The sequence below is a fragment of the Anopheles coustani genome, chromosome 2, assembly GCF_943734705.1.
Source record: "Anopheles coustani chromosome 2, idAnoCousDA_361_x.2, whole genome shotgun sequence".
In the NCBI taxonomy this organism is placed as follows: domain Eukaryota; kingdom Metazoa; phylum Arthropoda; class Insecta; order Diptera; family Culicidae; genus Anopheles; species Anopheles coustani.
The window spans coordinates 56,497,346-56,637,294 of NC_071289.1; the positions used below are offsets into that span (position 1 = coordinate 56,497,346).

Genomic DNA, 139,949 nt, shown 5'->3' on the forward strand with positions numbered 1-139,949 from the left:
AATCATGCGTCAACAAAATCGCACTACGTTCGCAATCGGTGCGCAGCCATTTGTGCCATAAATAAATTTAATTTAAAATATTTTCAACACAAGGAAAAAAAGTGCCATCGTTCTCTTAGCTCCTTCTAGTGCTCGGAAAGATACATTTTCTTTTTTCTTTTTTTTTTAACAACTCCCACTAGAGCGAACGAAAAAGTTAAGGCCAGGGGGGGAGGGTACCTTTTGGCAAGCGGTATTTTGGCAAATTTACATTTCCCCAATTTTTGATCCTCTTCCTATGACGTGCCAGTAGAAAATTGACGATTTGCGGAATATTGCGCGGCGCCATCCCGAAAGGAAAACATGTGACCGATGCCGTCAGAAGCATCGATTCATGGGCAAGAGTCTTCCGTTTATATATTTTGCATTCGAACATTACTTTACCAGCTGTGAGCCGAGTGGTTAATGGACCGATGTGGATAGATAAGCAAATTATCTCCCATCGCTGTACGCTGCATCCGTCTCAGCGAAAGCGTGTAATGGAAATCAATTAGCTCTGGAATGTGCTTAAGAAAAATGCCACACATGGTTTACGGCACCATTGCTCAACTTTATCATGTTAATAGATACAGATTCGTAAATCATTCTATCCACCATGGCTTGAATAGCTGTCGCTCTAACAACTGCATTAATAATTGTGTATTTTCGGACAATAGACAGCTAATTTTCTTAGCCTTGGATTTGTTTATTTGAATATACCATATGAGCACAACCCAGCTTTTAATTTAACATTAATTAATCAAAAACCATTACACAATTCCAAGCATTAGAGTTTTAATTGTGTGTAATAAGGGTTTTCACTCATACATAAGTTTGTGTTCAGGAATCCCTAAATGTAATCCCTAAAAACCAAATGCAGCTTAATCCTTAAAAAGAGAAAACAGCCAGCTTACCTTGGAATTTTCCTAGGGAGTTCTCTATATTTAATCCAATGAAATACAATACATACAGCGAAAGGAGCACTTGATGATTTGAAAAGTCGTTTTCAGAAAAAGTTTAAATACATTGTATTAGTTTTTATTTTCCACGTGTAGTACGTCCTACGAAATTGTTATTTATGCATATTACGTATCTCATGAAACAAACCAGGTTTGAGCACAACCCAGCTTTTAATTTAACATTAATTAATCAAAAACCATTACACAATTCCAAGCATTAGAGTTTTAATTGTGTGTAATAAGGGTTTTCACTCATACATAAGTTTGTGTTCAGGAATCCCTAAATGTAATCCCTAAAAACCAAATGCAGCTTAATCCTTAAAAAGAGAAAACAGCCAGCTTACCTTGGAATTTTCCTAGGGAGTTCTCTATATTTAATCCAATGAAATACAATACATACAGCGAAAGGAGCACTTGATGATTTGAAAAGTCGTTTTCAGAAAAAGTTTAAATACATTGTATTAGTTTTTATTTTCCACGTGTAGTACGTCCTACGAAATTGTTATTTATGCATATTACGTATCTCATGAAACAAACCAGGTTTGTTTATTTTTTAAACCCATTTTTAAAATAAGACTTTTACCATCTCATTTTAACTGCGCTTCACTAATTGGCGGCTAATTCAAACTATCAAGTTTCCAAAACCCACTCTGTATATTATTTGATATAAAACACTCTTCGTATTAAAATACTACATAAAACAAATATTTTTATTACCTAAAGTTGAGTGTTCTTTGCAAGTCTGATATAATTCGTTAGTATTTCTGCCCTTTGGTTTTTCGTTAGGTGTTTAAATTGTTACACATGTTTTACACAATAAATAGCTATGAGACTCACGTAACACGCAGATGCAATTTTAAATTTGTTAAGTGAATTCGAGCATAAAGATTATTTACAAACTTGGACCTCCACAATGAAAGATAAATCACTGTTTCACTGTAACATAATTAAAACCTAACCTTCAATATGAAATATAGAAATAAGTGCATTCACTTCTTGACCCCTTCTCAAGTCTACTGATCAGTTACGATTTCTCATTTCTTTACCGCTCCAGAAACTGCCTTGCGTCCATGACAACCCCGGGCGATCCGTCAGCAACTGGACCTGACAGACCGTGCGGGATCACCGCACTGCTCCCGATCGGCATGTCGTGCCGGGGCCGTGCCGAGGCCTTCGCTCGGAGTTTGCAGTCGCGCTTGCGAAATCTTGGCTCACAGGTAAGACTGCATGTATCCGTACATGGGCCTGGTCTCTCTCTCTAGTTGTTGTCTTTACTTGGCGCCATACTGATGCTCACCAATCTGTCATTGATATGGATAGGTTTTAAAGATGGAAGGTATAAAACATTCGAACGAACCATTTAGCAAACCGACGATTAACTTCGATCGTGAGGCATACTAACCCTACGATAGACCTTTAGTTTTAGTGTGCCGAGCTTTTAGTGATTTCAATGGATTAATTTCTTTTTAATTTTTACTTGTTGCAGGGTAGCGGCGGTGACGATGAAGAAGACGATGGACTTACGGCGACGGAACAGCAGCAGCAGCATTCGGAAAACACCTGGCTTGCGGCGAATACGGACGAGCAGACGGTTGTAACGAGCCTGCAACCGCTACGGATGGTCGCAAACGAGGCGGATTCATTTTTCGACTTCGGCCTGGAAGTGGAAAGTCCCAGCTCACCGGCGGAGGAATGCGAGTACACGCGACTCATCGAAACGGCCACGGCAACACCGACGGGCGTTCCGACCACGTCCACGGTAGAACCGGTAGATCCAGCAACACAAGCACCCGAATCGGGCTACGTCTGTTCGTCTCCCTGCTCCACACCCCAGGGTTCTGCCGCCAGCAGTAACAGCAGCTCGACCGACTGTCAATTCTACGACCCGGACAGCTCCGATCCGGAACAGCGTTCGGTCAGTGGTGGTGAATATTTCGATTGCACGATAGCACCCCCCGGGCCGGCCTTCCCAGCGATTCCTTACCATCGATCGGTGGGCACGGGTCGACGCTACGACTCACCCTCAGCCTCACAGACAGTGACCGATTCATCTGGCCATCACACGGTGATCGCGGATAGAGAACGAATTGAACCATTAGCAGCTACCTCACCGAACAATCCGTTCAGCACAGCCGTTACTAGCCACAGCACGGCAAACGGACACATACCGGGGTACACGGCAGCGAGCGCGTTGGATAGCGACAGCTGCTCGGAATCGCTGCCACCATCTCAGTCGACGGAATCGAACCACTCCACCTTCACGGGCATGAGCTCGAACTCGAACAGCACATTGCAAGACGTCACGATGGAACCGCTGGAGGAGGAAGAACAACAGACCGCCGTCGGTGCGACGGTGATGGACGTTCCGGACGGTGCAACGTACCATACGCCGCAACGGATCGGAAATGGGCACGCCATTATGCCCATCATCAATGCCGACACAGAAATTGAACTGATCATCCATTCGGATGGATTGAAGTACGAAGAGGATGACGGTGAACCGCACGGTGACGATACGCGTCCACCGTGTGCGGTCATTCAGATTGAGGAAGTGGAGAAGATCCTTAAGGATTGCACCATGACGCAGACGGCGGAGTGTGTGGCTAATCTAAATGATCACGGTAGGGAGAATGCCCTCGATGTCGATGAGGACGGTAGGAAGAACGATCGGAAGTCGGCCATGTCGTCGGGTGACGAGGACGAAGAGGAGAGCAAACCACAGCGCATACGGCGGTGTTCATCGTTGAAGACAGGCAAGACGCCCCCGGGTACGCCAGGTCGCAAAAAGATCGTCCGCTTCGCCGATGTACTCGGGCTCGATCTGACCGACGTGCGGACATTTATGGACGAGGTTCCGAAGGTACCGCAGTCGGCGTTCGAGGACCTAACGATCGTACAGGCTACCGAACCACCGATGCCAGAATTGAGCCTCGGTCCGAAGGTCGACCGTGTGCTGGTACCACTGTTCCAGCAACCGGGTGCCCTACCGTGCTTCCTCGATCGTGTGCGCGAGAAGCAGGTCAATCTGGAGAACGCGGCCGTCACCGATCCGGTCTCGCTTACCATCACCGGTACGGTGCGTGTGCGCAACCTTGACTTCCACAAGTCCGTCTACGTGCGCTACACGCTCGACAACTGGCGCAGCTACTCGGACCTGCAAGCGGTCTACGCGGAGAACTCGTGCGACGGGTTTTCGGACAAGTTCAGCTTCACACTGTACGGCAACTCGGTGCAGGTTGGCCAGCGTATCGAGATGGCGGTACGGTTTCACTGCCGAGGCGAACAGTTCTGGGACAACAACTACGACACCAACTACGTCTTCCAGTGCTTACCGATCACGCAGCCGACACCGATGATCTCGAGGCCGGTTTCAGTGCCGTCCGTCAACCCGCTCACCCCGGAAGCGTCCTGGTCTAGTAGCTTCTACTAGGTGCCTCAATCGGGAAACCCATTCTCGGGCCCCTCAAATACTTTGTTGTGTGTTTATTATATCATATTTTATTTTATTGTTTGGTACATTTTCTTTACTAATCAAAGAACCCAAACCAAATTAAAGCAATCCGTAACAGCTACCTTCTAATCTCCAAGCGAAAGATAGATGATGATTAGCCGTCGTCTTGGGGTCGTGTAGAGTAGCAATAGTGGTAGTATTATTGGAAATTGCTAATTCGTACCCATCAACAACCGTTGAATGGCGATGTCGAGATGGTTATTTATAAAAGTACCCAATGTTGGTGATCCAAACTGCATAACGAAAGTGAAACATGAACAAACAAACGAAGGCAAAACAAACAAAATCAACAAAAAAGAAAAACACATCTTCAAGGAGCAAATCCTAAATAGGGCAATTAAAAAAACCAACCTCCCCACGAAAACCATAACTCGAACAAAGTCAAGTACTGATTTTACGCGAAATTACGGTAAACCTCGAGCGAACGCTAGTGAAGTGAATAATGAACGGAAAAAATACACACAATATGCGAACTGTTGGATACAAGCTTTAGTAGAATAGAGACAAATGTAGCGATTAGGAGAGAAAACAAATGGAACTGAAGGAGGGAAGCCGAAGGAAGATTGTTATGTTTGCAAAAGATGTTTTAGACGGAAAAAGTAAATAATGTAGAATATGCGTGGTGGCCGAAATGTTGTGTATAAATAACGAAGAAAATCAAGCGTCGATAGGAAGAAATGGAAAAATGAACATTAATGGAGAAAACTAATTTAAACCAAATATCCTAAATCAAGCTGCAGTCTTAGGCAAGGAAGCCACGAAAAGTTTAAAAGTAGTGTAGAAAAGTGAAAGAAAGCTGAATAATAAGAACGATCGGACACCTTGTCGTGATGGGGAAACATAAACGACGTTATAATAAACATTGTGTCTTATGATGTGAAATCAGAGCATTGTAACAAAACTATAAATCCCGTTAGAATGTAATATCATCCCAAAGTCTAGTAATGGTAGGCATAGCAATATTGAAATCATAATTATTTTACTGCAAACTCTGGCCCCGATCGGAAAATGATCGGGAAGTATAGGAATTCAAAAACAAATAGCACGATACATGACATCAAGCACGATGATAACACACCACACCAGGCGCTGTTGGGGAAAGTCTGTACCGACTATTCTGTAAAGAGGCCAGTTTTACTCAGTTTAGAGTTGAATAAAGAGATTATTATTTAATACTACTCAAGGTAGCAATATATATATATTAGCAAAACAAGAATACCCAAGTTGAGTTGATCTACACTTTTACTTTTATTTCACTGCGTTCCTTCAATGCACCAAGCCAACACCTTTCGTGCCTTCCTCCTGGTCCACAATTGCATCAACATCCACTTTTCGAATCGAATGCTGCCTTTTGTGCTTGTGACGAAGTTTTGGATTTTTCGTCTTTTCAAACCCTTCCGCCTGTGGTTCTTTAAACTGCTCCCATGGATGCTCGCGCACGATACCGAGCGCTTGATCCAACGCTAACCCCTGCAATCCCATGTGCTCACGCCACGCGTCCAGCTGCATGCGATACCGGTTGTACTCCATCTTGAACTCTTCGCGCCCCTTTTTGCGAGGTTTCGCGTCATAGTCACGGTCTTGTTTTTCGCACACCTTCGAAAAGGCCTCCAGATGGCCAAGAAACTGTTCGTTCGGTTTCAACCGTTCGCGACGCACAATGTTGAGAATTTCCGTTACGTAGCGGAAGTTCTTTTTGGCACAGCCCTGGCGCAGCATGGCACCAAGAATTTGTATATTCATGCGCACGTCTGCATCGTGCATCATTTTTAGCAGCGATTTCGCTTCCTCCTGCGTCTGGCAACCGAGTGCAAGCACACCGTATGTGACGATGTCCGGTTCGAGATTTGCTGCTTCGATCATATATAGTACTTCCTGTAGCGGGAACGGAACATGAATGACTCTGTTAGGTATTTTCTAATCGAACCAACAAAACAAAATCCTTGAGCCAGTCTTATAATTTATAGATAGTTGCAATATGATACTTGATAAAGCAAAAAATAGCTGTAAGTATATTTTAACTGAAAAAGGAAAACTAGCTAACTATTTTATGTCACACAAAAAGGTAACTTTAAAATTAAAGCTAAAAAAGTATTGAACCTGTTTGAACTGAGCGGAACGGATACTGTTTAATCAAGGTTGGAAACACGCTTCAAATCGAAACTGGAACAAATACTTACCCGAGCACCCTCATAGTCGAAACGCATTGATCGTTTCTTGATTAGGATATTGAAAAAGTCCACGTCACATCGGATCTTTAGTTGCTTGATCGTTGCAAGCAATTGTTTTTCCGCGGCATATGTCGGAGGAATAACATCCAACAACTCCGTGATGGTTCGTATATCCGGTTCCACACCGCACCTTTTCATTTCTGCAAACATATTCGATGAACCACCGAGAAGCAACAGCCGGTCCTCCGATTTGCGTACCTCGCCAAGCTTAACCAGGCTTCCTAGATGTGGGACCGGCGATAGAAGATCCGGCGCACCTTCATGCCGAAGGCGTTCGCTAAGTTCTTGCCGGATGGTGACCACTTCCGACGAGCTGTCCACCTTGGCGGGGAGTGGCATCACAGATGTCTCAGAAGTTCGTTGCTCGTTTTCTTCGGCAATCGGAAGTTTTACCTGACTCCTGCTTCCAATACTATCGCTCAAAATTTGTTCTATCACTTGCTCCGTGGTTTCCAAATCTCCCAGCTGACAATCACGTACGCAGCGTAGCAATAGATTGAAAGAGTAGCGATCGGGCCGTATTCTCATTCGATGCATCCGATGCCATACCAGTAGAGCATGCCGGAATCCATACTCATGATCACTGATACACGCTTGCAGCAGAAAGTTAAACGTATCCGTGCCGATAGATAATCGCCGAGCTACCATTTCATCGACCAACTGGAAGGCCGTTTTGAGGTCCCCACATCTCCCGTAGGCTTTGATCATAGCATTGTAGTTCGACTCGTTTGGCTCGTACCCTTTCTCCAGCATAACCTCCCGCAGGTGATTTGCTCGGTTTAATCCATCGCCAAGAAACGGTGAATTCGCGCAAGAATTGAACAGCGAGGTGTAGGTCCCACCGGTCACCTTCAATCCGTGCTGTTTCATCTTGTTGTATAGCTGAAATGCTTTTTTGCTGTACCCTACACGGGCGCAACCACCAATCAACAGGTTAAAATGGTAGTTGACGGGTTTCACTCGATCCTGCTTCATTCGCACCTCGATCACATCAAGTGCCTCGCGTATGCGATTATTTTTTAAGTGATCCTTTATCAAATCCGCATACTGTCGGACGGAAAGCTTTTGAGCTGTGGAGGGTTTGTTTTGGAGAAAATCTTGCTCCCGGAGATCACCTTCATCGAGAGTTTCCGGCTCGTCCACCTGGGGTGATAATGTTCCGAATTGATCCGGATTGTTGGTAGCTTCCAAAAGGGAGAAATCATCCTTTATTGTGTTGTTCCTTTGCGTAACGGCAGCATATGACACTCGTAATCCTCTCGACAAAACTGTGGACGGTCTTTGAAGAAACAGACCCCGGAACTGGCTTAGACACTGCCTTCGAATAGTATTAATTACTAAAGAAGACATTTTCACTGATTACCGATCACTAAATCACTGGAAACCCATTTTCTTGCTTCCGTAAGTGAAAGCATGTGTTTATGTTTATAAATTTGACGTTGCAATGCCGGGGAATGTAAACAGCTGACGTACGTCAAGCTCCCCGATTAAAATACGTATCAAGGTTTAGATATGTCGATTCGTTTTAGCTGAAAACGGTTCTTCAATTCTTAATTAATTGTTTAAAATTCGTAAACTGTTTGCAAAACAGAGAAGTATAAATTAACACATAATTTTGCTATGCAGAACCAGATGTAGGACCCAAAAGCAGAAACAGATGTAGGATTTTCTTCGATTACCTGTCGTAAGGTTTCGAATATGTTCACCAGTGTACAAACTGTCAAGCTAACCCGCAAAAACAAATTACATAAACAAACCGGCAAAACCGAAATGCGTAAACATTTTGCGTTTATTTTAAAGTTCGTGATTGTAGCTTTTTGCTATGTTCAGTGTTTATCGAACATTCCGTCATCTTGCACAACGGAAACTGCATAATTCATCCCGTCTTCCACTATCAGTGATCGTTAAAAATGAATTTTCTATTGCACGACTGCTTGGATACTCTATCGTAGGTTCCGTGGTGTCCGGAACAGTCTACGACGGCGCTGTGCACGAATTCGAAAACATCCAAGGAGCACATCGTTTCCTCCGATCGCTTAGCATTGGTCTCAGCATATCCCTCGATTATGCATGGAGCTTGAAAGGTCTGAACGAATGTGATGACCTCTATGAAACGGTCCTACAAAAAGTTCATCTACGGTCAGCTCAGAAACTTCTCGATGGATGTCTCGCCAACGGAGGTCTGTACATTAAAATTGGCCAAGGAGTGGCCGCCATAAACCACATCATACCAAAAGAGTACGTTCAAACATTACGCCAACTTGAGGACAGATGTCTTACTCGCCAGCCCGATGAGGTACGTTCGTTGTTTGTAGAGGATTTTGGAGCTCCTCCCGAGGAGGTGTTTGCTAGCTTTCAGTACGAACCGATTGCGGCCGCCAGCTTAGCGCAAGTGTTCCGTGCCGTAACACACTCTGGCGAAAAGGTCGCGGTCAAGGTGCAATATGCCGATCTGCGCAAACGATTCGACGGTGACCTGAGAACGATAATGTTCCTTCAGAAGCTGGTCGCATTGATACATAAAAACTACAATTTCGGGTGGATCATCGATGACCTTCAAGGAACGTTGCGAGAGGAGCTCGATTTCGTTCACGAGGGTAAAAATGCAGAACGATGCGCAAAGGACCTCGAAAAGTGTGACTTTGTCTACGTACCTAAAGTGTTCTGGGGCTTTACGAATGAACGTATCCTGACGTGCGAGTACATCGATGGATGTAAAATAAACGACCGCCAGTCAATAGATGCACAGCTTTTCAACGTTTCCGAGATCGATCGTCAACTGTTCACGGCTTTTGGACGACAGATCTTTTCCACAGGTTTCGTTCACGCCGATCCTCACCCGGGTAATGTCTTCGTGCGTAAAAATCCATCCAATCCCAAACGATTGCAACTGGTGCTACTAGACCATGGATTGTACGAGCAGCTGCCACCGGACGTTCGGCAAAATTTATGTAGATTTTGGGAAGCGATCGTACTACGTGATTACTCAGGAATGGAAAGGTTCGCAAAACTGCTCAACGTCTCCGACTATCGTACATTTGCAGAAATTCTCCTGCAACGCCCACTGCATCTCAAAGGGCCGGCTAAAACACGACTCACCGAGCAGGACTTGGCTTATATGACCAAGCAGGCGAAAGAGCACTTTGATCGTATTATGACTACTTTACGATGTATGCCTCGCAATCTAATCCTCGTCATTCGGTAAGAGCTTGTGAAAAGATTTTTGAAGCACTCTGTCACACCTAATAGGGGTTTAATAACAATAATTTATTTTATTTTCCAGCAACCTCAACACCATACGCTCAATCGCCCGCGATCACGATGATCCGATCGATCGACCAACCATTCTAGCTCGCTGCGCACTTGCAGCACTCTGTCCATCGCGGTTGGATGTGCGCAATTTTGTGTGGGTCACCTTTCGACGGTTACGCTTCGAGTTTATACTTTGGTAATATTTGTTCATAGCATTTTTAGATGGGAGGAAGTCTCTAACGTTCTAATATGTTCCACCCATTTTCTTGTCAAACCATCTCCTCTATGCAGGCGGCAATCATTTCATTACTGGATCGTAAGCAATTATCTCCGGTTGTTGACTAGGATTGGTCGCTCACCTGATACCTCCCACCTGATGAATATTCAGATAAATGTCTGATGACCAATTTGCAGGTTATTGATCGTTCGGATCTGCCAACGGTCGATTTGCAGCTCAGACACAACACATACGAACCGCACAGCAATCTTAAATATAAATGTTGTTTTTATGACAAGACTGTAGTTGAATAAAGTCCATAGATTAGTTTATGTAAATTTTCTTTAGTATTGATTTATTATATAGAGAATACATGCCAGAAATGTTTACTATTTTAATCAATGTGAAAATAACATATGGTCTTCTTCTTCTTCTTGGCGTAACGACCTCTTGGTCATGCCTGCCCGTTAAGGGCTTACGAGACTTTTTCCCTATATGTACGTGGATAGTCAGTCCTCACGTACAGGGGAGGGTCCGATCTCTGTTGGGATTCGAACCCACGCCGTCGAGGTGTCGAGGGGTCTTTACTCTCTTGAATTTAGCTCAATAACTATAATATTGAAATTAATTTTTTCGTAAGTATATACATTTTTACAAACATCACACATAATTACACAATTTTTAAGGTAGAATGTAATTGTAATCATTTTGTATTTTCCGAAATTAAAGTAACCTACCATCAATTCTATAAATACATATATATGTATAATTTCATATATCTTCTAACCTTTGTAACTGGAATTCCATTTTAAACGCTTGTTGCGAGTTGTATTTATACGATATTTTTTGTGTAAGGTTTAACTTTATACATCTAGAATGGTTTAGCAACGATCAAATGTGATAAGCCCGTCCATTTGAGTAATGAAGTCAGTTTAGTAATGAAAAAACCTATCCTTCTCCTTTCACCGCGTGGGAGCGTTGCACGTGAGCACAAGACCGAAAGTGATCAACCTGCTAGAACGATTAAATCGCCCTCACCATTAACCCTACAGGCTATAAAGAACTGTGCGCACACGCCGTTACCGAGTTCCGCGATTACGGTGATTATCAGGTGGCGCACGGAGCATACTGCCTCCATCACCCACGCCTTTGCTAGAACTAGCCGGGCTCCATTACTTCCTTGAATGAATGACTTGTCGCACGCGGACTAGGTACAGGGTAGATCCTGGCTCCCCACGTGAAGTGGGCTTAGTACGGCGGTATACTTCTGAACAGACGGATTCAATCAGGTGGAAGCACCACGATGCTGCTCGCAATTCTAGTGTTCGTTTTGGGAAGCTGCATTGCCGTACTTCTGGTGCGGGATTATCAGTCCAAGCGTACGGATGGATACCGCGCGGCACAGCTCTATCCAGGTGGAATGATGATCCCGGTGTTTGGAAACTTGTTGGAGTTGCTGTTCAAAAATCCAGGTATGTTCCCTTCATTTCCTTATACGAACTCCCTTACAGTTGACCTTTTTTGCAGTGCAAACATTTCTGTACGCACGTAAAAATGCCCTCCGGTACAGCGCATCCTATCGTCAGTGGATCGATGGGAAGGTGATTCTGAACATCATCCGCACGCGGGAAGCGGAAAAGATCCTATCCAGTACGCAGCACACGCGCAAGAGCATCCTGTACAAGTTCCTCCATCCGCTGATGGGCGATGGTTTGCTGTGCAGCAAAGGAGCCAAATGGCAACAGCGCAGACGGATTCTGACGCCCGCGTTCCACTTCAACATACTGCCGAAGTTTTTGGTAATTTTTCAGGAAGAAAGCGAAAAGCTCGTCCAACAGCTGGGGCCCTTTGCGGACGGTGCCCGAGACGTTGTCCTACAGCCGGTGATAACCAGTTTTACGCTGCACACAATTTGTGGTAGGCAACGGTTTGTGGGCCAATTAATTCGAGGGGTTTAGAGCGTGTGTTTAACGGTGAATTCTATCGCAGAAACGGCAATGGGCGTTAAGCTAGACGCGTACAACGAGGCCGACGAATACAAGAAGAAAGTGTACGAAGTCGGTGAGATGCTTGTCCACCGGACCATGTCACCGTGGTTGTACAGTGATCGGATCTACAACCTTCTGGGGTACGATGGGCCGCTCGCCGAGTCCTTGAAACCGATTCATCACTTCACCCGCAGTATCATACACCAAAGGCGCCAGGGCTTCCATGAGAACCAACAAGCTACGGATGTTGTAGCCGCACAGGAGAATATGTATATGTCCCCCCATGAGCATTCATAGTAGTGAATTTATAGATATATTTGTACGCTTTACAGATATTTTGGTAGCAAACAACGATACGCCATGCTGGACACGCTACTGGCAGCGGAAGCGAAGCAACAAATCGACGAAGAAGGTATACGAGAAGAGGTGGACACGTTCATGTTTGAAGGGCACGATACGACGGCAGCGGCCATCATGTTCACTATCCTTTTGCTTGCAACCGAACACGATGCGCAGGAGCGTTGTTACGCCGAGGTGAAAGATTTACTCGATCGACTTTCTCCGCAGCATGTCAAAAGCATACGACCATCAGTTCAAGACTACCAGAGCCTACCCTACCTGGACCGTGTTATCAAGGAATCGCTTCGTCTCTATCCACCGGTGGCATTCATTTCCCGGGCAACCACCGGGCAGTTAGTTGTTGGTAAGCCTTATTGAATCCAATCATTCGCTCATCACATTTCCACTACAGATCCATTTCCCATACCCCCTTCAGACGATGCCAGCTTTCCCCACAACACAATCAGCCACATCCATATCTTCGACCTGCACCGCGACCCGGAACAGTTTCCCGATCCCGAGCGATTCGATCCCGATCGATTCCTTCCCGAGGTGGCCGAAAAACGAAACCCCTACGCCTACGTTCCGTTCAGTGCCGGACCAAGAAATTGCATCGGACAGAAGTTTGCCATGTTGGAAATCAAAACGGTTCTTATGTGTCTGCTACAGCATTTTCGATTTAAACCGATCACCAGAAGGGAGGAGATTGTGTTCATGGCCGATCTGGTTTTGCGTGCAAAGACGCCCCTCAAGGTAGGATTGGAGCGAAGATCAGCCGAGAAAAGATCTTAAACCGGTACCATTGGAAAGAAATAACAATAAGAAATATTTCTCAAGTTGTTGCTGCACCAACGATGTGCTCGAGTCGCATGTAAAGGGTGTCCCCGAAAGTATAAGCACGATTTCAAAATTAGGTAAAAAATACAACCTGTTCCAGAAACTGAATTTTTGTTTCATAAATTGTGTTTGGGTTCTGTTCTGGACTATATATCATGAATTTAATCGTATGCTAATGACCGCATCTTTGATCTGTCGCCTCCGATATGGCTCAGTACAGACTTGTCATGAACGGTTTTCGACACTTTTGAACGGTTTTACAGTTTTTTTGAAAACTGTCCATGTTTTCCACAGCTTTAAAATGTTTTCTCAAGTGTGCCTTCGTTAGCGCCCAAAATATCTCAATTGGTCGGGTCTTGGTCGACTCTTCGTCGAACTGATGCATGAGGGTTGACCACACAGCAGCTTCCCTGCGAACGGTTTTGTTCGAATCAGTTCATTTTACAGGCGAGGGGTAGGGAGAATCCCATCGCGACGACCCTCTACTGTGGACAAGATCGATATAGCTGCTATTGATGCTATGCCCTGACTCTTTCTTCCTCATTTCATAAAAACCGGTTGATGGTGTGCGTGAAGCGGAAGGCATGTGCATTGTATGCGTGTTGAGGATTCTCTTTTAAGGCCGCGTCCACACGGCATCGTAGCGTAGCGATTTTGACACTCCGTCGTAGTGTCAACTATTTTTTATGGCCGTGGCTAAGGCCTCTCGACCAACATTTACACTACGACGGAGTGTCAAAATCCCTACGCTACTATGCCGTGTGGACGCGGGGTAATGCTTTCTGCTGTGTGCAAAAAGAGCATGCCTCAAATGTGCTATCTCTTTCACTCTAATTGGACCTTTGTTTGTTTGTATGTGTTGTGATTTTTTTCTATGTTATTGGCACAGCTGATTGCTGAGCAATGTGAATGTCTCCAGATTTACAAGCGTTCGAAATTGGTAGCAATCGCCGTACGGTTCTGTTAGTTTCAATAATGTGAATGGCGATTATTAACCAAAGGCTTTGGCTCACTTCTTTGAACCGAAATCCAATGAACCTTTACTCAAGCTGATACGAGCATACGTAAATTGAATTTACCTTAATCAACCCGTACAACATGCATACAGCGGCATTATTGAGGTTGTTGTGCTAATGTGATAACGCATTACTACCATATTTCAACCCATTGCAATTTCATTTCTTTCACAGGATTCTTAACTGGTTTACACTTGCGGTTCACGATGCAAAAACACGTCTGGAACGGTCAAAGTTTTGACAACGACTCACTAGACTCACACGATTACATTACGATCAGATCGCTGACGCCCGCTACGCATGAAATCGCCTTTTTAAAGTTGGGTCAACCGCTGTTTGCATTAACCGCGAATCAACAACCGCCCGCGGCTATAAAAGCCGCAGATTTCCACGAATTCGCTCTTTTCTACCTGAACCACCAAACTGGAAGGAAGGAAGACCTCAGTGACCAGCAGACCCGAAGTAGTGCACCAATGGCACGCTATACGCTACGAACGCCATTGTGAGCATAGGACATGGTAGTATTCCGATCAGAGCGACCATGGCTTCCGCTTGTAGCGTATTGTGTTCGCCCATTTTGGCAACTCTTCTGTTCATTGTCCTTCTTTTGTTACTTTGGTTCGTTTGGGATGTGATCGATAAGCAAAGCCCCCAATATCGGGCCGTGCGACAATTTCCCGGCCCTCCGGTGTTGCCCTTGGTTGGCACGGCCTATCACACACGTGGTTTAGATCCGGCTAAAACCTTCGATGCCTTCCGCCGTTATACTCAGCTATACGGAGGATCGTACCGGTTTTGGCTTAACACCCATATATTTGTGTTGAACATCACGCGGTGCCGGGAGGCGGAACCGTTTCTCAGTGGAGTGCAAAACACGGAAAAAAGTCAGCTATATCGCTTTCTGCATCCGTTCATTGGTGTTGGTTTGTTGAACAGTAGCGATGAAAAGTGGCTGCAGCGAAGGCGCATCCTCACGCCGGCTTTCCACTTTAACATCCTTAACGGTTTTCATCGAACGTTCTGTGAAGAGAGTGAGCAATTGGCGGCACAAATCGACAAGGCACAGCAAACGGATAGAGCGGGAAGCTGCATCGAGCTGCAGTCTATGATGTCCCAGTATACGCTGAATACTATTTGTGGTACGTAAGGCAAGTCGGCAGGTGAGTTGATGGTTGAGCTACTTGACAAACTCATATGGTATTCGGCAGAAACTTCGATGGGTGTTAAGCTCGACTCGATGCATGGCGCGAAGGCGTACCGTGACGGTATCTACAAGGTCGGTGAGATGATGCTGATTCGCGCGGTCCGTCCCTGGCTATATCTGGACTGGACGTATAAATGGTTAGGCTACTCCAGCAAACTTCAGACGCTCCTCAAACCTCTGCATCGCTTCACAATCGGCATCATCAATCAACGACGGGAACTGTTTCAACAGGGCAAGCTAGATGATTTGACCCACGATCGGGGCTACGATCAAGGCAACACCGACAGCACCTCGTTCAACGGGAAAAAACGTTACGCCATGCTGGACACTCTGATGGCGGCGGAAATTGAAGGACTCATCGATCGGGAAGGTATCCGCGAGGAGGTCGACACGTTCACCTTCGAAGGCCACGATACGACCGGTGCGGCCCTGGTGTTCGTCTTCTTGACCCTTTCCTGGGAGCATGATGTGCAGGAACGCCTCTACCAGGAACTACGCCAGCTCAAAGACGAAAAGTCACTCGACGATTCCGCTCACTTCTCTCCGGGCGACTTAAACTCGCTGAAATACTTCGACCGAGTCATTAAAGAATGTTTCCGCCTATGGCCACCCGTTCCTTTCATCTCGCGTCGTGTTACCGAGGAGGTGGCGCTTCCCGACGGTCGAACCATTCCGCGAGATTGTATCGCGGCCCTGCACATCTTCGATATGCACCGCGATCCGGAACAATTTCCTGACCCGGATCGCTTCGATCCCGACCGCTTTCTGGCGGAAAATGTGGCCAAACGCAATCCGTACGCGTACGTACCGTTCAGCGCGGGGCAGCGTAATTGCATCGGGCAAAAGTACGCCCTGCTGGAGGTGAAAACAGCTGTTGCTTATCTGGTCCTCCGTTATCGGGTGCTGCCGGCAACGAAACGCTCCGAGATTCAGCTCATCGTCGATTTGGTACTGCGTGCGTCTACGCCGTTAAAGGTTCGTTTTGAGCGACGAAGCGATTGACAAAAAAAATGTTACTTACCTACTTACTTACACAAACTTGGATTCATGTTGTAAATAAAACAAGGAGACCCTTGTGCCGTAAATGGCACAGTTTGCCAAACCGGAAAAATACAGTTCAACCGTTTCATTACAATAACTCATTGCAGTCTGTCAACATACAGTGTTCCGGCAGATATAGCAAACGTTCTCAAGGAGATCACTCTCTTTCAGAGACCCGATTCTTGTATAATCTTTCGTTTACAGTTCGGGGTCAATACTTGCGGCTATCGGAGCAAGTTATTTTGCATTTCATTACATTCCCTCCCGAAAGAATCGCCCTCGTATCTCCTGGAACGGATGGAGGGTTCAAAGTCTTTGAATTGTTTTTCGGCACCGTTTAGTGTCTTCGCAAATCCCCTTGAAGATGGACCTAATTTTAGTAGTGCTCCTGCTGGTTGTGCTTCTGCTGCTCGCACTGGAAGTACGGGTACAACTGTCCATCGCGTATCGTGCCGGAAAGAAGTATCCCGGAGCCAAAGGAGCGAAAGGAGCGAAAGGAGCGTAAAGGAGCGAAAGGAGCGAAATGAGCGAAAATGTGCAACACTTTTTAGAGCTAGCTTCGCTCACAAATGAGGAGCGATGTTTTCGCTCCTTTCGAGGAGCGGAGCGAGGTTGCCAGCTCTTTCGATCCTTTCTCAACACCACTCGAAACCCATGAAAATAGTCGGGTTGTTACTAGGCATTGACATGCTGAAGATATTCAAAGTGCACTTGAGAATCGAGTGCTTTTGTATACAGCACGAGATGTACTGCAGAAACACCCACATGAGATGGTCCCGTCCACGGCGCAAGTTACGTACTGCAAGTTTCTCATACAGGGTGTTTACAATGTTTTTAAACGTTCCGAAATGAAACAGCTCAAAATAGATCAACTGCGAGCTGAGATGAGTTGAATATGTAAACGTAGTTTGAATCTCTTTTATTAGCTGACCAAAGTAACGACTGCTTTCACTCGCTGCTTGATTAAGACTCAACTCTTCAACACAAACTAAAGCTACTTTGATTGCTTCTTCAACAAGATCCAACCAGATCCATTGCGTGTGGCTTGCAACATCGTCGTGATCATTCATGCCGGATCCGTCCGCATTTGGACCGCCTGGATTTCCTTCCTTCTCTGAATATTCCATCGCGTTCAGCACCGACCACACTAGCTGCTCCTCGAGTGCAGCACACTTCTGCTTCTGCTGCTTTTGAAAGTTCGGTCATCGAGCAAACCATATCTCGCGAGTATGGTTGCTGCAAGACAAATCGCAGCAGACGCGCTTGAGGCTGCAAAAGTTCATCGTCGTATGGAAAATTACCACGCAGCGAAAGTTGCTACCATGGATGGTTTCATACAAGAAACTTATCAGGATCAATAGTCATTTTATTTTAGTATACAGGCCCTTTAGGACTCCACAAAAATGTATAAAGGAAACAAATTTAAATCGAAAGTACGTGTTCCAATCCCACCAAATAAAATTGAACATATTAATTCATTTAAAAAAATTAAAGATATATTTATTGGGAAGCTGCTTATTACAATTCCTTTTAGGTAATTGTCAGACAATTCAAGAACATTCTCTTGATCTCAATCTTTCATTTTGGAAACGTTGCTGATAGTCCACTTTCACGCCATTGCTTTGTTTCCAATCCTATACACTGTACACCAAATTTCAATTTAGATTAAATCACACATTTTTAATTCAATAGCAATGTTTTCATTGCCAAAAACCTGATTTGTAAAGCTTTATTTCATGAAAAACTATCAATAAATTTTCAAGAGAATAATTTTCCACGAATATTGTTATGGTTTGTTGGTTTACATAAAATGATTAAAACTTTATTACTAATTGCGTACAAAAATTACATGTTAAAATTATGACGCGCGTGTGTATGTATCCGGTGTATTGCGGCCAGCGCTGCCGTACGTCCGTACCGGTGCGCGGTTGGGAAGCGAGCTAGCTCGGGGCCGATCTTCTCGAGCGCTCCACGGCAAGGACTCTCCACATCGAAAACCCAGTCAACAAGGACAGGGTTGAGCGGAAGCGTTACGCGCGCGCCCAAGGTGCCTACACAACAAATATCATTTTCTATGAACCAAATTTGATAATTTTTAGCCATTATCCTCTAACTATATGAAGAATGTTCTTCTTCTTTAATACACACTAAATCTTCACAATGTTCACCTAGTTCAGTGCAATCTCATATTTTTCCCCATAAAACACGTTACCTTTTCTGCATCAACACAATTCCACAAGTTGGATCATTCTCGCATTTTCATACAGTAGTCTTTTATTAGTTAACTCAACATAACGTTGAAAATTTTGAACAAGTTGGAACTTCAGGCGATTCTTCTACTAGCCTTTTTTGCAGTTTTTTTTTCAAAATCTTCTTCTTCTTGGCGTAACGACCTCTTGGTCATGCCTGCCCGTTAAGGGCTTACGAGACTTTTACCCTATATGTACGTGGATAGTCAGTCCTCTCGTACATGGAAGGGCCCGGTCTCGGTTGGGATTCGAACCCACGCCGTCGAGGTGGTGAGCCCCGGCGTTCATGGGACGATTTTCTAACCGGCGCTACCGCTCGGCTGTCGCGGACCCCCCCTGTTTTTTATATCGCTTTTCATAAAAAACTCTCCATTTCAATTTGTGAATGTTTTTGTAAGAATGGAACCGCAGCGAATGTTACGTGGTTGGGCAAAAGTTTAATGGTGTTTCCTATACTTTCAATCGCTGGTATCTAAAAGTGGAGGTTTTCGCTTATTTCACGCTTCGTAAAAGCAAATGAATGCTTCCATTCTAGTAATAAACCAGTTTAATGCTGTTTTTGATTGCCTTTGAAAATAAGATTCAAATGTGCCTTATTTAGATAAGAAAATAAAAATGCTTCCTGATTGGAACTTATTTAGTATTGCCGGCGATAGGCATATGCAAGTGTAATGGAAACTGCTGTACAGTTGTATTTGGCACGATGCATTGAAAACTGAATGCTACTTACGTTTCCTGATTACCCCACACGCTTTTTGAAGTTCATGATTGTGTAAACGGACAACTGAACTGACATCGCCTTATCAAAGCCGCTATACGCTACGAAGGGCCATCGTGAGCAAATATGCATATATAGGACATGGTAGTATTCCGATCAGAGCGACCATGGCTTCCGCCTGTAGCGGATTGTATTGGCCCGTTTTGGCAACTCTGCTTTTCGTCGCGTTTCTTTTGTTACTTTGGTTCGTTTGGGATGTGATCGATAAGCAAAGCCCCCAATATCGGGCCGTGCGACAATTTCCCGGCCCTCCGGTGTTGCCCTTGGTTGGCACGGCCTATCACACACGTGGTTTAGATCCGGCTAAAACCTTCGATGCCTTCCGCCGTTATACTCAGCTATACGGAGGATCGTACCGGTTTTGGCTTAACACCCATATATTTGTGTTGAACATCACGCGGTGCCGGGAGGCGGAACCGTTTCTCAGTGGAGTGCAAAACACGGAAAAAAGTCAGCTATATCGCTTTCTGCATCCGTTCATTGGTGTTGGTTTGTTGAACAGTAGCGATGAAAAGTGGCTGCAGCGAAGGCGCATCCTCACGCCGGCTTTCCACTTTAACATCCTTAACGGTTTTCATCGAACGTTCTGTGAAGAGAGTGAGCAATTGGCGGCACAAATCGACAAGGCACAGCAAACGGATGGAGCGGGAAGCTGCATCGAGCTGCAGTCTATGATGTCCCAGTATACGCTGAATACTATTTGTGGTACGTAAGGCAAGTCGGCAGGTGAGTTGATGGTTGAGCTATTTGACAAACTCATATGGTATTCGGCAGAAACTTCGATGGGTGTTAAGCTCGACTCGATGGATGGCGCGAAGGCGTACCGTGACGGTATCTACAAGGTCGGTGAGATGATGCTGATTCGCGCGGTCCGTCCCTGGCTATATCTGGACTGGACGTATAAATGGTTAGGCTACTCCAGCAAACTTCAGACGCTCCTCAAACCTCTGCATCGCTTCACAATCGGCATCATCAATCAACGACGGGAACTGTTTCAACAGGGCAAGCTAGATGATTTGACCCACGATCGGGGCTACGATCAAGGCAACACCGACAGCACCTCGTTCAACGGGAAAAAACGTTACGCCATGCTGGACACTCTGCTGGCGGCGGAAATTGAAGGACTCATCGATCGGGAAGGTATCCGCGAGGAGGTCGACACGTTCACCTTCGAAGGCCACGATACGACCGGTGCGGCCCTGGTGTTCGTCTTCTTGACCCTTTCCTGGGAGCATGATGTGCAGGAACGCCTCTACCAGGAACTACGCCAGCTCAAAGACGAAAAGTCACTCGACGATTCCGCTCACTTCTCTCCGGGCGACTTAAACTCGCTGAAATACTTCGACCGAGTCATTAAAGAATGCTTCCGCCTATGGCCACCCGTTCCATTCATCTCGCGTCGTGTTACCGAGGAGGTGGCGCTTCCCGACGGTCGAACCATTCCGCGAGATTGTATCGCTGCCCTGCACATCTTCGATATGCACCGCGATCCGGAACAATTTCCTGACCCGGATCGCTTCGATCCCGACCGCTTTCTGGCGGAAAATGTGGCCAAACGCAATCCGTACGCGTACGTACCGTTCAGCGCGGGGCAGCGTAATTGCATCGGGCAAAAGTACGCCCTGCTCGAGGTGAAAACAGCTGTTGCTTATCTGGTCCTCCGTTATCGGGTGCTGCCGGCAACGAAACGCTCCGAGATTCAGCTCATCGCCGATTTGGTACTGCGCGCGTCTACGCCGTTAAAGGTTCGTTTTGAGCGACGAAGCGATTGACAAAAAAAATGTTACTTACCTACTTACTTACACAAACTTGGCTTCATGTTGTAAATAAAACAAGGAGACCCTTGTGCCGTAAATGGCACAGTTTGCCAAACCGGAAAAATACAGTTCAACCGTTTCATTACAATAACTCATCACAGTCGATCAACATACAGTGTTCCGGCAGATATAGCAAACGTTCTCAAGGAGATCACTCTCTTTCAAAGATTCGATTCTGGTGTAATCTTTCGTTTACAGTTCGGGGTCAATACTTGCGGCTATCGGAGCAAGTTATTTTGCATTTCATTACATTCCCTCCCGAAAGAATCGCCCTCGTATCTCCTGGAACGGATGGAGGGTTCAAAGTCTTTGAATTGTTTTTCGGCACCGTTTAGTGTCTTCGCAAATCCCCTTGAAGATGGACCTAATTTTAGTAGTGCTCCTGCTGGTTGTGCTTCTGCTGCTCGCACTGGAAGTACGGGTACAACTGTCCATCGCGTATCGTGCCGGAAAGAAGTATCCCGGACCAAGGGCGTATCCGCTCTTAGGCAATGCGCACAACCTGCTGTTCAACAACCAGCAGCAAACCTTCCAACTACCACGCACCTGGGCGAAGCGGTACGGCGACACGTACCGAATTCTGGTGCGCGGATTGCTCAACCTGAACGCCATCCGTGCGAACGATGTCGAACCGTTACTGTCCAGTCCGAAGCTGATCGAAAAGGGCCTGATCTACACGCTGTTGCACAACTTCCTTGGAATAGGGCTGCTGAATAGCACGGGACCGAAGTGGCAACATCGACGTCGAATCCTAACGCCGGCTTTCCATTTCAACATTCTGCCCAGCTTTTTGCTAACCTTCCAGGAAGAGTCCCGCGGATTGATTGCGCAATTGGGACAGTTTGCTGATAAAGGAACGTCGGTGGCATTACAACCGGTGGCTACCAAGTTTACGCTTAACACCATCTGTGGTAAGCATCTCTAAGGGAGTGTCGCCGGACGGGGTGCCGGGTCTAGTTGTGGGCAGCTACATATAAAAAAATTAAGAGCTCAAAAAGCTTATACACCAGCAAAAAGGCTTCTAAACAAAACAATTCGATCTTATAGATAATTTCATTGCCATTTTATGACAGATTTTTCATTTTCTATCAGTTTTTTTAAAGATGCCCTACAACCAGATACAACTTTTGCCAAAAAAAAAAAACAATTTTTCCTGAATTTAAAATAATATAGTTCCTACAAAGAAAAGTTGCACCAATGCATAATGTTGAGTACAAAACAAATTTGGATAACCGGATTGATTCCTATATATTTTAATCCACTCACTCTTAGAAACGGCTATGGGTATCAAACTGGACTCGATGACAATGGCCAATGAGTACCGCAGCCGAATAGAGGGTATTGGAACGATGCTGCTGGAACGGCTGATGAACCCGTGGTTGTTTGAGGACTTCAACTACAAGCTGACGGGACTGCAGGCAAAATTCAACAAACTGCTACAGCCCGTCCATGCGTTCACCCGGTCGATAATACAGCAGCGACGCGAGCTGTTTCATCAGAACGTGAGAAATCTGGGCGATTTTTCCGAAGAAAACATGTTAGTGAATTTACCCTTTTTTCATGATGGAGATTGTTTGATGATGATTTTTTAAAACTATAAATCCCACTCAGCTACACCAACATCAAGCAACGATACGCGATGTTGGATACCCTACTGGCCGCGGAAGCGAAAGAACAGATCGACGAAGAAGGCATCCGCGAGGAGGTGGATACGTTTATGTTCGAAGGACACGACACAACGTCAGCCGCGATCATCTTCACGCTGCTTCTGATTGCCCACAGTCCCGATGTGCAGCAACGGCTGTACGATGAGTTGCAACAGGTCGCCGTCTCACGGACCGATCCAGAAGAAGAGTTCACCCAACGAGACTACAACGAGCTGAAGTACATGGACATGGTCCTGAAGGAATCGCTCCGACTGTACCCCCCGGTACCGTTCATATCGCGAAACATCTCCGAAGACACGTACTTCGGTGACCGGCTCGTCCCGAAGGATACCCTCTTCAATGTGCACATTTTTGATCTACACCGAGATCCGGCCGTCTTTCCCGATCCCGAGCGGTTCGATCCGGATCGATTTTTACCGGAGAACGTCGAACGGCGCAGCCCGTACGCGTACGTACCATTCAGTGCGGGTCCGCGTAATTGTATTGGGCAGCGTTTTGCTATACTCGAGCTGAAAACTGTTCTCGCTGCTATACTAAACAATTTTCGTGTGCTGCCTGTTACGACACGTGAGGAAATTATTTTCGTGGCAGATCTGATACTGCGCACCAAGGATCCAATTATGGTTAAGTTTGAGCATCGTCGTGGAGATAATTCTAGCTAAGCTAAGGAGACAATTCAGGAATATAAAATGTCTACCGAAGGCTTTAATCGGTTAGAAGGATTTTTCTACACAAGAGATTTATTTTTTATGTTAAACATCGTTCAGACGTATACACACTTATGTGAAGGATAAAAAAATATAAATGTATAAGTCCATTTGGACCCGGTCAGTTCCATCTTCTCGGTGGTTTTCAACGTTCTAGTGATGCGCTTGCATACCTTGACCCATTTGTTGCTGTTGCTGAAGTTGCTGTTGTAGGGCTACATTTTGATTCACGACTCCACCCACCGCTTGTTGTGGCATGGCGACACCGCCCGTTGCCTGTGTTGCTTGCTGACCCCCTATGCCAGGGGCATTTACTGCACCACCACCACCAACAGTTCCCACCCCTGCGACAGCTGATCCGGCACCGGCCATCGTTGCTACCGTGCTTTGTCCTTGTGCTGTGTTTCCGACATTCTGATCAACACCGATTTCATCCACATTAAGGCGCGTAATAAAACGCAGCCGCATCTGTAGCGCAGGTCTTAGTCTACGGATGATGGCTTCCAGCTCCGGCTTCATTGTATCGCCGACAAACATGTACTTGATGTGGTAGAGTAGATCGCAAATAGGATCCATAAAGCGTAACGGTTGCGACGGTTGCGCCTTGTCGACCTGTTCGAGCAGCTCGTACAACATCAACGTAATGTCGGAGACGGCTCGCGCACGTTCGACGCTCAGTCGATTCAGGAACGGTCCCACCACGTGGCAAAGGTAGATTAGTTGATATTCCGTGTGAACCAACGGTTTAAGTTTTTCTTTTAACGAGCTGGAAAAATGGGAGAAAATGACATTTTATTTAGATAAGTAAACCACATTCAATTACAAACGTGCACGCACTCCGTAATGGTTGCCAATTGTCCGATGCCAAAGTGATGGAAAATACTGTGCGCAATCGCTAGGACCGTCACGTAGCTCCGGTCAAGCATCGCCTCTTTCACCACCTTGAAGTTGAACATCTCGAAGGGGCTCTGCCGGAAGGCCCATTCCTTCATAGCATTAGAATTGAGCGCTTCCTGCATACGCTCATAGATGACGCTCCAGTAGGCTTCCGGTAGGGCCGCCATTATCAAGCCTATCGTGTTGACCCAGTTATGGAAAACGGGCGACGGCACCACCGTGTATCCTTTGACCAGCACGTCGATGATACTGTTCGCTACTACATTCGGTCCGACCGGAAGGCCGAGCAACTCCACGCACGTCACGTACAGGGCATGTGCCGGAGGATTTGGAAACTCATTAAACCGCCAATCGGTGCCTGAAAATACATTTTTGCCATCCATTGCTGGTAAAGGAAGGGAGCAAAGAAGTTAAGGAAAACCTAATAGCATGGTGCAGTAATCCCAAATCTGAATCTTAATAAGCGATAAATAATTATTTCCATTTTAAAAAGGATACTGTCTTGCATGCGGCGCACTAGATTGATGTAGTAGCTCAGCTCCGGAACCCAGTTTACGTTGTCGTTTTCCTTCTTCATCATGTACGCTTCGTACGGTTCGGTAAGCGCCCAGTGCTCTGGCCGCACAGATTCCAAAGATCCAACGACAGTGCCAACCTGCGATATGTTTTAAATGAACGAATTATTTTCTTTTCTACACGCATTATGTTTTGCTTGATAAATTATATTGAATTGACCCTTGTTGTTACATGATGTCATAATTTATCGAACCGTTTTTGTTGTTTTGAAAATAAACAAGTGGAATATTTCTGTAAACTGTTAGCTGTTTGAATAAATTATTCTTTTTGTAATATTTTTTTAATCCTACACAAAAACGGAAAATCTAAAACATTAAATTTTATTAAAAAAACAAATCCGTGACTCATACGCCAATAAGTGACATAATATAAAAATCAAAATGCACTATGCTTACCAATCGTTTCTTTAGCTGTGGGCGATCACGCAGCTTTCGCTCGTAGTAGTGCAGTGTGTTGTATAGATAGGTTATAGGTCGATCGTGGAACTTGTACAGCGAGCCGAGATGATCTAAGATTACGTCCAACGTTTTGCTCAACTGCGTCGGAACCTCTAGGTATCGGTGCACGATAATGTCCAGCACCGGAAGGAACCGCAAACACACGTTACCAAAATACACCGGCAGCGACGGATGCGAAACGGACTCATCCGGAGCGAACTTTTCCGGGAACTTCTGATGGAACGCCAGGTGACGCTCGTGCCAGTTGTTCTGCTTCCAGTGCTCCGGTGAGTTGATGCTGATGAACTCCTGCACACGATTTCTAAATTCGGTCGTCTTCAGCAACAGTAGCTGGATGATGTAGAAGCTGACCTGCGCCTCGTTACCGTCCAGCGTGCGCAGGATCAAACACAGCACCAACCGGTCGATGGTAACGATGTTGTACTTCCAGATCATGTCGTTGATCGTGTCGACGCACTTGTTGACGTGTGCACCACCGCCAGAGTTGGCCACCTCGAACAGCAGATAGTCACACAGCTTGCGAAGGTGGGTTGACAGGGCACGGGCTCCGATGCGTTCAAGAATCCTTTAAGCATTGAAAATGGTAAGTATGTTTTAGGTAATGGTAGGGTTTTTAAAGTGTCTCTAATGCGACTCCCCTCTATGAACATGCTACGATTTACAAATATTGATACCATACTTAATAGTACGTAAATATAAAGGTAAAGGATAGTAAATCTAAAGGCTTTCAAATATTTTTTACAAAAACTAGAGTTCAGCTTTTGGGTAGGGTTTTGTTTTGTCAAGAGTGTCACCGTCACGACGACTTACTTGTACGCAACTGGGCTTATCGCATCCGTTTCGATGATCATCTTAAATACAAGACACAAGAACAGCGGCGGATTGACCGCCATTCCGAAGTGTGCGATTATGTCGTTCTCGTTCGTCATCGACGCCCAGTTACGGAACTCTTCGTCCACCGTTTTCTTCAGCAGCTGTTTGTTCTCCTTCGGGATGTTGTGCTGCATAAAGAATTCGTTCAGTACCGGTGGAAAACAGAAGAGCGTGTGCTGCGGCCATGCGTGCGGTGTATTGAGCATTATATTCTGCAGCAGGTCCTTGCACCATGCGCTCGACTGCGGATCGTTGCCGGTGCCAGTGATGTGCATGGACCGGGCAAGCGTTAGAACGAGTGCCCGATTGAGTTCTTCACTTTCTGCCGACACGATGTTACCGGGTGGTTTCGGTTCGCTGACGTAGCGAGACAGCTGCGCCTGCACTTCGACTGAACCGAGGCCGATGATCAAACGAAGGGCAGTTGATTCGACACTGGAAAAGGAAAGGAAATTTATTCTTGGCGATTGTTTTCCTTGTAAACAGGATAAGTTATGATTACGTTTCCCTCTTACCAAGAGTGTAGCTGCATCTGGTTTGTATGAGGAACCGATGCTAGAGAGTGTAGATGCGTCAACAGTTGCACACGGTAGTGTGAATGGATATGATGCATTCGGTAGGAGAACATCTCTAGCAACGTGTACAATATCCCCCATGCGTGCGACTTGAATACCTGCGGTAAAAGTTGACCCAGGAATCCCTTGATGCCCAGTGACTCAATCTCAGTGTACACGAGCAACCGTGAGTACGTTTCAACCAGTGCCGGAGCCATATTGTTTCCATTCGGGATGGCACTTTTATTCTGTGCCTGTTTTATCATATGCATCACGATGCTATGAATGAGCGACATCTTACTGTGAATAGTCAGGCTGTCTAGGACGCGCATCGAAAGAGGAGCGGTTGGTAGGGGCTGCACACCACCGGATACCATGGCCTGGGGGTTTTTACTGTTACCCAGAATGGTATCGATCAGTGCCTGCATCGGCCGCGAGAAATAATCCGTCTGCGTCGAGTAGGCGTTGCATAGCAACGCAAACCGATACTCGGAACCCATGAAGAGGGTCGGGTTGTTACTAGGCATTGCAAGATGCTGAAGATATTCAAAGTGCAATCGCAGAGCGATCGGTATCGGGCGGTTGATGTTGTAACTCTCTGTTTGGGCCCGCTTCATCAGATGAATCCAAATGCAGGTTGGAGCCATCTGGTGTGTGCAGTAGGGATTGTTATAATCCGGCACCGGTAGTGGCTCCTTCTCCGGATACAGTATATCGTACAACTTCAGTATGGGCAGGAAGTTGAGAATCGAGTGCTTCTGTATACTGCCCGAGATGTACTGCAGAAACACCCACATGAGATGGTCCCGTCCACGGCGCAGGTTACGTACTGCAAGCTTCTCATGCAGGGTGTTAACAATGTTCTGAAACGTTGCGAATTGAAACAGCACAAAATAGATCAACTGCGAGCTGAGATGGAGCCAGATCCACTGCGTGTGGCTTGCAACATCGTCGTGATCATTCATGCCGGATCCGACCGCATTTGGACCGCCCGGATTTCCTTCCTTCTCTGAATATTCCATCGCGTTCAGCACCAGCCACACTAGCTGCTCCTCGAGTGCAGCACACTTCTGCTTCTGCTGCTTTTGAAAGTTCAGCATCGAGCAAACCATATCGCGCGAGTATGGTTGCTGCAAGACAAATCGCAGCAGACGCGCTTGAGGCTGCAAAAGTTCATCGTCGTATGGAAGATTACCACGCAGCGAAAGTTTCAGCGTATCCGGGTCAAGCTTCCAGGGAATGATCAGATTATCGACGTACGACGAATGTTCCACGATGGGCAACATCGAGGAGTGACCGATGATAGACAGCATCTGAGCGACGGACACAAACTCCTCAATGAAGTTTGCAGTCAAATTTGACACCCGCCAGTGCATGTTCTGATAGTCTGTTTTCTTGATTTCATTTATGATAAAGTAGGCCGGTAGTAGGCACGCGTTTCGGTTGAAGATATGCTCGATCAACTCGACCAGCTCAAGCAGCTGCGGAAGAATGTTGACACTGACGTTTGCCGGAAACGAAAGTGCCTTTTCCTTGCAGCACTTCATGATCTCCCGGACACCCTTGTAATCCACGCCGCCGATCACTTTTCTTATAAGCTGAAACGCTTCGATCCAGAAGCACGGGTTCTTGTACGTCAGCTTGTCCGAGCACATGAGCTGATCGCACAGCAGCTTCGCCGGTATGATGTTCATTGCCACCATCCGGTTCATCACGTGCAGATAGTTGTGCACCCGGTTCTGGTGGTGCACCGACGCCACGTAGCCGAGGTAACTTCGTATCGAAGCTTCCTTCACTTCTGGCGTCATCGCACCGAAAAGCGTCCCAATCTTTTTGAAACCTTCCTCGGTGCGCTTTCGCTGTTCTTCCTCATCGCAGCTGGGCACGATATTCTTATCCTCCTAAAACAATAAAGAAAAAGCGTAGGTACAACCTTCACACAGTCCTCCCCAGAAATCATTCTTTCGCTGGTTCCACTCGAATGCACAGCTCTAATTACCAAAACTTCCTCAAACAGCTTCACTATTCTTAACTCTGCCGACATGTTTTTCACCCTTTTACACCTAAAACATAGTTTTGACTCACAAATTACTATGAAATTCGCGGCGACGCGAAACTTTTTGCTATGTTTACTAAACACCGGGGATTCAACTAGTGATGGCAGAACAAGGTTTCGAAGACTCAATCCGATTTGATCCCATTTGATGGACTCATGATTCGTTTGGAATTTTATTTTATTCAACTGAATTTAGACTCGAATCGAATACACGAGTGTGCCACTAAACATATCCAATAACGATCCAATGAAGGATAAAATAAATTATCACATTTTCAACAAAGAGATATGATAAAAACCATGCTTATGATTCCAATCATTCGGAGATCTGGATCTCAGACCGGATTTGTTTACCAAAGATTCGAATCACTGCAGAAATTTAATTTTTCTACCTCTATTCGAAAGAAAACAATCTTGCACGCAGCCATTTAGGCTGCGATCACTTTTAAATTTGTGCTAGCCAATTTCACCGGGCAGTACAAGTTTTCAAACGGACAGCGCAAAACCGTCTAAATTTTTCTACATTTTATAAATACGATGTTAGAATCCTTTACACATATGCAATTGAAAGATACTTGAAAATCAAAGAAATCTGCAGAACGAGCGACTCAGAACATTTGTCACCTAGCTGCCTAGCACCTTCTGGGAAATTTTTCAAAATAAATTAAATCGGTCAACGCATTTGATACGTTCTCCAAAGTACCGACGAACTGAACATTCGATGGTAGCTATAACATATTGAAAAACTGAAACCTATAGTCACTTATTACTACATTTCATATTTGGAAATTTGCTGATTAAATAGTTTTAAATAGGTTCTAAAATGAATGGCTGCAGACATAAAATGAGCAATCTTGAGTGTTATTGGGGAAAACACGCCATGAGAACATAACGTGCTCATCAAATGTGAATTTTTAAAATTTTCGGAAATGCAATGATTCAAGCATTTTTATCAGGCATCTTATGTTTCAAACTTAGTCATCATGCTTATTGAGAAGTCTCCAAACTATTTGGCAACATTTGTCATACACTCTATAAAATTACTGTAGGATCACCTTGATTTCCTACAGTAATCTACTACATACAGTTGGACGTCGATTATCCGGGGCCGGATTAACCGGGGGGCGGATTATCCGGGTGTCTTGCAACTGACAACTGCACAACCGGGTTGAATTGTTTCCATGAATATCAGGTTGGTTCACAACATTTTTTTAGGAATAGTGTCAAATAAAATTTGTCGGATCGAAATTAGCAATAAAAATTTCCATAAAAAAAAATTCGGTAAAAGAGTAAATGAGGCCCCGGGCTAGATTCTCCTCTTCCTACTGGTTCACATTTAGCGCCTGAAGCTATGCAAAGCGCGACACATGCATTCGTTTCGAATTTTTGAACGCTAACGATTCGCTTAAAAGACCATAACGGTTTAAACTAATCACGCAGTGGAGGTTGAATGCGGGTCAATATACTTTTACATGTTAAGTTACTAATAAGTAAACTATACCACACATGCTGGACAGCATGAAACAATGAGTTTAGCCGAAGAAATGATTTGGAAACGGCGGCGCGCCCGCAGCGAGCGAAGCGAGCGGACTGCGCTAGGTCTACCGAAAAAGAGAGTTTGTTATAGTTTTGAGAAATAAGGGGGGCCCGTGGGCCCCCCTCATACCGCACCCCTAGGTTGATTGCGTAGCCGAAATTAACGGTACACACTACGGTTCAAATACTCGTAGGTTGAATTTAACGAATTAATGTATCACCAATTGCATACATTCAGTTTAAACGTCCACAAGAGGTGTAGCCACGATCGAAAACATGGCGGCCGGGGCCTCATTTACTCTTTTACCAAAAATTCAAACATATTTTATGATTAATCAACTAACTGGAACTGATCAAAAGTGAACTAGCCAAAACTCAAACCAGGTATTATAAACGTATTTTAGTATGTGTTCGATTATCCGTGGAATTCGATTATCCGGGGACCTCCCGGTCCCGACACCCCCGGATAATCGACGTTCACCTGTATTTTAGCTTTTTTTTATGTATGGAGTTCTGTGTACACTAAAAACTCGACCAATACTGAATCGTCGCTTCTGAAACTTTTAACACATATAGTTTTAGCACTGCAGATGTTATTGAAGGTTTGTTTGATCACTATGTTTTGATAAAATCATCTAAATTTTACAATTTAAACTCAATTTTACTAACACAAACAAAAACAGGCATGTAAACAAATGTCAAGGTGTATCCAACATAGTTACACTAAGGTTTATACATTATGGGGAAAATGATGAAATAACAAACATTTTAAATATGTCGCTATTGTAACTATTAAATTCAAACATATCTTTCAAGTGTTAGTTAAAACCACAATTCTTTTCTCAATCCCTTCGTCACCGAGCAACGCCAGGGCGTTAAGCTAGTATTAAATATTATTGGAAATAAGCACGCTCTTATCAACGTTTTCGTAAAAAACTAATAGTCTTACGTCACTAATAGACTAAGAGTCTTTTCTATGATGGTGTAATTTCAGTAGTATTCTTCTTCTTCTTCTTCTTCTTCTTTTTCTTGGCGTTACGACCTTGTTAGTCATGTCTGCCCGTTAAGGGCTTACGAGACTTTTACCCTATATGTACGTGGATAGTCAGTCCTCTCGTACAGGGGAGGGCCCGGCCTCGGTTGGGATTCGAACCCACGCCGCCTAGGTGGTTAGCCTCGGCGCTCATAGGCCGATTTTTCAAACCGGCGCTACCGCTCGTCTGTCGCGGACTCCCCCTTCCGTAGTATAGCTAAAAGAAATAAAGACCACTTGAATTACGAGGGTTGTACGTTTCTGGCCTTCGTATTATTTCAGATTTATAAAAGAAAATTTATGCTAAATATGTATTTCAAACTATTTTCAACAAGTTTTATTAAGGAAGACATACGGCCACTCGAAAATAAAGTCGCAATTTTTTGGGGATACTTAGTCTGACAAACAATAAGTACATTATTTGAACTTGACGTATCGGACATATGGTCTTAGTAGCCGATCTTTAACTCCTTAGAACTCCTTTAACCCTGCAGGTTAGCTTGCAAAGGCCCAGGGGTGCTAGAGTAAACCTCACAGACGTAGGAGAAGAAGAAGAAGAGCTGAGCAAACCTTAGACAATAGTACTATTGGCTAGTTAAGCTCACATAAAATATACCAGATTTATGATATGTTGCGGATTGAGAAAGTTATTTACATTAACAAAACTATAAATAATACTATAATAATACATAAGTTTACGATGGTTAATAAATGTAAAACATAAAACCCAATAAAACATATTTTATACGAACGCAATGTGCAATGTTCCAGCATGCGGCCTCACCTATATAAAGTCCCGCGGGCTGTGGCCGCCTAACCAATTGCGATGCCAATTGTGGGGAAGATGGCCGTACGATTCCGTGCAAATCTCAATGGCGAGTAACGCATGCTCAAGTGGGGAAGAAGCGGCTACTCTTGAAATAAAGGATTAATGATTCTTTAACTGAGAATGAAGGGCGGTAAAGTTTAAAATGATTAAGGACGCATGATTTCTTCATGAAAATATAATATAAATATGGTATACAATTGAACATACGGTCTTCAAAGTACCAAATGCATAAGTAAGAGATATCATGGCAATAGACGCACATTGCTTATATAACAGAAAACATAACCGCGTACATACATATTCTGTACAGAACTCTGGTTTTAAGTGATGGCCGGCATTGTCTGGCAACATTTTAATTGCAATTTTATCTCGACCTCCTCAGAAAAACCGCTTCAAACTGTTTTGAACCAGCCACCATTTAGCGGGCGAGTTTTCGTCAGCCGCATGTACGACATGACGATCGAGACAGAGACGATTTTTGTCTTTCATTTGAGCTTTCTCGCAAAGAGAATACCGTGTGAGGCATACAAGGCGGAATTAGGAGGATCGGAGCCAATCGACGTCATCACCTCGATTGGCGTACCGTGGTCGACAAACTTGTTTGGTTACTATACCAACTAGCAACCGAGTCGGAGACAAAGTTTGGTTTAAGAACAGAGTATTATTTCAAGCTTTTTCCTTATCCTTATCACTGACCGAATGTTCAAACTAAACTTTTTTGATTGTCAAAAGGGTTTTGGTAGCCAAACAATATATTTCTTAATGAAACGTGTGCCAATCTAACAAATAATTTTGGACATTTAATGGACTCCACCTAAAACACCTTGGCAATAGCTGGGTATCTTGCACTTCGAGACTTCGAGTTAGAGTGCGCCACACAGACATCGACCGGGTGTTCGAGAACGTGACGTGAAACGAAGATGGAGATCATGCTGATGATGCAGCACTCCACGTCGTCCCCGAAGGCGAATCAGAAGAAGACGTACCAGACTCGACAATCGACCATTAGATAGAATCTGCTCGCGATCAACGGCGCTATCGGTCGCGGTGTAGTGGAGAGGACTCCGACGCTTAGCAGGACCGGCCGAGCCCAGAAGATCGGGAAAAATGACACTCGAAAAACGCTCTTTCGGCCACCATCGCGTTTAGGGTTTTACATGCTACAGGACGGTCTTCGATTTCGCGGCTTTGAGACATGCCGTTCGGAACAGTGTTTGTGGCAAAGGAGCGCAATGTGAAAAGGGCCTGGAGAAGGCGTGCGGATGCGCACCTCACCGGAGCACGCTCGAGGCGGCACACCGGTCCTTTGCTGGGACACGGATGCGGGGTGAGGGAAGGTGAGCAAGGAACGGCGGGCAAAAAAAGGTGGAACGGTGAAGCCAGATAAAATGGACATAAAAAAGGCAATCGGAGGAATGGAATAAATAACCTGTTTTCTACCTGTCTGTCGTGTGTGATACAGCCGTGATTTTAGAGTGGTGATCCCGAGCTGGTAGACACTTTCCGAAGGTGCTTGGAGCATCCCACAAACACGTGTGTACGTATGTGCACGCACACTATTCATTCGGGGCAGAATGGTTTAGCATAGCCGGGAGTACATAAAGATAAGATTTACGAATTGTTTAATGAATTTAAAGTATGTATTTTAGTACGACTTGTGGTGTTAAGTTAGGTTAATTAATTTGAACATCATTTTAATCAAACACAAAAATAAAAAAATATACTTTAGCCATCATGATCCCGATGAAGAAGATTTTAATAAAGTTTCCAACGTGTCCGAAAAAAGTGTAAAAATAGTGAATCTTTAAATGTAAATTTTGATCGCCGCAACGAACAAAACTTAAGAAAGTTCAGCATAACGATCATGCTTCTTCTGGTTTATCTTTGCTATATCGTTGTCCCTGGGTAGATAGTACAAGTAGAAAGAGAAAGAATTGAATACGTGCAAGAAACAACGGAAAAAATCTTCGGTAGAAAATGATCCAAAGAGGCAAAGCCGAGACGGAATGAAAATGCGTGAATGAGAGAACAATTCTGAGAAATTGGAAGCAACGTAAGAGCTGCATCAAGGCAGCGCAAGATAAAGATTTAAAGGACCGCAAAGAGGGAGAGAGAGAGAGAGCTAGAGAGAGAGCGCGAGAGCTTCTTAATCACCGTCGCACCTGTAGGATGAGGCCAACGAAGAATCACTAGCGTGATCCCCTCCTTCCATTCAAACGGCGAATTCACGAGAAGAAAAGTTGATTCACACGATGTCCCTTCTGTAGGTAGTAGTGCACAATAGGTCCGGTGCCTGCGGTGGCGAACAGTTTGAGAGGTGTCCATACACACCGCAACAGTTGTTTGCGCGAATCGATCGCAGAGTAGTTCAATTGGATAGAACAGGGATATCCTCGCATCACGAAATGAACGCCAATTGAACTGAACCTGGTAATTTGCACAAACTAGTAAGTCTTTTGAAAGGATTGCAGGTAAACGTGGTGGTTAAAAGTTAAATCTCACGAGAAGTTGGTAAGCAATTTCCATCTTTTATGAAAAAAAAAGATGGTCTAATATAATGACTGAAGAATGGCATAGTATAGTAACCTTCTGAAAAACATTTAACGCTACAGTTCATGTCATATGTTATTGAAAAGATCTACATGGAATAAAATCACCGGAGTGCCGATAAATTGAGGTAAACTGAGCAAATTCAGTACAATATATCGTCCTGGTGCTTTAGAGAACACGAAACATAAATCCCGCTCAAAAAGGGCTGCAATTTTAAAACTTTGTCGCTAGTTGCACCGCGAACGCTTCCCGGCGATGGAACACACAACATTTTGGACGGTGACAAAGCTTTTCGAGATAACAAAGCTTCTCGAATATTTCCATTGGATGCAGTTACAGAAAACTAATTCATTTCTAAATGGAATTTATATTATGTGTCATTCGCTGCCACTAATTGACAGAGAAATTAAGAAGCAGCAACAATTCTCTTTACTTCTTTTAAAAACCAGTTTCCCAAGTTTTCAATATTATTTTATAGCAATTCACACATTTCTACTAACTATGATAAGCGTTTTAAATGATCTGAGATTTGCTCCGTTTGACGAAAAACAAACTTAGTATAACTTAAGTTATACCAATTGGTATCTCCATGGGAATGGATAAGATCCAGCTAGGGCTAGCTAATGTTTTAAGACGTTTGACATACACACACACACACTTCTAGCAGCTGTTCAAAACCCAACGACTCGCTACATTCATTCTATCGGGGATGATTGTTTATTTTTTTAAGCGAGCAGCGATTTTTCAGAGCATTCGCTCTCTCTCTCTCTCTCTCTCTCTCTCTCTCTCTCTCTCTCTCTCTCTCTCTCTCTCTCTCTCTCTCTCTCTCTCTCTACTCTCTCTCTTCTCTCTCTCTCTCTCTCTCTCTCTCTCTCTCTCTCTCTCTCTCTCTCTCTCTCTCTCTATCGTCCAAGCTCGTGGGGCTCACCAGCCATTAAAATAAAACGCCACCGATCGAAGCCTTCCGCGGGGTGGCGCTTACCAACACCATCAGCCCAGGCCCAGAAGGGCCTCCACACACTACCCGCTGCGCCCGGCAAAATAATAGAGGGAGGCTTCAACCCGTTCCGCGATTACAGTTTGTTTGGTGGAGCAGCGAAAGATTGTCGTGGCGCGCACACACATCGACCATCAACTTCACACACGCGAACGAAAATGTGTAAGCGTCCACTAGTCGTGGAAAAAATTGGTACTCGGATCAAATCATAATTAGTCAAGTGAAGCCCGCGGTGCGGTTTGGTCGTACGTAGTGACTGCAGTCGCCAGTTTTTTACCGATAGTGCAACCCGAGAAAAATCAGATCTTGCGATCTTCTTTCATTCCCGATTCGGAAGAGTCTGGTTGGCAGGTTTTTTTTTAATTTTATTTTTATTTTATAGAACGTCAATCACATTTTCAAGCAAAAGAATTTCATAGTAGATTTCACTTATGGTTGTCAATTATAACTATATGATGAAAAGAATTACTTTGCAAAATTTCAAGAATAGATGTGTTAAATTTAATGACCAAAAGAAGGCAAGAGAGCGACGGTAAGTTTAAAAACTTATCCGCTCAATCTTAGAAGTGCACTTGGTAGATCATTTTGTGTGTCTTTGTGTTTTTACGATGAACTAAGGTGACAATTCATTCTTACGTGTGAAAAAAGTGTTATCAATAATTTCAATTCAATTAGTAGAAAACAGGGTAAAAGGTTTTGTTTACATTGTTGTAACTTTTTATAAATACGTGTTGCTTTACTTAAAATTAGAACTCATTGGAAAATTCCCCTTGAAGCAAGCAAGCGCCATCCTATGATCCGAACGGAATCGAAACCAAAACCAAAACCAAAACCAAAAAAAAATCAATACAAATCTATGAATTAAAAACAAAAACAACAACCACGTCAACAAGTCAGCAGAAAGGCAAAACGCATTAGCGTCAACCAGCAGCAGTCTGCGCCTGCGGAGAACCCAGAGCAGACCGAGCGAACAAGCGAGCGAGGGAGCGAAGCTTAGAGGCTTGAGAAAGAGACAATTGTGAACGAAAGGGCGACTGCACCGTCTGGGCAGCGTCTCAGGTACGAATGGATCGAAGAAAGGTGTCTGTGCGAGGACCGAACCAGGAGACAGAGAAAGAGAGAGTAAAGACAAAAAAAGCAAACAGGTATGATCGCTAAGAAAACGGCGGAGAAGTTGTTCAACTCCTCGACGACGACGCAACGTCGCAAAGTGCCTACACACCACGGCGCAAGATCGCTGCACCCTCCTTCAGGCCTCCAAGGCGACCCTCCGCGAAGGGCGGTGCAAACGATGAGAAGCGGGTCGATCGGATGGAAGCGATCAGTCGTCTGGGAGTCGTCTGCGCGATCAGTCGTCTGCGCGTATCGTGAGCAGCGTCGTCCAAATCTCTCCATCCGTCTCTCTCTGTCTCTCGCTTACTGCTTTACAACGGTAACCTGTCGAGAGGTGTAGGTGTTTGTGTGTATGTGTGTGCGTGCGTACGCAGGCAAATGTGTTGCGTGTGCAGCAGCGATTGATCGTGATCGTGCTTCGCGGCAGCTCCTTGACTGGAGCTATCCTTCTACAGGATAGCGTGCCTTTGTCCTTACGAAAACAATAAACAAAACATTTAAAAAACACACTAAAGCGAAAGCGAAGATCGCCGAATGCGCACAGAACAGCAGGAGGCGAAGAACAAGTGTGCGTTCGCTGGCCCGTGCATTGGTGTTAGTGCGTATGATCGGTTGAGGAGGGGTTCCAAAACTTGGGATGCTGGGGATACACAAAGTATCAAAATCTAAAAGAGAACGAGAGAGAAAAACACGCATCGCGATCATTGATTGTGTGGTGTACGTGCAACGAAATGTGGCAGAGAAAGAAGCCGTGAATGACCGAAGAACAAACACAAAACAAGCGAGGAAAGAAGGAAAACCGCCTGCGGAAAACAGGCCTGCGATAGAAGAAGAGTGAGAAGCAAACGATGAGAATGGGAGAGGGATTCGCCATTAATCAAAGTGGCCCCCATCGCCATGCATCCACCCTCTTCTGTGTAACCTGTAATGACGTTTGCACAATGCACTGGAACTCCAATTGCGCCTTCGGTTGTGCGAATTGGTGTAAATTGTTTGGTTTTCCAGTGTTTTTAAATCGTACTTAGTACAACAATTGAATAGCGATTTCATTCATCGTTTGCTTGCACAGAATATTCGGCCCATTGGCGTTAAGGCGTGTGTTTCACAATCCCGTTCGAAAGAGGTTCTCTGTGTGTGTTTCTTGGAACATTAGCAGGCACTAGCTTAGGGCCATCGTGGTGGATGTGGACGCTGAAACGCTGGCCACACACACAACTAGCAGTGGTAGTGTGCCGCGATCAGCGGCCATACATGCATACACACATACACTGTATAGACGATCACCACCCCCCGAAAAACTCCCAACTCCCATACTTGCTACCGGAAAGGGTTCAAAAGCACCCGCTCTGTTCGTAGCGCTCTTCCGCCCATTCTAAAGCGCGAGAAGCGGTCCAATCAGCAACATCGCGAGTAGTGTTTGTGTTCTCGCGGGAGCGTCCGCGAGACTACTTGCGCCATTAGCTCGCTATTTTCCCGTTGTTCCGTAGAGCCGCACGCCACTCGAGTGTCAGTGTTGTTCGTGCACGCAGCGGAAAGTGCGATCGATCTCTTGGCCCAACCTCGATCGCGAGTTGCCTGATTGATCATAATTTTCTTGCTTCTTAGTTTGCAAAGCAGTGTGCTACAATGTTTAAATAGACATTTCTATTTCGGAATCTAATTTTAAAATAAAAAGTATCATGTCAATGAAGAACTTTCTTGGAGTACAAAGTAAGATAGGACAGATAATGTTAAAATCAGCGATTCGTCCTGCCAATCGACAGCACTTCTAGTGCCAACCCCTGTCCAGTTTGTAGATAATCGTGTGTGGTTTTACCCCTTACTTCAAAACAAATAACACACTAAAACGCGGCGAATGCGAGTGGGTTTAAGTAAGAGTTGCACTGCAACACCGCCACCAGTGAAACAGGAAGTGAAAAATCACGCAATCGGCTGCGTTTCCTCTGGGGGAACGATCGACCGCGCTAAAAAAACACACGTACACACATTCACACAAACACACCGTTGACGCAATCTTTGAATCTGCTGTAGCACCAGCAGGTTATCTTCTTGTTACATTTTTTAAGACAAATTGCACCCCAGGAGCAAAACCGCGGCAAAGAAGAAACCAAGGGCGAAAACGAATAGCCCCGCCGCGAGGAAGTGAATCCGGCTCCCATTTTAATCCGGTATTTTATTTTACAGCGAAAATAAACATCGACAGTTTTGGTGGTAGAACAAAAACGATTCTCGATTATAATTTTCCGTTCGCAAAGTTACACCAGTTGACGACTGGTGGGGAGAGAAACGAAAGTTGAGTGCATCGTGTCCCGCGGTGCATCGAAATCAAACATGTACAAAGGTGCAAAAGTGAAGTGCAGTGTTGAATGTTAGAAGGAATTAGAAAGAGGATTTAAAAAAACGGAAATAGTGCTATTACTAGAAGAAGGTACCAAGTACCCTTAAACCAAGCAACCACAGTGAGCCTTCAACTCCCCTTAAGCTTTCGTTAATCAATTCGCCGGTTTGTTCGGCTGCAGTTAAACAACTTTTCAAACAGACAACAACAACAAAATACTGCATCTCTGCCACAGTTTGGAGTTCCACCGAACCACAGAAGCAAGAAGCGGGCAGTTCGCACAGCGCAGTGACCACCACCGAAAACGGGTTGTGCTAAGACAAGAAGGAGACAGAATTACGGTGTGCAAGTCCATTAGCCAGAACCGGCCAGAAGACTCGAACGACTGGTGTTACGAGGAGTTTGCAAACGCTGCACTCGCCGCTAGCTAGCACTTTATCAACATGGCATACAACGCGCCCGGGGCCGGTGGTAGTGGGGCGGGTGCGGTTGCGGCCGCGGTGGCAGGGAACGGCACGGAGGACAACGAGCCGACCGGCGCAAGCAAAAAGAAGAACCTGATCATCCTGGTCGACAAAGATTCGAACGATAAGCTGAACGAGCTGTTCGACAAGACGCTCAGCAACAAGCTTCCGCTGCAGATCCCGTACCGCATGCGGAAGCTGCCGGAGTCGTTCTTCATGCCGCCGTCGTCCGGCTCCAAGTCGCCGTCGGTGTCACATTCGCGCGAAAACTCGGCCGACTCGGCGTTCGGCTCCGGCACGACAATCCTTGGCGGCGTCACGGGCGTCACGACCGGTCCGAACGGGCTGCCGATTCATCACAGCCGCGCGCACAGCAGCCCGGCCTCACTCGGCAAGATCCCGGTGGGCATGGGCGGTCTCGGGGGTGGTGTGGTGGCAGCGGCCGTGGCGGCTGCAGCAGCGGCCGCGGCGGCCAGCGGGAACGGTGGTAATGGCGGTGCCGGCGGTGGCGGCGGCGGAGGTGGCAGCGGCGGTGGTGCTGGCGTCGTCAATGGGCAGAAGGCGGCGGCCGTGGCAGCGGCACAGAATGGCCAGCAGAACGACGCTAGCAGTCTTGGGGCAGCTGTTCTGCAGCAGGCCGCCCTGTCCAAGGCGGCCATACAGCATTTGCACAGCCGCGGTCGGTCGTACGATGTGTCAAACTTGCACGCCAACTTCGGCGAACTGCCGCCCGGCTGGGAGCAGGCCAAGACTCAGGATGGTCGAATCTACTACATCAAGTAAGTACCTTCATCATAAAGCATTTTCCTTTTCGTTGAGATTTTCATAGGAGAGCTCCTTTTGGCTCCTTTTGGGTATCGAATGCATCATCCTTCCTTCCAGTCCAAACTGCACCAGCTGGCCAACGAGGCTTTTCTTCTGCTAGCGAAGTTTAAAGGCTTCCAGCTAAGAACCCTCCGATCAACTACCCCCAGTACCGAATAACCTGTAATATTTCCTTCATTCTTGAGAAATTTTCCATAGTTTGGACATGCAGTTAACGTTTATGTAACTGTTGACTCTCTATCCCAACAATATAAATTCTCTTTCAGTAGTGTAACCAGACAGTCAAACACACTTGAGTGACTTATCAAACTACTTATCCAAGGTGGAGTTTCTAAAAGGATTTCAGTAAATTTCTTAATGACAAAACAATAACGTCCCGCGGGATGTACTTTACGGAAAACTTGATCCATGCAAAAGTTGATCTCAATGAACACTCTTATCTCGGCTGTCCTTGACCATTGAATAAAATTTGTTATTCAAGGGATCATCGTTTGCGACAACCATGAAAACAACGATCTCAAAGCCGATGTTATGGAGTGTGTACAAAAGCTATAAATAACCATTGGTATAACGTTATCCATGTACTCTTCAGTCGGAAAACAATTCAAGAGGTTTTAGTGTGCCGACGTTATTATTAAGCATGTTTGTCATAAAACACTTAGCAATGGTTTTATTAATTTCTATGTTGCTAAGCTGGGCTCAGGCCACTTTCCAACTTCCGAAGGTTCCAAGTGAGAACGCCAGAATTTTCCATCGACACGATGTGTCTTCATTGCAAACGGCCCTTATGTACCTTTCTGTCGTTTCACACACCGAGCAAGACACGCAATGGCACGCTCGCTCCGGAAACGCTTTAATTTCGACCGCGACATAAGCACACAAACACACACTCACCAAGGATGGCAAGTGTTTTTACACTTGTTTCTTGTCCCGATTTAGGGCCCCGCTCAAGCGCAAACTAATCAAACGGAACAGACCGCCAGCTTGGGCGACGTTTGTTTCGTTTTTTAGCACATTCCATCATTTTGGGGCGCTGTTGTTTGTGTGTGCCAATTGATGTCCAATTCGTCCATTTCGCCCTTCCGTTTTGGGTTGTCCCTCAGCCTTCGCATGGCTGGGCCAGCTACGAGAGACCATAATTAAACCATTCACCGAGCAGAACAACACTCCCCCTTCGCGCGGGGAAGCCTTTTGTGGCATGCCGCGGTGTCCTTTAGCCAATCCAAGATGTCACAAGAAGACCCTCTTCGGTAGAGTAACGCTTGCCCCAGCATTGCTTTTCCATGCGAAGGTGGGAGATGAACTATTTCACAACCACACGAAAAAGCGTCCATCTACCTCAACGCGGCTCCACTAGCATGTTGCACAAAAAGTGTAATACACAGTAATCTTCCTCACCTTCTGGATGATGATGTTTCTTAGTCAAGCACCGATTGGTTTGTTATAATAAATCCCGTTTCAACACACTTGTCTACTTGTCGAGGCAAATCACGTGCATTGAAGTTGGCTAAACCTAACCCCTCTCTCTTTCATTCTATCACTCGAGACTCTTAAGCCGTTCATGTGATGTAGCGCCTTCAAGAGTTTCGTAGCCTCGGGCTACCGCGTCACCATCATAAAAAGGTTAATTCCTCAATCTACCAATGGTCAATGCCCGTCTGCTCAAGTTTTATGAATGGGATCGAAGTGAAGAGGGCGAATAACTGCTCTCCGAAGCACCCATCAACTCCACCAAGCTGGAAGTTTATTCTCTTGCAAGTTCGTGTCACTGTAGCATCTGGTTGATGAAGTGTGTTGAATTTTACATTTTTACATTTAACTTCCTAATTTCTTGAGGTCTAGTATATAAGGTCATATGTGGAACTTTATTCCACATTTTGGAACTTAATTCCTTAGAGGTCTAATGTATGAGGTCATAGGCGGAACTTTCCGGTAAACCTTGACCAATCCCAATTCCAGAAGATTGAAGCTAAGGTGTAGGAGATGCTACCTTTGTCGCTGAAGTCTGAAACACCATACGTAGAAAGTTCTGAGTGCGACTCCCCCTGTTGTTGGCATATGACTTTATACAGCAGTTCTAATAACTACCGCTTCCTTCGCTTCCTTGTCCATGTTCAACCGTACCATTGCCTTTTATAACGGTACCCCCACGGCCTGGGGGCGCTGCTAATAATCATAATTGAAAAATATCAACTCCACAAACGCGAATCGTGGCGGGGAGAGTAACGACCGGTTTGGTGGGGGCGAAAGGGAGGAGGGAGGGTTGACTAGCCCTGTGTGTTGTGTAGGTTATCGCGATGCCGTCAATGATGAAAAGAGAGAGAAAGAGGCCGCAGATCGGAGAAGATCGAGGTAGGTCAGCATCAGGGGACGCGCGATACTTCCCGCCCCTCGCTGTATGGCGTAAAGAACATCGGCCCCCACCGGGTCCGGGACTTCCTTCCTCCTCGCGCATCGATGTTGCTCTGATTATCAGCCCAATCAGTATCATCACCCTTCGCCCAGAGTCGCTGCCTCCAGACGGTATGTGTTAGCTAGTAAGAAGGGTGTGGTAGCGGTGACAGTGACCTCACGATGACGGAAATAGAAGATGCTGTAATTTGTATCGGCCCGGTGTATGCTAGGTCCTAGGAGGAGTTGCATGTTTTGCCTTCTGCCCGCCTGTCGGTGCTAGCCCGTGTACATACGTCTGTATCTTTTGCGAGTCGCCGACGGCGGGACCTGTGGTGCTATCGGAGCGATGCGCCATGTATTGGTAGGTGGCAAACCATCGCGCACCGTATCTTACCGCCGATTCCGCTGACCTAACGCCTGCTGTAAGAACATGTTTTGGAGGCGAGCAGGGAGGACGGCACAGAAAACACACAAAACTGGTTGTTCCCGGGTGATAAGATAAGAGTTGTCCGCCTTTCGATGTCTGGTGTTTTACTCAAGGTGAAACGCACGCCCGATTGCTAAAGGAACGGTCAGTAAAAAGGTTTTTAAAGGCACACACAACCAAACACCCATTCGTTACGATCGTAACGATCAATCATTACACTCCGTGATCGTTGGTGGTCGCTCTTCGATTGAACCGTCACACGATACGCGATCCCACTGGTCGTTTGTGATTTCGGTGGCTTCTGGAACCACCACACTCCGGCCTTTGATGTTTCGCACTCGTGACTCCTCCCTCGGCTACTCACCTCTGACTTCATTGAACATTGGATCAATTATTTTTAATTAAAACCTTTTCGGTAACATCAAAAAATTTAATTAAACTATGCCTACCAAATGCTAATCAACTCGTCGTCGCGTACAGTGCGCGTGATCCCGTGACGAAACGATCGCACAGACAATCACATCGGCATTTCGGTGGAAACAGTAATAACAGATGGCTTCGGATGCCTTGGTGTCGGTTAGACAAATGTCTACAAGCAAGCTGGCCGCGTCGGCAGTTTAACGTTAGGTTCTATCGGACGTGCCACGTCACTGCTCCAGGTCCTTGCCTGTTCCATATGTCGCTCTTTTAGAGTTGTGTAATTCCGATTCAGATTGATGAAAGTCTGCTTCGTTTTCGAATCCCAAACAGTTTTTAATGATATAATAACAGAAAAGAAAAAGCCAAAAAATATTAAGAGAGACACGTTTTGATGTCGCTTAATCTAAGCCAATGAAAGAAGAATAAATATTCGTGAACGATTCACGAAAGATTCACTAAGGTTTCGAAAGATTGATCAATGTTTTAGATTCAGATCCCAAAAGGTTCAAGAATCAATCTGAATGAGCTATAGATGAAAGATTCATATGAATGAATCTCGCCTAAAGATTCATAAGGTACAACACTACTCTCTTCCGTTAATGTTTCCTTAGGCCAAGACCCGCAAAGGTAAATAATTAACACCGTCAAGTGCACGACGACCAGGGGAGGAAGCTAACTCGCACAGCTACGGGAAGAATGTTAAGAAGCCGTTACCGCGGCGGTTACGGTTGAGATTCATACTATCCCCGCTTGCTCAACCCGCCGTTAAGAAGAGAGCCCCAAAGAGATAGAGTACACAGTCCGGCCGGTCCGATGCGTCTCAAGTAGTTTTCCTGGAAACCTTTCGAAAGCCCAGAACACCTGATACGTGGTGAAGGAAGAAAAATGCGAAGACCCTGGGACACGCTGGCGATGCTGCTCGCGCGGACCGTTTTGGAGATGGAAGGACCTGCTGGCGAACCACCGTTGGTACTCTGAGGTTCTTGAGCGCAATGAATCAGCAAAATGATTATTACCCCTGAGCCCAGGTCCGGTGCGTCGGTCCAAGTGCGCACTATGGTGTGAAAGGGTTTAGGAACTTATTTTTTTGTTCGTCTTCTCGTTCTTAAAAAAAGATACGCGCAACCACAATCGGTGGTGCCATGACGATGGTGGTGCAGTGGCCACATGGAGGGCTACTACCAAGCCGCCCAGTGTAACCGGATACGCGAGGAATTTACCATGAAATGAGTCTATGGGAAATCCAAATCATGCCGACCTGTTCGGGGAGGGTATGGATGCAAGCGGAGCAAGTACCATGTTACATTCTTGTACTTATCCGGCTGCCCGGCATCCTGGTATATTGGACTGCAGACGCAAGTAATATACTTGCCGAAGTATGAAATAGGCTCGTTCATATTTTCTTTAACTCAATTCTTCTGCTGCTTGTACGTGCAAAGCCCTTTAAGGTGGGGTGGCAATGAATTTCGGAACCAACACGAGGAGGATGAATCCGTAAAGGGCAGTTAAAATTTATCAGTGTACCGATTTATCTCCGACCTAGCTTAATGATGATCGATCGATCGTTTGTTTTCGACGAGTGCTCCACATTCGCACGCGTACGACGTCATCATTACTTTCGTTACTTAATCTGAACTGTCTGAAGCTTAGTGGTACTGTAAAGACAAAAGTAAAGACACATCGAGCTTGCAAATGGTTTTAACCAAATTCCCTCTGACTCATACTGTTTGAGTTATCGTTCTTACCCCAAGAGACGAAAACACTTCGCCGCAAGCAAACCGTTCGACTTCCTTTAATCCCAAATTTCCCACGGAATGATCGCGAACAATGGTGAGTTGTGGTGAACGGAAAAGGGAGGTATACCAACACAAAAAACAAAAAACAGGGACACGCAGGAAGCGACCATTTTGAGCACACCTCATTCAGATCGGTGCAATTATTCCATAAATTCGTTCCAATCCATTCCGTTTTATGGCGATGTACACGACGTAGAAGCGCGCGCGAGAACACGAACGCTTTATACTTTTCGGGAGTAGTCTTTTCTATTACTTTTCCCGTTTTTTTTCGTTGCTATTTTTGCATGGCTTGGCCAGCTTACAATTTCGTGGAATTTTCTCACCAAATCCGTTACTCATCTAATGTGCTGTAATTCATAAACCGCCTGAACATATGACGCGTGAACTCGGAGAGCATCAAAGAAAACGGAAGGAATTCAAGATATGGGCCAGTAAATAACAAAACAACCAAACAACCAAACAACAACAAGTCTTTAAATCAACCACTTGCTGCCTGCTGGCGCCGTGGGAATGCGAAAATATTCAAAAAATTTCAAAGATTTACACTCACACGATACGCTTGATGTGTCACTGTGCCGGAATGCTTCTCAAAAGTCGCATCCTGCCAAAACCACCCGCGCCAAGCGCAAGGGACAGGTTCGTGGAAATTGGAAAACTCAAAATGACACACATCCAAGGTGGAAAAAAGAGAATCAACGGTCGCATCCATCAACTCCAATTTTATTGCAGACTCGAACAATTTTTCCATACTTAGGTTCCCACCGTGCAGAACACCACGACCAAAAGTCCACTTTTCCGCTCCCCTGCCAAAAAGAAACCCCTAGTTTGGTTCCTTTCGTTAGTGGTTTCGCGAGATCAACGTTGGCGCCCACCGGAATGGTTGTTTTCACGGGTTTATAGGCATCCGGTCTCATCGCTAACACAGCAACAAGACAAACCGAGAATTTTCTTTCACCCAGCCCACCTCCGCGCATATGTTTTTCCCTCGCCGGCCCCATGCCATCTTCTATCCACATTTTCACTACTTGCGGGGAAAAATATTTCCGTGGAAACGGACTTCAATCAACCAGCCAGGAGCTCCTCTTCCGTTTGGTGACAAACAAACGCTTTGCGCGAGTGCCGCGCGCCAGTCGGTTATGATTCGGACATTCCACGAATTCATCTGATGGTGCTGAATTATGTGAAAAACAAATAATGCCGGACGGAGCGAAGAACTGAATGATGTTTCGCGACCCAAAAAAAAAGTGATCCTCGGGAAGATAATAATAATAATTGTGCGCAGGCACTTGGGGAAATGGTCTGGTGGTCATCTTCAAGATGAAAACGGATACCTTAGTGACAAATAAAATAAAGGAGAATTGCATTTTTACCACCAAACGGTGTCGTCCTAGTTTAGGGGAAACGTGAAACCAACGAAGGATGTGGTTGTCATTTATCTGTCTTTTTACCACGAAATGAAAGAACGATGAATGATTCACCTGTTGATGGATTGCGTTCCTGGTATCATCTCCCTGATATCATCAAATAGTTGGGAATGAAAAATGTATCCAATACGTAATCGTTTTTACGCCACGTTGAAAGATCCTAAGATGAAATGATTGTATTGAATTATAACCACTTTAAACAAAACTGACGCTTGCTTCCCCGGAATACCAGTGATCTTGAGCGTTTAACTTCCTCATGTTTTGGTGCTACCTTTTTATCAAACTTCTCACCTCGTAGCACGCGCCCTCTGGGAAATTCTACCTTTCGCTACGGTGCCATAATATAAATGGACGCTCATACTCCCACCGGACGTCCCCCGGTGTCAACCTTTAACGACCGAACCGAACTGGGATGCGATTCGCTGGGTTGCGTTTGTATTGCTTTATTTTACCCTCCATCCAATCACCTGTCGTTGGCGGTTGTGTTGACATACGGCTAAAAATAACATTTCTGCCCATCATCTATCTCCATCCCATATATCCTGCGGTATTACAGACAGAGCATATACATCTACGTCAGCAGCGCGCGTCGTGGCCCGCTCGGTACTAAACGCGGAAACTATAAGACGTGGGCGGGGGGACACTTCTTTGGACGCTTATGGAGAACCTCGCCTCCCCTCCCCCCTTCCCTCCACCACAATCACCATTGGTTTGATCTGATCTGAAAATCGGAGGTGCAAAAATAGAGCATAGAGCCTGGACGGTGGATGGTTTTATCATGGATTTCTTTTTGTTTTTGGTAGATCGCGATGGCACGCGGAAGTGTGTGCTCCTAGTTTTTTGGTAGCAAAGTTTTGATAGGCAGCCAAGGTGGACGTTCAGTCGATTGAAAATCATTTTCTCCATGCTCGTTGGAAGACGGTTTCTTCTTTATCGATGCTTCTGCCTAAGAGAATACAAATAAACATACAAGTAAATCCGACCCATCACATGCAGCACGCCACCGACGCGCGGCATATCGAAATCCAAATGAAAGAAAAACCAAGCAACGGGATGCGGTGAAAAAGAAAAGACCAGCCGAAACGCAAATATGCAAAATCGAAAAACAAAACAATCTTCTATTTTCGGGGTGACAGAAGATTGGGGCTTAAATATAAAATTAATTTAAATTTAAATTTCTTCTCGCCGTCTCGCCACCACGTTCCCCAGCATTGTTTCCCCCCACCACTATCCCGTTGCCAGGCCGGTACAACACAGAAGTTGGACAGGAATTCCTTTCGCCAAAGAGGCAGAATTTACGGACCTGGGGGGGGAACGCAGAAAACCACATTTTGTCCACATTCAAGCCTTGAAGTAATCCAACATTTTCATCCGTAGGATATTGATTTTCTTTTTGACAAATGTAATTTACTTTGAATTTACGATTTTCAATTGGTGATTAACATCAATCAAACATGCTAAAACTGCCTTTTGCTACTGCTGACGTTTGCTAGAATACGTTCTCCTTCCGAGAAAAAAAAACAAACCAAACCCCATGAGACACGTTCAGGCAAACAACTGTAACTGTATATTTTGCATTTTACATGTGGCAGTAAAGTGTAATCAAAACTCGTCCGCTCTTTCGAATGTATCAAATTTTGGCGTTCGGTGCAAGAGTTTTATCTTCCTCGATTTAATGATGCGCTAAATTCAACAAATCGTGACAGTTTTGGCCGTCGACGGGCAACAAAGAAAGAACACGGCAGACTGTGTAGTCTTCGGGTGTTTCTACACCTTCACCAAACATACCATTAGCACCGGGCAGAAGCAAGCGGGCGACATACATTCCTGTATTTCGTTTGGAAAGTATGCTCCCAACGCGGTGTACGTAAACGGTGTCTGGTGTGAGGATGAAGCCTCAGTCTAGAGGCGATGCGTCGATGATCGTGTGAGTGGTTTTTTATTGTAGCTGCAGTCGCCCGCTGCACTGTGCACAGGATGAGGATGCATTTATGCGATCGCGCGAATGCTTGCCTCTTGCTTAATATCGCAAAAAAGCCACCGACGGCGAATGGCGAAGGACGTGCGAACGGTTGGGACGGATACGGATGTCTGGAAAGTGCAACCAAGTGAAGAATTTAAACCAGGCACGCCGGAACGAAAAACGAACTCAATATTCTGACGGCAAACGCATTTCGCCCGCAACATTCGGGTGTGAAGGGAGGGAGAGACAGACGGGATACCAAAGAAAAACAAAGCGAAAAATCACCGCCATCGCCGATTGTTGTTCGGTGGAGTCGCGACGATCTGGAGCTCGTATTACTTACCCAGCTCGAGCTCCGCAGACATGACAATGCGCAACGGAAAGCGGCTTTTCCGAAGGGTGCATCGCGCTATTTGCCGCGCACACTGTTGCTCGAGCCCAACTGTTCGCGGTCGAAAGTTAGAACTACGCTGTAGAAAATGAAGAACAAAAAATGTATAAAAAACGCAACTGGCAACGCAAAACCAACGGAAAAAAGAAAAGACATTCAGATCGTACGCTTGCTCGCGCACGTGATCGCAAAGATGGTGGTAACGATTTCTTCTGCATTTTTCTATTGAGCAGTATGTTTTTTTTCTAATTAGCTTTGCTTTCCTGTTTTGGCTAATTAAATAAAAAACTACACAGTTTTTATTTCTTTTTTACAAATGTACAAATTATCAATCTAACTGATTAAACGTATATAAAATCGTCAAATTGCACAAACGTTTGCTGAAATCCAAACAAGAAAATTAATCAATGGTTTTCATACCTTTTAGAAACACATAATCAAAAATAATTATTTATCTCTATGCTGAAAGCATGATCAGGGTGATTAATTAAAAATCAATTTATCTAAAATTTGGCAAACCCACCCTAACATTAGCGCAATCGGTTGCAGTGGAACAGTACAGAATAAAGCCGACCCAAAACATAGGGCCCAACATAACAGGACGCACGGAAGCCGCGGCCACGCGCACGGTAACACCCAATGTTCCCTCACACACTCATGCGTGTACGCGATCACGTTCGATTATTTGTAAACACGCACGATCACGCAATGCGCAGCAGCTACAACGCAACGCCGCAGGCTGCGCAATGACGCAACGCTTACTTTGTCGCGCACGGTCGCAGCTTCACCGGAGGAGATAACGCAAAAACACACACAAACACCCACGCAGACGATGGGAGAAGAAATCTGCCGAGCGAACCGACTGCCATGGAACACCACCGTGCACGTGACGTCAAAGCCTCTCAACTCGCGGGACAAGCTTTCGGAAGCGCCATTATGAGTCAACGCAACTTCCGATTTCCGACGATTCGGTTTGCGTTCCCCCTGGGCTATCCCCTCCCATCTCCCCTTGCGGCTGTCCTGGGCTGTCCTGGCATAGCCGTTCAACTCTTTACTGCAATGACTAAAAATGGACCGCTACCATGTAATGATGCCGATGACCGCTGCCGAGCAGTTGTCCAAAAACATTGTTCCTAAGAATAGGGGGTCGGGTCGTGACTTTGCGAAACACACTCTCGGTACGCCATTTCAATACGGCCAAGTGTCCGACAGTGCTGGCGAACGTGCGTCCTACCAAACGCCAGGTCAGAGTGAAGTCGGTCGCAGACCCGGGGTCCCGGCAAAATGAAAACCCCTACTAACAACAGGCAGGGTTCAACTTTTGGCATTTGGCGCACCGAAGATTCGGAAGCCCCTTTCTTCACCGCTCCACTCCCTTGCTGATTGTTTCCTGCGCATTCCGTGTCGCAGCTGCCCATCAGCTGCATCTCGGTTTCGGTTGAACCCGATCGTTATTGACAGCGGATGTTCAACCTCCGAACACAAGCAGCCTACGCTTATGCGCGGGAGGGACGAGGGACGAGGCAAAGGTTTAGCGAACGTTGGTCCGGCCGACGGTGGACGCTTCTCTTGGGTGATCGTCAAAATTTTGGCAGCAATCGTAGGCGCACGCACGCCCAACCGAGGTTCTGTAGCCGCTATGAATCATCTAAGCGCTCCCCTTTGCCAAACCGAGAGACAGCCGCCGAGGCGGGCACGGTGTCGAATGAAAATAAATCAAATCGCAGACTCTTAACCCCCTCTCCATCCTCCCTTTGCAGCACTTCGGTTCGCTGCTCTTAGGTCTCTAGCACACCGAGCCGCACAGGGTTAGTGGCACTAAAGTCAAGCTCTTAACACTGGTATTACGTGTGGAACGGACACTTCTTCTCTTTCGATTTTGCTGGCCTAACTCACGGCATGCGATGTCTGGGGTAAAGTAGCTGTGTGAACGCTACGGACGAGCGTAAGCAGTCTCACGGATCGCAGGTATCGAACTTCTAGTCCATCCAAGAGTTCAAGATATAGGTCGTGCGCTCGACCGTACATTACTGCGCACTAGAATAACGTCCTGTCTGGCCGCAAATCCACCGCGAGAGGTTTTTCGTCTTCGTCTTCCAGCTCCTGAACTAACTACTGGCCGGCCTATTCAGTACCCCGCTGGCGCCGCGATTGCGTACGGACCCCCGTCGATAGTTTGCGCCGGGAGTGAACGATATTAATCGCGAAGGCGTTCTCTTTCCCATCACCGACCGCATGCTCTCACTCTACCTCCCCCGTCCCAGGAAATCCAGCACCACACACGCACAAACTCACACATCTACGTTGTGGGTGGATGCTGTGTTTGGTATTGCCGACAGGGGGACTCTCTAAAATTAAACAAATAAGTCCGTGATCCTAACATATTTTTCCATTGCTTGATTAAGTCATCTACCGAAACTCAATCCAGAAACTGGAAGTTGGAAATTTAAGCACCTCCGGAACGAGGTTATCCAAAGTGGAACCGAAAGTTTGTGGGGATCCATCTGCACCAAGAGTAGATGTTCCTCTGGTCATTTCATTTGTTCTTGATGTGCGATTGCTTTTTATCCAAAATGTCTGTCGAGCTAGTCTGCCAACGTTGTCGGTTATGACTATATTGCCCTTTCTATAGTCCTCTACTCTTGATGCGATGGCCCCTCTCTGGCGTGTGAGCTGGCACCCACTCTATGTGTCGCACGCACAACCGTTTTCCAATGTTTTAGTTTTTTCCTCCGTTTTGTACGAATTAATCTGCCGAAATCTGTTCTGCATGTGTTGCTAAGTCTTATGGGGCCGAATGAGACTGAGACCGGAAGTTTGAGCAATACCAAACCCACCGAAGCGGCGCCGCTTTCTGATGAGATGTATTGACTCGCTTTCGAGATGTTTACACACACGGGTTGCGTTGGAGCGTTTACTGCTAAGGGCCTTCCTTATATGGGCCGTTTGGATCTATACTGTTTGAATTCTGTATATGTTCTTTCGCCGATGATCGCAGACCGATCGCAGAGATATTGCTTATGTATATCTGTACTCTTATTAGGGGTAAATTCGCTATACAGTCTACTGTGCATAACCGTTTCTAATCTCAAAGGATCAGTTTGAGGATTAAATGATTTTCACAGGAGAAACTGCGTTAAAGTATTTATAAACAGTAGCGATCGTGATGCTTTATACATTTCTTGGAGATTTTGATTATGACGTCAATGATCAATGACGTAGAGCCTGGTTCGCGTCGTTTGTCATTTCGTGCGATATAAAAGCGATGTCCAAAACAGAACATCAATCCGCTGCTGTGCGATTTTCCCCAAATTATCTAAACAACAGTCACGTTTCTTCCGTCTCACTCAAAACTCGTTCTAAGCGTTGGGAGTTGGGACCGCACTTAGAATAAACCCGAAATGAACGGCAGACCCAAGAGCATAACATCATCAACCAGGAAGATACCGCTGCGAAAGAACGACCTCACCATTAACATCTCGGTGTTTTAAAGGGGCAGGCAGAACGGTACCCCCGTGTCACCCATTCCTTCCCTCAACCAGGCCCAGTCCCAGTTTTGGCAAAGGATCATCCGCCAAGGTGAGGTCCCGTTGTCAGATTTATGGTAGCTTTCACGGCGCGTTTCAAGAGCAATTCCAATTAAATTTAACTTTCATCCGGTCAGTTTCCAACCTCCCCCGTTCACCCCGACTCCGACCTGTGCCCTCCCGTCCCATATGATGCGTGACCGATGGCGCGGGTTTCATCCAAAGCCTCTGTGTGTGTATGTGTGTGCACAACGCCGCACAACGTATTTATGGTTTGTTGAGGTGGCATTTTGTGCTGTGTTTTTTGAATGTTCATTACGATCGTTCAGTGTGTGTTCCGTGCATCGGAACCGGTTGAAGAGGGGCATCGGTTTTATTATTGTTGTTAATATTGCTATTATTATTATTGCTGTTATTTTGTTGTTGCACCACCCATTCCACCCACCCAACGTCAGGTCGCGGCCCATCTCTGCCCCGGGTTGCACGCGGCTGTTGTTGTTTAACGTTGTTTGGCAGCGGAATTCGGTGCCACTTGAAATATGATCGCCCATCTCAATCAAGATTTGGGTACGATCTCAGGGCGGAAAGTGTCCGACCGAGGCGTACGTCCACGGTTTCTACTGCTGATGCTCTTGTCAGCTCGTCACCGAGCCTACCCGGTGCGCCCCGGAAGAGATTTATCGACAGCCGGCGCGAGCTCCTCGTAAGTCGCAAGATCTTCCACCCGCACCGGGGGTCATCCGTGACGGCGCCGGGAGGATAAAGTTGGTGCTGAAAAATGACCGCTATTTCGTGGATTGATAAGTGGTTCTGGGACCCTCCCCTTTCGTCTACCCTCTTTTCGGCGGTCCGACAATCTTTTTCTTCTGAGCTCCGATTGCATGATCTTGGGAGTTACATCCGGTACCGGCACGTGGATCCTGATGGAAGCTGTTGGTGACCGTTCCGCCATGTTCGCGAGAACCAGTTCCGACAACGAGGACGGAAGTAATCATCCGCACGCCAGAATATGTTGTTCGATATAATTTACGCGATCGTGCCTCAAAACCGAAACAGTAGCCGCTCGCGGACGAACTCTTATCCTTCTAATGCGCGAACGGATCGCTACCTGTCAAATATTGCTCGGTCCGGTAGCGCAGCGCTGGTTGGCCGTTGGCGAAAAATTAGATTTCTATTTCTGACAAGACGGCCGACAGCTTCCTTCTTTCTCCCGCCAGAACGGTGTGTCCACCCGCGGGCCCCACGCGCACCCCTTAAAGTAGGTTCGTTCCGTCCTATCATTAGTCAACTCGTCTGTCGCATATTGCGCGTTTTTCGCGGCACGACCATCTCTCGGGCGGCAGAGTTTGATGCGGTAGAGCTTCATGTGGACGAACCGTCCCTGCCCTCGGCACTATGGCGTCTCGACGGGAAGGTAGGTAGGCCAGGTGGACTGGCGGCCGAAGGTGTGTCGTTTTCGATTTGGCAAATAGCCCAGTCGCAGCGCGGAGTGTCGCAGCGAAGTGAGTGTTGGTCAACGCCACAACGCCAGACGCAGTACGAGCGGGAACGCATTAAAACAACCGGCTCCGCCGGGTATCCCTCCGCCCGTCGGATCTCGTCGATTGGACCAGAAGAAAGCTAATGTACACAAACACCCAAGACACATGCTCGTACCTCGTCCCTGTGTGTAGACCGGCCCAGTGAAGATTGGATCACCCGATCCGGCGGCGGCGTCTCTCGAGTCCCTCGCCCGCTAACGCTTGTCGGTATCGCGCGTTGCGTCGTCTGTGCTTTGTCTTTCGTTCACCCACTACAAGCACCCCGCGAGCTCAGAATTAACAACAAAATAAAAAAAAATCAAACATCCACTTTCTGCCTGTGTCCGTGTCCACCGCCAGTGACCATTAGATCTAGCCGACGACCGCCGGTAACCGTCGGATCGAGAGCGGCGCATGGCAAACGTCCACCGTTGGTCGCGCTTGGCTGGCTTGACTTTTATTTTTATTTACGATTTGTCATTCAACTGGCGCTGGCTGGCGCCTTCGCCGATTTCGACACGCCGATCTCACGTCCGTGGGGAGAGGGGAAGGGCGGTCGGGAGTGGTCGTCCTGACTGCGAAAGATCCGAGGTGAGGTAAAGAGAGCACTCCGTACGGCTCCTCCCGTCGACCAGTTTGCGTTTGGAGAGTGTTAGTAGTGCTGAGTAGTAGTAGCCTCTCCATTTTAACACCGCCTTTTCTGCTCCAAAAACGATTTATAATATTAGTGTTTTTAATTCGTCTCTCAAACACATAGAAGTTTTGAACTTATATCCGACGTATCCGTGCGAAATATACTTTTAATTTCAGTTAATTCGTTTAACATTTCTTTCACTATGACTATGAATTTCTAATCCAGGTTTTGCGATTTACATATTTTGATATAAACAACATTAACATTCCATTTATCGATGTTTTTTTTTCAAATCGACAATTGGTTTGTAGCTACGATTCAATCCTGTTAAACTGATATAAAGAGCTGTAATCAAAGTGAGAAAACGTATACAAAGTTTACGCTTTGCGCTTTACGTGTTATGAGCGTTGATCCTATTAAAAGAACTATCTTCAGTATAATCCACCATCATAGGAACAGAGTGTACTTCTCACTGTAAATCTCAATCGCTTGAAGATCCGAGTTGAAACATTAGTTGTCGGAGTTTCAACCAACCAACCGTGAGGCATCATCGGCTGTGGCGCTATGAAAACATGCAAAAAACAAAGATGAACGATCGCGTGCGCTCGATCGTTTTGGACCCGCCAGTGATGACGTCCGACTCTGTTTTTCGATTTTTGTTCCCTTCCTCGATACCTCACCGGTTGTACCAGCCGTTCTCAGTTCGACTCTCAACCACATCATTAACCTTCGAAGGAGTAGAAGAGTGAGCGTTCCCGATGGAGGACGATATGCCGGTCAAAAGGAAAACGTCGTCGACGTCGTCGACGTCGTCGCCATCGTCGTTGTCCGCAGCGACGATGATCATGTTGATGATCGTGACGATCTTCATCGTCAGCCGGCGGCGGCGTGCAGATACACACTCGGTTTGGTCGTATTTAACTTCTGGTTCTTCTTTTCTGCACCACGTCAAACCAGCCGCCAGTGCGGCCGTGGGGAGTGTGCACGGTCGGTCGTCCCGATGGGTGTATGAATTATTTTTAAACACACATTGCCAGACTCTTCTGCTTCGATCCAACCAAGCGCGCTGGTCTGTAGTCCGCTTGTTTTGCCGCACGTTCGCCAAGTAACGTCTTTTAACTTCACAGCTTCTTCCTCGCCACTAGCTCGGCTTCTGATCTGGTCTCTCTCTCAGACGTTCCTTTTCTCGGACGCATTTTCATCTATCCCTTTAGGTTTGGGAAAGTCCAAAACACAAAGTCCTAACCTTCGGTGATCGTATGGAGCAGGGTTTTCTTCAACTGCCCCTGGTGCAGCTTCACGGATGAAGTTTACGATAGATGTCGCTAGTGGACACCAACTTCTCAAGTGGTCAGTCTTTTGCCCAGCCCCATTGGCCGCAAACTGCTCGCCCAACCACGAAGTAATCGCACCCGCACCCTTTTGGCAAAAACAAAACACTTCAAATGCTACCCAGCAGCCTAGTCGTAAATGGAAAACCTCAACCTAGAGCGCAGTGATCCGGCGAAATGGCGCTGCTGCTGCTGCCCGTCTGGTGCCTGCGCTGGTACGTACGTAAACGGGACAGGCTTGATGGAGATCATGGACATTCCAATTATAGCCCGGGACTACTTACCAAGTCCCGAACGGCAAGTTCGCTCCGTACGGGCCGCAAACGACCGCAAACACCAGTGTCTGAGCCAAAGGTGGCGGTGTTGATGACGATGGTGGCCGTGGTGCTGGTGGTGGTGGTAGTGGTAACGCCAGACGCACTCTTGCCATAATGCAGTTGATGAGTTTGCAAGCGACAGTTTTCTGCGCCCATGCAAGAACCATAAAGTTGTCGGCGACGATCGTTAGCTCGGGGCAGGTTCTTTCCAATTGTGCGCATACTAATCCTTCCGTCGAAACCGGGAAACTCCGATGGGACCACCGGATGACCCTGAAGCAAGGAAGGAATGAAACTCTCCAAAACCCAGCGGAAGACCTTACCTGAGAACCTACTGGGGCGCTGACGCGTACCTGTGCCCGATGAGAGCTGGTTCCTGGAAGTGTTCCCACGCATCCCAACACAGTTCCTGGAGCGGCGCTCCCGAGGACTAAATGCTCACGACACACAGAAATTGATCGTCGGACGTGTTTCTTTCCGTATGTTTCTTTCTTCAAGCGGTACATGTTGGCTGAAAACAAAAACCTCGCAGCTCGATGAAGGTGGCGTTTCATTTTGTAGGCATTCAAATTGCCTTGGGATTGAATCTCTCGTTTTCTTCCCGGAGCCGTTACGAAACAGCTCAAAAGCTCATTCGCTCAATCGTACCGGGATTTCTTATTTCATGGTTTTCCCAGAATCTTAATAGAAATCAGAAAGCGAAAGCACGGTAGAACGGGAGAGCGGTCGCATCTTGCATGTCGTAGGATTGATGACATACACAGCCAGTCCTGGGGTTTCTAAAGGACGGCTGGGCATAGAGGATGAAAGAAAAGGTTCCTTCAGGTGGTGGCGGCTTCGAAGGCGTCTGTTTCGGCGTCTCCGAGAAGGATCGTCTATTGGTCTGATTGTTCAAAATCGTTTTACCTTTTGGACTCGCTGCAGCCGACCTCAGTACCGCTTGTTTGTCTCTACTTGAGTAACGTTAAACGATGGCGCGCCAAACCCGTTTCAATGAATCGCCGACGAGCGGTTGGGCAGAACATCCTTTATTTGAGGACGCAAAGGACTATGGCCATTGTTTGTGATATAAATTATTCGCCTGTCTTTCAGAAACTTTCCCGCTCCTGCCGAGGCATGGCACTTGAGAAACTGTGAACTGTTGATCAACACCACTAGGCTTCGGCGATGATTTTCTTGTCTTTAGTGTTCTCGGAATCGGACCGGACGCTCATTCATTGACATTTTCTTGGCGTTTTTCCCATCTTGAAAAGGAATCCCAAGATACTGCTTGTGATGAATGTTGCAGTTCTAGTCGATCAATGAAAGGAGGGCGGCATCGTTATTCTTTCATCAGGTGTATAACTTGTCCCTTCAGGTAATACTACAATTGACTTTTTGTGAGTTCATTCATAGAGCACACAGAAGGATTTGTGGTGCTGTTTTCCTGTTTTCTGCACAGACTTATCGAACGACCTGGTTTCATCTAACTTGTAGCGGAGTCAAATCAAATATCCATAATTAATCCAACCTTCGGTTAAGATGCAGACATTATCCGGCTGCTTGTTATAAATGAATTCATTAAAAATGCGCATCGCTGTGTTAGACACGATGCATTTCTAATTATTCGCACAGCTGAACGCGAATGGTACTACCTACGGAGGACACCTTTTTTGCCAACCGCTACGGAGCGTCACACTAGGCTTCGACGTCGAGTCAGGGGTCTTTGGGACTGTGACAAGAAACAAGAAAAAAGGGAAATACACGCCACCAACTCGTTGCCGGCTTTTGCCAGCAGCGTTTACAGCTCGGTTTCGCAATGGCTCCGGCTCCCTGAAGCCCTGCCACGGAACGATCGTGCGATAGCGAAGGCATCCAGCAGCCACTGGCTCACGGTGGGATAAGAGGCGGACATTTCGAAAAAAAATCCAAGTGTTTGTATGTTAACGGTAACAAGCTTAAATCAGTCAGATGATTGACCGAGAAAAAGCCTTAGTATCAATTCTATACATAGCTCAATGTTATAGCTGTGATATGTCAAAGTTGAAAAAGTGTCATTTTTATTTTGTATGTAACGCCATTTGGAAATACTTGTGGCTTATTCGATTTGAACTGTATTCGATTGTGTTGCTTCTGTAAGCATCGCGTTAATTTTTTTTTTTTTTGTGTTACGTCACTTGACTGTTAGTACTAATTTTTTTTATACTAGGGTAACGGTACCAATAGTGGCACAGTTAGTCACGTAACTAACAATATGGTATAATTTATACGTGTTAAGATCATAATATTTTACATATTTATGATCGAAACACCCCTTTTCTTCTGAAAAATATCTATTTTTGTCGTAAACCATACAAAATACACGAAAAAAGTGTTATTTTCTTCCTATCCAGTTTTTCCTATAATGGTGGTATGTTTCCTATAGTTGTAGTATCGTGTTCCTATAGTGGTGGTGGTACTTGGAAATGACTGAATATATTTTGACTGTGACTTATTTGAGCCATATTGCAAACAGAATAGCAAAATTACTCATAAACTAATGAATTGTCTTGGTCATAGACCACTGCATTGGCCTCATAGACTTCTCACAAACCAATGCATTTTGCAGTTATTTATAGCCTCAAGGAAATCATGGCATACCTGATAAATTCTTAAGAAATCCAGCAAATTACTACAACCTGTTAGAAAATATAAATTTTTGAATATTAATTTATTACAGAATGAGAAGGTTTATTTTTTAAACACTCTGCAGAAGATCAAAAAACATTTCATAGAAGAACAAATACCTCGATTGTATTTAGTTTGTCGAAGAGCATGGAAAATTTACTGTTTCATGCTTTGGAACCAGTTTTGGCGAAAAACAATCCATCTTGTTGAGAAATTCTTCAAAAATTTGAAACGTCCAATTTTTTTGTTCTACCTTTCTTCCCACTGTGCAGGGAGACTCTTAGCACCGGGGATCTTAGCCACCTTATGTGGCCTCTCGGTACCTTTTATACGCTCCACCAGAACAATCCCACACTGCGGCAACGTAGTGCGCAAATGGTCGCGCGGGCTCTCCTTTCTGGTTCGCCTGTGCAGTTTTGTGCCACAGCTGTATCTCTATCGGACAACTTCCCGCCGTTTGTTGCCGTTAGCATTATAGCAGCCCCCTCCATCACCCTTCCCCCCCAAGAGTGTGTTGGCACGCTCGCAAGGTCGGGGTATATGCATTGGCAGAGCAATACAACTGCGGGAAAGCAAGAAAAACTTGTCCAGCGGTTTATTGGTTTTGCAATAATTATTGTAACGACGCTGTTCGGTGCCGCGACCGGCGAGCCAAACACTGACGTGCGGTGTGATTATGCACAACTGTGCCACGGGGAGCGTGCGCTTCAAGCCAACGGCTCCAAGGAGCAGGACATGTATCCATAAACATAGCTGTTTCCTCAATTCGTGCGTTTTTCTTTCCACTTCCACACGCCTCTTATGTATTTATTTATCTGTCCGCGTCTCACGCGTTCAAAACCATGTGTGCAACATGAGGCAACTTTACTGGCAATTTTTCGGTCCACCAAGCCGCACTGGCCCACTCCAACTACCGTTTGTGTGGGTGTGTGTGTGTATATGTCAGTGTGTCTAGTGCGGGAACGGACGAGAGGTGTCTCTTCCAGTTAAGAGATTTGCGCAACAACAACATCAGCATCTCGCAGTTGTGCGCGCAGGAAAAAAAAACATAATCCAACCGCGGCGGTCTCGGAGTTCGAACCTACCAGCCCGCTGTTGGCGGCTTGGTTAGAAACTTCTGATTCATTAGCTCCAGCTGGTGCGCGGTGAGTTGCAATCGGCTTGCAGAAACCTCGACGATAAATTATCCCACGGACCGCGTGTCCACGTGTCCACATGAGTTCGACATACTTGGCGTCTCTGATCCTTGTACCTGGGAGCCGGGTCATATTTATTGGTAGGTCAAGAATCATAAACGCCTCCAATTGGTAGCTTTGGCAACAGGGCTCTATAATCATTGGATTAGTTGTGGAGTATCATGCCGTTTGTAGACGGAAAAATCTGGAATGTGAATTATTGACCTGCTCGAGTTTGGGAACCTCGAGAGATTCAATGTTTCTGCAAGGTTTTAATTTTTAGTTTGACTCAAATTAGGAAGGAATTGAAGTGGGATAGGGGTTTCTACCCTCCCGATAAAACAAGTTCTACCCGATGTCAATACTAGGAAAGGTTCTAGATTGGGTCCATAGATACCGTCACGTAGCAGGATACCCCAAAGAAACTTGCTTCGCTTTTGAGTGTTAGGCTTAATCCACTAAACACAATTATTGCCAGTAAAATCATCCAATACTACGCTACGGAGTTGGTGTTTTCCAAACGACCCATCTCGGCAACAACTGGCATCACTCACCAGCGTGCACCAATCTCTGGGCAAAAAAGATAACGAACCTTGCCGCGACACCGCACCACCCTCCGCAGGTCAGAGGAGAGAGAGAGAGAGAGAGAGAGAGAGAGCCGTGACGTGGTCGTTGATTTACTGTGCGTATTTTCACGGTGTTTTTCTTTTCTGGCTTTTCCGCCGCTTGCCGACGGCTGCCAACCTTTTTTTTGCCCACCGAGACTCGCGGACGCGGCTTTGCACGGTTGCTACGACACTCGGTAGAGGGCGGCCCATGGAAGCAGTGCGGTGGCGGGCTGTGTTGCTATTTTTGGAGTTTCGTTGAGAAAATCTAAAACTGAATCAAGCTACTAGGAAAAGCGGTTCGCACACTCGCGTGCTGCGCTGATCTGATCGAACCGGACGTGAGACGTTGGGAAGGATGCGGCCATGGGATTGGGGGGCTGTTTTCGTGTAAACACGTACAGGTACACACACACACACACACACACACAGAAACATATGCACACATCAATTGGATCTGTGATCCGCTCGGTCGTAGGCACCCGACGCACAAAGGCAAACCGAGATAAAGCGTCATTTTTCAGGTGCGATCAGATCGCATTTTCCGCTTGTTTTCTCTTCCAGAAAAACTGGAGAACTTCAATCTTTCATATGTAGTGAAAACGCAATATAATTTGTCACCCACAGTGTATCCGGGTGATACACAGGGATCCTCCTTTAAAGCACCGAGTTTAATACGAACGTCTCCGATACGGAAAGGGTGGGTTTTCTCCTCTTCCCTTCGTGCCGTGTCCCGTGGAGCTCGCCCTAATGGCCATTGCTCTTCCCGTTCTCGAAGCCAATTTGTTGGCAGCGTTTAATTTCGCCGTCTGTCAACAAAACCGCCGCCCACGCGTTCTATTCTCGGGATGAACTTCTGTATCGAGGCCCGGTTTGTCCGCCAGGGGTTCCGAGGCCGAGGCGTGCGGAGGCGCCAGTGAAAAGCGGGCGAATTTCGAGACGGCAACTGCGTCCACACGACGCCGCTGGCTGGCTTTGTGACGAGCAATCCGACCGGGTAAACAGCACGTTCCAGAACTGGCCGGATTAAGCTGGATGCTTAATAACCTCTTTCGGTGCGGTGTTGTTTCTTCAGTTCATTTCTTTTCTACTTCTCTGTTTATCTCAAGGTGTCAATCAAAAACGGTTTAGAAACTTGGCGTAAGATGTAGACGGACAATTTCGCATAGAGTTAGACATAGGTGTACAGCTCTGCCGGCTAGTTGCACTCAATGGGGCATGAAAACCCCTTATTATGGCACCTGCTACAATGTCGGTGTCACGGTCGGTGCGCTAATGCTACAAAAACACCCACCCATACAAGAAAAAAGATGCACGTTCCGGAGGGAAAGTGTAATGTCTGGAACATGATGATCGGACTAATCGGATCATCACGTGAAAAATAGAAACTGCCTCCATCTTCATCAGTTTGCCATCAGCGATCGGAACAACATCGTTTGGTGGGGGGGAGGGAGCGGAAAGGGGCTAAACATAGAAGCAGCGTGGGCAATTACAACGATATCAAAACTAACAAAAAATTCGCGATTGCCAACAACATTGGATAACTAAACGAAAACTGAAATGGAAAATGAATCCCGGTGCCATGCAGATCGTTTAAAATGTTTCCCATAAAAACAGGGTTAACTATTTTGTGTTTCTTTTTTTACGTTTTTCTATGTCATTTCAGCGCACGGTTTGTGTTGATTGTCGTTAGAGCGTTAATGGGAAATTTCACCAACAGTGTTCCTACCCCTCGCTCACTTGTTTTGATACGATCGGGACGCGGGGGAGGGGGGGGGGGGGGGGAACATCCTACACTCCGATACACGCCAACTACTCACGGGCGCGGTGCATTAAAGGGCGTTTCCTTTACGTTCCCGCTATCGGCTCCGTTCGCCGACGCTCGATCGCTTTTGATCGATCGAGGATCCGGTGGCGCGCACACATTCACGCCAATAAAAGTGCGTGCCGGGGCCGTTAATTGATTTATAATATACAGTGACCGGCAGGAAAAAGTGCCCACTTAGAATTTTGTTGATTTTCGCTCAATATTTTTTTCTCAATCAAACTAAATATTCTGCAAGTATTTTTCGTATATTGATTTACATATTTCATATAAGATCCACTAATGAGTAACCAAAAACAAACATATTTTGATTTTGAGAAAAAAATAATAAAAAAAGTATCTAAAAAAACAGTGACATGAAAAAGTGCCCACTTTGAAATTTCGAGTTTTGCATAAAGTTTTGCATTGAGGGCTAACCAATTTATTGCGTTTTAATATTTTTTAGGTTTGTTAGCACTATTTCTGACATTTATACACGTATGATCACGTTTTTAATTCATGTTTGGTTGTAAATATACAATTTGTTTATATTAGGTTTAGGTATCTCATTAATTTGAGTGTTACAAGAAATTAAATAGCATAAAATATGTTTTATGGCACTTATCTACATTAAAGTAACTTATTCAAAGCACGAAATCCACAACGCAGCGGTAGGAAAATTCATAGTTACATTTTAAACGCACCGATCGGTGGAGGATCGCCCTCGTAGAGGAGACAAGCTCAAAACAGATGCGCGCATGGACGCTAAGATCATTCGTGAGGTCAAGAAAAATGCAAAAGTAACTGTCAGGGAGATCATGGAAATACTTCAGCCATCAGCTTTTGAAAGAATTATCCGTCGCCGGCTTGTTGCATACGAGTTAAAGAGCAGATTTGATAGGCGGCGCCCTTATATCAGCAAGGCCTATAAGGCCAAGCGTCTTAAGCTCGCTGAGGAACATGCTGCTTTGCCTCTAGAGTACTGGAAAACGGTTCTGTGGTCTAACGAATCAAAATTTGAACGTTTTAATCGAAGATGGCATGAACGTATACAGTGCAGATCGAAGGAGGCAATGCTGCAGGTTCGCCACATCCAGGGCACAATATGCCATGAAGGAGGCAATATGGTGGTCTGGGGTTGTTTTTCGTCCAGTGGAGTGGGGCGCCTTGGGAACATTAACGGTGTTAAGACTGCAGATTACAACATAAACATAAACATCCTGCAACAAAATCACTCACTCGGAGATTTCACTGATCCTGAAGGGCCTTGAAGAGAAGTTCGTTCTCCCGGCGGGGGCAAGTTTGACGCAGCCCGGCGGGGCCAAGTTCGACGTCTTGTCGGACAAAACTGTTGAAATGGCCGCCTCAGAGCGCGGAGATTAATAATTTGTGGGCAATTCTCGATGCCAGGGTGGACAAAACTGATGTATCGAATAAAAACGACAATTTTGAAGCTCTAATGCGCGCATGAGAAGAATAAAATCTCCAAAAACTAAAAATCCTAGTAGAAAGTATGCCAAAACGCCTTCAGCAGGTTCTAAAAGCTAAAAGAGAACACATAAAATATCAAAATGGATTTATTATTTCTTATTTTTATGTATAATAATGAATAACTGAAGTGGGCACTTTTTCTTGTCACTGTTTTTTTAGATACTTTTTTTTATTATTTTTTTCTCAAAATCAAAATATGTTTTTTTTCGCTTACTCATTAGTGGATCTTATATGAAATATGTAAATCAATATACGAAAAATACTTGCAGAATATTTAGTTTGATTGAGAAAAAAATATTGAGTGAAAATCAACAAAATTCGAAGTGGGCACTTTTTCCTGCCGGTCACTGTACATTTCCATCACATCTCCGTTTCCCTGGCTGGCAACCTTCAAAAGGCAAACGCGAGGCTTGCGAGAGCCCTTAGCAATGGGCGGGTGGTGGTGGTGAGTGGCTTACATATCAAACCTCATTAGTGAAAAATAATAGGACAGCAAAACAAAAACTAACACGAAATAAATATATGTATCATAACATGATCCACCTTAGGTGGAGAGCCTTGATGAAGCCGATGCAACCACCCTGGAGCCACCATAGGAAGGCCAGCATTGGTCAGATAAACAGAGATAACGGTCCACTTGATGGAAAAAATATAATGCGTGACTAATAAGAAAAGAAGCGGGAAATCCAATTACATTCGTTTGCCGCGATCAATTAACTTCATTAGGATGGTGAACATTACGCCGCCGCCTGTTGATACCTGTCCATCAGAAAGTCCGATAGCGATCCGATCCAAAAGAGAGAGAGAGAGAGAGAGAGAGAGAGAGAGAGAGAGAGAGTGAGTGATCAATGTTGGAGCTAATTTATTTTCAAGATGCACTCGACGCATAATGAGTAGGTTCGATATCAATAGTACGATTCCGAACGGATTGTATTTCAACATGTAATTGTTGTTTGGCGTGCTAGTTAGACTGATTGGTTTTTGGATTCTTCGAAGCTGCATACGCTGTTTCCTTGGACCACGGACATGTGCAGTTCCCCGGGAGTACAACAATTCAGTTGTTTCCTTGCCGCACTCCGGTCGTAAAATGCACTCAGCACGGTACGGTTTTCTAATGTCTGTGTTCTCTTGGCAATAAAAACACGATCGTGATCGTTTCGGCCGACGCTAAAAAGCGCAATTCTCTACACGAGGTCATTAATGTGGTCATGTAAACAACTTTAAATTAAAACCAGTAGAAAACGCATTTGCCTTGCAGGGACTATCATCTACTCGACTGGATAACAAAATATAGCAACCGATGGACAGTTGGCTAAACAACAGCGGCTCATCTGATGCCTACCGCTCGCGCGGCGTTTGGAGTAGTTGGGTACCACTTCCCGTGGTGCTACTCCAACCTTTATCGGCACGTCCTTCCGCGACAAGGGACCACATTTTATCGGAGGCGTTCGTGGCGCCGGCGCAGACCGTCATCGGCTCTGGTAGCACCTCAGTGACGCAGCGTCGTCGGCCTTTCCGTGTGAGGACCACCGACCAGGCACGTACTTGCCACCGATTGAGCGTGCCTTCGATGGACCTCCGGATTGCACTTCACCGTGCGAGAAGTGGATCACTTTGGCACGTTGCAACGATATGGCTGCGAGGTAGGCTAGGAATAGAGTGTGTTTTCTCCATTGTAACACCACTATCGTGGTGTCAAGCAGCCGGTATGAGGGAGGATGATTATGGCCTTGCAAGGTAGAAGCGATCCTCTCTTCCCACCGAGCGGTGGGACTACTCCTGCCATAGGGCACAAGATCGACAAGAGCCTGACGTAATTTTTTGATCACGGGAGGGCACACGTGTGCACGCTCGACGGAAAGCGTCCACGTCCAGCCGTTTGATTAACGATCCTGCACGACATGCGGCACGGAAATGCACGGGGTACGGTTGGGAGGGCGGGCCAGATGTTGGCGGTGCGTGTCGCCAGCTCAAGGACGGAGAGTTGGGTGATAAAAATATGAGAAAACCAGGCACTACTCCTAGCACATCTAGTTCTAGCGATTGTGGGGTGAAATCCATTGCCATCAGCCCTTTTTTGCGAAACAAACCGATAGTATATACTCACAAACACACCGTGAACAAGTGAAAAAAAAATAACACGCAAAACAAAGATTGCAAACAGTAAATGCAAACGGAAGTCATCTAAACCGTACCCGAAGGACGCCGTTGAAATAATAATAAATGAACACAGAAAATAAACAAATTACCTTCATTACCGCTCCTTCGAGCTGTACCTCCCAAGCCGATGGCCTCGACAAGCTACACAACCGCACTGGGACCAAAGGGAATTGGGAGCTTAAGCTGCGTACGATCAATAAAGCGCGATCTCGACGATAGAACACGCCCCGCGCGGAACGGCGCGGGGGTATGTGTGTGGAAAAGGGGGAAAGAAAATTGTATCACGATCGGGCAGTAATAACAACTGCGATAAAAGTGACAAACAAAAACGAACGCTTCTGAAAGAAGTGAGCAAACACTCCCCGAAGCAAGGAAATAAACATGGCTGCCGCAGGAAAAGCAAGCCACGGTGGAGCCAGGTATTGGTGCGCAAGCAACCCGCTTGCTAGCTGGTAGTGGTGGTGGACGTCGGTTCTGCAACCGGGACTGCGTTTTGATTTCGATTCAGCACGAACATCCCAAAAACGAGCGTGGTGGAGTTTATGTTTTTCTTTTAGCTTTCCTTGCGACTTGGCGTCTAAAAATAAGCCGCCATTTCACGCATTTTCACCGCTTCCGATTCGAGGCGAGTCCATGCGGCGGGAAAACAACTATGCAACATCAACAACTTTGGAGTACATTAGGGTGGAAGGGCGTAGGCTGAAAATCTGTAGCAGGGAGTTCTGGGAGGAGTTTCGGCGTAGACGCGTAGGAAAACCTGACGACTCATATAGAAGTTGATCGAAGGTCGATATGTACTAAGATGTTTGGAGCCAAAAAGCTATTTATTTCAGGACAACGTGTAATGCACGAAAAATAAACTAAAACTAGCCTGATTATTACACCTTCTACACTTATAACACCTACTACACTACTTAAAAGAAAGGTTCCGGAACGAACGTATTACTTTCGACTCTCCGAAGCATTGGTTGACCCAAACGGATGTAGAGGTATCTGCCAGTTTTGGAGCTTCAGACATCATATAAACAACCATTGCTCCAATGATGCATCAAACGAGAGCCAAACTTTTAGTACCGCAGCCAAAACCACCTGGTTTGCAGTCCGCATGGCAACATAGACTGGAGATTGGTTAGTAGCGAAAACACTAGCGGCCAACCCAGCCGAAACTATGTTTGGGGCTCTGCTTGTCGTTTTGGAGGAACTGATTGGTGGGCTAATGATCTTATATTTTACTTTACAAAATGTACATCAAAAGCTTAGTGGTAACTAATAATGGTGAAAATTAAACATAATTGCTTTGTTATTAAAAATTTCGTTTTAATTTAAAAAATTACACATAAAAACATTTTCTATTACCGGAGTTTTAACTGATTCTTTTAACATACTTGTGGCGTGTATCGTCCATATCCTAAGAAAAGACTATTCATACCATATATAAATGTAAACAATCAATCCCTTTGATCTTGAATGCCGCATTTGTTACATTTTACATTTAAATATTGATCATCGAGTTCGCTTTAAAATTTAGAAAAAATGAAAATGAGTTAAAATAAAAACGGTAGTAGCACGTCAAACTATATCTCCTAAGACCTGTATTTCCTTCTTATACTAGTTCAAACGATAGGCAATGGTATGAAAACTATGCATTCTCTAACAAAAGAGATTCATTCGAAGAATTATTTTGCAATCAACACTTGAGTACACGGGTTAAAGAATGAAAAGTGTATCCCCCACCCGCTGATGATCAAAGAACGTGGTAACAATATTGATTCGAGCCAGTTCTCCAGGGCCATTTTTCCATGTCCAGCAGAACTGTAGACGCACGAGGTAAAACACCTGTTCAAACCGGGCTGCAGTACGGCGCATTCTGCATTCCTATCGCATGAGCCGGCCCCTCGTTACCGGTTGACCTTGTTTCGGGAAAAACCCAAGTATCATCGGCGGGCGCCACCACCCGTCCCGGGGCCTACCAGCGTGCCCTGCCTCAAACCAAATTCTAGACAAATCGCTCCATATACCAGGTCCATGTCAACAAGTCTCCGCTTCGGGTTTGTTGTGGTCCTCCGTGGAGGGAAACACGAGTGTGTTTACAAATAGTCTGTTACCAGGGAGATGATGAGTGCTTACAGTCAAGAGAGGGTGGCCACGATACCACGTGTGCGCATATACAACGCTTTGCGTTCTATTCCTACCAACTAACACTAATGTCTGACGTTTCTCCTCGCTTTCTTTCGTTCGCAGTCACAACACAAGGACGACCACGTGGGAGGATCCGCGCATAACCGCCATGCAGGAAAGCCTATTCCAGCAGCAGTCCAGCGTAGAGACCCTCTTCAATACCGGCTCACAGACCCTGCTCAGCCCCACGATCTCCTCACCGACGCCGACCAACAATGGTAAGTTGTGCCACAATCGCAGCCACAAACTCTGTGTCCGATCGGGTTCATTCTAACACGCCCGTGAGTTCGTTCTCGAAACAGCAGTAGCTTTCTCTGGTCTATACTTGGTCCGAATTTGAGACATCTGGGTTTTTCAGTTTATTTTTATGTTTTTGTTAATTAATACATTTTATTTTGTTTATTACCATACATAATTCTTACTCCCTATCCTAAGTGGTAGGTTTTCTTATGTTCGTTGTTTAATCCCTCTTCAATTGCCTTTCCACCGATCTATTGCACCTACTTAAGAAAGCAAAGGAAATAGTGATAGGAAGAGTTAAGCGCACTGTGACTAACCGAAATACAAAGATTTGCTAAACCATTATACGCAAGGGAGATATAAATAGACAGAGTGCAGGTATAGAAACATAAAAAGTTATAATATATTTTTTTAAATTAAGCAAATTAAACAGTACCAAAAAAGGAACGTCAAATGTACACTACCGATATCTACCACGTAACATCTCTAGAAGGTTGTTTACGCTATAGCTTGCAACCATAAGTTCATGTAAATTGGAGAAAAAAAAGTACTATCACCATCAACCAAACGTTTTCCACGAAAGCCCTAAAATTGGCAGACAAGCCGTTGGGTCGTCAATGTGTGCGATACCGACTGCGCCACCACGAGACGAGTAGGTCAAGATGTTTATGTTGCTATTTTAGTTACTGGTGGCGACGGACAGCTCCTTGCATTTGTCATCGGCCGCGTTGTGGTTCAGCAGCAGCAACAACACAGAAATCTGTTGTCGCAATTTCGCGCGATCGCGGATCCAGTGGTCCGCGTGTCACGGTACGGCACCGCCATACTGACCAAACCCTGGCGGGAGGGGGGTTGGATGTGCTGGCCAGTTTTTCCATTCATTTTCCTTGCTTCCGCTATCGCTGTGTTGCCGGACAGGGCAACATTGACAACATCTACACCGGATGTAGGTCGTCATCATCGTCGTCGTTGCCGTCGTTGTTGCCCTCAAGTGGCTTTGGTCATGCCTGTCTTCAGCACACCAACCTCGATGGCGTCGCGTTTGCACCACCGGTTGGACATGTCCATATCAGTAGTCCGACGGAATAGAGACGTAGCTAAAACTAGAGGTAAAGAGAGAGAGAGAAAGAGAGAGAGAGAGAGAGAGAGAGAGAGAGAGAGAGAGAGAGAGAAAGAAAGAGAGAAAGAAAGAGAGAGAGAGACAGAGAGAGCGCGGAGACAAGCAAAAAACAAATAAACAGAAAATGACAAACAAACAAACCCTACAAAAAGGCTAATACTGACGATAAGGGCACTCGTAGCATGTTTAGCACGGTAACTAATGGGTCGAATGGTGCGAAAGAGGGGCGTCGAGGGTGGGCACTGCAGAGAAAGTACATCGATAGGAGAGAGACAGAGAAGCACGAACATCGAAGATACGGACAATCGATGGCACAAGAAACAACGCTAACAAAAAAGGCCCTATCTGGAAAACTCGACGCCGATCAGGAGGACGTCGAGGAAGAGTCACGTCCGGTTGTCGCACGGATCGGAAGTAGCTCACACAGGCACATTCGGATGGCAAACGTAACCAAAGCAACTTCCCAAAAAAAACCCTAACCGATAGGGATAGGGAGGAGCACCTCTCCGCACCCAAGTCCCTTGGGTATTGAAGCTGTACTCCGAGTCGTACGTTCGTTATCGGGAAGCAAATAGAGTCATAAAGTTTGTTCATTCATACATTCAAGGTGGGCAAGTTGCTCGTCTCAGAGAAGGTCCCGGTGCAGGAGATGGATGGCATACATTTTCGACTTTCGGTTGCGCCGATGGGGTAATTAAGCGTACTCCCTGCCGGCGTAAGTCTTCGCCCACGACAGGTAGCGAAGGGTATAAGAAGGCAACGATCGGAAATCAGAATTCCTTTTTTCGCAATTTCTGGCGTCGAAACTAGGTCAGCAGAGCTCTATGTTACAATGTTCGGGAATTTTTGAAAGCCACTTCCTTGTTTGGGAAAAATCTCATCAACACGCATAAGCTGCTGCCGTGAGTCGTCGTAACCATCCTATGCTTCGCATACCCTCTGGCAGCGATCTCCGGTTTATGTAACTATTATCGATGTACCTGTTCGGTCCGCATGACTGCACTGCAAGTGACTTAATGTCGTCTTTCAACTTTCATGCCGCTGCACAACGGGCACTCCCTCATCCGGCTGGCGGGTGCAGTGTTTGATTTTATTTTGCCATTTTTGTTCACCGGGAAAAAAGGAAAGTCTCCAGTCGAGTCGCCCGCCTCCCGCGGGGTCCATCCCATGCATCATCCAATGACACCAATCAATCTCAGCCACAATCGTAGTACAATCCCTTCGGGAAAGCCCACCTTCCCTTTTCGGTGAAAAGGGTGCGTACAGCCGAGTATGTGCATGTGTGTGTGTTTGTGTGTGCGTGTGTGTTTGTGTGTGTGTGAGTGAACGTGAATAAATAATTTAATAGATAAAGAAAATAAACACACTACACTGCGGCCTCGGCCGGACCGCGCGAGCATCATCAATGGATTGGGCTGGCTCAATTGGTGTGGCCAGTGTTCATTCATAAACCCAAACCCTCCGGGGCGTGCACCAACACCACGCTACACAAGCCAGTGTTCCCCACCCTAATCGCCGCGGAGAGCGTTGTTGCTGTTGGCTGGAAAGTGCAAGTGCAAGTGGTGGGGGAGAGGGAGGGGGAGAGGGGGGGGGATAGGTAAAATGAAGACAATTTTAGACCGGTAAACGGTTTCTATGAAACCAAATGACTCTGTTTCCCATTCGATTTGATCCAGAGGAAGGATTTTTTTAAGTGGTGTGTGGTTGGGTTTAAAATAAATTTGCGTGCTTAGCATAAAAAAGAAAATAAAAATCATAACATCATTGGATGGAAATAAATTTCCAATTAATCAATCGTATAATCGCACTTTTTTATAGTCTAATTTTCTTTCAATATATCCCAACTATTCGTGACGTAAAGTTCATAACTTTGTGTTCTTGTTTACAAATAATGTCCGATGGACCTACAAAAACAAACAAATAGTATAGCACCTTAATTACACGATTGCATGATGTTTTGGTGTGATTTGAGAATTCAGCAATTTTAAAATGAAATATATTAAGCCTTCAATCGGAAGCATTGGAAGTTCTACAAAAAAATAAAATAAAGTACGAGGACGTAACCACGTAACAGAATAATTTTACAATGCACTTACAATGCACTTGCACTAATTCTTGTTCAAATAGACAAAACATTATTCGAGCGTTGTCAACTGCTGTATGAGAGGGGTTAATTAAGTACGTATGATTTTTATCTTTTCTAAAGCGTTTTCTTCGAAAAACATTGTCCAAAGCGTGACCACAAGGGCCTTTAAAACAACGCATGATTAAAATACTTTAGTTACACTCGCTCCTCTTTGACCTCTAGCTAAATCTTGTTTTTTCGCAAGCTAACAGTTCACATATGGTCAGTGTCAGGATTCAGTGTGTACTTCAAGCGAGTAAAGACTCGCACATGTGTTTACCATTTAACAATTGTTTATTTATTTACCACTTGTCCCACGCTCCCACCATGACGATCCCTGCCAGATTGGGGCAGAGGGGATTCATTCATCGCTTCATTCATGCATATCTGCTCTTCCCTTGGGGTGTTCAGGGTCCACTGAAATTGGAGCAACATAGAAAAAAAATACTCCATGCCTTCCATTCGCCGTCAGGCGAGTTCGTACCTCTTCGCCCCCTCTGCTTCCGCCGTCGCGAGTCGTCTGTTCGGTTTCGCTGATTGATCAAATGATTAATCGTGCTGATAAGCGTGCAGAGTAAACATGTTCCTCTCGTCTTAACACCCGTCCACGATATCATATCTTTCCCTTCTCTTCGCTCTGCTGCAATCCACATACACGACCTGTCTGAAATCAAACGGCGCGCCGGAAGTGTGTCAGCAATTGACGTCGAGCCACAACAGAGCGACATCTCGTTCCCTTACATGGGGAGGATATCGCACGGCCGGAAAAAGGCGCCCGCTCGGGTTCCGGTGTTTTTTTTTACAGTATGACGTTTATCAACAAACTTTCAATAACTGCGCCATAAACTGGAGTAGTTTTCCCAATCAGTAAGGTCTAAGCGATGGTAATTTGTATCGTAACGTTGCCACATCGGAAGTCACCAAAGAAAACTCACTGAAAACCTTTGCACTACCAGCGCTTATGAGTGAACAGAGGAGATCGTTGCAGGCAAAATAAGAATCCAAGCTGGGTTTGGTGATTCGGTTTATCACCGAGTTATCTGCCCTTGCCATCCGCTTAATTTGCGGACGATTATGTGATGCTAGTTATATAATCTTTCTTAAAGTCACGTCTACTATCAATTGCAGTATTTTTAAGCTTGTTTAAAAATCCCGTTCACACAATGGCAAACGAAGTTGTGAATCAATATCTTATGAAGCCCATAAACTTGACCAGAGAGGTTTATTTCATACGTTGAATTTATTGGGGTAAATTGAGTTTTGCCTGATATAATTACTACCTATTTTTATATTTACACCTGGCCAAAAAACAATTTAATATTTTTATATTGAATTAGTACAAAAAGAACAAAATAGTTTTAAACATATATTAATATTATTAACCAAGGGATTGTTTGAGCCAATGTAATGCAAACTTTTTTACAAGTTGAAATTGACTACATTTAGGAAAACAAAACCGCGAAAGCATAAAAAAACATCGAGGCCCAAGTGATCACAAAAATCTTGTCACTGTGCAGGCTAGTCAAAGTGCTCTTTCCTTCTTTAGGCTCTTCTGGAAAAAGATTGCCCATTCGCGGTCGGTCGCACAGTTTCAAACCGTTTGTCCATTTCGTCACAATACCTGCAGGGAAATTCAAAGGCACGATAGAGAGATATACCACAACGTTGGCGGCCAACGTGAAACGGATCGGACAGAGAAACTTTTACGAAAACCTTACCACTAAGAAAGCAAGCTGAATGCAAACTCTCTACCTCTTGTATTGTTTCTCTCTCCAGTGGTATTTCCAGATGCGATTCAAATGACAAATGACACTCTCGCGCCGCCGAACGCCGCCGCACCGGCATCGTCGATGCTGCCCGCCGGCAGCAGTGTCGATCTGGGCCCACTGCCGGAAGGATGGGAAGAAGGCATCACAGAGAAGGGCGAACGGTACTATATCAATCACGCGACTCGGTCGACCACCTGGAGGGATCCACGATTGTGTACGTGCCACTTAGCATTCTCTCTAATCACTTTTTTTTGTTTTCTGAACCCCATAGTCATCGATAAAAACTATCCCCACCCATTGTATTAATTTATGCACTTTATGCATGAGCTTGCCTTCGTGCATTTAGTCACCGATCGAGTTTTACATTCATGGAAAAATGGGTGAGAAAGGCTTAAGATAGGAACACGAACAACAAGGACTAGCCGGAGAGTTCTAGAAAGTGAATTCACTTATCGATCTTGAGTGCGTCGCTATTGTTAGTGCTGAAAGATTTTGAAGTAGACACTAGAGGCTAGCGATTAGTGTAGGTACTAAACCACTCACATGACTAACTTTCCATGACCTGCGCAAGTGCGTCCATTCAACCCATTAGTGCTAACCTTTTTTGCTAGCTAACCATCCGATACCAAAACCCTAAGCTAAATCAAATTTTTCAATCCTTGGCAAAACTCCTGCTGACGATGTCACCTGCCCGATCTAGCTCGTTGCGCAGTGAATAACGTTCTTGGATTTCATCTTTGACACCCATAACTTAAACCTTCGGAACATTTTTGAAATCCCGAAGGAGAAGGAGGAGCACCTCGAGGAGCACCTTATAATCCATTCAATGTTTCTCTTTCCGATCTCTATCCCATTTCCCAACGAGCAGCAAACCAAGATTGGGCAGTGCAGGAGCAAACTGTCCGCCTGTACAACCTACAGCTTGAGAGGGAACGACTTCGAAAACGGCAGCAAGAGATCAAATCACATGTAAGTACATAGTTTCGTGCCGAATGTTGGATCGGTTGAAGTGTTTATGATCGCCACACCTACATCATATCGTATCTACTGTCTTCCAGATGGGAGACGACCCGTTCCTGTCCGGTATTGCCGATCACACCCGCCAGGAGTCCGGTGACAGTGGCCTGAGCGAGTCCTCCATGACGCAATCTATGCCTCACACACCCGACTTCCTCTCCAGTATAGACGATAGCATGGATGGTTTGAGTAGTAAGTGCAGCTCCAAAGAAAGTTCGCGACAGGACGCGATGGAAGAACCTTTTCTCAAAGATTAACACATTTATCTTCTACTTTCGTATCGTTTCAAACCAGTGACGGACAACACAATGGACACCATAGCGTTTGGAGATAACCTGGATACGACCGAAGGATTTATGGTATGTAATTTTTCTCATTACTAGCTTAAGCTAAAATAACAGGCAACCAACAGTTTTTTTACTGTTGTACAGGCGCAGTTAACTAATTGGCAAAATTAAGCTCAACATAGCTTCATATTTTACTAAAAAAAAGTATTTCCAGGCAAATGGAACGAAACGAACGATCCCAAACAGTACCGAGAATGCTGATTACCGACAAAATAGCTTTTTGTGTGAGCTCTAGTAAATTTGGAATGGAACCCCTTACTACGCAACATTCCGCAAGGTCGTCGTCTTTCTCATTGTCGTTGTTGCTGGCGGTGGTAAATGTGCCCCCGTAAGACATGTGGGTGAGATAGTTGCCAAAATTGGTACAAACTTCGCCGCAATCAGCGATTTAATAGTAAATGCAAATCATGGATATAACGTGCATCGTTAGTTAATTTTGTCAGTTCGTTCCGTCAGGGACTTAAATGTATCCAAATAATAACCCCAAGCAATAGAGAACTGTAATGGTTCCCATCTGTACCGACTATGTTTGTGTAAAATATTGATATTCACTATCCCTTTTACTCTTTTCCATTTAAACAGCTGGACGATCCGATGCTGCTGGAAAAGATCGACGCCGTCACCAGTTTGAATCTGATAGATCCTACGAACAGTAAAACGGACAACACACTTTACGACATCATCTAACGTTCGACGGTGCACAGTAGTAGTCCACTACAGCACTACCTACCAACACCACCTCCACAATAACCATCATCATAATCACCATCCGGAACTTATGCCACCAACAAACAAAACGGAGAAAACCCATCCCAAAATCATCATCGACCATTTCGGCGCGTCTCTGGAGCAGCATCGTACTACTTATTGGGCTGAATGAGTCACACCTGTACAACCCCCCGCTTAGACAAAACTGGGGTCAGGTGGCTTTACGCAAAAGTGCCACCGCTTGCCACCATCACCGTTGCCGCAATTATCATGTTTCCACCCTTCAAACGCAGTCTGCGGGCGGACGGGGTGGGAGAATCGGTTCGATATCAGTGGCAGTGATGGTGGGAAGCGAACCGATCAACCGATCGAAGAGAAGCCCCGATCTGTTCTTTTCACTCTAGGATCTATTTTTATTAGGGGTATTTTTACCTTCTGTTTTGCTATTATTATATTAATTATTATTATTATTGATACTGCTATCCATAGTCTTACGGTTAGTTATTATTGTAATTTTTATTTTTATTTTTTTTATTATTTCCAACGTTTTGTTCAATTGGAAGCAAACACCGACGAAAGCAGTGTTGTATTAGACTCAACATTATGAAACACAGCAGTGAATGAAAACGGTTCAAGCAAGAATACACAAAGTGAGATAAATCTTGATAAGCCTAGATAGACGAGAGGAAAATATCAGTTCAAGAAGCAATTCAAGTGCCTTAATGAAGTTGTGAAGAAGTTGAATCGTGATCAGACGATAAAGTGTGCGGTGATGTATGATTGATTTAATAATCGTGAATTGATTCGGCGTATACAATGGCAAAAATGTATGCGTCTGCGGTTATCGCGTTAGAATGCATTTTACAACGCCGTACCGGTGTTCTATGCCAGAACGTAGATTTTCCGCTGATGGCGAGTGCAAAAACAACGTTGTGCAGCTTTGTAAAAGATAGCTATAAAGAGACAAGGATATCGATAGAAAGAAAGCGCGACAGTGAGAGAGAAAGAGATTATAAGGGAAAAATTATCTGAAGAAGGATACAAATTGTATGAACGTAGTTCTAGTGCAGAGTATTCGAGTGAGTGAATGAGAACAGTTATGACTGAAAGCGTGTGGGAAAAAGCATGTACGGTGAAGCATAAGGACACTTACATGTTAGTAGACAGTCGTGAAGCCAATTTCCTAGATTAAAGGACGTGGCGAAAACTCTGTGTATCGGTAGAAAACCCCTCATCAGAATCGAAAGCATAACAGAGCGATGCGTCTAGCTTAATGAAAATTCATGACGACCGACGACCGTTTACAGGGTTCTGGGGAAACTGGGCTTAGCAGTGGCATGGTGCATTTATTCTGCATCGGGAGCAGCAAAACAATATTCACTAGATCCGATGCTTCACTCGCGGCCCATTCAATGGAAGTGACTAATCCCTAGTGAGAGTGATTTGAACACAATCCACGCAAAACAAGGCATCAGCCACCACTTTTTCGCTTCCACGCATGGGAAGACACTGCATGGGAAGACGGCAAGGATGCCGCGTAATAGTAACTGTTTATCTCTGTTAACTTTATCCCTCTTTCCGACAAGACTGTTTGAAATGGAACATAATATGATTCAAACGCCAAGTAACGCATTTTTAATGCAGTTCTGTAGGTCTGTATTTTCATCTTTCAAAAACTGTGGAGGCAATTTTTGGTGCCAAACCGTGTTGCGAAATGGGAAGTAAGGCAGTGTATTATTCATGCTCACGCACGTGCCCCGGAATCACCGGCCAAATATTGTGAAAGTAAACAGTTTTTTTATCGTTCTGATGCTATTAAAAACTAGATGGTAAGCAAATACTGCATCGTTTGCGCGAAAGGAAGCAGTGGATGCAATTTATATAAATTCTATTCTACGAGCCTTTCTTTGTGGCCTTCGTTTTAAGATTCCCGATCGATCCCCAAATCGATGCTAAACAAAGCAAACAATATCGTCCATCAAAACTATCACTGTAAAGTCAGTTAAAACGATCGTTTACGGTAAGGTAGCGTGTCACAAAAAGGAAAGGTAAAAAAAGAACCCCTGTTGAGGTATTGAGGGGGGGGGGGGGGAGGGGGTACAAGGATTTATTTACCTACTTATCCAACTACTACCCAGGGTTGTAATGGTTGCGAATGGCGAAAGTAACGCACGTTACAAGCAAGTAAACTATCAGCATTGGTGGGAGCGATTTGGAGAATGGAGAAAAAATTGCACCACACCAAGGCAGTAGTGGATTTTTTAAATTTTTCATTTCGTTTTCTACCCCTCTTCAATTCAATCGTTCGTAAGAGTAGTCTAAGGTATCTTTTATATCTATCCATTTTATTATTAGACCAGTATCTTCTTATCTGTTTCCGGACTATTTTAGCAAATTATTAGAGTTTACGGTTGGTGATCGTGCCAGAGTTTTACAGATTTTAAATCCCAACAACACAGTGAAGATCATTCACCTGGTCGCTGTTGTTGCCAATAATTGTTAGTAGAGTTAATAAGAAGTCTACAATTAAACATTAAACGCAGTCTGCGTTGGTTTTGATATTTAAATAATTTGTACAACAATTTAAAACGCTAGTAACAAACAAGTTTGTGAAAGCTGACCATCCCAGCTTACAGCAAGCATAAAAAAACCCGAAAAACATCATAGGTATTAAAGTATATTTGAAACTACTTAACGAACGTTGGTTGAAAGGAGTGGATTTTCTGGCTAGTAGTGTTGAAGAAGGGCATTCTAAAATAATCCGTTTTGTTTTGCATTATATGGTTTGTGTCCAACTTTCAGTATTTTTTACGACGTAAAAAGAAAATCCCTCTTGGTTGCTTTGGATCGATGGAAAAATCCTTTTTCCACATTCTGCTCCACCGTGTGTGTGTGTTTTTATGTGTGCTCTATTGGTCGAAATGCTTCTGATTATCGGAGTCCGTTTGTGTTTATTTTTTATGTTGCAGTTGCCGTCCACTTTCATTTCTATGCAACATGAACGATGCGCAAAATCAGTTGTAGCAAGATTCTTTCGTCTGACAACCTTAAAGGTTCTCCCAAACAGTCAATACTGATAGTGAATACATTGCCAACCCTGTGTAGTAGATTTGAAGACCTTTGGTATAAAACAATCTAAGACCCGGTCGAAAGCGTCCACAAAAATAGTAAAAATGCACCGGAAACGCAACACGATATCATAGGAACCTGATCGCCGTCCAAAACTGCATCGAAAAGCAATCACACGTTTAACTTGTAAAACGGTAAACCTTCGGCAGCAATATAGTTGTTTAAACTAGGAAAATTGTGTAGAAAAAGATAGGAAAATTCAAAACTAGATGGAAAAACGTGTTGACAAATATAGTTGAACAGTTAGGTGGTGTTACAGTTGTACAGCTCAACGGTACTAGCAGGGGTGCACGAAATTTAGAAAAAGAACGATATTGATAAGTAAATTCTTCCGTATCCTACTTTACCTGGCAGCACTCATCAAGCAATATTTGTTAGAAAATATGTGTAGCGTTGATGAGCTAGCTCCCACAAAGGTACATAGAAACTACTTGCACGCTTATCAGTTATCTGTTTCAAAAACCATCTTTCGATGGATTTTTTTTATCGTGGATATAGTGAAAGAGGACATATTTAGTCATCGTTCACGATCAAAGGTGCTAAAATTCCTACTTCCACCATCTCAGGAAGCAGAACCCAAATATCTGACACCTATTTCTCTATGTTTTAGCCGAGGCGGTGCCTTAAGGGCTCTGTACCAAAGCCAAACCAAGTAGAGGAACTAGCGTTGTCTGTGAAGCACCAGTGCACTGTATCATGTGAAACAAACTATAAGCTATAAATTAATACTAGCTCAAAGGTATATGACAAAATTATTTATTTATTGAAAAAAAAAAACTATTCACAAGAACGTACGCCACCAACACTGCATACTAAGGAGCAAATTAAATTTGTTTTGAAAACATTCACAGCAATCGTGTTCCAGGAGGAATCGCGTTGTGTTTTTGTGCAACAAAGCAATAAATTAAAAATATTACCGAAAACATCAGCACCATGCTAGCAAAATGTGTGACACAAATGCTCCAGCAAGCGGCGGGCAATAAAGTCAATAATAAACATCGTACACGGAGCTAATTGTATCAAATCTGAAAACTTAATCTTCGCCGATTTGTAGAGACGGTATGCAATGTATAGCAACTAAATGAGAGAAGAAAGATGCAAAACAGTCTGTACTAAAAGTAAAAAAAATCCGTGAAAAAAATTGCAAAATAAAATGAAATATCAACCAACCAGAACCATGGTAGTTTTCTTTTGTGGTGCCTACAAACCCTTGCAGACATGAGCAATGTTTGCGCCAACTTTCACTGTCAATATGCAGGTTCTATGGTATCGCCATCTATCGGAAAAATTTGCAACTTAATCTTGCTCAACCAAAAAATTTGGTATCAACTCCGCTTGGCAGCTCGAAATATCGTTCTAAAAACGTCCTACGCGCGAACAAACGTTCTACTTTTTTGTATGGAGATGAAACAAATGTAGGACGTTTTTTGAGCAGTCGTCCTACTTCGTTCTACTCACCATACAAAACTGCTCGATTTTTGTGTCACGTAGAACATTTTTTAGGACGATTTACTCGAAATCGCCTAGCGGGAACCTCGCCAATGTTTGACAATTCAATATTACCTAGTACAGAAAAGGTAAACAAACCAGTCTACCAAGCTTAAACAACCATTCGCATTCAAACACAACTGGTGTTGTTTATTTTGAATGAAAAAATGTGTACAGGATGGCCCCGGTTTTCGTCACCAAACGGGACTTTGACAGCGACGAAAACCGAGGCTAGCGGACTACAGTTCTTACATTTATAATACCTACTCAAGACTTGACTGATTCAAAACAAACGTTGGATGTGATCATTATTCTCGTCTGAATTTTTAGTGGTTGATATGAAGGTGTTCTTGAAACTATAACTAATGAGGGTATTATGATTGGGAGCGCGGAAACGATAAACTTCTCGACGCTGGCCCATACAAAAGGTAAACAACACTTTGAAAAAAGCGAAAAAATGGCTGGGCGTCTCGACGATCCAAAACGACGCCACCTGCGTGTCGAGACGATGCGCGGATACGAAACGACGCGCGTCGTTATCGTCGAGCAGTTTCAAGCACCTCCTGGTCGATGGATCTCTATAGACCGTATGTGTCCGAAGCATATGTGGGTTCGGTAAAATCCCAAATGAAGCCCCCCCAGCCGAAATCGCTGTCGTGGCTTCACCATTTGTGAGCAGATGTACCTTAAAGGTATGCAATTGGTGAAACAAATGCCGTTGTGTGAACCGTTTGAATTGAAATCTCGTTAAATTAAAGATGATTATTATACTGGATGCATAACTTGCATGAGTGTATGAAAATTCGGCTACGCCATCAACCTAGGGGTGCGGTATGAGGGGGGCCCACGGGCCCCCCTTATTTCACAAATTTATAACAAACTCCCTTTTTCGGTAGACCTAGCGCAGTCCGCTCGCTACGCTCGCTGCGGGCGCGCCGCCGTTTCATACTCATTTTTTCACTCCGACTCATTGGTTTATGATGTCCATCTTGCTCAGTTTATCCGATTAGTTCAAATCATTACAGCTTCTAACGGAACATCAACGGTTCAAATATTCAAACTGAATTGATGTGCCACCTATTGCATAACTTTCAGGCGCAAACGTGGAAAAAATGATGACGATGCGGCGCCGGGGGGGCTTCATTTGGGATTTTACCGTGGGTTCTATGGATCTTGGTATTTACCAAGAACATGATAATTCAGGATGCACTTTTCATGGTAAAATCCCAAATGAAGCCCCCCCGACGCCGCATCGTCGTCATTTTTTCCACGTTTGCGCCTGAAAGTTATGCAATAGGTGGCACATCGATTCAGTTTGAATATTTGAACCGTTGATGTTCCGTTAGAAGCTGTAATGATTTGAACTAATCGGTTAAACTGAGCAAGATGGACATCATAAACCAATGAGTCGGAGTGAAAAAATGAGTATGAAACGGCGGCGCGCCCGCAGCGAGCGCAGCGAGCGGACTGCGCTAGGTCTACCGAAAAAGGGAGTTTGTTATAAATTTGTGAAATAAGGGGGGCCCGTGGGCCCCCCTCATACCGCACCCCTAGGTTGATGGCGTAGCCGAATTTTCATACACTCATGCAAGTTATGCATGAGGGAATTTATGTTGTACATCCTTTCCAGTATAATAATCATCTTTAATTTAACGAGATTTCAATTCAAACGGTTCACACAAAGGCATTTGTTTCACCAATTGCATACCTTTAAGGTACATCTGCTCACAAATGGTGTAGCCACGACAGCGATTTTGGCTGGGGGGGCTTCATTTGGGATTTTACCCTTTTCATATCAACGTTGTGTTTAGACAAGTCACTTTGATTTATTTAGCCATTTAGCCATAGTATAAAACACACCAATAACTCGATCGTTTTGAAAATTGATTAAAAATCAAAGTGCTCGAAACTTGTTAAAAACTATATATTTATATACCTTGAAATACTTGTATAAATACCCAGGTTGCTATTCGAGCAAATATGCGGAAACTTTCGAGCAATAACGCGGAACTGGATCATAATACCCTCATAAGTTTGTGTGTCACGTTGACTGCCATGCCCAGCGAACGGCGGTACACTGAATATCGAGCAGTTTTTTGCCTTTTTCTTTCGGACCCCCCGATATCCGCTTAACGGGGGGTCAGATTACACGCACACAACGTTGAGTCAGAGGTGACACGCACACCAAGCGCGCCAGGCAAAAAAAGGGCAAAAACATAGTTGCTCTCTTATTCCGCTCGCTACTATGCTCAGCCCCCAAGCTTTCTCCCAGCTCGTCTTCAATTCTCACCAATGCGTCTTTTTCTACTATTTAGTCGTCATGTTGTCTCGATAGGATAAGTCAGTGCAATAATCACTCTGGGCTATTTGTCAGTTGGCGATGCCCGAGGTTTAACATCCAATATTAACCTAGGAGGAATGGACATCGTTTTCCATGACGTTCCATTCTCTCTCCCATCATGGCGCACTAATTTGCTCCGCTCAGGTGTAAGCACGGATGGTTTCGCAAACAGCTGTTCGTAGTCAATGATATGAATGGTGTATGTGTTCGATGCATGCATGGGGATTGTTTTGATTGCGGAATGAAATTGCGTCAAGCTAATGTAATGAAATTGCATGCATGAAACTAAGTAATTTCTTTATTTGTCGTTTTGCTTCTTCATTTTCTTTGTTCTTCGTACGTTTTACTATAGAATTGAATGAATGAAAGAACTACATTAAAATAACGATTAAAAATTTATGAATTGCAATGGGTTGAAATATGGTAGTACTGCGTTATCACATTAGCACAACAACCGCAATAATGCCGTTAATCGCTGTATGCATGTTGTACGGGTTGATTAAGGTAAATTCAATTTACGTGTGCTCGTGTCAGCTTGAGTAAAGGTTCATCGGATTTCGGTTCAAAGAAGTGAGCCAAAGCCTTTGGTTAATAATGGCCATTCACATTATTGAAACAAACTGAACCGTGCAGCGATTGCTACCAATTTCGAACGCTTGTAAATCTGGAGACCGCTACATTGCTCAGCAATCAGCTGTGCCAATAACATAGAATAAAAATCATAACACATACAAACAAACACAGGTCCAATACGAGTGAAAGAGATAGCACATTTGAGGCATGCTCTTTTTGCACACAGTAGAAAGCATTGAAAGAGAATCCTCAACACGCATACAATGCATATGCCTTCCGCTTCACGCACACCATCAACCGGTTTTTATTCCGCATTAACAGCAAATGCATGACCCAATGAGGAAGAAAGAGTCAGGGCATAGCATCAATAGCAGCTATCTCGATCTTGTCCACAGTAGAGGGTCGTGGAGATGGGATTCTCCCTACCCCTCGCCTGTAAAATGAACTGATTCGAGCAAAACCGTTCGCTGGGTGGCTATCAATTTTGATAGCCAGCTGTCATTAGTTCTAAAAAGTTTTTGGCCCATGAATAATTGAAAATGCAACATAAAAATTATAGTAGTATTTAATATCAATTCATTGGGAAGCTATGTCTTTGTTTAGCGTTCAAAACCCATCGGTTTAATAAATGTTATAAACACATTTTTTGAAAAAAGATAGTTCTAAAAAAGTATGCTAGTTAACACGTTGACTGCCAAGCGTTTTTAGCATACTTTTTTAGAACAATCTTTTTTCATTTAATTTGTTTATAACATTTATTAAACCAACAATTTTTGAAGGCTAAGCTGAAACTAAGCTTCCCAAAGAATTGATATAAAATATTATTATTCAATTATGTTGCATATTCATTTATTTATGGGTCAAAAACTTTTTAGAACTGAGTCTTGCTGTCACCCACTTTTGGGTGACACGGCAGTCAACGCGTTAAACATCAAATCAATGGCCATCAACCATTTTATATTACGTTTTACTTCTTTGGTTTCCATGCCGTGTAGGTTCACAATAATACATTCAGTGCTTCAATTGGAAGATATTTTTGATTGAGCAAAGTAGTCTGAAGCAGAAAACCTGCACCACTCGTTTATGAGTCCATGTTCGGATCTTGTGTCATACAAAATGCATTGAATCATATGAGTAAAGAACAAAGCACGCTACTATAAACCAGCATCGAACGATTTGTCAAACGACGAAAACCGAGGCTGACGAAAACCGGGGCCATCCTGTATATAATATTTTTGGTACAACAAGTATTTGGAGGTTCCCTCGGAGGTTTGGATTTCTCGAGAGAATCTACCGTTTTTTATTTGATCCAAGTTCGGAGTAACACACGAAGTAAGAAACTGAAAATGAGGCACGCGGGTCTCAACACCGGTGGTGGAGAACGATCGGACAAGTGATAGAAAGAAAAGCCTAGCACGCCGGTCCCAACACGGATGACGGTGGAAGGTCGGACACGAAAGAGCCTTGAAGGAATAATCAAGCACGCGGGTCTCAACACAGGTAGTGGAGAACGATCGGACGAGTGATAACTGATAACTAACTGCTAACCGACTGAGAGAGAAGCGCAATCCGCTACGCGCTTTTATAGAATTCCGGTGGTTCCCTGGTTTTCCGATAGGTGGCGCGTGTCGAGTCGAGTCGAAGTCGAGTTTCCACAACGCGGTCGTTTAGCGCGACCGCCACAAGTACAATACGGCCTGGCCGTCCAAATATATACGAGGGGTGACCCACAAGTAACGGGAATGTTTTAGTAGCGAAGGGAGGCGGGAAAAGGGATCGGGTTCCATTTTTTTTTAAAGCTTATCATTTCGTTGATCAGTACGCAAAGTTTGGTTGCTGTGAGTGCATCCGCTCGCCTTTGAAAATTTTTCCAGTGAAACGGTTTTCTTTTTATCGGCGATTATGTGAGATGGCCAAGTGGAACTGAGGCCAACGTCGTTTTGGGCGCCCCCCAACTTCAAAAACGGACGAAAATGTTCAAAAAATCTACAATTTTATTAAGAATTTGTTCCTACATCCAGTAAGGTAAATGGTTAAAAGAGTAAACCTGTAGGTCAAAGCTTTCCGCAACCGCATGCGGTTGCGTTTTTGATCTGTCAAACGAGCACAGCTTTTTGCCAAAAATAATACTTTTATGTTTGAATATACCACTTATATGAGCATACAATCTCATTAAAGTCTACTAGGAACAATATTTACTGTTGGCATATAAAAACGCAAGAGTCTGCGGCAAGAATCAAACTCGTTTGATTTTTTAGTACAGAAACCGCAAGGTCTTGCGTCTGCGGTAACAGCCCATGACAGCTCCTATCTCTCCCGTGGGAAAAAACGCAACCGCATGCGGTTGCGCAAAGCTGTAACCAGGGGTTATTCGAAATATTCGAAAAGAATGCATGCGTGGCCCGTGTCCGATAGCAGCGCTTGGATCGACCGACTCGGGGTGGTTAACCGGAGCCGGGTTAACTCGCACCAGACAGTAAGTACGTGTGTAAGAACCCACAGCAGAGAGTTCTTACTGATGATGATTTGTCCGCACTTTTCACACATTTCAGTGTCTCGTCATCGTACATCGAAGGAGCCTGCTACGATCCGTGGTCGCTGTTTGCCAGCACGAACTAGAGGAGGCGTCGGACGATTTCTGAACATTTCCCCTGATTGCCTTCCGAACCGAACGATATGTATATAATATTATCGATGTATCAAAATAATAAACCATTCGACGTTTGGCCTCCGACGGACGAACACGTCTTTAAGTTGGCAGTTAACAGCGAGTATAATTATACAAAGCGAAACGGTTTAAAATCCACAAAGCATCAAAGGAAGAGAGAAAGAAGGAAGGAATTAGGGTAGAGAAGTGCGTTGGAAGGACATATTTTTTGACCAGTGTGAGAAGGAAGTGAAAGGAGAAGAGGAAGGCAGAAGAGATGGGGGTCCAGGACCCCGGCGGGGGGTTATTAGCCAATAACCCCTTCAGCATTTTGTCCGAGGGGACAACGATAAAAAGAAAAAAGACTACTAAACAACAAGTGGACATCTATAGCTCGGTCATGAGTACAGAGGACCAACAATTTTTGGTAATGGAAGCAACGACTCCGGGTGAAAGTTGTGACAGGCTGAACCCGTTTATAGTTCAAAAAACATTCGAGTGTGCGATTGGAGACAAACCGTTAGAAGCAAGACGCCTACGAGACGGCAAAATGCTGGTGAAAGTGAAGTCGCAAAAACAGGCACAAAAATTGAAAAAAGTTACTAGTGTGCAGTATGGTAACGGACGTATACAAGTAAAAGTGGTGGATCACCCTACTTTGAATGTAGTAAAAGGAGTGATCAGGGCGTACGACATAGCGCATCTCAAATAAGAGGAAATAGCAGAGGGGCTGAAGGACCAAAAGGTCACGGAGGTTCAAATCATCAAAAGGAAAGATAAGGATGGTCAACTAGTGAACTCCCGCATGGCTATCCTCACATTCAAATCGGCAAAACTACCTAAAAAAGTGGACTTTGGTTGGTACCCGTTAAAAGTAGAATTATATGTCCCAAGGCCGATGCGCTGCTTAAATTGTATGAAGCTAGGACATACCAAAAAATGGTGTAGGGGGGAAAAAACATGTGCCAAGTGTTCGGAAATAGATCATGAGGAGCCCTGCAAAAGAATAAAGTGCGTATCCTGTGGTGAGGAGCACCACACGCTGGACAAGGAATGCCCAGTGTACAAGGATGAGTGTGAGGTACAGAGAATCAGAACAGAAAAGAAGATACCATATATGGCAGCAAAAAAAATTGAGACGAGAGGAATGTCCGATCATTCCGCGAGTCTATACATACAACGGTAGAAGCTACGCCCAACAAACAGCAGGCAGACAAAACTATAAAGAAATAAAAAGTTCATCTCAAGAAAGAAAGAGTTTAGACATAGACACCAGTAACAACACAGAAAGAAGTTCAAATGATATTAGTACACAGAGAATCACAGAAACAAAAACAGAAACGACAACAACAAAAAAAACGGATAACATGAATACTAACGAACAAGTGATAGAAACATACGATAATGTTACTCTTACGAACGATGAAGAAGTTGCCTTCAAGGCAGGAGCGAAGGTATACATCGAGGAATTTCTGATAGAAGCGGTGGAGACATCGACGATGGAGGGCATTATAGATGAGGAGATATAAAAGATGACGCATAGTCCGCTCGACACAAAAAAAAAAAAAAAGATAAAATAAGAAAAGGAAAAAAAAAATCGTAGGATCATGGCTAAGATAATACAGGCCAATGTTCAAGGATTGAAGAACAATGTAGAAGAAATTCTTAGAGTGTCGATAGTGGAAAAAGCGGACATCCTTTGCCTCCAAGAAACATGGTTGGGAGGTGCTAGTAATAGAAATGCCAGACTGAAAGGATTTAAGTTGATAACTAGTAATAGATCTGATGGTTACGGTGGTAGTGCTTTGGCAGTAAGAGACCACTACAAAGTGAAAAAAAATAATATTAAGGATCTGAACAATGAATATATCCAAGCGGTTGCAGGACAAGTAGAGCAGCTGAAAATGCTAATAGTTTCAATATATGTAAAACCAAATACCCCCAAAGAGGTCTTCCGGTCGTGGTTTATGAAGACGAGGAAGATAATGACGAAAACCAAAGATCATATAAAAATTCTCGCTGGCGACTTCAACGCCCACCACGGCGCTTGGGGGAATGCATATGAGGACGCGAAAGGAAAAATCCTCTTAGAGGAGTGTGAGATAGGGGATCTGTTGATTCTACAAAATGGGGAACACACCCATGTAAGTCACACCGGAACAAACACTGCTATTGATTTGACATTAGTACCAATAAACATGGCACATAGGGTACAAAGAACGGTCACGGATAGGCATATTGGTGGGAGCAGCCACAAAATGATTACCATTATAACTGACAAAACTAGTGTGACTAAGAAAATAAGAATAAGCGATAGGAATAAGATAATTAAACAAATTCAAGAACTTAAAGTAAATCAAGAGACGAGCTTAGCTAGCATAACCAAAGACATAAATAATATTAAAAAAGTAAACACAAAGACTAGCACAATGGTCCCTAAATCGTGGTGGACTAAGGATATAGAGGCAGCACTAGAGAGAAGGGATGACTCGAGAAGGAGATATAACTGTGAGAAGTCAATTGAGAACCAGATCATAGCAAAGAAGGATGCGGCAAAGCTAAGGTTCCTCATTAAACAAGAGAAAAATAAACAATGGGAAAGGACGATAGATAAGATAGATGCTAACACGTCCACGTCTGAATTATGGAGACTGGTCAGAAGACTAAAAGGAGCAAAGCAACGCGAGCAAGAACCTAACGTGATAGTAAGTGACAATCGGGCAGCAAAGGAATTCTTGAAAAAGAATTTCAATACCGCCGGTCCTAAGAAGATAGTCATTCCCAACGGATTAATATCAGAAAATGTGATACTAGATGTAGAGAAATGGAACGCCATTCTAAAAAAAAAAAAGAACACGGCACCTGGGAAAGATGGGGTTTCATATGAAATCATTAGACATTTCAATACCAAAACGGTAGAGGCCATAATTAAGGATATTAACAAAATGTACCAAAGAGGGAAAGTAGAGCAAAAAATGAAGACTATCAAAGTAGTAGCCTTAAAGAAACCAGGGAAAGATTCGGAGTTAGTAGAGGCATACAGACCGATATCCTTGCTCCCAACTTTCACCAAAATAACTAACACAGCAGTATTAGATAGAGTAAGGATGCAGCTAGAGAGGTACCACTCTCTCCCAGAAACCAGCTCTGGCTTCCGGAAAAACAGGGCCACCACAACGGCCTTAAACCTCCTTGTGAGTATAATTACGAAAAATGGGAGAAGTAACAATCATACTGGCGTAGTTTTTATAGACATAAAAAACGCGTACAATTGTGTGATAACGAATAAGTTAATAAGCTCTCTAGAATCCTATCTAATATCTCAAGAGGATATAAGATGGATAGGCGACTTTCTATCTAATCGTAGGCTAGAACTAAAAACGGACCAGGCGATCATAGTTAGAAAAGTATCAAATGGACTGCCACAAGGGGATGTACTATCCCCCATCCTCTTTAACATCTACACAGCCAAATGCCATAGTATAAACAATGAAAAAATTAGACTGATTCAGTATGCGGATGATTTTGCCCTGATTGAATCAGCAAAGACGTTCCAAGCTATGGCAACCAAATTACAACGCTCTCTTGACTGGCTGATCGGGTCACTCAACTCTTTAAATTTTACCGTTAACACAAACAAAACAAAGGTAATGACCTTCCCTAGCTGTGATATTAAAGTAAGATTAGATATAGGACAAGAGACTATCGAACATACCAAAGAGCACCGATTCCTGGGGGTGGAAATAGACAATAAGCTGAAATTTAACAAGCACTTGAAAGGACAACGCGATAAAGCAGCTGGCAGACTAAATGTGATGAAGGCTTTATGTAATATCAGGCATAACATTAACCCCAAAAAAGGAATGCAACTCCATAGGGCAATTGTGAGGAGCAGTGTTGAATATGGAATTGGCCTAAGCCTAAATGCTCAAAAATCTGTCCATAGTTCCATTAATACTGTACTGCATCAATCGCTGAGAAGGGCAACAGGGTGCTCAAAAACTACCCCGATCAACACCCTAATGGCTTTAGCAGGTGAAGTTCCGTTCCACATAAGGAGCAAGTTTCTAGTAGCCAAGGAAACGGCAAAAATGTTAGCCTACTCACCCCCGAATGCGCGCTACTTGGTCAGCACGGATAGTAGAGGCAGGAAAAAAAGAATGACGGCCCACGAAAAAGCATACTGGGAGTTTAAATCAATTATGGATAACGTAGCTAGAATAAGCATAAATGATAACGCAAACTGTGATATAAAAATTAATAAGAAAGTGCCAGGGGTAGATAAAAAAAAACAAGATGTAGATAAGCAAGTGACTCTACAGCCTTGTTTGGTCCTAGTGGAGAACAACAAGAACAAACCCGCCATTTACACGGATGGAAGTGTGACGACAGCTGGCTGTGGGGTAGGGATATACATAACTGATCCTACAAACAAAGAGGCACAGGAATACGCATTCAGATTAAGTAACGATACTAACATAAGTTCAGTAGAGCTTACCGCGATCAATAAGGCGCTAGAAATAGCTGCTCAAAAAAGACTGAAAAATCCTGTGATATTTACAGACAGTATGGTAGCCTGCGAGATTATAGAAAATGCTAGTCAAGAAGACTATACAGATGAAATAGTCAGTAGTATAATCGACAATATCTTATACCTGGAAGCGTCCTTGCAATGGATCCCTAGTCATGTGGGGATTCCGGGAAATGAGAAGGCGGACGTACTCGCCAAAGAAGGGACGTCCGCGAATAATATGATACATAATAAGCTTAGACTGCAGGATGTTATTGGGATATTACATAAGAAAATGTGGGACGAGACTAATTTATGGTATACGCAAATAAGCCAGACGAAAGGAAAAAAATTCTACGACTTTCAAAACAAAATGGAAAAAAGAATGTGGCACCATGGTCTCAACCTAACGACCAAAGAAATAAGAATGGTTAACAGATTAGCAGCGGGACACGAGTGTAGCAGGTACTGGCTGAATAAAATGGGAATCGTGGAGGACGGAAACTGCAGCAGCTGTGACATGCCTTGCACTGCAAGGCATATGGTGTTTGACTGCGAGAAGTACAGGATAGATAGAAAAAAGAACGGAATAACCATGCAAAAATTCGTAGAGAGCTTCAAAAACAAGGAAAGTCATTACATGAAGACCATATGCAACTTTATATTATCGAACAAAATAAGGTTTTAAAAAAAAATAATAATAATCAAAGAAAAACAGAGAAACACAGTGTAAGTTAACCAAGGATTATCCTTACCTTTCCATGCTACACAATCAACCACCGAGAAGGCCCGGTATATGGCTTGGGTTAATTCTCCGCTACCAGAAAGAAAATGCTGGTTAGCCCACCGACCATCCTGGAAAGGTTAGGAGTCTACAGTTAACCAGTATAAACGGAAGACACACAGCGTCTGGTATCAGGACAAACGTCAGTTGTAAAGTAGCAAACAGACAACAGGTATATGAAGTAGGGCTTTCAGTTCCAACAGATAGCTAGACAGGCTGAGGTCTAAACACAGAAAGTATTATTCTTACAGAAAAACGGACGTATAGCCGTAGTAGCTAGTCCTAATTTGGGATCAGAGGGTTATGTCTCCAGGTTAGCTTGCGAAGGCCCAGGAAGCTGGATTCAAAAGCCGTACTGGAGTAAATCCTCGCTGAAGAAGAAGAAGAAGAAGAAGAAAATAATAAACCAATCAAAATTATTTTCCTGCATGAAAATAATTATTTTGGGAAAGAAAAGATATCCTGAACCCAGCTCATATAATCTACTACGAATGGGTATACGTTTTTTGCGCGTATAGTCAGAAATAGGTGTTATAAACACGTTGCACAGTCACGTTGTCAAAACTGTTCTCTTTTGCGGTGTCCCGCAAGTATTAAGAGAATTGTTTTACCCTTCTTTTCAGAAGTCGTTTTACATCCAAGATTGCATAGGAAATCTGCTGCAAAAGAAGGGGTAAAAGAATTTTCAAAAGAAGAGCGATCAGTTCTCAAGAGAATTCTTTTACCCCAAAATAACGCCAAAATTTCTCGTTGGGTGGAAGGTCGGACACGAAAGATTTTTTTTTTTTTAATTAATTTTAGAGACTTTGACCTATTCGGTCATTCGTCTCTAAAGGACACGAAAGAGAGAAAAACACAATCCGAAGTCGAGTTTCCACAACGCGGTCGTTTAGCGCGGCCGCCAAATGTTCTTATTCGACCATGATAAAAATCGGAACTGTAGGTTCACTATATGGCTGCTTGGGCTAAAAACCGCTACATGCACGACATAAACCAATTTTTAAATATGACACTCGCGACATAATGTTTTGCGACACTCGCTGTAGCTAGTTTTATGGTCAGATCGTATAAACAGAGAATGACATTGATGTTTTTTTTTGTTTTTGAAGTAAAAACAACACTTTCAAGGGTTTGTGCTTCAGGATAGAAAAAGAAAAGCAGTTACCTCGAAGCGAGATAGGTAACCAACAAAGTTGACAGCAGTGATCGTGAGTGAGCATGAACGAGACAGGTGTTGCAGTACAATGAACTGCCTCACTCGCGCTACTTTTCTTCGAATCGCTACTGCTGGTCGACGACGTTTTGTTCTGCTCATCTGACAGTTCAATAATCGGTCTTGCCAGAGAAGTCGTCAGTTTCGTGATTTCTTGTGATCCCTGCCGTAAGTCGCCGCCGGTTTCGCTTTGCTTGCTTGTGCAGTGATAACCAACTCATGCCCTCAGTGTGTCAACAAACATTGCACCAAGTTATCGAGGGATCGGACACCTTGCAGTACGCCCCAAAAGGGCAGAAAACGGCGAGGGCACATCGTCCAAAAGAGGCTAGAAAGGTCATCCCAGAGTACCGAGCAACGACGTCCGCGTCGGTGGCGATAAAAAACACCTAGACTGCAGCACACAAGTGTAGCTCTTGGCACATCGAGAAGAAAACTTCTAGATAAACACCAAGACCAAGTGTTACGTTTGAAGGAAGAAAGGTTCTTGTGACTTTCACGGCCCCCTCCGAGAGATGAAATCCGGGAGGCCATGCTTCGTAGAGTAGTTCTAAGCTCATTCCGGAGCTGGTGGCAGTAGCTTCTAGTTTACAGTGGCTTTGGTCATACGAATAGAGGGCCATGCGATGCAAATAGAATTCTCTAGTCCGGAAGCCCAGACCAAATCGACTCAACTATACAGCATCCAATCTTTCATATCATTCACGGCCTTCTGCGTCTTCGCGTAGAATCGCACTTGAGGTGGAGGTGATGAAGTGAAGGAGTAGGCGTAGCGGTCAATGTGAAGAAAAGGGAACTATAATTCCAAAGAGGCGCTGCCAATATGCACAGGGTCGTTCCGCGTCTCGTGTGAGAAAAATGCACAGGCAATAAAAGTGCAACTGTTACTCGTCCGTTTCTTACTAGAATAATCCTTTGCTGCAGTGTGCGAACGTGCACACCACGGCCGGACATGCCAAGAAAATACGACGGCGATGCATCGGTTTACCTACCCTGAATGGCCGTGCGAGTGCAAAATGCGTTCACCAAAGCAGATGCAACAATATTGACCGTTTGAAAAAGAAACGAAACGATAATGTCAACGATGCAATGACGGCAGTGCACTGAAAAGAAGTGAAAGAATTTCACACAAAATTGTGGGTTTAGTTTTATGTGTCTAATTTTTAGCAACTACTTCCCAATCAACAGTGTTTCCGATTGTGCAATGCAAAAAGGCTATTAAAAAGTGCATATAAAGGATGAAAAGGTTATAATAAGCATATCATTCATACAACTAAATTACTTTACGTGTGATCTCGAAGTGCTTTACACTCAAATCGGGATGGAAAGTGTCTCGAAACTCTAAAAAATATAAAAACAGTGCAACTTTAAATACACAAGATATCGTAAACTTGTCATCACCGCCACATACGGCGGCTCTTCTTTTCCGAGCATCGTGAGACCTCTGCGCCGGAGGTACAGGCATCAATTGCAGCTGCATTTCGGTGCATTGCACACGCCATTATAGATTGTGGGGATCGCACATGGACCGCGCGTTCCTGCCCCAAAACCCTCGGACGCAAATGTTGGACGCGTGAGCTAAAAAATAAATTTCATTTCTTTCAAGTTTTTATTTTCCGTTTCCGTTAGTGCCACGGTTGCTGCGCTTGGGTTAAGTTTTACGTTTTAGATTACTTCGTTATTTCTCTTACTTTCGATCATCGTTGCTCTGATTTCGTTCTTCTGCATCGAATCCAGTTTCCCGTGCGTGTGTGCGAGTGAATTTATATTGTGGCCTTTGTTGTAGCAACATTTTCTATTTTGGGTTTTCCTACCATTTTTCCCGGCATTTACATTACGTTGCATTAGATCGTACGCGAAAACAACGCTCGCGTGCAGGCGCCCTTCGTTGCCTTAACACACGGAGTTTCTCAGGTCCTCTACAATTCGTCGCTCCAGTCGTCCAAAATAACGTGGCGACACGGGACGGCGAGTTAATCGTATGTTGGCGATGTCTTCCAAAAAGTAAGTAGACTCATTTCAATCTCAAGTAGGCTTTGCGAAGACAAAAGAATAAAATCAATGATGTGCGTAATTATTTAAAATTGAAAGTGAAATTTTAAACAAGAAGTCGCAAATTGAACAAAAGCTTTGGCTTCTGATAATTTTGTCTACCGTATCAAGCGCGGTTGTTGAAAGTTCTGAATACAGAAGCTAGGGTTGGGATCACCTAACCAAACGAGAGGCACTGATTTCCAGAGTTTTTCGTCATGACTGCATAGTACGTGCGTCCCATTACAACCTTGAAAAAGCACGCATAGCTGATGAGAATCACCTGCAGCCAAAGTGTAAAAAGGAAGTAGTCGGCCTGCTTTGCAAAAACACGCTGAACAGAATACGGTGGTTCCCGCCCAAATCGCCTCCCAAAAGGGTTGAGGGTTTGTCGCTTCGTCCCCGTGCAATGTGCTTTCAGTGGTGCGAGGGATCATAGCGACCGGCAGCCGTACTGAATGCTTGTTCAAGTCAAGAGTCTTCAACCTTCGGGGCATAATGATGTGTCGTTGTATGCCGACACGGCCTTCTTGGCTCGTTTTGGAAGCCTTTTCACCAAGAAGTTTGCTACCACAGGTTTGTGTTCCTTTTTTGTTTCTCGCAGAACTATGCGTATTACATCGCGTGAATCCACGCGGTTGCCCTGAGAAGCTCACTTAAAAATGTTCTTACGGGTGTGTTGGTCTTAGTGGATACGCTTAGCAGGCAGAACTATAACAAAAACACAGTAGAATGGACCATGCTCGTATGATATGTTTACATTTCAACCATCACGTTCGATGTCCGTGCTTGGAGCGACAGTCATGTCCTCATCTCCCACCATGCCATCTTTTATGTATTCCTTCAACATACTGCAGTACGAAAACTGCCCACACTCCATGCGTCTTCCGTGCGTGGTCTAATGGCTTTATGCTGATGTCTATGCGACTCAGAATTTTATGCTTTTTTGCTAAAATATACTTTCACACCCCAATTCAATGAAGTTATGAAAATCCGTAACTTAATTGTTATTGTACACATGCCTGTATGGTTCATTCACAAAGACAAAACCAAGCATTAACTGGCCATTGCACAAACAACCAACAGCTATGCTCAGATGTTGAGAGGAACAGGTTTTCATTCGCTTGACCCATCCATCATTGTGTGCTTCCTTGGACGCAAGAACGTTCGACATTTCCGGTGCAACATGGAAATTACTTTTATCTAACAACTTGCTAGCTACATGTTAGGTGTTACATTCCGTCACCTAACAATAGAATATATGAGTGAGTATCCCTTCAAAACTGTATTGATGATACGTTAATAGAATTTATAATCGATATATCAGGGCAAAGATCTCGTAACATAACGCCAGGTATGTTAGTTTCAGGGTCAGATAGCCTAGGAAAATCAATATTATAATTTGTTTATTCATTCGCATTTGGTTACTATTTGTTTTCAAACAAATATATTATTATTAAGCACAATTTAATGTGTATACAGTATTGAAAAAACTAGTCAAAACTCAAATGTATCCAATTAAAATTTGATACACACAAAGCGTTGTACGCTTCTACGTGGTGCTGCATATTTTGGGAAAGTTATGAAAATTTATGTTTTTTTTAATACTATTACTATTTTTTAATACTATATACTATATTTTCTTTAGTATGACCACACACTGGAACCTTTCAGACATTGTATCTTTGTTTTAAATTAATATGTTTTCAACACTTGATCAATTTTTAATATATTATTTTCCTGAAGGTAGGAGTGCTTGGCAATCAATTAACCTGTTATCCATAATTTTTCAGTTGAATGAAAAAACGCCTTGGGTTTATTGAAGTGTTGAGTTTTGATGCTTTTCATTCAAGGAGCAAACAAACAATGCCATCGCATACCACCATGTAGTTCTCTATACGAAGGTATCAAACACTCCAGTTTCGTAAGGAATCCTCCAAATGGTCTCATCATATGAAAAGAAAGCTAGCCTACTTCGGTGGTCCTTGACTTACAAAGGCTTCAGGAAACGCTTCATGACACCAATAGGCAGGGGTAGTATTGTGGGGCCATGTCCAAATGACACGACTAAATTACTCAGCACCACTATCACCTAAGCTGTGGTTAATGATGTGTTGTTTTTCTATTCATGTTACAAAAATAGCCACTAAATAATCGATAAAACCCTTCTCGAGTGGTGTACGACATGTAAAGCATGTCCTAGAATTTGGAAGGGAGGAAAGTATTGAAGAAAATTATGGGCCGTGTAGAACGTGCGTGAAAGCATGTCTTTTGTCGGCTCGAATCTTATCCTTTCGAGTGCTTATGTTTGATAACCGTTTGTTGAAAAGCTCGCCTTCCCAAACAAGTGGCCATCGAAATATGATAATAACCCGATATGTATTTGCTGTGGACCTTTTTTTTGCCGGAATGCCGTCACTAGTTTGACGATTAGTTCCAGTTCGGTAGTGCATCAGAGCGGATGTTAGCAGTGCACAAGTTTCCTGAAAGGGTTAGCGGAAAAGTAAGGTTACGGCACGACCGCGTGGTCACCCCGAGCTGGAGCTCAGGTCAGAAAAATCCTAGCTGCCGCACATCTCGTTCTGTTTGAGTCAATCAAGCGGACCACGAGTTCTTGTGTCCTGACAACGGAAGGAATTATCCCTCCCGTGGCCGGCGGGTGGACATATGGCTATTATTAGCCGGTCCTAAAGGACGAGCCCCTTCATAGGAGTTCGGACAGAGTCGGTACGCCTCTGATTACGAGTAAGGGAACAAACGTTCGACTTAGCGTAGGAGGATATACCCCGACTCGCATAGCGAAAGAAGAAGAAGAAGTTTGACGATTCTACGCATTTCCCGTAAATGACTAATTACACTATGATGGAATCTTTTTCCATTTAACTAACCGTTGAAACTCTATATCACCCACAGTGAACTGAAGAAACTCTCGGAGGAAAGCTTAACCCGCCAGCCGGATGAAGTGTTCGACATTATCTGCAAGCTCGGCGAGGGCAGCTATGGTTCGGTCTACAAGGCACTGCACAAGGAGAGCGAGCAAGTGCTGGCGATCAAGCAGGTCCCGGTCGATACGGACTTGCAGGAGATCATCAAGGAGATCTCGATCATGCAGCAGTGCGACTCACCGTACGTGGTCAAGTACTACGGCAGTTACTTTAAAAACACTGACCTCTGGATCGTGATGGAGTACTGCGGGGCCGGCAGCGTGTCCGACATCATGCGGCTGCGCAAGAAAACCCTATCTGAGGACGAGATCGCCACCATCCTGATCGACACGCTCAAGGGCTTAGAGTACCTGCATTTACGGCGCAAAATTCACCGTGACATCAAGGCGGGCAACATACTGCTCAACTCAGAGGGCCACGCGAAGTTGGCGGATTTTGGCGTTGCCGGACAACTGACTGATACGATGGCGAAGCGAAACACGGTCATTGGGACACCGTTCTGGATGGCACCGGAGGTGATCGAGGAGATCGGGTACGATTGTGTGGCGGACATTTGGTCGCTAGGCATAACGGCACTAGAGATGGCCGAGGGAAAACCACCATACGGTGATATACACCCAATGCGGGCCATCTTCATGATACCGACCAAACCACCGCCATCGTTCCGCGATCCAGACATTTGGTCACCGGAATTTATCGACTTCGTGAGTCTTTGCTTGGTGAAGAATCCTGAAGAGCGAGCCACCGCAACTGATCTCCTAACCCATGAGTTTATCCGTAAGTTATCTAGCATTTGCTTTGTATCGTATACTTCTATAGTATCTTTCTTTGCCGTAGGTAATGCCAAACCGTGTAGTATACTCAGCCAAATGATAGCGGAAGCGAAGGAAATACGGGAAAACCAAAGCTATCGGCATGCGGCCGCCATCAGCCAGGCGAACAAACAGCTACAAAACAGCAATAATAATGGCAACAACGGGCATGATGGTGACTCGGACGAAGATGATCAGGTGAACTCGCGGACGATGAAGGAGTTCCCGGCAGACTGTGGAACGCTAGTGCCGGGCCGCGGTGATGATGGTGATGGAACAATGATTGCCCACACCGACTGTGGAACGCTCGTACCGGACAATGGTACAATGGTTGAACTGCAGTCGAATCTCGGCACGATGGTGATCAACTCAGATTCCGAAGAATCAACTATGAAAAGTATGTTACTCGTCGTAAACGAGGAATGAGGGAAAATAAACGCTATTTTATTCTACACATTTATTTCACACTCTAGGACACGATACGAACCCGGACAAACCGAAATATCGCCCCCTGTTTCTGGACCACTTTGACAAAAAGGAAGCGGAAGCGAATAGCTTCGGTAATAGCAAGGTTGCGGCGGTAAATAATAATCATCTACATCATCACCACCTGCAGTCACCGTCGTCCGAGATGGGTTCGTTCGACGATGGTTCGCCATCTGGAGACGTGCTTGATGCGGACCAAACGCCCAGTGGCCCCCCTACACCGCTCGCTTCGCCTGAACAACCGATCGTATCCTCACCGCAGCAACCTCAGCCACAGGTTCAGAAGGTTCCGGTCACACAACCTGCCGGACCAGCAACGCACAGTCCCGTGACTCCCTCTGCGCCACCGCTCTCCCAAGGGTTTGACGAGCATCAACAGCTTCAGGCACAACAACAGCAACAGCAACAGCAACAGCAGCAGCAGCAGCAGCAGCAGCAGCAGCAACATCAACAACATCAACAACTACAACTACAACAACAACAACAACAACAACAATTCAACGAAGAACGACAACGATATCAATCGCACTTGCAGCTGCAGCTGAACCAAATATCTGCCGTCAGCCCTAACATGCACCAGATGCAGTTTCTTCAGCCAACCGCTGCCGAGTACGATGCGGTAAGTATCCCCAGTAGTGTTTGCAAAGCGGAAAACGATTACAATTTCATGCTCCTTTCTCTTAATGTAGCTAAAATTTCTTAACTACGAACAACTGGAGCAACGGTTGGCCAGCCTCGACAAAGAGATGGAAAAAGAGCTGGCGGAAACGAAAAAACGCTACACCACCAAACGCCAACCGATTCTGGACGCGATCGAAGCAAAGCAGCAGAAACGACAGCAAAAGCTGGAGGAGTTCTGAGGGACCATCTTCGGGGCACCCTCGTCGTTGTCGAATCGACGAGCTGTGGTTGGTATAGCATACGCAGTGCTGGCCCAACGTTCGGTGCAGTCGGCCTCGCTGCTGCACTCTGAAATGTGAAACGGAAACGCTAATCAGTTAGTGCATAGTCATATTTTAGCAACGATTTTTAATTGAAAGCCGCTTTGCCGGTGGTGCAAATGGTCCTATAATTTTTAAGAAAATGTCCCCTATCCTTCCCACTATTTCCCAACCACCTTACCGCCCCGATAGACCGCTGACGATCGATCGTCGATAAAAGTGTGTTGTTTTCTAAAGTATTTATCCGCTCTCCCTACCTATTTTTCTTTTACAATTTACGTTTAAATGCTTTTATGGAAACGGATTGGTCACAAAAAAATGAAACATTTTAACCAATCGAGATCTGAAAATTGAGTGTGTACGACGGCTATATGTTTTTAAATTAAATTAATATACACTTTTAATTACTGCCCTCTTCCGTTTCGCCCAATATTTAACAGTCTGTGAGATTAAGGAATCTTTTTATAATCGACAAGAAAACCACAAACATCAAATGTCTATGGCCGGATGTCGGGTGCCGGGTGCCGGTTGTTCGGGTTCGTCCTACGCACGTTGTCTGTTCGTCGTTGTATCACGTTTTTTGGTTCTCAGAGTATCAGAGTCCGTCCCTTGAACCCTATCTAATACCACCCGAAGAGCTTATTTCCTGCAGTAAACACTCCCTCATCCGAGTTAAAAATGGCTACGTTACGGCAAAGGTGGTTAATAATGTTTTTATCTATTCATTTTATCTTTGCAATTTTGAAGAAGCTTTTGAAGTAGACCGAGAATATCTCGGTTGGCTTGCAATCTTTCTCTCGTTTTTGTTGCAAGTAACTTCCAAATGAACCAGACAGGTGGTGTTTTGTTATCTTAACGGATTAATTGAGTAACATAGGACATGGGAGGCGAGAAACAGTGTCGAAAAAATTGCAATGAGATTACCTTTGAAAGCGAAACCTCAAACATACGAACCGACAAGATTGACAGTAGAATACAATAATCTAATGCAATAGCATTGTGAAGAAATTATATATACATATATATCAAGAGATTATAATTATTATATATAAAACAAAAAAACTAACGCATAGAGATGATAGACACACTGAACGTGGAACAGAAAATTTGGCGTGATGCTAGAAATTGAACCAGATAAATCAGGAAAAAAACGACGGGATAGCAATTCTCTTTGCCCAATGTAGTAGAACCTGTTACTTATTACATTCAAGTGCTAAACCTGAGATGCAGGCAATGTGAAAGCATAGCAATGAACACAAGTTCTAGATTTTATTCTTTAAAAAACTTTACACTTAGCGGCAAGAAACAAATGCATCGAGGCAGAATGATGACCAGAACCCAGGGCAAAAATCTGAGAATGGAACCATCTGCAAAAGGGTACAACACTTGGTTGTGCTGCTCTCGTACTAAGAGTTATGTAAAGTAGTAGGACGAACCAAATACTGGAACGGTATCTGCGTAATATTAATAATGAACAAAAAACCACACACATACACAGGATAAATAAAGTTGATCTTTAGGGTTGCCATGCATTTATATTAAACATTTTGTGAAACAATTCATTCAATCTAGTGGTTTTTCGATCACATCCGCTGCCGAGCCGCAGCTTATTTTTAAATTCAACGCTTTCTCTATATAAACCTCGCTGTACATTGCAACAACACATTTTTAAATTCTGCCGCAATTCCAAGAATAAGTGAAAGCTAGATTCTTTTTGAATTTGAACTATCTGCTTGTTCGTAGGAGTGCGAAAATTGAGTGCTGCAAAGTGGAGTTAGAGTGAAAAACACTGTTCCATGTTTTCGTAGCGTCAAAACAAATCGCTGGGAGTCGGCGACGCAAACTGGATGTGTTAGAGGTGGACTGGTGATAGGAAAATTCAATCTGTTCGGATTCGAATTCGAATCCCAATCCGTGATAAAATCCTAAAGCTATACGGGTCTTGTCGAACACTCGCGTCCGATTTGTCTTACAGTTAATTTTTTCACAGTTCAAAATGTAAATCAACAGTGAGTTAGATCGCATTTGCACCTGCGAGTTTATGTAGTTCACTTTCAGTTCGTACGGTTTTCGGCAATATAGAACAACAAATCTGAAAAATTATAAATTAACTATGCATGAAATTGATTGCTAGTGAAATCAAGCAACATGAATCGCTTTTAAAAGCAATGGCTTTTAAGTTAAACAAGCCATTAAGAAGAAGTTCCACACATTAACAACTCAGTGATGTGAGTGAAGCTCATATCAGCTTTCACTCCAGCGTAATTCTCATTTGGAAGTCCAGTGACTTCGTCATGTCGCCATGACAATTTACTATCATATATGTATTTTTTTTTATAGTTCCACGTAGTTGTCCCCAATCTGCAATGCCAAACAGTAACACAAAAAAAACAGGTCGTATAGGACTCAATCCGATAAAATCCTACAAAGGAGCGAGTTTTCCAATCTTCCGATTCCTGATTCTACCAACACTAGTTCCAGCAAAGCACCGCAAACCAGTTGCACATATAGCTGATAGAAAGAGAAAGCGCCCTTTCAGTTCCATCCATCCCACACTCGCGATGGTTGTGTTAAAAGGATTTACGTGGCAACATAGGGTTCCTTCTGGAACTCTAATACCCTACATTCTAGTTTTTTGTCAGTTATCCGTTCTCGTTGGAACACAGAACCAACCGCCGCCTCAACAGCAACATCCTCCACAACAACAGCATCCCCCACAGCAGCAGCAGCAGTTCCAACAACAGCAGCCTCCTCCACAACAACATCCATCTCAGCAGCAACAATTCCAGCAGCCGCCTCCCTCACAACAACATCCGCCTCCGCAACAGTTCCAACACCAGCAGCCGCCTCCTCAACAGTTCCAGCAGCAGCAACAGCAGCAGCATGTACCCCAACAGCAACATCCGCCACAGTTCCAGCAACAACAGCAACAGTTTCAGCAACCTCCCCCCCACAACTTAGGAGGACAACAAGCTCCTCCACCGGTGCATGCCATGCCAATCCTAGGCCAACCTCAGCTGCACGAAATTCCGGAAGCCGACAGACCATGGTACGAAACCATGCCGGCTGTTGCGATGGACTACAAGGTACACATTGAGGCTGGCAAGGAAGACTGCTACTACCAGTACGTCCAGCAGGGCAGCACGCTGTACGTAAGCTTCCACGTTATCCGGGGCGGAGACGGCATGGCCGGGTTTGCGGTGCGCAATCCGCGTGGTGAAATTGTCCATCCGTACCAGTGGCAGGCATCGAGCGACTATACGGATGGTGCAGCCATGGGAGGTTTCTACGCCGTGTGCATCGATAATCAGTTCTCGCGGTTCGCGAGCAAGCTGGTCAACCTGTACATTACCGTCATCCGGTATGAAGAGTGGGAAAAGTTCACCAAGGAAATCGAAGACCTGAACGTGAACATGAATAACTTCACGGTAAGCATTCAATGGGAGAGTGTGTTAACAACATCCCGAAACGAAAACAGGACGCACTGACGACAAGTGCCTTGATAAGAAAGTGCTCGTTGTCTGATGATAATGTTATCACGATATGTTCGTGTATCATATCTGCTTTTTCTTCCTCGCTACAGAACACCATTTCGACGGTGGAACGGAACCTCAACGCCATGTTCATGTACCAGGCACACTCTCGAAATAATGAAGCGCGCGACTACGCTCTCATTCTGGACAATAATGCATACGTGTGGAAATGGTCGATATTGCAGATTCTGGTTATCGTATTCACCACCTCGGTGCAAGTATTCTTCGTGCGAAAGCTGTTTGATATCAAAACGGGCAGTGGGAAAAGTCGAATTTAAGGAACCGGTGGAGCAATGTGATGGACCGCACAAAATTCATTCCGTCTTCGTAAGAGTTTGTTTTGCAATTGCATTCAGTTTTTTCGACGGTTGATGCTTTCTTTTTTCAAATCCTGGAACCACCCACGTTATTCCAACTGGTTCTACAACATGCGTTAATTTCTTAAATAACGAAGGTATTGCATTGCAACATATTTACGATTATTTTTCGTATTTCTCACCAGTATCAATAAAAAGAAACATAAACATAAGACTTCCATTCCCACCGTAAAAGATGGGGTACAGTCTCGACTAATTATGATGTGAAGGAAATGTATAAACAAAATAATTGAAAACGTGAAGGAAGAAAGAAATAAAATCAGAATGAAAAACGGTAACTTCAAAAAAAGCCCATCAGAAAAAAATCCTTGGATGAGGAAAAATATCCCTTGAACGAGTCGTCCAATGCGTTTACAGCACAAGGATTGAGATCATTTTACGTGCAATTCCAAAGCCCACATATAGCAATCGTGAGTCTTATAAATAAACGTCTCAGTAAAATTATACGGCAACTGCAAAACTGTATAGTATTGAAATTTCATCAAGTTATGTTTAGCATTTAAAAGGTTCGAAATGCTTCAAATTGTATTCTCTTTTTCTATTTACGTTCCTAACCAAAGGGATGTTTACATCGCCAGCTGTCATCGACAATGGAACCCACACTAGCGTAGGGGCTTAGAAAAAAAAACATTTCTTCTCCGTCATGTACTTAGTTCTTTGGAGAAAGGCACAACACCACTACCAAACTACGTAGAAATCAAAGAAAAGTTTCGTCGCAAACGGGGCGGTCATTACAGTTTCTCTGTTCCTGGTGTTCGATACTGTCCTGATGTTAGATTACCAATTTTAATATCATACGATAGCCAGAAAGGTTGGCTAGAGTGTTTTAAGACAATTTGGTCATTCGACAAGGTGGGTCGGTGCAAGTGTTACGAGCAAATAGTAGTTTGGTGATGCTTTTCCAATAAAGGGAAATGTAATGCCTCTTTGTTGGCGCAGTGGAGGAAGTGGAACTTTTCTGTATTTAGTGGACGCTGTAATGTATCGCTAGATGGCAATTGGTGATTAGTTCATTAATGGTGTTTCTATTTTCCTGCACTGGCGATTTTCATGGAAAAATACGAAGTACCTTTGGCTATTTCTCGCTGAATAAGGGTGAGTTTAGTGGAAAACCTTTGGACGTGTGTGTGTGTGTGTATGTGAGTTTGAATAATGGGAAAATCAATGCGCTGGTAACCCTACGGGCATAAATGTTATTACTAAAGCAAAATTCTACGCCACAACGGTGGCCAAACAACAATCCATTGGTTAGGGCGAAAGAAAATACTACAATAATCGGTGTTTTCAGTGTTGTGTAAAGTGTGACAAAGAGGAACTTTTCGATCGAGCGTTAAAAATCGGATAATTATTCGTATGGACTTTGCCAACCTCTTTTCTTACAGCAAGTGCTTATGAGTACGTAGGTGTATGCGTGGTGGAACAGCATTGTCCTACTTCCCATTTTCTTGTATATGTCAGTCTTATAACTTTTGACTTAAAAATTATTACTTGCCATATAAACTGAAAACAAATTTGTTTTAGTTCTGCAAATCACAGCAAATAGCTACGTCTTGTCATAAAACATTTGTTTGCAGTCTGAGTCATAAAATTTACGCAGGGAAAATGAGGAAAAAAAACTTGTTCCGACGAAAACTTCTGGTGAGTGTGTGTATGTTTGCGCAGTCCTTCTATTATGAAAAGCTATTAGCTAAACGTACAACCAACTATCATCGCATCTGCTAAAGGGTGTCGACAAAGTTTTGAACAAGCATATTGGTTGAGAATGGTTGTTTATTTTTGGTTTTAGTATCAATGTATCTAAAATAAAAAGCAAATGAAGAAAACCCAATAGTTATGAATAAGTAGGAAACAAAGAAACAGACTACGGAACGGAAGTGTGCGTATGAACGCATCTGTCTGCAGTTGTATGCGTGTGTTTGGAGTTGACAGAATATCCTTTTTTGTAGAAATTAATGGTTGTGTTGTCATTCGCTTTCTGCTCGGTGTCCTGAAAAACCTTTTCGTGGATCAATACGATGCGCACAGCCGTGTATGTGTGTGTGTTTCTTTGTGCGTGTGTGAGTGGTTGCACGGGTCATTGAGAAAAATATGTAAAACGTAAACAAAAACATCATACAAATCTAAGACGCACAACATAACATTTTTGGTTACGTGTAGAAGCAGATTATTTTGATCTGGGCCGAACGGTCGTATTTAGTGCATACCCAATACAGGGAAGGTTATCATTAATACAGCGAATAATGTGGAATATATTTTCTTTAAAAACCCGCCAAAAAAAATTTCCAAGTTATGTAGAATTCGCAGAAAATAATATAATCCCTTCACCACAAAGGAATGGTAACAACTGTGCAGCGACATCTATACGTGTCGCTTTTTGTATTTGAGTACAAGCATGTCAATGAGAATCTGACAGTTTCTTATGTCCCGTTATGTATTGACCGTCCATACGGCTATATAAGGTCATGGGGTGAGGATAATAACATAATTTACTGAGTACGGTTCAGAAAAGAAATTCAAAAACAAAACCAAATCAATTTGGCAGTAAGAGTCTAGAAATTGAAAAAAACACATTACTAAATACAAGATTTGGCAGCTCAACTCTACATAAATTACATCCCGTTGATACATTTTGGAAGTAATACAAATGAATGCTGGAAAGAAGAAAATATATTTTCGAATCCGATTGTGATCACTTCTACAGATGCATGTTGCAGTCGTGTTTGTCATTGCAAGGAATCAGCTGGTGGAATACCACTTTGTACAGAGCAGTAAAGTATGCTGACTTTGTCATATTTTTGCTTCTTTCTCCCTCTCTCGAAAATTATCGCTTTCTCGGCTATCTACTTGTAGAGGTCCCATCTCGCTCTCTTTCTGTTTTTCTTTGGCACAAAAAACATATGCAGCATATCTTATGATGTGAAATCACATTATATAGCTCTTGCCCAGCAGCATCACAAGCAGCATAGAATTTGGTTGGTCTCTTTCATTATGTTTGCTTGACTCTTACTTACTGACCTGTCCATCTAATGATTTCCTTATGTTTTCGAAGCTGTTCCTGTGAGTAAGTGAAGGTAGTGACGATAATCTTCTGCGTTTGGCCTATGTTTAGCAGGGAGTAATGTGCGTGCGTACAGTTACTGCAGGCAATCGCATGTGTTTGTTCGACTGTGATGAAGGGCGAGAAGAAAAAATAGTAAATGGCACCTACCACCGCACAGTGGTCAAAGTGATAGAGAAAGACGGCCAGTGTTAGAAATCTGTATCCTCGTACAGTCCTAGCTACCCAAGACACTTTTGGTTTAATTTTATGCACGTTTTGCACAGCATTCCTAAACCTGTAAATTTATGGAAAACAAAATGTTGGAGTTTGTAGCTAAAACCCTTATTAGAAAAAACACCGTAACGCGAATGAAATATTTCTGTATTGGATTTTACTTGCGGTTATGTGGTAGATAGCTCGCTATTTCACTTCAGAAGAACGTAAGATTCAAGTCCATTTCGAGGAGATTTGATGCGGTTAGAAACAAAATTCAACAATTAATAGTAGTGTGCATTAAACGGTTATCACTGCGACAGACACTGCCTTTGGAGCTGATGCGTCAATATACAATGTATGACATTTTTGTTTTCTGTTTAAATACTATTTTTTCGTACGACACCGTATAATTGCAAAAGCCATTCTACAATACTGAAACCCCTTTGACCGCCCTCCGGTCCCACTGTGCCTTCGAGACTGACAGTGCAGCGACCATACGAACGGCGAGAACGGGACAAGGCGTGCTGTGATTGCACTCCCACTGCCATCCAACGAGATTGCTTGGATACGTCAAAGTGGAAACGAAAAGAGCACTGTGGTCACGCAGTACAGGCGGGTGGTCGTCGTCTTCTACGTAGTGTGTGGAGGAGCTTCAGCCAAACGTACTAACATCAGCAGTGTAAGCAACTACTGCAGCATTCGAGTAGGTTGCAAAGTGGGCAAAATATTGCATATGGCTGCATCGGCATGGTGTAGAAGAAAATATTCGTTGTTTTGAAGTGCGCTACCAATCGGTGTGTACAGCATAGTGTTTGGTGTCGTTAGGTAGCAAAAACAGTAAATCGACCGATTAATAGGGGAGCGGACACATCTGGGTAGGGTATTTCGTTTTCCGTATTTCATATGTCCATACTTGGCTACTATGATCGTAATAGAGCTGCAATTCATCCACCTATCGCTATTGCACCGTGACCGTTGTGCGTGTGTGATAAACTTAACATTACCATTCTCTATGTCGTTGTTCATGTTAGTAACATCGTACCTTTCTTTCCCTTCATTCAAGTGTTTCCGATCAGCGCACCATCGATCGATTACTAAAACGTAGTGCTGGGCGATAAATTCTTCATCTTCGTCAATATGACCAATAACCATCCCGGAATCTGCATCGAGAAAAAGTAGACCTAAAGCGAGCGATTAGTTGCAAGCAAGGGAAGCAGTCATTTCATCGTAATCGCATTAAAAAGTGCAGCAGCAGCAGCAGGAGCAGCAGCTAAGCAACCCACGACGACGGTAGTCGTAACTAGGGGGAAAAGCGAATTCTAGAGAGTGAGAGACTGGTACACCTACATCTTCGGTATTCGAAAATTATTTTCCTTTTTTAGTAAGTATTTTTCAATTCGGGGGTTGTGGAGTGTTTTTTTTAATGGTCTCGTCATCGTCTTGTCAGTTACGAAGAAATTTCATCTATTTCAGAAATGGCTGCGTTTCTCTTGGGAAAACATTGTGCTATTTTGTTTTTCTTTTCTAAGGTTGTTCTCACCCATCAGTTAGTGTTTCATTCCGATCTCTTCATTCACTCACATCACTCGCACCGTTCAATATGCGATCTTTAGTGAAAGTGCAAAGTGGATGCGCTTTGTAAAAAGTAAAAGGAAAAAACCCTTACGATTTCTTTGCTTTCTCGTTCTCTGCTTTCCCGCTCTCTCTCTTTCCGTCTTCAGAGTTTGAATGGTGCCCCGTATAGATCCTCAAAATTGATTGCGTTCGGGAACCGATCGACGGCGGCTCTTCGGCAAGGTCCTGCTCGTCCTCTTCGTCGTCGTCGGACGAGGAGCTCAATGAACGGCCAGTACCGCCGGCACGGAAGCGCCCGCGTAAGTCAGCCACTGCCACTACTGATCCGCCGTGTCATCCGGTCCTCGCAACCGACGCAGGACTCGTCGTCATCCGCGTGGTAGAAGGAGGAGTGCCCGTAGTAGCCGAAGACGGAGCGGAAGAAGTCCAACACCGACTCTCGTTGGGTGGAGGTTTCGCGGTGGCCGAACTCGGGCAAGAAGAACAGCAGCAGCAGCAGCAGCAGCAGCAATTAGACGCACAAATTAGTGCACCGGATCCGTTGGAGGACGAGCAACCGAATACTGTGTACGAGGAACAGGACCAGCACGACGCAGCACGCCAGCGACTACACCGACGCTCGACTGTGGAAGCGCGGGAGCAAGCTAGGGAAGGGGAACGGTACGGCGGGGACGGAAGTCGTCCTGCTGCTGCTACCACCGCCGCTGGTCGTCGAAGGTCGCGTGCTGGAAACGCGGCAATAATCAGTGCTGCCGGCGATACTATTGGTGTTAGTGGTAGTGGTGGTGGTGGTAGTGGTGGCAGTCGCGGGAACGTAGCGGCGGAACAGCAGCAGCGAGTAGGTAGTAAACGTCGTAGCACACGGACACAGCAGCGAAGCTCAGTAGCTCCAACAACAACCAACGAACCAACAACCACCCCAGGGGTTGACCGGTGTAGCAATCGGTTGCGATCTGCTTCCTCGTCGACGTCGTCGGCTGCATCATCGGCTGCTGCCACGAGCGGACATTCACACCATCATCAACGTCATCATCATTCCGCACGCGCGTTAGACACCAGAACAACCGAGAGCAGCAACAAAGACAACTCGGTACCAGTGGTAGAGCGGTCGGAGGTAGATCCCACCGGTGGCGTAGTGGAGAAAGAGGTGCCTAGGGAAGAGGAGGAGCGCCGGAGTGACGAAGCCAGCCCACAGTCGAAACGTCGGCGAAGGATGCTGAACGATAATAGCACCAGTCGCAACGGTGCCGTCGCACCATCGACCGCTTCTCCGATGGACGCGTCGAACTGTGATCTAAATGGTCACAATGTGGCCAACAACAGCAGCGGAAGTAGTAGTGGAAGTAGCATCGCCACCGCCAACAACAACAGTAGTAGTAGTAGTAGTAACGCCACCGCTAGCAATAACTCGAACGCAGCGGAAAACGACAATGGTGTCGCAAACAATGGACTGACCACGAATGGCGATGGAGGAGGAGGAGGAGCAGGAGGTGGTGGTGGTAGCGTCACTCACAGACAGCCGCACCGGGTTGTGAAGCTGGACAAAACAAACCAGGACATTGTGCGGTTAATTGGCCAGCATCTGAAGGACATCGGGTTGGAGCGTAGCGCGGAGATGCTGATGCAGGAGTCGGGCTGCTGTCTGGAGCACCCGGCCGCCACCAAGTTCCGCATCCACGTGCTGTCCGGTGACTGGACGAAGGCGGACCATGACCTGCAGGAGCTGCAGTCGATGGTGGACAGCAAAACCGACCGTGCCAGCATGAGTGAAATGAAGTTTCTGCTGCTCGAGCAGAAGTACCTCGAGTTTCTGGAGGAAGGCCGTCCGATCGATGCACTGCACGTGCTGCGCAACGAGCTGACCCCACTGCAGCACAAGACACCGCGTGTCCACCAGCTGTCCTCGTACATGATGTGCACCAACAACCAGGAGCTGTACGCAAGGGCCGGCTGGGAGGGCAAGGGCGTCAAATCGCGAACTAGACTGATGGACCGGCTGCAGTCGTACCTGCCGGCGACGGTCATGCTGCCACCGCGGCGCCTTCGCTCGCTGCTGGCCCAAGCGGTCGAGATGCAGAACGAACGCTGCCAGTGCCACGATATGGCGTGGAGCACCAGCATCGAGAACGTGTCGCTCCTGGTCGACCACAACTGCAGCTCGGACGGGTTCCCGCTGCAGGCGCTGCAGGTACTAAATGACCACTCAGACGAGGTGTGGTTCTGCAAGTTCTCACCCGACGGGCTCCGGCTGGCGACCGGCTCGAAGGACAACAGCGTGATCGTGTGGGAGGTGGACCCGGTGAAGCTGCTCCTGCGCAACAAGCGTTCCTTCGAGGGCCACACGTACGGCGTATCGTACATCGCCTGGAGCCCGGACTCGAAGTACTTCATCGCGTGCGGCCCGGACGACTGCCCGGACCTGTGGATCTGGGACGTCGAGCAGGAGAAGTTGATGACCAAGTTCTCGCACTCCACCGACGACAGCCTGACGTGTGCGGCGTTTAACCGTGACGGTACGCGCTTCGTGACCGGCGGTACCCGCGGCCAGTTCTATATGGTCGACCTCGATGGTATCCTGCACGACAACTGGGAGGGTGTCCGCGTGAACGGGCTTGCCTTCCTGTCCGACAACAAGACGGTATTGGCGGCCGACACGCACTACCGAATACGGGGCTACAGCTTCGACAATCCGCGCACCGACTACGGCATCGTGCAGGAGCAGTGCCCCATCATGACGTTCTCGGTCAACTCGGCCGATCGACTCGCCCTGCTCAATATATCCTCCCAGGGGCTGCACCTGTGGGACCTGCAGGACAAGTGTCTCGTCCGGCGCTTCCAGGGCGTCACGCAAGGGAACTACACCATATACTCGTGCTTTGGCGGCGTAAACGAAAGCTTCGTCGCCAGCGGCAGCGAGGACAATAAGGTGTACATCTGGCACATCCGGCGCGAGGAACCGCTGGCCACGCTCATCGGTCACACGCGCACCGTCAACTGCGTCAGCTGGAACCCGGTCTACCCGTCGCTGCTGGCGTCCGCCTCGGATGATGGTACCGTGCGCATCTGGGGCCCCCAGCAGCCACACTCTCAGTGGAGTCCGAACCTTGCCGGGGGAAGCCTGCAGCAACAGCAGCAGCACCAACATCCCCAAGTGCATACCAACGGGAATGCCTCGGGCGGTGCCGCCGATAGTGCCTCGATCAGCTCGACCGGTTCCGCTACCTCGTCCACATCGTCGTCCGGCTCGTCGTCCGGCTCCACATCGGGAGGCAGTGGCGCTGCGGGTGGTTCCGGAGGAGGTGGTAACGTTGCCGCCGGCGGTGGTGGTGGAGCAGGTGCAGGAGGCGGCAGTATCGAAGTACTATCAACCTCTTCATGGAATATCACATAATATTAGGTGAGTGTGATTGGGTGAACTATAAACCAGGCTGCAGAATAGCTTTTCCGAACACCAATAATCCTACAAAGTCTGTAAAAACTTGATTGTAGATCAAGCGAATGTGAAATATTTGGTTTTCATTTGGTTATATCACAAAAGACCAATACCGTATTACAAAATGTTATAATTAAAATAATGATAATAAACCAATCACATTTAGATGCATTTCCGTTAGTTGAAACTACTCTTTTCGCGTGGGGTGTCTTTAATGTAATTTTGATCAGGGATAATGACGCACGCAAAGGTTCCCAAACAATTCACAAAAAATCTAACAAAAAACTCTATGGAACTATGGAGGATTTCTATATTTATTTCTCAATACCTTCATTTCGAAAATTGAAACTGAATTGTCTGGCATTTTTCTTTTTGCCCTAAGATGCCAGCTTTAATAAAGATTAAAGCGGTGATGAATGAGCGTATTGGCAGTGACAACATCGATAAATTAACCTATTTACTACATGCTAAAATACTTGAAATAAGAATAATTATAGCTAAATATTTAAATGTAGGCAATCAGGGTTCGAAATAATGGATGTGGAGGGTGTTTGTAATGCAAAATAGTCCCTTATATATTTCGTTGGAAGTTTTTTAAAATTATCATCGAAAACCAGCTGCCAAAGAGTGAAATGAGCATTTTTCCAACTACTGTAGCACGGTAAATTACTGCTTCAGTCAGTCGCACTCGCAAAGTTAAATCGGTTTAATAACACTTGACAAGGCTGTCGATGTTGCACTTTTTTTTTATTTAAACCCAAACAAACAGTGTGATTAAAAAAAGAACTGGAAGAAAAGACTATCAATGCCAACAGTGTATGCGCACTCGTTTTCTTTCTCTTTATCAGATCGCGCCCCACAATCAGGGTTTCCCAAACCCCGCCTGATGTAGGTAGGGTAAACCAACCTGAAGCTGGTAGTTGGTGTGGTGTAGTGTGGCGGGGTGTGTTGTGTTCTCGCATTCTGGAGTGCATCGCAACTGCAACCCCTATGCCATCTGCCAGCAGAGGCGTTAATCGGATGAGATGTTTATGGTATTTGTGTGTGTGCAATAATGCACACGGTAGCACGAAGGCGAAAGCAAACGATCGTAGAGCATCGAATGCAATGGTTGTTGCGTGCATCTAGTGCCCTTCGATAAACACTGCACGCAACGCAATGATGATATGAACAACACCGGCGACGAACATTGTGGAAAAGTGTTGCCGCGAGATATAATTTATTCATCATCATCATAGTACCGCTTCCCTGTTTGCGGGTGAAGAAGCAAAAACCGTGGCAAATGTTATTTGATAGTTTACGGTGGGTTTCCAGTTTCTACCAGCCATCGCTAGGAACATCGTTCATGGGGAATTTGTAGAATCAATGGACAAAGTAGGCCTTCGAAGAATGTCACTGTACGAATCAATAAAAATACGTCGGACTTTTTTTTAACATATTCTTTTCTTCACGATTTTCCAGATATTTAATCAACCCGGTCTCAAGGAGAGGAGGATTTAAGCGAAAGTTGAAAGCAAAGGCGGTATAAACACATCAGCACACACCATCGTCGGCCGGTAGTTACCGATGATTCTCGGAAGGGCAATAAACGAAGGATAATGATAAGGATAGACACACAAAAACACTTTCTATACTCACATCTGGCGTATTTCATTGATTGACGGAGCTCCCGATCCGTGCGTGCGTGCGTGCGACTGCTGGATTTAAACAATTGGTAGATTTAATATGTTATAAACACATATGAATAAACACTTACACATAACACGCTACCACACACAGACACATACACACAATCTCTAGGGATACGTTGTAGTTTTAATGATCGAACCACGATGATAAAAAAAACCCATGGGACGAGAAAATTAAACCTTAAAATCCGTTGCAGAACGCAGAACATTTTGAAGAGGATAATTACGGACGACGTGGAAAAAATATAACAGGATGGCTTCTGAATGCAAGACGAAAGATTCGAGTTGATTTGAGCCCTTGGCCTCGACACCGGATGCTGTTTTATCTCACGTGGTTGTAGGAGAACGTTGGCGCTAACAGTAGGCGAACGCAGCGGGAATAAAAGCAAATACTTTAGCACTATCCAAGTCCGTACTAATTGTAGAATAAATGATCAGTAATAAGGCTCGATTGGTTGAGATCGAACGAAACAGCAATGTAGCAGCAGCAGCACCAGCGAAAATAATCTATTATTAGATTTGATTAGTTCGGTAAGGAAATCAAGCGAAGCGAGCGAAAGCAGTGAAAGAAGAAGCAAGTGTTAGTTTAATAATTAATAAAAAAAAGGATGCAAAAAAATAAATTATTTGTCAATCTTTGTGGAGGCGAGACGCTTGTTTGTAGGGTGGTTCGAGGGACAATGCAACCCTATTTCTCATAAACTCTTTTGGCCACGCAAGAGGCCATTTTTTTTTGTTTATTTTTCCCTTCACCGCCTGCTGAGCAAAACTATCCATTCAGTTAAAAAACCGCAACAATTCACATCAGCGTGTGTGGAACATTTCACATCAGCGTATGTGGAACGAGCCCCATTTTGTGTGTAGCGATTCGACCAACAACGGTGGTTCATAAAAACCGACACCTGTTTGTTTGATATTTTACGTAGTTTTAAAAAAATTAATGATAAGTTCATCCCTTTTTTTGCGAATTGTTAAGAGAATAATATTAAGTCCATTGGCTCCATTTTTCCATTCGTGAGTTTATTGCCGTTCATAATTTGAACACGGTTTATTAATTAATTCTGATGAAAACTTTCATGCTCTCCGTTAGTCACTAGCGAGCGGTTAACTTTTTCGGCGAATCAAAATAGATACACATTCAAAGTAACACGTCCCCAAATTAGGCATAACGGAAATCAAACGATACAAACCCGAGGAAGAAAATGGGAAAGAAACGTTTCTTTGCATTACTATAAAATGTGCACTAACTGCGCAGATTTCTTTTTTTGCCCTCCCATAGTAGCATGCAATTTATTTTCATTTTATTTACATCATGTGTGAGTGATAAGATATCATCCCTATCTAAAAGTGTATGCTGGCTTCAAAGACGAAGAGGCAAAAGTTCCCCAGCAAAAGTCCTCCAACGCGAGATACAGAATTTTCGGTGGCTTAGAGTCAGCATAGAGCATAACAACTCCATTACCGATGGAAGAACAGCAGAAAAATAATGAAAAAACATACGACAAATGTATGAGACCGTATTTGAAGCGATGGCGAATATCCAACGAAAGTGAACTTTTCGGGGTCATGGGAATTTTGTTAATTGAATAAAATAAAAAAGAGCAACAGAAACCTCTAAAAGACTACGTTGGATGAAGATAAACGGGAAAATGCGAAAAACTAGAAACTTACGTCCGAAAAAGAATACATAAATGAATAAGTTAAGGAAGGCTTTCTTACGAGTTACCAGCGGAAAAATGCAATCTGCGAATAATATTGTTGCTCGTATTGTTTTCCTTTTATTTTCATTTAATTAACATTACCATACATAAACATTTTACACAGGTATTGAACGTCCCTCCCATTTTGATGCCCACCTCTGCAAGACCTTTTGTTTTGTTTCGTATTGAGTAAAACAAGAGGAAAAAGAAAAAAATAAGAATACCATAAAATGCCAGAAATATAATTACACAGTGCGTCCGAAACCGGAATTTGAATTACGTGACCTGATATACACATATTACAACATTCAATAAATTACATACACCTTTCGGTTCGATTCCACAAACCACCCCTCCTGGGACATATGAGGACATCCGGACAAGGTTTGACAGTTTCGGCTATCCAACCTGGTGCCACCCCGGGCGTGAAGGGAAACAATTGTTTCTGTTTTTTTGTTGTGTGTTTGTTACGCAGCAAAGACATTTCGTTTGCCTGCCAATTGTCTATAGCGATGCGTAAATGTGCATAAGAGTTTTGATTGCATCATGTTCCTTGCTTATGCTCTCATCCCTGCCGCGTATCGACTACCACACGCTACATCATTCTTCGACCGCCGTGTTTTGACTTATCTTTTATGAAACAAATCCAACATCGGATCGCGGTAAGCCATAAACAAACAATCTTCCTTGAATTATCACAAATAAATGTACCACCATGCGTATATATAAGATTTGCTAACGACGACAGATTTAACCAGCTTTGGGACGGCCAACCTATGTGGGGACTACATTTCGACGAGGAGTACAAAGTGATGGGTAGTTACGGACGTATGCCTTGTTGCCTAGGGACGCCACGTTGTTGGTTGATCGAAACATGATCTGCTTTAAAACCTTTTTTTGCTAAGCTTTCTTTGCCCTAAAGAGCAACCGTGCGGCGTCTATCTTGCGTCTATACTCGTCCCCTCCTAAGCCATGGCCAGCCAGGCCAGAAAGACGAGTGCCACATACAGGAACACCTGTGAGAGAAACTGGTCCTCGTCGGATTCGCGCGTATTGTCCCGGGGTGCGGCCCCGCCACCTGGCGCATAGTTCGCACCGAAGTTCAGCGTCGACGAGAAGAACCCGAACGGGAACGCGCCGATCCCGAACGACATGTGAAAGCTGTCCCCGGTGAAGCCCTGGAAGCCGGTCGGGTGCTCCGGTTCCGTCCGCTGGCCGGCCGGTCGCGGTGGTACCGTCTTCCGGGGGTCTTCCTTGCTGCCACCACGCCCGTACAGTGGAATCACCTTTTCCTTGCTGATGGACGATTTGCACACCGGGCAGGTGTTGCGGTACCCGTTCATCCACTGGTGGATGCAAGGCCAGCAGAACAGATGCCCGCACATGCTAACCACCGCGTCCTTGGCCGTGTCGAGGCAGATGTTGCACTCGAACATCGAGTCGTCCTTTTTCTCCTCATCTCCCGCTCCGTCGTCGCCGGTGGTGCTCGATGATGACCCCGGACCTTCGGTTCCATTTTCCTGCGTTGTAGCTGCCTTCGGTTTGCCGCTGTCCGGTTCACTGGGATCATTTGGGGCGGGTTGCTGCTGATTGCTGTGGGCGGTACTGTTATTGTCCGTGCTACTGCTCGGGGTCGCATTCGAGCCGACAAACGAGAACGCATACGAGGTCGAGGGTTTACCACTGTCTATCGTACTCGTCATCGCCGAGGACGAGGTTGACGCTGCCGGTGCATCTCTGTTCAAACTGTCCAGCACTGGGGCGCTGGGTGTTGTGTCGACGGTTGGTGGGATTTCTGTCGTTGATGCCATTCCGTTGGGTTCGTATGATTAGCGCACCTGAAAAGGAACAGTAAAAGCATTAAATTTGCTTTCAAGGTGAATTAGAGCACATAAAATAAGTGCACATAGTAGGCGTAAACGGTTATTTGAAGCCATTAATACATAGTAACCATAGAATTCTTCATTAACATTGTGGCTATAATGCGAACGGACGCTGGTGTTGTTGGGAGTTATATTATTATTATAATTGGAACTTGATTGAAATGAACCAATGCTGTGGTGCTGAAATCAAATTATATCCGATTAAAGATATCGTGCAGCAATCGCTAGAATCATGTGAACGAAGCAGATTGCCCAAGCAGCCAAGGCCACTAAAATGTTTTTGAGTGGTTAAAAATTAAATAGTGTGCAATCAACTTGGAGAATGTTGCATTAGGACGCGAATAGAAGTAAGGAGTTAGAACACTTGAAGATACTGATTATGAATGCTATCGTATCGGATGGAATTTAAAGCTGCATCAAACCCATCTGGACTTCATTAAGCGTTTATATTTAAATATTTAAATTAAGTTCAGATTGTTTGGATGCAGCTTTTAACTCTTCCCTGTACGAATCCGGCCAAAATCAGTGTCTTCAATAGTGCTTCAACTACATTTGCATATAGCGAACTTGCCAATCTGATCTTCAATGGCGTCCTTCACATCAGAAGATTCACAATCAAACAGAAAAATCTGCCTCGAAATGAATATAGATGCACCGGTGTAAGTCGGAACCGGTGCTGCATCAAGCTACCCATCATCTTCGTTGGGCAAACCAGTCCGTCCAGTCGCATGACGATTTTAGATTTGGATTTTAGCGAAGATGGCAAACAGCCCACCACCGGTTGCTTTGACCAAGGTCAACAGCGCTCACTGAAGGTCCTTATTTCGCCCCAAACTCATGGCATTAGAGGTTAGATATGTTTTCACCAAAGCAAAAGCGAGCAATATTACAGCTTAAAGCACTTTCGATACGTGACTTGTGGCGATTAAACGATAGTGCTTCTTTTTTTCTCAAACTGGTTTTTTTATTATAAATGTTTATTGTCCACCACTCTCACGTCTTAGGTTGAGATTGTTTTCTTGTCCAAACAAAATTATGTCCGCTAGAGTGCTACACGTTACGTCTTTTTAACCTATTGGTGTTCCTTGATACTGCATGGCGATATTCACTTCCCGTCAATGAGGAACCATTCAAGGTATTGGTTAACGATTCGGGGCACATCTTTTCCATACGGATTCGCCGTTGGTGGTCGGTTGTTGGACACCGTAGGTAATTTCTTCAACCTGTTCCATACAAATCGATCCATTGTGTGCGCAGTTTGAGGACATGCGATCGATAGGTGTGTGACGTGCTCTGTACCTTTGTTCAGGGGGAGATGACCGTATATTAATGGAACAAAGCTGGGCCCCGCACGTATGTCCACGTCATCGTTTGCCACGTCTACCGTGGAGGCGGAAAAAAGGTCGAAAGGGCAGGATGGCTTTAACAGTCAGGGTTCTAATTTTTCTGACCTCGCTTTGGTGGAACACTACGATGTATTGCTCGAGTTTGTCCAACTTCGCAGTGGTGTAAAACTACGCAGAGTATATTAGGTTTACCCATTGTGACGTATCATGTTTACTTCTAGTGAACGATGGCTTACAGTATTTGATAAGCAACACGTAAACAGCGGTGACCAGTGTAGAACGCATGCATAATTGCGTCACTCTATTTGAGCAGAGATTGCCGGTTCGTTAACACATGACTTTCTCACATGCAAATACAAACTATTTGGCATAAGAAACGACTGAGCAGATGACCCTGGCCTCTGGGTTGTGTTATGGTTTCATTTCTAGTTTTTGTCCGCCTGGAAACTGGACGAGATCGGTGGACTACAAGCGCTGCAAGCCTTTCTTGTTTTCTTAAGTGGCCGCACGATCCTGAAACGGTTCGCGACAGAACCGCCTATGCCATTCTTCATGGGTCAGAGACAAAAATTGCGCCGTTCCCAAGGTTGACGGCGTCCTTTTCCAACTAGCCACAACTGGTGAACCGTGGACGTAACGTGGACAAATTACTATCGCTTAGCGCTACCACGTCGAGTTGGGTACAAGACGCAAAATGAAAACAAACACGCGAGTTAAAACTACATAAATATGCATGCATAAATGTGGAGCGTACCACTGCACAAACTCGTTGCTACTTGCCCTGTCTAAAAGTGGCTCGCCCTTGAAATGGTCAACATCGGACGCAGGGGCTTACGTTGATGCACAATATTGACAATTCGAACGCTTTCGATTGCATCGGCTGTAGCGCCAGCCACTGGAAAGACCTTTCTATTTTGGGAACATTTTGAAAGGATTTTACTATCCGCCTCGCCAAACACCCGCTAAACCCAGCTCTCAGCTGTTGACGAAATTAATCGACACTTTCGGAAGCCACCCTGCCAGGCCCACGCGGTTTGTGTTTCGCGCTAGAAATCATTCAGGCGGCAAGAATATTTAAAGGTTGTTTTTTCTCGCTCGTCGTTCCTCTTGAGCGGTGAAACGCACCGAATCATGTTCCCATGCGTTCGTTAAACCAAGGCGGACAATAGTATGCAACCATTAGGGCGTCATTGACGCATTGCCCTGCCCCTCCAGTTCGTCCGCATTTTACTCTGATTGGCCACTTCAGCACGTTAGGCTCGTTATCGCATGCCGCATCCGATGGTACGCCGCATCATGTGACGTACTACACCCCGCGTGTCCCTGTTTCTTTTTTACTACCGCATGATATGCTAAAGACTCGTCCGTACCAGTGGTGTCCGGCAGCGGACCGGTCGATCCAGTAGTACAGGTTAGCGACGTTTCCGGATCTATCGCTCTTCACCATTCTCGACGGATGGAATTTATTAACGTGGTGTTTCTTTGATGATGGTGATCGATCTTTTCAAGCTTATTTTCCGGTACCTTCAGTGCCACAACGACAAGGGTCACTGAGACAAGATAGTATCAGTCAATCGCTCCGTTTTCAGTAGTTCTTCCGCATGATGGGCATATTTTTTTTTAATTTAAATTTAAATGCCTTTTCAGTGAATCACGGTCTTGTATAGTTGATATTCAGCAGACTGATTTTTTGTATCTAGTACGCATTGCGCACTGTTCTCCCCTTTTCCAGCAATCTGGAGCGATTTGGTTGTTTCTCGAAGCTTATTCCATCTCGGATGGTTAGTATCGCGGCGCTCGAAACAGGTTTTTGGATGTCACACAGTAAATAACTTTCCGTCAGGTGGGGGATTACAAAACTAAAATCAACAAAACTCTATCGCCACCGGAGACTACCGTGGCCTAGTAAGAGGTTGGTCTGATGTAGACGTACTAGAGCCAGACGATAAAGCCGTGATTACAGCAGACAATTTATAACTGTAGATTAAAACTAAATACAAATCTTCGGTAACCTCTGGAACTTTAAATGAAACCTCGGGATGTGTGGACAAACTAGCAGCTTTTGGTCCTCCGTCTCCCAAGAACGCACAGGCGCACTACGGCCAATAATAGCGGACATACCCTCTTTGCGAATAAATACAATCGCAATCGTTCAGGCGAGGGTACCATCGATCCGGCGGTTGATGATGATGCATTTTTCTTTTCCACTGTATTTTGGAACTATTGCAACACACACCGTTCCTTTTGCGTACGTAAAAACATTTCGAATGTAAAACTTCGCGATCTTTCGATCGCTTGCAACGACCCGTACTCGATAGGGTGGATAGGAAACCCCATTTTTATATTCACTGTAGCTAATAGCCGAATCAAAACATAGCCAGGTCACAGCATTATTTTCTATTCGATGCCGAGACTTTCGATCGTGTTTGATTACGAAAATTGCTAGTGAAAAGATACTTTGATATAGCACAGCAAAACACAACACGTACCCCAACAAACACACGTACTGCACACCTACTGGTATCACCTGAACAAAATAAAAACGAACGTAACGCCACGTATCTCCGCAGTTGACCTAATGTTTTCGTTTAGCCGATCGAGATTTTTCGTATTGAAGATTTTCCGACGACACCGACGAACAAACTTTACTCTATTTCATCACAATCACATCAAACAGATCGTTATTACTATCTTCTTTGACTCACTGCGCTAACACTGAAAATGGCCCAGATTTTAGTTGTTTTTTTTTAGTTATCGGCGCGTAGCGATGTGACCTACGAATTGGACTGATAAGTCCGATCTGATCTATCAATATAGGTGAGCTACGAATCGGACTCATGAGTCCGATCCGAGCTTGCATGAATCCGTGCGAATTGAGCGGTAAATTTTCATACATATTACGCCAAAGGTTCGGTTGCCTTGACGTGAACAGCTTGAAAATTCTTGATTCTTGATTTTCTTTGCAATCAATTACACGCATTGTTAATTTATTTTCTGTCAGTATTTCAGTTCTGAGCTATCGAAAACCATATATGTAAACAGAAAGTGTATGAAATAAACTTCTACTCACCAGTGGCCTGCCTTAACACACTACAAAAAGGCACTATAATGTATGTCAAACTGGGTACCAAAACCAATTTTGACAGTCCAGTGACTTCACAATGTTGCCATTGGTGATGAGTTTGATAAGGCCATCAATGATTGTGTGGTGTCAATTGCTCCAGCTCCGGAGTTGCATCTCTAGTTTGATATTCAAAACACCAACTCTCTAGAACGAAGTTCACTTCCCCAAAGTGCGACTGTTTGGAATAGGAATAATTGACTGTTCATATAGCCTTAATAATTTTAATTCAAAAGCATTCCTTACAGTACACCGTGTTTGTTAGAAATCTTGTGTTATTCTATAAGTGAAGCATAACTCCAGACTAGTGTGACCTCTTTTCCCTTTCTGGTAAGGACCTTTGGACTGACATAGTAAGTTCCATGGTGTGATGGTGCAGTTTTGTTTACAAACCTAATATCTCGAGACCCCATCGTTCTTATCAATATGCCTGAAATTGCGAACCCGAAGCTGTAGCCGAGGCTTACCAATTTCGTTGTCCTCAGCGCTCATTCCTAAACGAGAATTGCATAAAATTTAGCTTTGAGTGGGTTTCAGGGGACCGGGGAGGTGTTTGGGTACTACATCTCCTGTTATCACCTGATAATACGTCCAGTTTTATCATTCCGTAAGCTTCGCGGTGCGATAAGCAGAAAATCGTAGCCAGCAGCCGAATCGTATACTTTGCACTCTCATTTATTCTTCAAATCGTTTCGCGACCTGCTTGGGCCCCCCTTGTGGTACGGTCATTATCGCCTAGTTTTCTCTATCAATCGGTTTTCCAGCTAAACACAGATCTTTCAGGATGTCTCTTTCTAAGCCGATCTACAATTTACTCGGTTCCTACCTGGAACAACTCTTTGAGCATCCCCTTCGTACCAAGGCGATAACGAGGTAAGTGTACTTTAATCATACTCCTCAGACCTGTTATAATAACTTTCTCCTCCTTTTTAATTTAGCTGTGTCATCGCATCGTCGGCAAACGCTGTCTCCCAGAAGCTAGGTGGTGTGAAGCAGCTCAACACGGATTCGGTACTGGCGTACGGTTTGTTCGGCCTGATCTTCACCGGCCCACTGTCACACTTTTTCTACAGCTGGTTGGACCGTGTCACGAATGATTCGCGCTTCAAGAAGCTGCTGATGGTGCTGGGCGAACGAGCACTATTCGCGCCCATAATTACCGCACTCTCGCTCTATTTCATTTCTCGTTTCGAGTGCAAGAGTCATGAGGATGCGCTGTCCAACCTGTTCATGCTTTACCGTAGTGTCCTGCGGGGTAACTGGAAGTTCCTAACGCTGCCAGTGCTCATCAACTTCAACTACGTTCCACCAATGGTATGAGAACGGGCCCAATTTTATGATGATTCTGTTCAACGTGTTATCTGCGGTTTTGTATAAATATCCCCCATTTTTACCCTCAGCTGCGCGTGCTGTTTGCCAACATCATCGGATTTTGCTGGATCGTGTTTTTGTCAGCCAAGCGAAGGAAAGCCGAACAACGCCGTCAACAGCAGAGCGCGGATAAGAGCAAGTCTTCCTGATAACTTGTTTTTAATGACGAACTATTGAAATATGGAAAAAGCATTGGAATAGCGAGCACACTAAGCACGTTACGAACAAAAATGTCCTTTTCCATTGCATTTGAGTGCATTTCAACTGGACATCCAGTGCATGAGACAACATATATATCCTTTTTAATAAAAGTTAAGCGGGATTGGTAGAAAAGGGTCTAAGGCGTGTTTCAACGTTTAAAGCATGTTTGGTAAATTGTATTGCTTCATAAATAAGTCAAAAATAAAGACTGCAAACCGCTTCGATTTGTTGGGTATTTAAAAAAAGATGGTTTCGTAATACTGGAAAGAAAATCGGATTATTTTCATTTCTACACAAAAATCACGTTAGCACACTTGGATAATATCGTAAGTTAATGCTTTTATTGATGTGAAGTTTTCCTTGATCACGTATCTGCTTATTCGTCAAGAAAGTGCCATATTGATTTTCTCTTTGGAATGCTTCTTGTACACTACAAGTTCACGGCAAGTGTCCGATAGTATAAATAGGAATGAATAAATAAACCTAATGCAAAAAGAATATCATTTATGAAGTGCTAGATGTAGAAAATTTCAAATTGCACGCTTGCTTAAAAACAATAGATCTCATTAAATCTTTACAAGACTTAAGTTTTGGACTAGGAATGTGTGTTGGAAAAAAATCGTACATTTTAAATTATTATTGCAACTGTTTTTGCTTGCTTGTATGGCTAATAATTGCTTAACTGAGATGATTGAACTTTCTCTCCGACTATTTCTGCTTTTGTATTTTCATAATTAACATTGCAATAACTTCACACACACACGGGTAGTTATTCTACCAAAATTGGATGGTGTGCATTGAGTATTTTTGTGAGTCATTAAGCTTCCTAAATTCCATATCCAACGGGTTAAAAATTACTATCCATCCCTTCCAAAATAATAGCATTGCTTTGCAGTTTCCGTTCCGTGATGATAATATATTCACTAGAATACTCGCATGGCCCTCGGAATGTGAAACGTCGTTGCCTTTGTCGACTATATAGTTCTCCTTCTCTTTCCGGTGTAGGGGGTGAATGGAAGTAGCTAACCCACCACTGTCGTACCCCGCGTGACCTAGGGGTACATTTAACTTTTGCTTCGGCTACGGCTTCTAGAATGGCTCCCACGGCTGTGGTAGCTGCTTACGCTCGACGGTGACGATGGTGTCGGTCTGCGGTACGGTATCGGACGTTTCCGAGCACTGGTGATGGAGAGGGTCCCACAATCCACAGCGGCGGAGAGGCAGCGTTGTTAGAATAAATATACAATTCGCAAAAAAGTGGTTAACGATAGGGGACGGCAGTCGACGCTCAGGGAGAATCGCATGAATGAACTTACCGACTGATAATAATTAACACAAGTACCAAACTAATTAAAAAACAAAATCAAAAAGCGCATATCGGGAGGCGAACCTTGGAGAGAAATCACATCTTCAAGCCGAAATTAAACCGAACTGAAACAACTACTAACGACAGTAATAGCTTACTGAAAAAAAATATATTAAGGATTAAGGAAAAATCAAAACCAAAAATATTCTCTTTGCTTTTCTTTAGCAATGATTTTTTTTTGCTATGTATTGTAGTCAATTTGAGCATTATTGTTACTTTCTATTCACACAATATTTAATTGGCTTACGGAAGAAATTAAACTAACAAACTATACACCATCCAGTTAAAAAGCAGGTGCTCTGAGTGAACTCTAGTAAAACACATCGTCTCGCCTCGAGAATCAACCGGTAAACGAATAATGCTGGTGCTGTACGCCGGGCCATATAAGCAGAAATCATTGCAGATCGGAACGACGCTCGTCCCTGCCCCGGCCACGGTAAGACGAGGATGATGACGAGTGTGTGGCGGTGGATTTTTTCGTGTCGCGTCTGCCGTCGCGTGATCGTGATCGCGATCGCTTTCTATCGTCTCGTCGATGCCCACCACGTTTGGCACTTCGAGAGCGCGAGCGGGACGAGGCAGACGAGGACCGTGACGCCGAGGAAGCATCCCGCCGTCGCCGTCTGCCAGCGTGCCGTGTACGAGAGCTACGAGATTTTGAAGACCGGGACCGAGAAGACCGTTTACTTGGGAGGAAATTATAATTTCAGAAACATAAAAGAAAGAAACAAAAAAGGTACATCAAATGTTTAAATAAAAAAAAAAGATAATTCGCAAACTACGTGCAACTATGTTTGTGCAACTAGCAATCTCCTATTGAGGAAATTACAAATGCCACAAGCAGGTGTGTTTGTCTGTCGAAGCTTTGTCCCGGATGGACTAAAAAGGTTCATCCCGGATCCTACCTGGTGATACGACGACGATCCAGGAACGATGGAGACCCGGCGCGTCGCGGTATCGATGGCGATCTGGAACCTGTACGTGAGCGCACGGTAGTGTGCGACGAATGGCTGCTCGAGCGACTTCTGGAGCGACTGCTGGCTCGATCCGACGAGCTGCGACTATGCGACGACGACGAGCGACTGTGCGATCGAGAGCTTCTCGACTCGCTGCTAGAGCTGCTGTAGCTACGCGACCTAAGGCAGTAGAAAAAAAACGCATTGTGGAAATCAATATAAAAAATTATTTTTTGATCGTGTTGCTTGCATGATGAGAAGTGGAAAAATGTGGATCATACTTATGCGAACGTGAAGGGGATCGGGATCGCGAATGACTGCTTCTGGTGCTTGCTCGAGTTGTCTTACTGCTGGCCGTAGACGGTTTGTCTTTCGTGGCACCAGATATCTTTTCCTTCAGTATGCTATCCATCGCCTGAAGAATAGTGGTCTTTGCTAAGCTGGCCGCGGCTTCCGAACCTTCGGCAACGGCACACGCCCCGACGGTGCTCAGTATTTCATGGATGTCCTTTTTCATCTGGGTACTGCTGCTACCGCTGTTGCTATTCTTTCTCTCACGAGCAGCATCCGGTTTTCCGGATATTGCCTGCTTGTCAGTTGCATCATTCGAAAAAGGCGAAGCTTTTGCTGCTTCTGTTTGCTGTTGCTGGTGTGGCTTTGCTTGGAGCAGTTGAATCTCTCGTTCACGATTTTCCCCGACACGAGACTCGGCGATGGTGGGAGCATCGTGCGACTTTCCACCAACACCCAGCAAGCCACCAACTATGGCACCACTTTCGGAGACGGATTTTTTCTTTTCTAAACTTTGCTTAGCCTTTGCCGCAAGATCGTGTTTTAGTGCTTTGAGCAGTGAGAGATCTTTCTCCTGCTCGTGGGTTTCATCGTACGTCGGTAGGAACGCGTCCAAATCGTCCCGATCACGTTCTTGATCGTTGTGCTGATGTTCCGGATCTTCGCCATCTGACTCGGAAGCTGTGTGTGTCTCGGGGGAGTGTAACTTTACAACCGGCTGTTGCACGATTGCGGAGGACGACGAGGGCACCCCGGATGACGACGTAGCGGTGGTAGAGGATGAGGAGGCTTTCTTTGATTTTGTTTTCCTTGAATCATTTCGATGTTCCGGACTGCTGCGTGGTTCGTTTCTTCTTGTTTCTGGTACCTCACGCTCGGTTTGTCCCAATTTCGAAGCTTTAGACGGTGGCGAGTCCTTACGGGAATGGCTTTCTCGTTCCTGGCGACGCTTTTTTACCTCCGGCGAACGGGAACGGGACGTTTCCGTTTTAATTGGTTTCACCAAAGACACGTCAGACGTGGTATCCACTGGCGGCGCATTCGAGGATGGAGCACGGTCTCGGCGTTTCCTTGAGTCTGGAGATGAACGGCGATTGGATTCCTTTTTTCTAGGTGAAATGGACCTGCGATTGCCGGAGCGCGAACATGATCGTGAACGATCCCGAGCAGCAGAATGATGCTGTGTGCTGCTCGATCGACCACTATTTCCAGAGCGTGGACTCACAGACGTGCGTCGTTGTACTACCACCGATGGCTTAGATTTTTCGCTTCCTTTTTCAAACTCTTTTTTCACTCTTCTTTCCCCAGCATTCGGGCTGGTTGGTTTTTGCGATCGACGTGGTGAGCGTGAAGTCGTTTGCTTTTTCTCGTTGCTGGTATCATGGACCTCTTTCTCGCTGGAAGATGCTTTTTTACGTTGCAGTACATCACGATACCGTTCAGGATCGCGTACGGCCGGTGAATAGCTCAAATCGGACGAGCATTCGTCTGAAGAGTTTGCCGCTGCAGGAGCTCCGGAAGAAGATTGCCCATGAGAAGACGTTTTCTTCGCTTGTGTTGGCGATACGGAGGTGGAGGCGCGTGATGGATCCGGTGAATTCTTTTTCGTTGTGTCCGATTTCTTAGTTATCTTGCTTTCCGCGCTAGACAACTTTGATTCATTCCTAGATGGTGGTTGCGGCGAGCTCGATTTGCGATCATGTCCTGCTGCTACCGATGAATCATTCCCTTGCCTTCGCCGACGGGATGGTGATCCGTCTTCTTTTCTGCTCGAACTTTGCGACCGACGCCGATTACGGCCACGATCCTGGTCACCATCGCGATATCGTTCCCGATCTCGGCTACGGTCATCTTCAACCTTTCGTTTCCTTTCTCGTTCGCGATCAAGCTCCCGTTCACGATCACGTTCGCGTTCTCGCTCACGATCCTTATCGCGTCCCGCATCTCGTTCCTGACTGCGCTCTGAAACCTTCGCACTTCGGGGTGTGCGCTCTCGGCGGTTTTTGTACCTTGTAGTTTTTTCTACACTGCGTCCCCTTGCGTGACGATTGCAGCTTGCAGAGCGGGAGCGGGATTTCTCCTTTCTTTCCCGGTCGATAGAACGCTCTCGGCGACGGTTACGACTTCCGGAGCGAGAACGGGATTTATCCTTCCGTTCCCTATCGCCAGACCGCTCCCGACGACGATTTCTCGATCGGCTACGACGTTCCTGATCCTTCATCATACGACCACCTCCTTCCTGATCCCGATCGCGATTTCGGCTATAGTAATCACCTCCACCGCGATGATTGCCACTGAACCGTTTGTCATCGTAGCGATCAGAACGAGGCGGACCACCACCTCGATTTCCACGATCCCGGCTATCTTCCCGTGCCCGATGGCTGCTACGATCTCGACTGTCCGGACGAACCACCCGTCCATCACGATCGGAATGACGCTTATTTCGTTCCAAATTTTGAGATGCGCCGTGTTGATAATTGTCACGTCGTTTATCATGTTGCTTCTCGTCTTCCACCGGTGCCTTCTTATGCGACACTGCGGGAGACCTTTGAACAAAATAAAAACGCGTATCAATATTTGACTTCAATTGGTAAAGATACATAACAATGTTATTAAATAGAGTCGTAATACTCACTTATTGCGAGATGGTGAGCGAGATTTAGCTTTCTTCTTTTTCGAAGACTTCTTCTTCTGTGAAAAGAATGGAAAAGTTAAAAAAAGAAAACATTACTTAAAGTCGCTCAGGGTATTAGCATATGTTTTTTATGCTAAAAACATCTAAAACCAAAACACAAACAATAAGGGCATCCAACTGGTTTATACCAAAAACTAATTGGTTTTGGCTAAGGTAAAAAAGGTATGCACAGAAAAATATCGGACATGTTATGTTGCTGCAAATACATACAAATATATGACTAAAAGTGATGATAAAAACAGATAGTGAAAATAGAAAAACGCACTAGTTGCGAATAGTTTTTTATTTATGTTAAAAAAGTTAGGTGAAAAATTAATGTGAAATGTAAATGCAGCGAATATGGGGTAAATCGGTGGTGTTTGATTGGAAAATAAAAATCAAGTAACTCACGATACACACACGATATAAATTAAAATGCAGGTGCAAAATAGATGAAAATAAAACAATCAACCATAAAACATTTGAAAGAGGCTATATAAACGGTGTGTGTTGTTAAATGTTGTTTGTTTCATTTGAGGATGAGAAAACGATTGCAAAAATACCTTCAGATCTTAATTTTTCGATCAAGAGTTCCGCTTTTAATTATGCGATAAAAAGAAAGTATTACAACAGTTGAATATTAAAGTTTACACTGTGAATGGTAAGTAAAGGTAGCAGCGTTCGAATAAAAAAAAGGTAAGAATTAAGCACAATTAAAAGGATTAAAAATTTTCGCCTTTGATGGCGAACAACTTGCAAGTAATATAAAAAGGGTTTGGTCCGGTGGAAGTGAATAAAAAGCAGGCGGCGAAACATCACAAACAGGAGTTTCAAAGAGACTAATTAAAGTTGAAAAACTGCCAAAAATAATGGTAGATAATGTGCAATCATGTTGGAAAACACATATAATACGTTCCATTTGTCGCCGATACAAGCAGAAAGATATTCACATTAGATTTTAAGTGTGGATGTATGTTTGAAAGCGTTAAATGGGTTATATCAGATAGAATTTTATACAGATCGAACGTTCATTGTGCAATGCGAGCATACCTTCTCTTTCTTCGATGCCTTTTTCTTCCGCTTGCTGTTGCTTCCGTCACGCTCAGAATCGGACGATACGTCACTGTCTTCGGAGTCCGATTCCGTGTCGGATGAATCACTGTCGTCCTCGCGATGTGATTTCTTCGAGTGCTTTTTCTTCGATCTGCCGTCAGAGGCCATCGTACCGTAAGTAGTGCATTACCCAACGACACATTCGCACGCAGCATCCAAACAGAGAGACATAGAGAGGCATCCAATTCCGAGCGACCAAAACCAAAAAGTAAATGCAAAAAATATTCGAAATAATCCGTTAGCTCAATACAAAATCGGTTAACACAGGAGTTTGTTAACGACTCATATTCGTCCCTTTATGAATAAAATATGTTCTAAATTGAAGGGTCAAATTGATCAGAAATTGGAATTCACGTTGTTTTCTTATGCGTTGGCGATTCTTGAATTCCACAGTTGGACGGTTTCGATTTCCTATGAACACACGGTGGTTTGTTGCTGCCTATGATTGTACTGCAGGAATTGTAAGCAAAAACGAGATCGCGTAGTGTATTCAAATGGGTTTACTACAACTTAAAGTAATGAGCAGAACGAAAACGGTTAAAATTTTATTGGCACAGTCATAGCGGAACAGGAGGATCCGGTATCACTATGTTTCGATATTTTTGCCCAAAATGTTTATTTTGGTAGTTTGTAAGATATGTTTACAACACAAATTACAAACCATACGCATACAACGCGCCAAAATAAAAAAAACAACTACTGCGACATTATTTCAACATTTCATTATAAAGGCACGTACAACTAAATTTAAGATAAAAAAAATTTTCATTACAGTACCAAATTTGCAAACATTTTTATCATCGCGCAGTGAAGTAGAGTGACGTTCAGCGAAAGGCAAAGAAAGCGAAAATCTGATAATTTAAAACTGCTGGAAAATAAACGAGTGTACAATAACAACGAGCCTTAAAGGACAGGCTTAAAATGTGAACAAATATAATATTTTCTGAATAGGTTTGAGAAGGGACAGGTTCTATTCCTTTACTTTCTCATACTGTTTACTTAAAACAGCGTGAAAGTAATACAAAATAGAAATCGATTTTCTGTACCATAATGTCAATTACATAGAAATGATAACAGTTCGTGAGCAAAATGATTAAGAGGGACGGTGGTCACTCTTATCAAAAGCGACTGGAGGAAATAAGTTATAGTTGTTGGTATATTATGTAGTAAGAGAAAAACGCAGTTGTTTATAGGAATAAGTTAATTTTTACCTTTCCATCATGTTAAATATATTTTCATCATATTATTGGTCTGTCTTTTGGAAAAAAGGAGAGAAAAAAGAATAAAATAAGAGATTCTTCTTTTTCGTGGGTTTGATTGGCAATGCATTTGGGAGAGTTAGTTTTCACTTAGGATACTTGTTTATAAAGAAAAAAAATCTATAAGCGAAATTAGACGAAGAAAATTAACAGAATAGTTCAGACAGTTTGTGATTACTGATAGCGCATTAAAGTAATGAGAAAGTCAGTTAAATCACTTCTATAGAATTAATGTTATGATAAAACAAAACGTGGAACAAATTAGTGAAAATAAAACTTTATAAATGTAATCTATCAGATGAAATAACATTATTGATTCAAGCTAAAATATTAGTAAACACTATCTAGATTTCGCACGGCCAAAACTATGTGAGTTCTAGAAAAACAACTAGTTGCGGTTGGTTTGCTTTAAAAGAATTAATTAGAATAATTAGAGTCAAAGCACTGCAGTGAAAGTAGTTTGAGCAAACTCGCCAAGATGACGTTTCGTAATATAAAAGAGAACACACGAAAATAATGTTGTATAACGGAGCGGGCACAGTGACTGCGGGAAGGAAATGATTAAACAAAAGAGATAACAATAAAGAACAATACGAAAAAACTTATAGTTATAGGCAGGCACGGCACAAATACTTACCAACTAGAACGCGTGATAGTATTGGTAATATGGATTTGTGTTTAAAAGATTTTTAGAATTGATTTTACAAGTTTGATGCGTACCAAGTTTGTTGTTCATTGATAATTGTAATGATGTTTGCAAAACGTATTTTGCATACGACGAGTTACGGTGGTTTATGAGAAGTAGAAGTAGTAGTAGTAGTAGCAATGATTATTTTTTTGGTTACGCATTAAGGAAGACTCAACATATGTGGCGCGCGATCGGTAAGACAGAGAGTATTCGAGAGCAAAATAAAAATGAGAGAAGATGTAAGATAGAGATGATGAGAATTAGTACTTTTAGAATAACAATTGTAATACATACAAACATGAAACAATTCAATTATTTCCAGACGATCAGTAGATAACAAGTTATTTAGTTCAAATGCATTCCATTCTGCAAATGTTCGGTTGTCTCAACCATTAACTAGTCATTTGAAAATCACAATAAAAAAATTTGATATTGATTGTTTTCCAAAATTTGTAATGTGTTTTTTCAACACCTCTTATGGACATTTGTGCATGTGACCACTCTCTTGTTTCTTACAAATTGTGATCCGGACATTTGTTGATCAAAAGATTTTGAAAAATTCCATTCACTACATTTTTTAACCCCACAAAAAGTACTATTGCAATGCGTGTTTTCGTTCTAACACAGTTGCTATTAATTTAAAAGGCAGTCTTTACGGGATCAAGTGTAAAATCATGTCAATTAAAACTACCCCGGGTTGGTTTGGTATCAGATATCAATATCTGCTGTGTTTCGATGATAATTAAGGTATTGTATAGCTTGGCTATACACTGTAACAGATAAAAGCTCAAATATAAAACTGTTAATTTATTGTAAATACCTTTCTTTTTTGTTCTTCTTTGATTTCTTCTTTTTATCCTTCTTGCGCTCAGGACTCGAAGACCTGAAATAGTGACACATATTTGAGGCGATGTGTTTAAATTGCAATTTATGTTTCGTTGGTTCGTTTACTTACCCATCTCGTGCTTTTTTCTTTTTCTTTTTCTTCTCATCCTTTCCCCGGGCAGATGCCGAGATGGTACCGCTGGTCGCACCTTTGGAAGCAACCCGTCCTTCCCTACCATTCGCATCGATGTCCTCATCGCCATCGTCCTCGTGTTCGCCCTCTTCGCGTTCGTCTTCAGCAGTACGCTGCTGCTTGCTGCCGTTGCTGCGAGCGCTTTCCTTTTCCGGCGAGGGCGTTCGTACGAGCGCGTACCGCTTCCGGTTGGCCCGCTCCATCTCTTTGGCCTTCTCCTTTTCCGCCAGCTCACGCTGTACGGATTCCGATTTGGCGAGATCTTCCTTCGCCTTGCGGTCCTGATCGAAGCTCGTACCTTCAACGAAGTACTGGGATATGCCAAAAGCTTCACGCAACTTGGCGTTCTTTTCCTGCTGGGCCTGGGCGATGTGGTGCGTTTCCCGCACACTGTTGTGGTTATGTAAGAAAAAGATATGGAAGAAAGATAAGTATAAATAAATGAATCGCGGGTGCGCGTGGTTGGTTGGAACAGGAAATCATAAAACTGTCTAAATGGAAAAAGGACCTTTTCTCGCAACAGAGCGCACTCTCCGGCACTACACCTTGGAGGAAGGTTACGGGTTAGGTTTGCGTGTTTTAGTGCCATTTTCTTTCACAAAATTGATGCTTCTAAACACGATCTAAAATAACCATCTTTTACCATTACTTGCATCACCATTTGACCTTTTTTCCTGCAAAACGAACGAAAATGGTTCGGACACAAACCGACGATTAGCTAACAAGGACTATCGCCAATTACCAGATAGCAAAACATAGTTTGGTTGTGAAGTCACGTTAAGTGATTGAAATACTCGTTAGTAAGGTTATCAGGAATATTAATTTAAATTACCCAAAAAAAACTCCATTTCGATTTTCCCATTCATACACGAACGACATGAAATACATTAGCTTTTCAAAGTCACGATGAAGATTTTAGTGACTTGACCAGACTGCAGACTGGTGGAAGCGGTAACTATTGTGTTCATTACTAGACCATTTCTATGGTCATTTACCGTGGATAAACTGCAATATTTTGCAATATTATTACCTTACAACGCTATGCATAGCTCTCATGCAAATCGGAACATTGGCAGGAGTATGACTGGCCGCGCCACTAGTAGCGGCAGCAGTTGTGGTACTTATGCAGAAATGTTGACGATGCGGTGGTTGTGGTTGTGGCTGATGATGATTGTGGTGGGGATGATGACGATGATGCAGATAGTTATGATGCAGCTGAGGTTGAAAACGGGTGCTTTGTCGGTACTCTGTTCCGTGATCCACCGGGTATGTATGAAAGTAAGTACACGGCAGGCTAGCGGCACCTGATGCTCTCCTCCCCTGTCGATACTGTTTCGTAAGTTCCACCCGGTCAACGGAGGCCGCCGAGTCACAAGATGAAGAGCGCGATAAAGAAGACTGCCGTTGGATTCTATCCCCATCGGCAGAACACGGATGAATTTGCTGTTGCAACTGACGAGCGTGATGTCCTGACTGAGAGACAGTACCATCGAACCAAGCCGAATTTTGCCGACCACGTTGTTTTTGACGATTTCGCCTGTTCTTTAGCTGAGCATTATGGGGCCCAGCACCAGCAATAACATCACGGTAGGTGGCGTGTTCTTGTTCGGGAATTCCACCGGCCTCTTTCGTTACCGGAAGCGCACCGGAACATGCGCAATGGCAGCGACAGCCAACGCTGGTGGTGTCCTTCGTGATGTTACCGGAGGAGCCGAAAGCTTCTGCCATCCTACGGGGTTTTCCGTTGCATCCACCATCCGGATTTTCCATCGTTGCCAGAGTGGACAAACAGAGTCCCTGTAGACGCAGTTGACGTTGCAACTTCAGCAACATCTTCCTATTGTTCCAGTTCATCAGTTCCACTGACCCTTTCGCTAATGCGTGGTAGCTGTTTGGGGGGTCCCGATTCTTTCGGAAAAACATCGAACCGCTTTTCGTGCGCTGCCTGCCTCCCGGGGTGCTTACTTCTTGCACGGCTGATTTCATCCGCTGCTCACAATAGTTAGTGTGCTCCCGGTCACAATCTGAATGGGATGATTCTAGTGAAGATAAACGTGTTGCGGTCGCAGGTTTTACATTTTTTTCTGGTTTTTCTGGATAATTAACAGCGGCATTGGGCTCTTGTTCTGGGTTGGTAGAGGAATCAGGAGGATCAATGTCTTCAGTTCTTTCCTGTACGGAAGGCGACGCGTCTACGTTGCATCGTACGTCGTGCTCGAAAAATTGCTCCTTCGGTTTCTTACGACTGGTGAAAGGGTTGGGATTGGCTTTTTTCCTCATCGCTGCCAGTCGACGGCGGAATTTTGCCGCCGAGGACAATTTTTTCTTCATGTTTGCCTTTTTGATGACTTGTTTTTTATATACTTTCTTCGTAAATTTGCATATAAGAATATTTAAGGCGTATTTACTTATCTTTAATTATTCTAATTTGGAAGACGTTCGATTACTTTTTAAAATTTTTTCTATATTCTGATATATTGGCAATGTAACACTCTTGGAAGACTGTGGATTACATTCGAGGCGCTGGTTTGTCAGTGAGACATGCTAACTATCTAGCTCCGCACTAGCAACACACCAACTTAACACTAATTGAATGCACTGCTCACTCAAGGTTTAAGGAAGACTTTTCTAGTGATCTGTACGTATTTTGCTAATCGTAGTTCACATGCTGTTAGTTACACGATAATGTTTCTTTCCCGTTAGTCATTGCGGAGCCCTATCACGCGGGGCTGTGTTTTAGCTTCTAATTAAAACTTCCCGTCCTCATTGCTTTCATTATGAACGAAGGATATCACAACGGGGGAAATTCCTCCACCATTATGTTTCGTAATAGAACACACTCCCTCGCTCGGGTTTGGCCTTGATACCCGCCGAACAACGTTTTAATTTACTGCTCATCATCGATCCAGAGCTCCTAATTCCAGGGCAGAAAGGTGTCCACCGGAATCACTTTTTTCACCCCCGCTACTAGATGCTGGTGTACTTAATAAAAGTTCGACAATGTCTTTGAAATTTTCTTCTCGTGCGTTGTCGGTTTGTGGCTCTTTGGATTGTCCACTTTCAATGGAACACTTTTGGCGAACAAACTGACGCCTATGTCGGTGGCCATTTTGGTGTGCCAACGCAGTAGCAGCGTTGATCACACGTCTGGCACCGTGAGATTTTTCTTCCAACTAGAGGATAATAGAATGGTTAATATGGCGGCGCTAACGTAGGAAGACAGGAGTGCACTGTTTCGCACGCCGTGAGGAGTCGCTACTGCGCATGCTACAAACGGAACTGTACCCGAACGGGACACATGCTGCCGAATGTCCTTCGGGTGGGTCCTGGTATCCTGGCAAATGTTTGATGTGAAGGAGCAGCAAATCAGTCGTTAATTCTAAAAGTACAGCGTTTAAAGCATTTGAACTTTCACTTGATCAAGTCACTAATCACTCTAAATTTAATATGAAACAGTTGCATCCTTTGTTGTAAAAATGTTGTGGGACTGCTACAAAGAACATCACAAAGATTGTTATATTGCACCATTATAACATGCACTTTTAATTCGCAAGACAACTCATCAGTACATTTAAAGACCTTATTGTAGCTTGTGAACGTTATAATGTACCAGCTCTATTTAACAGGTTCGCAAATCAAGTCAGGGAATTGTGCAATAAAATCCTTCGATTAGAATATGAAAGGCAAAAACATTTTCCTCACCAGACTGAATGGTGACAAATAGCTGGCCAGTTTACAAAAAAAACCCCTCCCGGATTTAGTCGCCAAAAACTTGAACAAATAAACCGGTCTCCATACTTTGCTGTGCATGATGTTATGACTGCTTTATCTACATCTGCAACGATCGCATACCAAGACAGGATACAAAACGGGGTACATACCAAGGAGATACTTCTGGTACATATGCGAGACACTATAGTTTGCCAATTAGGGGGTTTCTAATCCAGCTTTTCCTCCTACTACGTCTCTGCAAGGGCATGAGACTTTAAATGATTTAGCTGGCAACGGACTGGATACGTCCAGTTCCCCGCCCTGGGCGCATCGGCAAGAGAATGCAGCAGAATCATTTTACAATCAAAATCTGCCAACATAACCGGAGAAAACGTTCCTTGTCCGCTCTAGAACGGTAAATAGACCGCAAGGTAGGTGGGATAGGGTAGATGGAAAAGGATTGGAATGGAAGGGGGGAGGGATAAATGGTGTGTGTTATTATTGAAGAAGATTCCCAGTGTTCATGTGCTCCCGAATGCACAATCACAATGAATCCATTTCAATGACCCGACCACATAAGAAGCGAGTTTCGGAGAGAATAGAAAACTCGTTGTTCGTCGTCGTCGTCGTCGTGTGTTGGATTGAAGTGGAGTTCCATTCGGAATGCTATTTGAAGTGCTTCTATCTTGCACTTACTGGTTTTGCTCTCTTTGAATCGTTCCCGATTTCCTCTTTCCGCCGCCAAGACGCATTATCGTCATGCTGCTGGCTTGAAGCGTAGAAAGAGGTCTTGCTCCCTACTTCAACGGTACTAACGACGGTGTAGAATATGTGTCGCACTCTGCTGGGTATTGTCAACCGTTAACCCTATCTTTGAGTTAGTTTACCTCACGCACACAAAACGCCTCTATGCAGAGCGTATCTTCGAGACTGCTATACGGCTGGTCAGCCTGGCTGGTGGTTATGCATGACCATTAAATCAAGGGCCGGCAAAATTGTTTCGTAAGATTGACACAAGCCGGGTTCGAGAACGTTTTGGGTTCTTGACGGTTGTTTTTTGTGTTCTTCCCTTCTGCCATATTTTGATAAGCTTATGCATAGTGTTTGAGAAGACGAAAGGAGCTGCCAATAAACTAGAAAAACCAGACTTCTACCGTGCGTGCGATATCACGCACAAAAAACAAACCCCCTTTGCAGCCGCCCAAAGGGGACACTTACGGGAAATAATAGAGGTACGTACTTAGCAGTGCAGACCAATTATTACGGTCAAGTTTACATCAACCCTTTAAAGTTATTTTTACCCTCAGTATTGGATAGCATACTGTGAAGACCGGATTCTCATAGACGATCACAAAGACGACGATGATTGCTAACAACTCACCAACAGACTCAGAAGCATATTCTCACATATTTTTCTGCTGAATATGGTGCGAACACAGACAAGAGCAGCAAATAGACGTGGAATCAATTTATCCCTCATCCTCCGCACAGTGGACACGTAGGGTTGTCTTAAATTTATCCATTGCATCGCAGCTAATTTTCATAAAGCCATGTCCTTATGGAAAAACACCTAATTTTTACTATTTTAACATTTACCGTATTTTTCGTGTATAACGACTCCCTAAAACAGTATTCAATGTTTATATATAAAATCTTTTCTTATTTTCCACAGTTTTAACAATTGTATTCCTGTTTTAACCCTTTCTATATGATCGTAGATCTGGTTGGAGGTGATAAGAAATTTCCATTCACTTTTGCATATTCTATCACTTTTAACATGTTCCGTACCGCGTCAACCAAATATGGGTGACAGCAGTAACTAGTTCTAAAAAGTTTTTGACCTCAGAGGTTGAATCTCTGGTCACAGCTTTACGCAAGGTCTTGCGTTTGCGTTTTTTCCCATGGGAGAGATAGGGACTGTCAATGATGACGCAAGACCTTGTGTTTTCTGTACTAAAAATCAAACGAGTTTGTTTCTTGCCGCAGATCGTGATGCTGCGTACAATGAGAATATTGTGAAAGTATCTGTTTCATCGATATTGCTAAACATATGATGAACAAACGTACTTATTTTGAAAATGTATAATTAACCTGTTCATCTGCTACGGATCATTTACGTTTCCTACGTGCACGCTTAACCCCTGGTCCCAGCTTTACGCAAGGTCTTGCGTTTGCGTTTTTGAACTGTCAAACGAGCACAGTTTTCTGCATCAAAAAATATTTTTGATTTTTGAATATACCTCTTACTTGAGTATTAAATCTCATTAAAATCTACTAGGAAAAATATTTACTATTGACACATAAAAACGCAAGAGTCTGCGGCAAGAATCAAACTCGTTTGATTTTTAGTATAGAAAACGCAAGGTTTTGCGTCATCGGTGACAGCCCCTATCTCTTCCATGGGAAAAAACGCAAGCGTTTTCGTAAAGCTGTGACGACAGGTTTACTCCTCTAGTTGGCCCACAGTGCACCAGAACGGCAGACAAGACCACACGTGTATGGAGTAAGTTCGACGAGCGGTCTGCAATGAAGAGCGCCTCAAGTTGCTTTTGCTCATAATTGTTCCTGTAGCCACTTTTTGTATTGCTTTGCCGATGTACGACGTTGCGCCTTCGATTGTATCAAAAGGGTTCTGCATATACGGTAGGTACATCTTCTCCTTTCCACTGGGTCCTCTCAATGGTGCTTTCTGCCATTGCCGTTCTCCACCAGATTCCTAGCAAAATTGTATCGAACCGGACACAGTACCATTCGGCGCAACCTATGCAAGCAATTCATTTTCCATCCATCCTCTCTCATGCCTTTGCGTGAATTATTGTCCTGTATGGTGCGCGCTGATGTTCGGTCCATTCCATCCGAGATCGTATATTCTTCTTACGATGCCCGTTTTCCCGTCTTTTCGCTCTTCTAAATTCTTTCGCTTCGCTTCGCACGACGGTTTGTTTGTTGTGCTACGGCAACTCCTAGTGCGCCGGGGGCCCGTGATTCCTTCGCATCTGTTTATCTCATGATTCAATTGTCTCTCCCGCT

General features: G+C 44.5%; 15 protein-coding genes across 23 annotated transcripts in view; 11 read left to right on the plus strand and 4 right to left on the minus strand.

Moving 5' to 3' along the window:
- The first annotated feature begins 2,032 nt into the window (after positions 1-2,032).
- On the plus strand, positions 2,033-5,666 carry LOC131267204 (glycogen-binding subunit 76A). Its single transcript, XM_058270009.1, has 2 exons — positions 2,033-2,194; positions 2,464-5,666. Exons 1-2 carry the CDS (start codon positions 2,048-2,050, stop codon positions 4,405-4,407), a joined length of 2,091 nt encoding a protein of 696 aa, XP_058125992.1. The 5' UTR covers positions 2,033-2,047; the 3' UTR covers positions 4,408-5,666.
- Positions 5,667-5,717: 51 nt separating this feature from the next.
- Positions 5,718-8,129, minus strand: LOC131267203 (pentatricopeptide repeat-containing protein 1, mitochondrial). The gene is made up of 2 exons (XM_058270008.1): positions 6,669-8,129; positions 5,718-6,363 (listed from the first exon to the last, which is right to left on the minus strand). Exons 1-2 carry the CDS (start codon positions 8,067-8,069, stop codon positions 5,755-5,757), a joined length of 2,010 nt encoding a protein of 669 aa, XP_058125991.1. The 5' UTR covers positions 8,070-8,129; the 3' UTR covers positions 5,718-5,754.
- A 352-nt stretch (positions 8,130-8,481) lies between these two features.
- Positions 8,482-10,517, plus strand: LOC131263344 (uncharacterized aarF domain-containing protein kinase 5). Its single transcript, XM_058265530.1, has 3 exons — positions 8,482-9,920; positions 10,003-10,167; positions 10,263-10,517. The coding sequence occupies exons 1-3, from the start codon at positions 8,542-8,544 to the stop codon at positions 10,369-10,371; spliced, it is 1,653 nt and encodes a 550-aa protein (XP_058121513.1). The 5' UTR covers positions 8,482-8,541; the 3' UTR covers positions 10,372-10,517.
- A 974-nt stretch (positions 10,518-11,491) lies between these two features.
- Positions 11,492-13,307, plus strand: LOC131264678 (probable cytochrome P450 4ac1). Its single transcript, XM_058266949.1, has 5 exons — positions 11,492-11,660; positions 11,716-12,105; positions 12,178-12,445; positions 12,509-12,879; positions 12,952-13,307. Exons 1-5 carry the CDS (start codon positions 11,492-11,494, stop codon positions 13,305-13,307), a joined length of 1,554 nt encoding a protein of 517 aa, XP_058122932.1.
- Positions 13,308-14,909: 1,602 nt separating this feature from the next.
- On the plus strand, positions 14,910-16,574 carry LOC131264679 (probable cytochrome P450 4ac1). Its single transcript, XM_058266950.1, has 2 exons — positions 14,910-15,507; positions 15,577-16,574. Exons 1-2 carry the CDS (start codon positions 14,910-14,912, stop codon positions 16,572-16,574), a joined length of 1,596 nt encoding a protein of 531 aa, XP_058122933.1.
- A 3,173-nt stretch (positions 16,575-19,747) lies between these two features.
- Positions 19,748-21,412, plus strand: LOC131264680 (probable cytochrome P450 4ac1). Its single transcript, XM_058266951.1, has 2 exons — positions 19,748-20,345; positions 20,415-21,412. Exons 1-2 carry the CDS (start codon positions 19,748-19,750, stop codon positions 21,410-21,412), a joined length of 1,596 nt encoding a protein of 531 aa, XP_058122934.1.
- Positions 21,413-21,809: 397 nt separating this feature from the next.
- On the plus strand, positions 21,810-23,786 carry LOC131264681 (probable cytochrome P450 4ac1). Its single transcript, XM_058266952.1, has 3 exons — positions 21,810-22,368; positions 22,730-22,994; positions 23,069-23,786. Exons 1-3 carry the CDS (start codon positions 21,816-21,818, stop codon positions 23,784-23,786), a joined length of 1,536 nt encoding a protein of 511 aa, XP_058122935.1. The 5' UTR covers positions 21,810-21,815.
- A 47-nt stretch (positions 23,787-23,833) lies between these two features.
- Positions 23,834-29,306, minus strand: LOC131266337 (mediator of RNA polymerase II transcription subunit 23). The gene is made up of 7 exons (XM_058268811.1): positions 29,189-29,306; positions 27,151-29,090; positions 26,573-27,070; positions 25,700-26,327; positions 25,227-25,383; positions 24,669-25,113; positions 23,834-24,597 (listed from the first exon to the last, which is right to left on the minus strand). The coding sequence occupies exons 1-7, from the start codon at positions 29,231-29,233 to the stop codon at positions 23,985-23,987; spliced, it is 4,326 nt and encodes a 1,441-aa protein (XP_058124794.1). The 5' UTR covers positions 29,234-29,306; the 3' UTR covers positions 23,834-23,984.
- Positions 29,307-37,572: 8,266 nt separating this feature from the next.
- Positions 37,573-77,850, plus strand: LOC131261928 (transcriptional coactivator yorkie). Its single transcript, XM_058263795.1, has 8 exons — positions 37,573-37,639; positions 39,488-40,884; positions 69,197-69,351; positions 74,395-74,601; positions 75,256-75,356; positions 75,446-75,596; positions 75,699-75,763; positions 76,334-77,850. Exons 2-8 carry the CDS (start codon positions 40,085-40,087, stop codon positions 76,436-76,438), a joined length of 1,584 nt encoding a protein of 527 aa, XP_058119778.1. The 5' UTR covers positions 37,573-37,639; positions 39,488-40,084; the 3' UTR covers positions 76,439-77,850.
- A 17,195-nt stretch (positions 77,851-95,045) lies between these two features.
- On the plus strand, positions 95,046-100,750 carry LOC131267445 (serine/threonine-protein kinase 3). The gene is made up of 5 exons (XM_058270327.1): positions 95,046-95,148; positions 98,089-98,897; positions 98,958-99,329; positions 99,406-100,037; positions 100,108-100,750. Exons 1-5 carry the CDS (start codon positions 95,126-95,128, stop codon positions 100,276-100,278), a joined length of 2,007 nt encoding a protein of 668 aa, XP_058126310.1. The 5' UTR covers positions 95,046-95,125; the 3' UTR covers positions 100,279-100,750.
- A 2,170-nt stretch (positions 100,751-102,920) lies between these two features.
- LOC131263362 (uncharacterized) lies at positions 102,921-104,377 on the plus strand. The gene is made up of 2 exons (XM_058265550.1): positions 102,921-103,787; positions 103,943-104,377. Exons 1-2 carry the CDS (start codon positions 102,921-102,923, stop codon positions 104,168-104,170), a joined length of 1,095 nt encoding a protein of 364 aa, XP_058121533.1. The 3' UTR covers positions 104,171-104,377.
- A 618-nt stretch (positions 104,378-104,995) lies between these two features.
- Positions 104,996-115,814, plus strand: LOC131266365 (WD repeat-containing protein 26 homolog). Of its 3 annotated transcripts, none has more exons than XM_058268852.1 (4): positions 104,996-105,364; positions 108,589-108,906; positions 109,247-112,497; positions 113,995-115,814. In XM_058268852.1, the coding sequence occupies exon 3, from the start codon at positions 110,314-110,316 to the stop codon at positions 112,489-112,491; it is 2,178 nt and encodes a 725-aa protein (XP_058124835.1). In that variant the 5' UTR covers positions 104,996-105,364; positions 108,589-108,906; positions 109,247-110,313; the 3' UTR covers positions 112,492-112,497; positions 113,995-115,814. The 3 variants fall into 3 exon arrangements, with proteins under 3 accessions (XP_058124835.1, XP_058124837.1, XP_058124838.1); XM_058268854.1 differs by having other exon boundaries at positions 105,019-105,121; XM_058268855.1 differs by lacking the exon at positions 104,996-105,364 and adding an exon at positions 108,359-108,400.
- A 172-nt stretch (positions 115,815-115,986) lies between these two features.
- On the minus strand, positions 115,987-121,839 carry LOC131266366 (E3 ubiquitin-protein ligase RNF185-like). Of its 3 annotated transcripts, none has more exons than XM_058268856.1 (2): positions 121,678-121,839; positions 115,987-117,759 (listed from the first exon to the last, which is right to left on the minus strand). In XM_058268856.1, exon 2 carries the CDS (start codon positions 117,730-117,732, stop codon positions 116,887-116,889), a length of 846 nt encoding a protein of 281 aa, XP_058124839.1. In that variant the 5' UTR covers positions 117,733-117,759; positions 121,678-121,839; the 3' UTR covers positions 115,987-116,886. The 3 variants fall into 3 exon arrangements, with proteins under 3 accessions (XP_058124839.1, XP_058124840.1, XP_058124841.1); XM_058268857.1 differs by having other exon boundaries at positions 121,640-121,839; XM_058268858.1 differs by lacking the exon at positions 121,678-121,839 and adding an exon at positions 120,521-120,708.
- Positions 121,840-122,417: 578 nt separating this feature from the next.
- Positions 122,418-124,081, plus strand: LOC131266367 (PXMP2/4 family protein 3). Of its 3 annotated transcripts, none has more exons than XM_058268859.1 (4): positions 122,418-122,624; positions 123,036-123,144; positions 123,210-123,585; positions 123,672-124,081. In XM_058268859.1, the coding sequence occupies exons 2-4, from the start codon at positions 123,056-123,058 to the stop codon at positions 123,789-123,791; spliced, it is 585 nt and encodes a 194-aa protein (XP_058124842.1). In that variant the 5' UTR covers positions 122,418-122,624; positions 123,036-123,055; the 3' UTR covers positions 123,792-124,081. The 3 variants fall into 3 exon arrangements, with proteins under 3 accessions (XP_058124842.1, XP_058124843.1, XP_058124844.1); XM_058268860.1 differs by having other exon boundaries at positions 122,418-122,601; XM_058268861.1 differs by lacking the exon at positions 122,418-122,624 and adding an exon at positions 122,721-122,878.
- Positions 124,082-124,168: 87 nt separating this feature from the next.
- Positions 124,169-139,949, minus strand: part of LOC131266216 (serine/arginine repetitive matrix protein 2) — a 21,057-nt gene continuing 5,276 nt past the window's right edge. Inside the window, exons 1-8 of one of the 3 annotated variants that reach the window (XM_058268621.1) lie at positions 134,239-136,329; positions 133,146-133,598; positions 133,011-133,073; positions 130,181-130,334; positions 129,092-129,147; positions 126,447-129,002; positions 126,115-126,345; positions 124,169-125,022 (exon numbers count right to left, since the gene is read on the minus strand). In XM_058268621.1, the coding sequence (XP_058124604.1) occupies positions 124,908-125,022; positions 126,115-126,345; positions 126,447-129,002; positions 129,092-129,147; positions 130,181-130,334; positions 133,011-133,073; positions 133,146-133,598; positions 134,239-135,539 (4,929 nt within the window). In that variant the 5' untranslated portion in view covers positions 135,540-136,329 and the 3' untranslated portion in view covers positions 124,169-124,907. Of the gene's footprint in view, positions 125,023-125,354; positions 125,896-126,114; positions 126,346-126,446; positions 129,003-129,091; positions 129,148-130,180; positions 130,335-133,010; positions 133,074-133,145; positions 133,599-134,238; positions 136,330-139,949 lie in introns of those variants that run through there. The other 2 variants (XM_058268620.1, XM_058268622.1) reach the window with 2 other exon arrangements.

Excerpts from the sequence above, each read along its gene's own strand:
- LOC131267445 (XM_058270327.1), top strand. The coding sequence starts at position 95,126 with ATGTTGGCGATGTCTTCCAAAAA. Across the intron at positions 98,898-98,957 it reads CCTAACCCATGAGTTTATCC|GTAATGCCAAACCGTGTAGT; the intron begins GTAAGTTATCTA and ends TCTTTGCCGTAG. Across the intron at positions 100,038-100,107 it reads CCGCTGCCGAGTACGATGCG|CTAAAATTTCTTAACTACGA; the intron begins GTAAGTATCCCC and ends CTCTTAATGTAG.
- LOC131264679 (XM_058266950.1), top strand. The coding sequence starts at position 14,910 with ATGGCTTCCGCTTGTAGCGTATTGTGTTCGCCCATTTTGGCAACTCTT. Across the intron at positions 15,508-15,576 it reads TACGCTGAATACTATTTGTG|AAACTTCGATGGGTGTTAAG; the intron begins GTACGTAAGGCA and ends GGTATTCGGCAG.
- LOC131264678 (XM_058266949.1), top strand. The coding sequence starts at position 11,492 with ATGCTGCTCGCAATTCTAGTGTTCGTTTTGGGAAGCTGCATTGCCGTA. Across the intron at positions 12,446-12,508 it reads GTAGCCGCACAGGAGAATAT|ATATTTTGGTAGCAAACAAC; the intron begins GTATATGTCCCC and ends TACGCTTTACAG. Across the intron at positions 12,880-12,951 it reads CACCGGGCAGTTAGTTGTTG|ACGATGCCAGCTTTCCCCAC; the intron begins GTAAGCCTTATT and ends TACCCCCTTCAG.
- LOC131267204 (XM_058270009.1), top strand. The coding sequence starts at position 2,048 with ATGACAACCCCGGGCGATCCGTCAGCAACTGGACCTGACAGACCGTGC. Across the intron at positions 2,195-2,463 it reads TGCGAAATCTTGGCTCACAG|GGTAGCGGCGGTGACGATGA; the intron begins GTAAGACTGCAT and ends TACTTGTTGCAG.
- LOC131264681 (XM_058266952.1), top strand. The coding sequence starts at position 21,816 with ATGGACCTAATTTTAGTAGTGCTCCTGCTGGTTGTGCTTCTGCTGCTC. Across the intron at positions 22,369-22,729 it reads TACGCTTAACACCATCTGTG|AAACGGCTATGGGTATCAAA; the intron begins GTAAGCATCTCT and ends ACTCACTCTTAG. Across the intron at positions 22,995-23,068 it reads GATTTTTCCGAAGAAAACAT|CTACACCAACATCAAGCAAC; the intron begins GTTAGTGAATTT and ends AATCCCACTCAG.
- LOC131266365 (XM_058268852.1), top strand. The coding sequence starts at position 110,314 with ATGCTGAACGATAATAGCACCAGTCGCAACGGTGCCGTCGCACCATCG.
- LOC131267203 (XM_058270008.1), bottom strand. The coding sequence starts at position 8,069 with ATGTCTTCTTTAGTAATTAATACTATTCGAAGGCAGTGTCTAAGCCAG. Across the intron at positions 6,364-6,668 it reads TCGACTATGAGGGTGCTCGG|GAAGTACTATATATGATCGA; the intron begins GTAAGTATTTGT and ends TTCCCGCTACAG.
- LOC131261928 (XM_058263795.1), top strand. The coding sequence starts at position 40,085 with ATGGCATACAACGCGCCCGGGGCCGGTGGTAGTGGGGCGGGTGCGGTT. Across the intron at positions 75,357-75,445 it reads AGCAAGAGATCAAATCACAT|ATGGGAGACGACCCGTTCCT; the intron begins GTAAGTACATAG and ends ACTGTCTTCCAG. Across the intron at positions 75,764-76,333 it reads ATACGACCGAAGGATTTATG|CTGGACGATCCGATGCTGCT; the intron begins GTATGTAATTTT and ends CCATTTAAACAG.
- LOC131266367 (XM_058268859.1), top strand. The coding sequence starts at position 123,056 with ATGTCTCTTTCTAAGCCGATCTACAATTTACTCGGTTCCTACCTGGAA. Across the intron at positions 123,145-123,209 it reads CGTACCAAGGCGATAACGAG|CTGTGTCATCGCATCGTCGG; the intron begins GTAAGTGTACTT and ends TTTTTAATTTAG. Across the intron at positions 123,586-123,671 it reads TCAACTACGTTCCACCAATG|CTGCGCGTGCTGTTTGCCAA; the intron begins GTATGAGAACGG and ends TTTTACCCTCAG.
- LOC131264680 (XM_058266951.1), top strand. The coding sequence starts at position 19,748 with ATGGCTTCCGCCTGTAGCGGATTGTATTGGCCCGTTTTGGCAACTCTG. Across the intron at positions 20,346-20,414 it reads TACGCTGAATACTATTTGTG|AAACTTCGATGGGTGTTAAG; the intron begins GTACGTAAGGCA and ends GGTATTCGGCAG.
- LOC131266337 (XM_058268811.1), bottom strand. The coding sequence starts at position 29,233 with ATGTCGGCAGAGTTAAGAATAGTGAAGCTGTTTGAGGAAGTTTTG. Across the intron at positions 26,328-26,572 it reads ATAAGCCCAGTTGCGTACAA|GATTCTTGAACGCATCGGAG; the intron begins GTAAGTCGTCGT and ends CAATGCTTAAAG. Across the intron at positions 24,598-24,668 it reads CAATTGGCAACCATTACGGA|CTCGTTAAAAGAAAAACTTA; the intron begins GTGCGTGCACGT and ends CCATTTTTCCAG.
- LOC131263344 (XM_058265530.1), top strand. The coding sequence starts at position 8,542 with ATGTTCAGTGTTTATCGAACATTCCGTCATCTTGCACAACGGAAACTG. Across the intron at positions 9,921-10,002 it reads AATCTAATCCTCGTCATTCG|CAACCTCAACACCATACGCT; the intron begins GTAAGAGCTTGT and ends TTTATTTTCCAG. Across the intron at positions 10,168-10,262 it reads CGCTTCGAGTTTATACTTTG|GCGGCAATCATTTCATTACT; the intron begins GTAATATTTGTT and ends TCCTCTATGCAG.
- LOC131266366 (XM_058268856.1), bottom strand. The coding sequence starts at position 117,732 with ATGGCATCAACGACAGAAATCCCACCAACCGTCGACACAACACCCAGC.
- LOC131263362 (XM_058265550.1), top strand. The coding sequence starts at position 102,921 with ATGGTTGTGTTAAAAGGATTTACGTGGCAACATAGGGTTCCTTCTGGA. Across the intron at positions 103,788-103,942 it reads TGAACATGAATAACTTCACG|AACACCATTTCGACGGTGGA; the intron begins GTAAGCATTCAA and ends TCCTCGCTACAG.